Genomic DNA, 144,179 nt, shown 5'->3' with positions numbered 1-144,179 from the left:
ACCAGCACGCCAAGCTTGTGCTTGGGGCGGCAAGCCACTGGGGGCGCTCTACCGGTCACCGCGAGGGTGGCAGGCAGGCTGCCTTTGGCAGCATGCCTGCGGATGGTCCGCTGGTCCCCAAAGCTGCAGAACCAGTGGACCCTCTGCAGGCAAGCTGCCGAAGGCAGCCTGCCTGCCGTGCTTGGGGCGGCAAAATGCCTAGCGCCGCCCCTGACAATGGGGACCTGAATTTCAGAGGTGCTGGGCATCCAAGGGGTATCGTGGAAGTCAATATGGTACTGCAGATGCTCAGCACCTCTCTAACCAGGTCAAGGGTCTCCCAGGCATTAGCCTGAATTGGGATAATTATCTTAAAAAACTACAACAAAAAAACCAAAAAACCCACTTGTAAGTCTATATCATTTTCCACACAAAGACCTCAAAATGCAACACAGGTACTTGTGAATTAAGCCTTGCAACATCTGTGTATGGCAGATACAGATTAGCAATTACTGATCAAAACACATGCTATGATATGATCACGCGTGAGTACTGCAATATAAGAAATGACAGAAAAAGAAAGGGCACGTTCAATTACGTGCATACTTTACAGAGAGGATCTGAACCTGAGTACCTTATTAAACTATTATTTATAATCTGGCCTGTAGTAGCACCTAGAGGACCTAACCGAGACTAGGGCTCCATTGTGCAAGGTGCTGCACAAACCCATACTGAAAGATAGTTCCTGCCCCAAAGAGTCTACAATCTAAATAGACAAGATGGATGGTGGGAGGGGAAAACAGAGGTATACAGAAATAAAATGAACCTGCCCAAAATCACACATCAGATCAATGGCTGATCCAGGAATAAAAAACAAGTCCTCCAGACTCCCAATCCAGTGTCCTATCCACTGGGAAAACTCCCACAGAAGTCAATGGGAATTTTGCCCGAGAAAGGTTTGCAAGGGCAGTACTTAGTAGTAAAAGACCTAAGTAGTAAAAGGCCACAATTTCCAATGCAATAATTTTCCATCAGAAAATGGGGATTCAATTAAATGAAAACATTTCACAGGAACGTATTGATTTCGCAGAAATATTTAGATGAAAAAGTATCGAAATGTTCCATTTCAAATGTATCACTTTGACTATTATATTAAATTATATTATAGACAAGTCTAAATAATAAAGTCAAAATAAACCATTTCAGCATTAACAAAATGAAACCTTTTGTTAAAGTTGTTTCAATAGTTCTGAAAAGGGATTTTCATTTGGTGGGAAATTCCAAATTTTAACTTTTTCTTCTAATTTGGAAATTCCAAGTTTTGACCAGCTCTACTAATGAGACTTAAAGAAAATGTAAACAAAAAGCAAGATATAAAAAATCTGCATGTTCCAGGAAAAGTTTTAGAAAAAAGAAATGAGCAAACATTCCCTTAACAAGATTCCCTTAGCCTATGCATCAAATCCTGCTTCCCTTTCTCACAGCAAATGAAATTCAACCTTGTGCAGATGGACAGCATCAGAGCTGTGCCATACGTGAAAGCTCTGAACTGTAATTCGGGCTAGCAATCGCCAAAAAATTGTATTTCTCATGAGATTTTGGCTGCCAGTTTGGGCCAGAATGACCGGGACAGAAAAAGCCTCCTTCCTGAGATTTGGACATTTCCACTTTTGACCCTCGTGGAACCGAGAAATACAGAGGCAGAGCAAAAATGAAAACAATGTCAAAAGAATATTGGGAGTGGGTGAGGCTGATTTGGGCTCATTGACAATTTTTCAAAAAAGGGATTCTAATTTTTTTTCTTTAACAAGTTGTCCATCTTTACTTAATCTCCATATTGTTTGAATATGAGTGCACGAGACAAAGTTTATACCCTGCCTTAGTTACCTGCATACAATTCACATCAAAGTTCTATTGTTATGGGTCCTTTATTGCCTATTGCTGTGTATTGAAAATAGTGTATAAATATGCTAACCTAAAACATTAAACTACTGCTATTATATTCCCTTTTTTGCTGGATATTACTAAGTTATGCATGAATACTCCTGTAATGCTTTAAGAACTGGAGAAAAAATAGGCAACTGGTTCAAGTCAAATTTGGTGTAAAACAAGGAAGCATGGAATCCCATCACTTATCATTAGGTTCTTAAATTGGACGTTAAGAACGGTAGATGAGTTGGAGGGCGTGACGTTGGATGATCTAGAGCAGGGGTTTCCCAAACTTCATTGCACCGCAACCCACTTCTGACAACAAAAATTACTACATGACCCCAAGAGAAGGGACCAACACCTGAGCCCACTTGAGTCCCGCTGCTTCAGGCAAGGGGACCAAAGCCAAAGCCCGAGGGCTTCAGCTCCAGTTGGGAGGGCCTGTAACATGAGCCCTAGCACCCAGTGCTGAAGCCGAAGCATGAACCCCACCACCCAGGGCTGAAGCCCTTGGGCTTTGGCCTCAGGCAGTGGGGTTAGACTTTGGCTTCGGCCCTGGGTGGCAGGGCTTGGGCTTGGGCTCCAGCTCCCGCCCTCAGCAAGTCTAACACCAACCCTGGTAACCCCATTAAAATGAGGTTGTGATCCACTTTGGGGTCCCAACCCACAGTTTGAGAGCCACTGAACTAGTGGTAAGCTCTTTATCTTATGCACACGACATCATACAACCGGCAGACATGTCTTAATTAATGATGATGCTCTTCATTACCTTGGAAAATAGGTATACTCAACGTGACTGATAAATGCCAAGATGACAAAGCGGTTGTATCTTGGAGAAGGAACCATAGATAAATTGTTGAAATGCAGCAGCTGTGGCATCATCGAACAAGTGAAACCTTGTGTGCATCTACGAAGTTTGATTATTATCGATGGTTCCATCACCAATGAGGTTAAAGGAAGATGTGCCTTAACAACAAGTGCTGCGCAGAAGTTGATGACATTATGGACTGATAAAAATATTAGACTTTGTATCAATGTGAAAATTTATCAAACCAGCGTGCTAACAGTATTACTCTATGGTCTGGAAGCAGCTTCATTAAATGCAACAGACGTCAGAAGGCTGGAGGCAGTAGATATGAGAGTTCTTTGGAAGACGGCAGATATAAAGTGGAATGATTTTAAGATGTCAGAAGGAGAGTAGAATGTAAAATCAGGGTACTGAACGGGCTGTAATAAAAAAAGATTATGATGGTGGAGACACTGTAGAAGACAAATAGATGATAGGATGCCAAAAAAATGATGCAAACACAATAAAGGACATTCAGACCCAGAAGCAGATCACTGAGTAGATGGCAGGACATTGTATACCAGGAAATGCCCAGGCTGGGCTTAATGGCAGAACAAGCCATGGACAGGAATCAGTGGCACCTCTGCACTGCTCCCAGTCTCTGTAGAGATGCTTTGGAATGAGAAGAAGATTATTCCTGGATAAGAGACTCACCAATTGTAATTTCCTCAGTTACTCTGTATACAAATGTACACATGACGTTACCTTATATAGCCTCTTGTGAATTTTAAACATGTTGCTTGAGCTGCAAAAGAATTGAGAATTGCAATAAATTACAAAGTCAAAAAAATATATTGATTGCTTTATAAAGGGGTCAGTCATGGCTGTAAACTTTTACTTTAAACTTCTCTCCTGCAGAGAAGTGCATTTCCCTACCATGCCGATCAGCCTGTTTGTTTGGAATTCAGTTACTTTATCCTTCAAATTTCTCTCATGAAATATCACATTTCCAGCAATAGGATGTATTTTGGGATTTTTTTTCATTACATTCATTAAATAAATTCTACATTTTTGGGAAGGTGGGAGGGCGAGGTGAGTAATACGTTGAATTCTATTCCATTGTGGTTATAATGAAAAGAAATTTTGATAGCCATAGACGAGATATTAACGATGGGCCAAATTCTGCCCTTAGTACACCAGTGTAAATCCTGAGTAACCTCCAGGAATACATCCAACCAAAACTGCCAACGCTAGCAGTGGGGTTATTCTGCATTTACAGTGAAGTAACACAGCCGAGTTTGATTCCCAAAATCATTTTAAATCAAAGATTCCCCTTTCAGTTTTATGCAACAGCTTCTAGCAATATTCTGGTCAGTATGGACTCAGTGGGTGAAATCCTGGCTCCAATGACGTCAAAGGCAAAACTCCCAATTAACTTCAAGAGGATCAGGATGTCATCCAATATTTGTCTCCCTTCTGCATGACAAAATACCCGTCAATATCATCTGGACATGTAAAGTCCATTTCTGAAACTCTTCCTTATGAGAGCCATCCCCAAGAGTTGTTCAATGAGCTCAATAGGAATATCTGCATAAATAAGGTGTGATCCCTCTCCCATGGACTTCAGTGAACAGGATAGAGGCCACACTCATCATAACAGGGGTTGCGGAACTGAGCCTTTAAGGAGACCAGGGTATTGTCTTTGAGATGCAGCTTCTGGGATAAAAACGTTACCCTAAACTTGGGAATTTCCTGCTTCTTCCTGTCCCCTAGACAGCTAAAATGAGCTTTAAGAATACTATAGCATTCAACATTCTTCTTCTTTGTGTTAATCCTACCAAATGGGTCTGCTCTACAAGTCCTCCCCTCTGCAAAGAGCTCTGTTCAATGCCATAAACTACAGCAATGACCTCAAATAACTTTCGATAATATGGTGTTTTGGACTTCTATGGTAGGATACAGGTAATAAGGGCTTTGGCTGGCTGTTTTTAAAGTTGTGTTTACTAGCTGAGGGCAGAAGGCAGACTCAAAAGGGGATCTTGTCCTGTTGCAAAAGATGTTTGCATTGCTCTGTTCTCTGCTAATCTCAAGAGTGACAAAACACCAGCAAATTGTTCCAGGAGGAACCTACTGCATCCTTTATTTAAAGCCCCAGGCTAACACTGATTCCCATCTAACTATATCTCATTAGCACTGGGTGGGGGACTATCTCAAGCAGGGCTCCTGAAACTCATGTTAAAGCTCCAGTTGATAGAATCAGGAAAGGGACACACTGAGGGGAGAGACAAGGTGGGTGAGATAATATATTTGATTGGATCAATTTCTGTTGGTGAAAGAGACACACACTACGCTTCCAAGCTCCACACAGCTCTTCAGGTCTGCAGAGGAGACATTTTCGAAGCCGTCTAGGGCATATGGACTCCCAGTTGCCATTCACTTCTACACAGAAGAGGGTAAAGCGATCCCCTTAGGGAGCGTTAAAAATCCACATTACTCACCCTTCCTTTAAAAAAAAAAATGTACCAATAAGCAAATAATGTAAAAAATCTTTGGGGGCAGATCCTCGGCCTGTTTAAATAGTCACAGCTCCATTGACTTCAGTGAAGTTACGACACTTTACTCCAGCTGAGGATTTCGCCCCTTTTTAGCGTGTACTGGGGATAAAGCACATGACTGGCCTGGGTTCTATTCCCAACTTGCCTACCAAGTCACTGAAGTCACAACCACTTTATACCTCACGTTCTCCTTTCATTTAAGAAGGATAATATTATTCACCTACCTGAAAGTGTTAAATGTAGGGTGACCAGACAGCAAGTGGGAAAAATCAGGACACTTTTTTTCTGGAGAAGGAAGGGGTATTGTTGTGTATATAAGACAAATCCCCTAATATCGGGATGGTCCCAATAATACTGGGACATTCGGTCACCTAGTTAGTGGATGACCTGCCTGTTTGCACAGAGATTTGAGATCCTCAGATGGAATTTGCTACAAAAGTGCTACATATTAATCAATGCTGATCACCCCTCTTTCGTCTAATAAAGAATTTCCAGATTGGCATGAAGATATAGTAACATGTATATCACTTCGAGAAAGGCTAAATGCAGCAGACTAAACAAGTAGACTGCATTCCGGGGTGCACTAACTGGATGTCTGGTATTCCAGAACAGAATTGAGATGAAGTCCCAAATTGTCTCATTGGAAGATTTTTAAAATCTACAGGATGTCTGGCTTCCGGTCAAATGCTGAGGAAAGAAATCTGGTAAATGACTATTCTGCCTGCAAAATCTGTTTATCTGATCATTAGGCTAACATGGGCTACTACTACAAGTTTCTGGGGTGGGGGCGGGGGGCAGGGAAGCTATCCAACTGTCCATGAACATAAATGAAAGACGACAATGTGTTCTTCGTCCTTGAACTAGTAGATGATTTGTTTTTTGACTTTCACAAGGAGGACTGTCACATGGCAGCTGCTTTGCTTACTCCACAGTCATACTTACTCTGTACAGACGACTTTGTGAGCAACCTCCTTGCTTTCCTCCAAAGATTGGAGGAAAAGACTTTCCTCTTCAGGCCTGGTTTCCAAAGGCACTGAGCACCTGCAGCGCCTCCTGGAGTCAGTGGGAGCTATGGGGGTGCTATACCTCTGAAAATGAGGCCCTGGATGTGCAACGTAGGCAGCTTCCAACTACGGAGAAAAAGGCTGTCTCAGAGAGGGGAAAAATACATTTACGCCAAACCAAAGAGCAACTCCTTATTAGCCAGCACTGGACAGCCAAAGAACTGCAAGATGGAAAAGACAGGGGGCTTTTTTATTACACAAGGGTCCCCTGTCTTTGTAAATATATTAGTAGATACGTTTAATCCAAATGGGCATGTAGCCATAACATAAAACATACCACTACGGTTGCTGTTAATTAGCACCCCTCCACCCCGCCTTTTGGCAGTCTCAGCAGAGAGGTCAAGGACTGAATAGGCTATGTAGACTGAACTCTTTTCTTAGGCCTCGTAATGTTTTCTCTACAATAAAGATAAAGCACAGTGGTGCGGGGGAGTGGGAGAAAATTATGCGGCCTGTACCTGTTCTGCGGATACATGGAAGACATCAGTCTCCAGAGCTGTCAATCCAGCAACTTTCTCCAGCCATAATTCATTTTAAAAAGAAAACAGAAAGAATGGTATGTTACTGACAGTCATTCTGGAGGGGAGACCAGGAGCCTAGGGCGGCAGAGAAGTTGGGATGCCTTTGCTCCTAGATTCTGGTGGCTGGCTCAGGACAGCATGGCATTGACAGCTGCTCTGGAAGGGAGCTGTGTGTCCGGGAGATGGGGAAGCAAGGAGTAGTGCTCTATGTACCGCTCGCTCAGCTCTCCTGAAGGCTGAGTCAGTATGGTATGGCATTACAGTAGAAGAGCTGAGTGAACTGCTCTGAAAGCCAGAAGCAAGGTGCTCTGCTGGTTAATGCGTGTGCATGAGGTGACGAGAGTAGGGGTCAGAGGGGGATAGAAATGTACTCTGGAGTACCTGGCTCCAGAATAACCTGGAAAATTCAAACAGCCACCTGGGGAGGTCTTTAGATCAGGTCAGGCCAGGACACATTATGCCATCTATCAGGCCCCATGACTTTCACAAATGAATCAAACACACCCAAGTGTTTTTTCCCCAGAACCAATTTTCTATTCTGAATGGTGATGCTGACAGGATCAAAGGGGAAAACCTGTCTTGTCTTGCTGCTGAGGAAGATAATCAAGTAAATGATAAACAAACTGATCAGGAGAAAGACACTGTGTGCCTTTCAATAGAATGAAAGCTAAGAGAAAAAACTTGGGAGAAAGGCCTCTCTCTGCTCCTCAGAAATTCCCTTACTTCTTTCTCTCAAATGCCATTTGAGTAACACAACTGCAATGTCCCACCCACACGAGATATGGGCCCAAACTGAACCCCCTGATCCAGACTACCCCAACTTTCACAGTCAGATCTGAACTTAACCATCACCCCTACTTGTACAGTGCAAGGGGCTAAACCAAAGCCCTGGATCTAAACACCCTGAATGTTAGTAAAGTTCAGATCCTGATTCAAATTTTGTGGCTTGCGCCCATCTACAACAAATCAATGGGTAGATTAAAGTTAAATTCTCCCCCCATGCTCCTAATGCGTTCCCCACACAGATTTGTCCTCCAAACCCAGCCCCATTCCCCCTAGCACAGACACCTTCATAGCTTCCCTGATGAACTCCTGTCTTCTTCCCACCAATGAGTCCTTAACCTTCCCCCTAAGAGATGCAGGTAGTGCTGCCCACCACAGAAGCAGCAGTCAACTATCAACTCTGCACTGCCACCTGGTTCTCTGATTCTGGGGCTTCAGCTGACCCCAAGGACCCTGCCAGGAATGATAATTAATGGCCCTTCCACAACAACTGAAGAAATGGATGAAAATGAAAGGTAGGTCACTCTGCATAAGTAAACCAATCCCTACTGAATGGGGAAGCAACATAATGGAGCTGACAAAAGCCATACACCTTCCAGAATCTCTATCTTGTCTGCATGAGTGATTCGTGGGAAAGTCAGTGCAAAATTGCTAGGATGTAAATGTAAAGTGCAATAGCTATTCCACACCAACTTCCTGCGTGGACATTCTGATTCGGCACTAGCACATGGGATACTAGTTCAGAATGGCTAGTCCAGTCTTCCCCCATGGAGATAAGCCCTTGGGGACTCATATGGCCCCCATCACCAGTGGCCCATTAGCCACTGGGCCAACAGGACCTGTGCCCATGGGCCTTGGCACCCTGACCCGCTCCACCTGCCCGTCACTCCTGCCAGAGAGCAGGGCACAGGGGCTTGCCCCACTCTGCTGGCTTGTCCTGCTCCACTCACCTGCCCTGCAAGCCCCTCACACCCCGACCCTATTTCCCTGGCAGGAGTGCGGGGTGGGTGGAGGGGCCCCCCACTTGCTCTGACCCCACAAAACTGTAATCTGCCTCTGCCCATCACCACTGTATGTGAGTCCTCATAATTTGTAGTGTATTCATCCTCCAAGCCCTCTGTGAAATAGGTCAATGCTATTATCCCCATTGTACTGATGGGGAACTGAGGCACAGAGAGGCTAAATGACTTGCCTAAGGCCTGTGAAGGAGTAGGGAATTGAATCCAGGTCTCTTCAGTCCTAGGCAGGGGCTGCAATCACGAGTCATCTTGCCTCGTGCAGCCCCAAAGCACTACTGATATGGCAAAGAGGGCAAATTACAAATGGCCATTGGACCCCTTCAACCGTGTTCCTGGTTGGTTCCTTGGGTTCAAAAGCAGGGTTGGAAAAAGGGGAGTGGAAGGACCATATCCAATTCGGAGCATTGCATAAATCCTGGTCCTATCTAGTCACACAGTTCTGGAAATGCTGGGATGGTGAAGGAAGACACTCATCTGCAGTGATCTGTCTGTATGGCACAAGGTCCTGTCTGCCAGATGTAAGGTGGAGGGTAGGTCCACCCATCACTGTTCCCTTTCAGTAACGTGCTTCGCTTCAGCTCCTGCAAAGTTTCTTGAGAGTGTTTTCCATCCCCATTACATCAGAACATAGAACCATGCTAGAGCCTCTCCTCCTTGCCTTCTCTCCCACCCTCATTAGGCTTTGCTCCTTTTTCTTCCTGAGTATTACACTGTCACAACGTGCAGAAATTAATTGATCTGTGAAAGGAAAGTGCAGGCAGAACCGTATTAAATCAAAACATTTCAGTCATTCCTCCCAAGCTTTTGAGTGCAATAGAGATTCCTCAAATACAGTAAGAAAACAAAACAAAACAAAACAAAACAAACAAAAGGAAGGGGGAAGATAGGCAGACAAAGGAAAAGAAGAAAACAAAACCCACAAGAAAAATCAAACAAACCTGAGACCAGCCCTAGCTAAAAATTGGAGGGGTGGGAGGGTTCTGTTAGAAACTTGGCATTGATGGCTTTCTGTGATATGTCACTGCGTGAAATGAATACAATATAGTACGTTTATAGGAAACGACTGCCATATGTGAGGCTGATGGCAAACCGCCCTTTTCCCATCACTAAAGCTGAGAGTAAATAAATGCAATCCATCTCCATCAATCTTAATGTGTAAATACATCATGGACCAAGGTGTACCATTGCTCACAAACCAGTGGCAGGTCTAGGTCAACATTTTAAGGGGGGCATTGCCTGTACCCCTCATTCACTGTCCATGAAATTAAGGGCACTTTTGAAAAAAATACCCCTTTATCCTCTGCTGTGCTAATCTGGTTCTTCAGGGAAGTGGAGGGGCCCCTCACTGATGTCCTGGTGTGATACAGGATACGTCTGGAGCGCTGGCCAGGCCCTTGGTTAGAATATGGGGGATGTTACATGGACACCTGAGTGTAACACCGACTTGGGTTCTCTCAATGGGCTGCAGAAAACTTGCCGCCTGTACCCCTGAAGTGTGGCAGGCAACTGCAGTTCCGTTAGAAGTACCTATTAAATCTCCCTCCTTCAGAAGCTGATCCAAAGCCCCTCGAACTCAATCGAAATCTTTCCTTCAACTTCATGGGCTTTGTATTATCCCCTAAGTCTTTATGTAGTTTGAAGTATGCTAGAAGTGCCTCCTCTAATGTATGATTTCATCCTCCAGGGGGAACGGCCAGGATTATTAGGCTTATCCAATGACTTCTGATTACCTTATATGCAGTGATTTGCGTGTGGGAGTCCCAATCCTCACGTTTGAACATTCGTGTCACAAAGCCACCACATCTGCTACCCACTGGCATCCTTGTTGAGACTGACACAGAGGCTGAGGACTGAATGGAGATTCAGAGGCAGCCTATCCAATTCTCTCACGCCCTGGAGGTGGGGACTGCAGGTGAGGGTGGGTGCACCTGGATAGTGTGGAAGGCTTGCATTGATACTGCTCATGCTCTACTTTGTTACACAGAGTTCCACCACCTTTCTCCATTCACCACCTCTCACCAGCACTAAACTTACTAAAAGTTTTTGGTGGTTTTTTTAAGTAGAATTAAATGAAGAAAGATTATTAGGCTTCAATGTTAATTTACTTTTAATTGTGTCCTATATTTTGGGTCTCTGCTTCCTGATTCCACTGACGTATTTCTTATTAAAACTGATCTTTACAAGGGCACCAAGTTAAAAAAGAAAAAAAAAAAAGAAAAAAACCACACATTCTCCTGGTTTGTTTATATTGGGTCACACAGTAAAGCCAGGTTTTGGTTTTCTTTTAATTTTGTGCTTTAAGAAGAAACACATTGTTGGAATCTCGAGGCTAGGACCTACGGTATGGTACAACTTTCAAGGGACCCTAGGCCAATTCCCCTCCTCCTCAGTACCAGTCTCCCTTTAATTTTTCTTGTGATGAGTTTTCCTGTTCTCAGCTAACAAGTAACAAACCACGTCAGCAACACATTCCACACCCCCATTATTAGGAGGCGTTTTTCTTCTCTCTCTCTAAGAACAAAAATGAGAGGTCAGTTTTCAGTAAATTCAGAAACACAGGCTGAGAGTTTTCAAATCTGCCATCTGAGGGATTTTGATGCTCAATTCACATTCAAAGTAATGGGAACTGGGTGTCCACATCTCAGCTAGGATTCTTACAAAAATCCCGCTGAGTTTTAATGTTGATCTGTGGATGCATGTAATGGGGCAGATCAAAACCCCTCCTTCTGCTCCCCCTATCCCCCAACCCAATGAAACCCCAAGACAGGAGTTTGAGGCAGCTGATGGATACCATAGGCCTGGTGTTTATAGCCTTGCAAGAGTTACTGCTACAGGAAGTTATTAAGAGGTATTTGGTGATTAAGAGTTCTGGTTAGATGAGAACTCACAGATACTCTCCTCTTAGTCATTTTTAGCAGGAAAAGTTGTAAGAAATGGCAAAAACACCTTGGTCAAATAGTTTTCAGCGACAGAAGTTCCAGCCTCTCCCAGAAGGTGTCACTGTAGGGGATAGTCTAGGAGAGGACTGGCTGTGGGGAACGGTTAGCGCTCGCTTCCAGAGCACTCCGGATTACAGTAGCCACAGCCTCTGGAAGCAGGATTCACAGCAGGAAATGGTGCAGGATGCTGCCTTTGGTGGACCTTCCAACTACTCAAAGCCCCAGTCTACGCAGCAGGAATGGCTTCAGGGAATGGGGTGGGAATCTTAACTATGGAGAAACTCATGCTTTCCCGCCTACCCGTCTTTCCCAAAAGGACCATGGAAGCCAGCCGGCGTTTTGTTCTCGGTAATCGCTCTACCAAGAGTTCAAAGGCATTACGTAACTGAACCAGTGTAAAGCGATTCCGCCCAACACCGTCAATAAATCATTAACGTTTCTTAACACGATCAGCACACCTACTTGTGTCACAGCTGTCTTGTTCACTTTCAAATCAAAGCTTTCAAATTAAATATTCATTTCAGAGTAAAATATTAATGCAGCCCCACGGTTTCTGTAACAAATATTAATTTCTGATGGCACTTCCAGGCAAGGCATAAGTTATAAAGTGCGACCCTCGCAAGAATCCCCTCAGCTCCCCCTTTCCCTCTATTTTTTGCATTATCTTGTTTTTAGCCCGGAGAGAGGATCTTTTCGAGGAAGGGGCTTGCAGCAGGAGCAGAAAGGTAGATTATTTATTTAAAAGCATACCCCCGACCCCACCCCACCCAACCAGGAGAATATCGAAGGCTACCGTTCTATCTCCTGGCTGCAGAATGAGTCATATTCATCCATTCAGCAATTCCTGTTGGAAAAGAACCGTGAATGTCTCTGCCACCAGAGTCCATTACAGATATTAAACTTAGCAAATCATCAAGGAGGGGCAAGATTGAAAGTCTTCAAGGCGCATGCCTGGTCGCAGCAGAAGTGGAATTGATTTGCTAACAAGCTTATGCAGCCTTCATGCCTGGGATATGTGGTACGCAGTTATCTTGGATAAGAAGCAGATGACAGGGATAGAGTATTTCTCTTTTGGATGCTTTTTTTCCCCCCTTTGGTTTTTAGTGGTTCATCTCAGGGAAAGAGACACTGAATTCTAGTGAAGGCTGCAGGGGTGTTTCCTCTACTGCACAGTATGCTGGCACATTACAGTCACAGACAGTGTTCAGCTATCCCCCATCCTTGTTGCATGAGGCGTGTCCATGGGGCGTAAGGAATTTACAAGAACTGACAGCGTATTCCGAAGGGGCAGCGTGTAATGGGCCATAACAGAGCTGGGCCGTAACTGGGAACCTGCACTGCCCTAAATAAGGCATCAGGATGTCAAGAACTTCACTGTCTAGAAAATTCAGGATGGGAGGATGGGTGCAGTGGAAGGCCAGGGGTTAATTTTTGATAAATGGGAATATATAAATCTCCTCAAAAAGTCTACTTTTCTGGGCAATTTACTGTAATTGTTTCTATTGCTTGCAATCTGCTGATCCCCTCCTCCTCAGGCCATTAACTCCAAGTTACTCCTTGTTATGTTGTGGACTAAATAATCTCCAGTGTTCAGACCCACTGGTCTCCTTCTCCCAATGCCTCTTTTACAGACATAGAATCATAGAATATCAGGGTTTTATATTTTTATAATTGGAGATATACCAATCTCCTAGAACTGGAAGGGACCTTGAAAGGTCATTGAGTCCAGCCCCCTGCCTTCACTAGGCAGAAGAATTTTTTGCCCCAGATCCCTAAGTGGTCTTCTCAAGGATTGAACTCACAACCCTGGGTTTAGCAGGCCAATGCTCAAACCACTGAGCTATTCCTCTCCTCCCTCAGGAGGTCATCTAGTCCAACCCCCTGCTCAAAGCAGGACCAACCCCAACTAAATCATCCCAGCCAGGGCTTTGTCAAGTCTGACCATAAAAACCTCTAAGGATGGAGATTCCACCACCTCCCTAGGTAACCCATTCCAGTGGTTCACCACCCTCCTGGTGAAAACGTTTTTCCTAATATCCAACCTAAACCTCCCCCAACACCCCACCTATCCTGGTGTGCCAAGACACAAGCCATTCTGCTCCCATGCCTCTCCTAAAGATCACTCCTCCAGCACAGCCCATGAGAAGGGAAATGATCCTTCCTCTCAGCTTCCCGATGAGCCCAGTTGTTTCTACCTCTGCCTATTAGACTGTAAGCTCTTCGCAGCAGGGATGCCCTTCATTTTGTCTGTGATACTACACCAGGCATGTTATCAGTGCTTAACAAATGTAACAAAATGGTGAAAGTGGTATGCAGCAAGACAGTACTGTAGTGATCCTGGGAATTGCAGACAATTCTGGAGGGATGCTGGGGTTGGCTTTAAATAGGTATTGGGTAATTTCTTCCCTGACTACCTGTTCTTTTCCATTTTCATGCACCTAGATTCAGGTGAGCAGACTGGCAAAATACCATGAGCATGGCTGTTTTCCCAAGACCAGTACATCCTTGGCCCTTGGATGGATGCAGAGGGAGTAGGATGCAAGCTTTCTCCTCCCCACTCAAGGACTTTGAGGAGCAAAGCATTTTCTTTCTCTGGGTGCCCTTATAGGTGCAGTCAACCCCAAAGGGGGCTTGGAAGAGACAGGGCCCATGCTCCCCTGCTTCTGCCACACACACACACACACACGCACACACACGCACACACACGCACACACACGCACACACACGCACACACACACACACACACAGTGGTCCATGCAGCCGGTTAGCTGTGCAGAAGGTAGCAGGGTATACCATCCCAGGAGATGCTGCAATGTATGCCTCTCTGGAGATACAATGCCTCCCACAGCTCCCATTAGGGTGGTGCAACCTCATTCCACCCCGCTGCAGGTCGGTGCCTTTATGGCTCAGCTTAGCCCTTGGTATTTATGGCCTGAATGGAAGCAGGAGTTACTAGAGAGCCCCCATCTAGCCTAATTCTGCAGAGGAGAAGTCAGGATAAGCTTGGATAAATATCTGTGCTTGTTTGATTGGAATCTCAGAACCTAATGAAGTTTCTCCATCCCTAGGCAAAGCTCCAACTCCTTATAATCACCCAAAGACTATCTGGCTGCAGTGACCTCAGGCACTCTTATCACTCACTCCTGGCAGGTAAGGAACTTGGTTGGTTTGGAGCAGTGGGGGACTGAGGGAGAAATGTCACAGACATTAGTCAGCAGGGTGGACACCAGGCTTCGGGGGAGGGAATAAAAACAACGTAGGCTCTTTTGGGCACATTCTTTTCAGTAAAAATTCCATGCAGAGATTTAGCCCACGGATGGAGTGAACCTGTGCAGCAGCTGAATAATCCACAGCTTTAAGAGCCCCTGACTACTCATTGACACAATGAGGGCAACGAGGGGTCAGAATCAGATTTCCTAAAATCCATATTCCCGGGATACAGCTTAACATTTCCAGAGGAGTAATTAAAAACCTACTGATTCAATCATGCAAGCATCTTACTCACCTGCCCTTCCTCTATCAACACTTCCACTCCCCCACCGCTGCCACCAATTGCCTTCCCCCACTTCCCCATTAGGAGCCCCTTCCACTCCCCTACTACTGCCACACTGGCTTCCCCCCAAGACTACCTCCTACCAGTTTTTCTTCACTGTCACCTCTCCCATTCCCGGGGGACATCATCTCAGAAAAATTCTGGAGAGCGGGGGGCAAAGTTGTGTCAGCATACAGACCATTATATATGATCATCTTATATCCTGCAGAGTTGGCAGGGGACAAAAAGTGGAAGACATGAGGGAGAATATAGTCCTATGAAAAGTCTGGCGGGGGGGGTGTCAAATCAAGATCTGGACAGGCAACTGCCCCCCGTCCCCATAGCAAATGATGCTCCTACACTTTCCAGTATTGCCTTCTTCCCTTCGCCTCTCACAGCCCACTCCTCTGAATTCACTTTCCCTTCTCCTATTACTGCTGCCTTCCATTCTCTCCCCTCGTCCTTCCCCTTGTCAACTCTCACCATACCTCTTTTTCATCTCTGCACACTCTTCCCCCCTTTCTCCTCTGATAACTGGCACTGCACCCAGCCCTGCTGAAGCATTTACTGCCTGTTTTGCCCTCTCACTATAAAACATTAGCCAAGACTTCTTTTTTTTCAAAGGATGCTACATAAAAATAAACTACCTTCATTTTTATAAGTCCCTCTGCTCATTAAACCACCACCCTGGACTGTAAGGTTTTATGGCCAATTGTAAAGCCTCCCACGGTCCCATTACAGTCAATTGAAGGAATAAAACATGGTTCTGAAAATAATCTGGACACATTTCCATTAGCAATTTCCCCCTTTCCTCCCTAAATTGATCATAGGAAGCAACACACTAAGAACATACTCTGCACCTAAAGTTTTCATAGCATTGCACGCAGGTGGGAGGAGAAGGGCATCTGGCGTGCAATTCCCATTCATTTTAATAGGCAAGGAAGGAGTTGTCAGGTTGGTGATACCATGTCAAACCTCTTCTGCTCATTAAAGGTAATTAAAGCACTACAATATACAGCGGCCATGAAAATTGCTAGACAAGGCTAAAACAACTCCCCTTCATTCATCTTCTTGTGCCTAGGCTGTAGACCCTGTAACAGGAAGAATGATGAATCACAGATGTTATTTTTGGAAGAGAACTCTTCTCCCCAGCAATGGTCAATGCAGGATTGCCCCTCTAATGACATGCTCCAGTGCTTTGTAAGCTGTTCTAAACTCTCCCGACCTCTTTGCTCCTCAGTGTTTTATAGATGCGAAATTCTTTTGTATGGGAGGCTCGCAAGAGTCTCTTCCAGTCCTCTGTAGATCTCTGGACATGAGCAGGAATTAGTCGAAGACCTCGGCAGCCAGCAGCTCCACTCTCTCTGTGTTGATGTGCTTTGGGAGGAGATTTCCAGACATACCACTATTGAAATACATACTCATTGCTATAGAGGTGTTAAATTGTTGGTTCAAGGTGCCTCATTCTGGCTGTCCAACGTACATGTTTGCCTGAATATTCTTTTATTCACAGTCTTAGCCCAGGTGGGACATTTTTCGGACGTGTACTTTTGTTTGCCTCTGAAAGGCACAAATGATAACAGAGCACTGATTTAGTAGAAAGGGTGCCTTGAAAACACGTGTTAAAATTTACCCTGCAAAGGAGAACTGTGGCGAATGCCTGCCTCCAAAGGAGTTCAGTACCAATCTAGATATTGTTAAAACATCTTTGCTGGATGCAACTTATTCCTTAACTTAAAACAAATGTTTCTGAAGAGCTGGTTCTTTGCCCTTGGAGTGTACAAGATTGCCCCAAATGGCAGGTATCATCTAAGGGCCCGTTTCTTCCCTTCCGATTCCAATGGGACCACTTGCAAAGTAAGGTATTACCAAGCATAATGAAAGGTGGCAAGAGCCAGTCCTAAGAGGTCTTTATCCTCCGCCCCATTTAGACTGCACACGTTGAATTCCGTGTTATGCTATCAATATACGCAGTGCATTTTTCAGGAACAACCTATAATTTTTTCCAGCAAGTGCACTTATTATAAATTTGTTTGCCAGGCAGTGTGGCGTCACCTTCCTCCTTGGTTATGGTTAAGCGAACGTGGTTTTGTTTTCAGTGGGAAAACAAATGGCATCGATTCTCCAGCCTTCTGCCCCAACCCTCTTTAATGGCATGCACCCCTTCTAGAAGGTTAATCGAAGGCTAAGGGGGGGGCACACTTTTTTTTTGTGGGAGCCCCTTGTTAAAGTACTGGCAGCAGATTGTTGCACAAGATAATCCACGATTATCTCAGGCAATATTTTACCAAAATGTCGAAGTGGCATGTGAATCAGAGGAAGGAAAGCTTTGGGCCAAACCCCCAGCAAGTGTAAATCAATTTATACCAACTGGGGATATTTCCCTTTGCCAAGAGCTGGCTGAACGATTCATTATAAATCATTTCTGGGATGAGTTTGGGCATTTTTGTTGTTGAACAAATTGTTTATACATATTTTTATCATTATCTGAAGAGCTATGCAGACGTGGGCATTCTATTGGGCAAATAAATTATTTCTCATTTCCCCCATCACGAGGTCTGCTACTCACCACGCATCGGCGCCTCCTCATGGCTCAATCTGGGGAATTAGCTCGCCACTGGCCATGCCCCATCTGGCAGTCACTCAGCCCATTGTCTCAGTCGCGCGCTCTGCGGCCCCTTTCTCGCTGTCGGGAGCTGCAGCGCCTCTCCTTTGGGGCTCAGCCCTCCACAGTCGCCCTTCCCTTCCGGGGTTTCACCAGAGTCTCACTCCACACAGTCTCAGGCAGTCTCCATATCCTCGGCGTTGACTGCACTACTCCTGCAGCGGCTTATAGGGGAACCCGGGCTCGCCCGCTACATCGGGTTCCAATCCAGAGGCACTTGAACTAGCAGTTCACGTCTATGGTCTTCGGCCTTACTGCTCCTTCCTACCCTTTCTCAGGCTCCTCCTCTTCCTCTTGGATCAGGGAGCGTGACTGCAGGCTCACCTCCCTGCAGCCCCATTCCATCCTCAACTCCTAGGCTTTATAGAAGCCCCCGCCTGCTCCTGCCCAGGTGAGCTTTGTTCTCAATCAGGCGCATTGCCCCATAGTTCCCGAGCAGATGCAGCCTACGGTGAATTAGAATCATAGAGTTGGAAGGGACCTCAGGAGGTCATCTAGTCCAACCCCCTGCTCAAAGCAGGACCAATCCCCAGATTTTTACCCCAGTTCCCCAAATGGCCCCCTCAAGGATTGAACTCACAACCCTGGGTTTAGCAGGCCAATGCTCAAACCAATTGGCTTCTCTTGCCACATTAACCCCATCTGTGTTGGTGTGGGGTGAATGGCCCATCACACCCCCTTATCCCCGCCAATCATCTAAAACAATTATCCATTCATAAATGTGTTCCTCCGCGTTAGCTTTGCCAGACACACCCTCCTTGACTTTCAGCTCCGCTATGCCACAGCCAGATACGTCAGAGCCGTAAAGCCTGTAGGAACGCGAAATACCTGTCATTTCACTGCCATGCTGTATGTGCAGCTTGTCACAACATCTCACAACCCCCGCTGGTATTTTGCAGAAGAGTTGCCATTCTGTAAAGAGGGTTAAAAGAAAGTGGTCTTTGCTCGTCTAAGATTATAAATCCACATTGAAAATCAAGAGGGTTGACCTTGAAGAAATGGTATGTTTCCTTTAAATAGCATGCCACATATTACATCAGGGTTATATCTGTCCCAAGCTGAACTATGGAATATATGGAGAATGGAAAAATCCTGCAAAATGCCCTAGTTACATATTGCAGCCTCCCACTGTAAGCTTCTCATCTGAGATCTGCCTGGTGGATCTGACTATAGGATTTTACCTATCAGCCGATATGTCTCCCTGGTGCTGACCCACAGGCTGCACAGCACTGGCATCTCCTTATACCAAGGGAAGGAGAGAATCAAAGGATCCATGTAGAAGCTGATGCCATGGATTGACCCCATCCCTGACCTAGTTTTGGACAGCCTCTCCTCCCCCCAGCCCATTTCAACCTTGTGCACAGAACTGGGATGTGCAATGCACAGGGAATGTGCATCCTCCCTTGTACTGCTTCCCTCCTGTGCTGGGGGACCTACACTGGTGGTAGTCTGGAGTTAGGGCGACCAGATGTCCCGATTTTATAGGGACAGTCCCGATTTTGGGGGCTTTTTCTTATATAGGCTCCTATTATCCCCCACCCTCTGTCCCCATTTTTATACTTGCTATCTGGTCACCCTATCTGGAGTCTCCCCTTATTGGCTTCCGTGGTGATGCGAATAACGTAGCAGAACCCTGACACCGACTGATTTCTCCACCAGAGGGAGTAAAATTAGTTTAGGTGAGCATGCAAAGGTGTCTAGCTGGCAAGCAGAGTGCTTTAGATACAGCCCAGTCAGTTAAATTCTGTGGCCCAAGAAAATTGGATTAAAAAAAAAAAGCAGCCTTGGTAGATCAATAGTTCCTAAGTAAAACCGAGAGAATCACAGGGAAAGGGAAGAGCTGGAGGGAGCTCTGAATCTAGCAGCTATGTGACGTCTGGGGGTTCCAAATGAACAAGGAAATTTATATATTAAGCAGCAAAAAGTTTCCATTAGAGTAAAATCTGTCTCTAATTTAATTGCTAGATTGGCATGTTTTTAAAATACAATTTAAGCAAGATGATATCGCCTTCAGTCACTCGAGAGAGAGAGAGTTCCATAATGTCGCTGTCAGCAAATGCCTGTTATGTCAAATAGTGGAGGAATAGTTGGATATCTGTCTGCTGAGATAATAACATTAAACTTTCTTGAAACATTTGAGAACTCTGACTAATCTCTCTGCCTCGCTATTTGATTTTTTTAAAGTGAATTTACTGCTGATGAAAGGTTCCCAATTGATAGCTCTGGAGACAGAAGATTATCCACAGAATAGGTACAACCTCTTCTTCTCATAGCCAATGCGGCTGTTTTCCCACTTCCCTGCACCTTGCATTGTCATTTATGCCTGTGAACAGCAGGCGTAAAGCTCTGCAGCCAGTGTGAGCAAGCGGAGAACTGATGTGGTAATGGTTTATACCTATACTTTGCCTAGGTGCAAACAGCAACGGAGAATTAGGCCCAATGTCCCTAAACCCAACCCTGAAGTCCACACCTCTAGAGTGCGTTCAGCTGAGGAAACAGAATCAGCTGGGGGAATTAGCAAAGGCTTGGGACCCAGGGCCTCCTCAATAAAGTCCCCACAGGCCATTTGCTCTTTGGCCTCTTGGCTGATAACACTACAAAGACTGCCAATTAGTGCCAATCAAATGATCCGGGATTGGGATTTTTTTTTTCTGACATGCACATATGCTCACTGGGAACTGAACTGCAACCACACGGGCCACTAAATAACCAGCAGGTGGTAGCAATGTTTAGCCAGCGTCAACCTAACGTCTACCTGAATGGACAACCTAGCTATAAAAAGTTCCATGCAATCCCTCCATTACTGTCTCTTTCTCTATTCTGCACTTTCCGTCTCTCCAGGGCTCAGGTAATTCAGAATGGCCTCTGTTCATCTCAGAGCACCTCAGGATTTCCTAATAATAAAGAACAATGTCATCACTTTGCATTTGCAATGTACTATGCAAACATATTTAAGCAGCACAGCCACCCTATGAGGTAGATAAGTATCACTATCCCCAATACACAGATAGCCATACTTATAGAACACCCATCATATGAGTGCTTTACAAACATTAACGCATTACCTCTCACAATTCTTCCATAAAGGGGAAGTGTTATCTCCACTTCACAGACAGCGAACTGAGACACAGGGAGATTATGCCTAAGGTTATACAAGAAGTCTGTGTTGGAGCCCAGAACTGAATCCCAAGCCCTAGGCCGGTGCTTTATCCACAAGACCACCATGCCCTGGACATCCAAAGAAGTTAAGCAATTTACGAGTCACTGAGAAACCTGGGATTGGACCTCAGGATGGAGACCCTGACTGCCAACAATTTGCTAATTCAACCAGTCCACACTACTTTCTCAGCTTGCCTACAGAGTTCCACAGTTCATCCTGCTGCTGCAGCTCTGTAGATCCCATCCATGAGAAAGAACAGCAGAGTGGAAGAGGACTAGGAGGCAACACAGTCCCATTGCTTTCACTGAAGTGCAAGTGGCAGGAAAACTTTAATCAAGAAAAGGCAAAACAAAACCCACTACTTGGGAGAGGAGTAAGGGACAAATGAGAGAAGATCTATGAGCAAAGGTTGTTATTTCCTCAATACTACGTTAACAGAAATGCTTAGGGAATGTGGGAGAAATACTTGACGCGTCGTCCTTTGACATATGGGGAAACACCTGGGGTAAATGCCTCATATACTGGGGAAATACATAAAGGAATGACAACAATTACAGGGGAATTCTGAATGGGGACATACTTTGTCTCTAGTGAAGTGCTTCTGGGGGCATTCCCATCTACAGGAAAATGCTATGGAGAAGAAGATACAAATGGAAGTGTTCACCACACATGAGGGTAAGTGGAAAAAATCTTGCAGAGGATGTTATGCCTCCACCCATAGGGAGTGCTTTCTCGTGTATGGCAGGATGCTTCATCAGACAAGCCCAGATAAGAATGTTTAGAGAAAAAGATACCTTATTGTGGGGAACACAGCGATGTAGGGGAAAATAATTTGTGTGAGTAGAGGGATGGAGGGGAATAAAAACTCACCCATGTACCGAAAATCCTTCAGGAAAGAACAATCCATTGGTGTTATTTGCCTGTTGAGCTGTGTAGAGCTTTGTCCTTCATCCCCATTGGAAGGCCTGCTTTGGCAGTATTTCATGAGATCCATAGACCACACCGAGGTTATGAGTGAAGGGGCAGCAAATCTGATCAACACAGGTGTAATCCAGCTATCAGCCTATCAGAAACACAGAGGAAGAAATGTTCCATTGCTCCTCATTCTTATTTTTATTTGGTTAAGAGTCAACTCTCTGTTTTAAGCATCACCATGAAGGAGGCAAAGATCAATCTAGGCCACTATTCCTTCTCAGTAGATGATGCATTCTGTAAACTCTCTTTCTTCCTGCAACTAGGTTTCTTCCCAGCTTGCATATTCATTCCCTCCTTTAGCACCAGGGCTCATGAAACACAATTAAATTCATTCCAAGGAACTAGTCTTAAAGGAAGCTATTTCCCCACTGACTCTTTGGTACCACTCCCCACACAAAGGACTCCTGAGAAATTTTGTACTTGTTGGAGGAGAAGGGTTAGACCACAAGCATCAATAAGGAGAAGAGTTTGACACAGTAGATCATCGGTGTCTAAACTTTACCCAACCATATGCCACGCTGGCAACTTCCACGGCATTCTTTAAATTTCCCCACGTTGCCTGCGGAAAGAGGATACCTCGGCCCTGTTCAAACTTAAGAACATGCTTAACTTTATACACTCCCGTTATTTTTACTACTCTGAGTAAGTCAAGTTATGTACGCATGTAAGTCTTTGCAGGAATGGTGCCATGTCCTCCTGATGTACCCATTCAATTGGGAGGGATAGTGGTTATCGGTATCATCTCCCACCATGGGATCTGTTCTTTCATATTAAATTCAAATACTGAGTATCCCAGGGCCGGGGGTGAAATTATGGAGATCCTGGTGACGTCTCCCAGCAATGCTGGAATCCTACCTGCAATAAACTAAGCCCATTCCAGTTTTAAAACTGATGCGGCTTCCGCATCTCTCAAAATTAGGTGATGTATTTCCAGTCTGCTGTTAAAAAAAAAATCAAACCTGTAACTTTAAGGTTTAATATTTAAGCAAAGCCTTTAGTGTTTGCACAGCAAAGTGCTTGTTCTAAAATTAAACGCCTGCTGAAGTAAGATAGAAAATAGCAATGGGTGAACCTCAAACATTTGGGAGGCTGGGTTCAGTTCGGAAGCATATCCAAACCTCTTCTGTCTGAAGAAATTGGCTGGGAAACTTGCAAGAACATGAGTCATCTGTGTGTAACATTGCCTTATTGTGGCCCATCAACCCGTGAGAGATGACTCCCAAGTTCTCTTCCTCACCACCGACTTTACGATTGATTTCAGATTCTGAAGATGCTGAGTCACAGTGATGATAAACTCACCAGAAAACAAGTTTAATCTGCTGGGAGAACTAGAGCCAAATCCTCAACCACACCCAATTTGCCCACATTTCAGGTTACCCACATCAAACCCCAGCCCACCCTGGAATGTCTCTTGAGCCCAGGGCTCTTGCAGAGGTGCTTCAGGACTGAAGGAGCTGGCTCTGTGTTTGGTATAGGGACCCCCTGCACCAGGGACATTCTCCAGGGGCCCTGACCCATCAGCCCTTTTGCAGCAGCCTATCTGGTGATAAAGCGCCAGAGGCCTCAGTGCACGACCTAAGGAAGAAGTAGCAGTTTTCTTCACGTCAAGGCCTGTGGCAGTTTAACTATGGAAGCTAAGGCAGCATATATTTGGTCTTATGCCTGCTGAACAGACATCTGCATCACCCGAAGCCCTGACAGCCTCTCTTGTGCTTTGAATTACACACCTCTAGAGAGACAGAGGCTCCAGACCATACACGGCTTGCGTAGACGTAACCGTGCTAGGGGTACTCTAGCTCAGTGGCTCCGAAGCAGGAGTACACAGAGGTCTTCCAGGGGGGTACGTCGACTCATCTAGATATTTGCCTAGTTTTACAACAGGCTACGTAAACGGCACTAGCGAGGTCAGTACAAACTAAAATTTCATACAGACAAGGTCTTGTTTATACTGCTCTATATACTATACAAGGAAAGGTAAGTACCGTATTTATATTCCAATTGATTTATTTTATAAGTATATGGCAAAAATGAGACAGTCAGCAATTTTTCAGTAACAGGGCGCTGTGCTACTTCTGTATTTTGATGTCTGATTTTGTAAGCAAGTCATTTTTAAGAGAGATGAAACTTGGGGTACACAAGACAAATCAGATGCCTGAAAAGGGTACAGCAGTCTGGAAAGGTGAAGAAACACTACTCCAGCTTGTGAAAAATAGCAGTGAGGATGCTACAGGCCGGGCTTCAGTGTAACGCTTGGGTACGTCTAAATGACAGCCGGGGATGTGAATGGCAGCTCACGTAGATGTCCCCATGTTAGCGATACTCTAGGTAGCTCGCTACAGATAAGAGTGAGGATGCAGGGGCGTTTGCTTCAGTACTGGCTACACAAGTGAGTATGTACCCAGGGGGGCAGGCAGGCTTCTGCAACCTATATGGAAGCCTGTGCCGTAGCATCCCCCCGGTAATTGCCTTCTTTCCCTCCAAGGAAAGCTCTCTCTGTCTTATGAGGCCTGATCCAAAGCCCACAGAAGTTAAAAGGATTCCTTCCATTGACTCCACTGGGCTTTGGATCAGGGGCCTAGCATGTGGAGAGAATTACCTAATTCAGGACAGCTGGGACAGCCGTACTTCCAGGCCACTTTTGCATTTTAAGTGTGCGCTTGTGGTCTCTTCTATACTTAGAGACAGTTGATCCCTCCCTCCCCTGCCAGCCCTTTGATGAACCCTTAGGCTGATCTGGTATGGCAAATCCAAATTCAACCATGGCTTAAGTGGATGCAACTCCATGGAGATCACTGGAGCTGTGCTTGTTTATGCGAGGGATGAATTTTTCCTTCGATACTTATATCCACGGTCCCATCATTTCCAACACACACACTGAAAAATCCAACAGAGAGAAACTGAATTTAACAAACAATCCCTCTACTTCAACAACAGCAAATACCCTTTAGCTAACGCTAGGATTATCCATCATCTGTGGCAGCTCTCCAGGAGTTTCTGGACACCTTCCTGCCGCCGCTTCAGAAGAGAAACCCACGTCATGGATGTAGATTGCTTCGTCTGACGTTACAAGGGTCAAATTCAATTCAGATAGCCGGGATAATCCATTTTTATTCCTGAGATTGCTGGTAAATTTTATTTCTGAGTTTCATTTCTGTGCCTTGAAGGAATTGTTCTTCCCTTTTAATGCCATTTTCAGTACTTGTCCTTCACCTCCCCGGTTGTCTCTGTGGAGTCAGCCCAAATGTCACGGAGACTATTAATGGTGTATACTTAACACACATACTCACAGTATGTTCATTCTCAAGGAGACTAAACATTATTGAAAGGTTACAGCATTTATTTTGATGTGCGTCCATTTAACCAGGTCTAGTAAATGTTACACAAACATAAAATGGCCCTTCTCTCCCCATGGGCCATATTGAACCATTGATTTATAAGAAAACTTCCCCACTGAAATGAATCCAGAATTAAAAATGGACAACACAATATGCCAGCTTGACACACATTTGATTTATGCAAAAGATATCACAGAGAACAGAAGTATCCTATCCTCATTCCCCTGCTGGAAACAGTTTTCTCCTTGAAGCCCTGGAATAATTCATTTTTTAACTCCTCTAAATGGGTCGTCTCTACAGTGGTAATGAGACACCATGAAAGCTTCAGCATTTCAATTGGGAATAGGCACAACGGCAGTCTGGATTCTTATTCAAAACAATCTGAATCTCTTTGTGGATTTGCAAACCAGGCATTTTGTGGGAACCCGAAAACGTCCGGGTTTCATTGGGGCTGATAATAAAGCTAAAACAGCAGCCGTGCTCATGGTTTTGTCCAGAACTAGGGGCAGAAAAGTTAAAAATGCTTTTAAAACTCCAGCTGGAGTTTTGGGATCAGGATTGTCTCAAGTACTGTTTTAAGGATATCTATTCATCCACCCATTCTAATCATCAATCTTTGGCAACAGCGAGGTTTTTGAAGGATCACCATGGATTCTGGGAAGATTATATGAGCAACCTTACCTACTCAGTTGTGTTTGATATATAGATGGAGAAGATTCTGCCATCCCTCCAAAAATAAAGGAAAGATACTTTGCATAGGATTTTGTCCTTCCCAGTTCTGTAGTCTGAGTCCAACCAACAGCCAAACAAATAACAAAACCTAAAGTACAAAGGGATGCCCAAGGTTGTACCTCAGTGGCACAGTCTCCCTCACTTATCGTTGAATGAGATGAGGGTTTTTCCCATGCTCTGGGACTGCACTTTAAATGCTCTCCTGTTTGCCCAGTTTGACTTTGATCCTTCTCCATGTGAGTGAATTTCTGTAGCCATAGAGTACTCTACTGAAGTCAGTGGGGCTCTACACAGAGGCAAGGTCCTCCCGTGTGGAGCTATTTGCAAGATTGACTTTATAATGGACACAAACAGCCCTATTCATAATGCCCTAGTTGGGTCTTGATTGCTGTCTCTCCAAGAGATGTTCTGGCATTTGTTTAGTCTGCTGAAGAGAAGAATGAGGGGGGATTTGATAGCTGCTTTCAACTACCCGAAAGGAGGTTCCAAAGAGGATGGTTCTAGACTGTTCTCAGTGGTACCTGATGACAGAACAAAAAGTAATGGTCTCAAGTTGCAGTGAGGGAGGTTTAGGTTGGATATTAGGAAAAACATTTTCACTAGGAGGGTGGTGAAGCACTGGAATGGGTTACCTAGGGAGGTGGCGGAATCTCCTTCCTTAGAGGTTTTTAAGGTCAGGCTTGACAAAGCCCTGGCTGGGATGATTTAGTTGGGGATTGGTCCTGCTTTGAGCAGGGGGTTGGACTAGATGACCTCCTGAGGTCCCTTCCAACCCTGATAGTCTATGAGTCTATGAAAGGTTACATCCTTATATTGGGCACCACAAAAGAAAAAGAGAAATACAGCAGTAACACCAGTATACAAGGTCAGAATCATACAACAGAGCAACAGAAAACATGCACTATTTACAACTAAGGCGCCTTAAACCTAATCCCAGCCTAAAAAACACAAACTTTCATTCCCAGATTCCAGTTAAATGCAGTCTCTTACGGGGAAGTTAGTTTGACTCAGTCAAGTTGTCAAACACTAAAGCAAAAACAAAGAAACAGGACAGCACTCTCCCTCCCCCGGCCCCCCATTGCTCTGAGACCTTCCCACGTACAATGACCTCATGCTCAGAAACACCCCTCCAGCCAACCACCTCCACCAAATTCCCCACCAACTCAGAAACCCACCCTATCTGTTGCTGGGTCTGGAGGAGCAGGAAAGGCCTGCAGCTGCAGGCAGCTTGTGCTAGAGGCCTCGTCTCTTGCCTCTGGGGTGGGCTGATTGGAAACGGCCACACAGCAGTCCATATTCTAACACCGGTGCCTTCTCCCTGTGACACAGGGCGCCCAGATGGGATTTCAACACCAGGTGTCAGTGGCAGCCAGATGGACCGCACCCACCCACAAAGCTCCAACCCCACCGTGTGGCAGCAGGTGGTACTGCAGCCTGCACTACACATAATGGGGTTTAGCAACACCAGACCTGCCATAGCCAGCTGCCTCTGCGGTCTCTTTCCTCTCTCCTTCTCCTCCTCACTGCCCCCCTGCCTCTTCCACCTGCTCCTGCAGACTTGACACCTTCTCTGCCCTCCCATCCTAATATCTCCCTTCACCTCAGGGTGGGGGAGCCAGTGGGTTTTGGAAGGAGCCAGGGCCACCCACATAGGGGAGGGCAAGCCGGACGCAGCCAGGGTTAGGGATGGCTGGGGGCAGGGGGATGGAACCTGCAGCCTGGAGGGGGTTGATGTGTGTGTGGGGGGGTCCTCACCCATTCTGCCCCTGCTTCCCTTTTCTCCCCTTGAGCCCTCACGCCACATCGTGTTTCACGCTGTGCCCCTGTCGGGCTATTCTGATCCCCCTGCTCAACTCCTTGTCTCTCAAGTCTGCACCCCTGCCAACCAGCTAGGCCCTAAGGCACCAGCATGGGCAGCACAGAGATCAGCTGAGGCGAGACCATCTCCCTGCTTTCTGGCGTCAGGGCAGCCTCTCAGTAGCCTGAAGGAGGCAGTCACCCCAGGGGGCGCCCTGCTCCATGCCTGCAGCCCTTTAGAGTGCATGACAAGGACTGTCATTGCATCTACGGAGGCCACGGGCACATCCCCAGAATACCCAACGTTCCTGTACTTCTGGGAATGGCCACACTGAGGCAAAGCGGCGGGCTCTTCAAAATGGCATCCCCAATCCGTGATACCTGACAAAACCACATCTGGTTTTGTCCCAGTACAAAGGACAAGGGAACAAAACCACAGAACTGGCCTGCATAAAACCAAAGGAATGGCCACCGGAGAGTCACAGGCAGCTATTGGCATTTTCATATTAATAAAATTGTCATTCTAACATTAAGATGAGGCTTAAGGCCCCAGGCAGACCCTGTGTAGGCCCCACAGTCTGGGGAAGCCTAGTGGAGAGGTAGCACCAAGCCATGGTTAGATTTCCTTGCTGCTTAGTGCTGACAGCCTGCTCCAGCCAGCCCAGGGAGGCTCTGTGTGGAGTGACTGGGAGGCAGCTCCTGCTCCTGCCTCTCCACAGAGATGCCTGAGACTAGCCTTGTACTGTCAAAACATTAGGGGTTTACAACCTTGACCATACTGTGCCCTCCTTGTCCATACTGGGCCTCCCCCTCCCATCTAGTCAGCACCTCCTTCCCACTTAGGTGAGGTGGTCATGATCTCTGACACCTTTCATGACCCAGGGGTGTCACAGCACAGAGGTAGAAAACCCCTGCTACACCATATCCCCTAAACCTCGATGACCCAGGGCTCCAGGCCAGAGTTGAGCTAACCAGTTTGGATTAAATAAGAACCATGCAAAGCTTTATCCAAAATCCAATCTGAAGCCAAACCTTTTATGAAGTTAAAAAATGGGGTATGGGGCCAGTTTTCTTCATTGTTTTTCAATTTCATGCCACCTCTGCACTAACTGGTTCTGCCCAGGGCTTTGAATGCCAAAATGTGACAAAGAGGAGGCATGTAAAATCCTATTGCTGTTTCCCTGAATTAACCTCCAATCGTTTCGAGGTTCCCTCACTCCTGCTCCATTCTCCCTGTAATGCAGCAAAAATGATCTTGCCAAAATCTGCACTATAGTGCATAGCACACCCTCACGGGCATACAAGGTTGTGTGCACAGCTATTTAAAGGAGAGTTGTTAAACAGCTGCATGGTTTCTGACCATGTCAGCACAACAACTGTATATCAATATGCAGAGAGGAATTCAGAGACCTCTACGGTGCCTCTCGACACTCATCTGTTTTCTAGAGTCAATTTTCCTAAAACTCTTCTGCAAACTATTAGCATGTTGGATGTCCAGTTGAGGAGTGTGTGTAAGTAATTCCAAAGTAAATGGTTTCGCCTCAAGAAACATGCAACACAATAAACTAATCTGAGTTGAGTTTATTTTAATCTTTTTGGGCTTCTCGTTGTTTTGATCTGGTCCCAGACGTGGAAGTCTGGTTTAGGTTCGGTGTTTTTGTTTTGGTATTTTTGTTCTTTCTGGGATTTGTTCAGTACGAGCCAGATTCGTGGATTTGACAAGTTCTGTTTTATGCTACTTGCGTAGCCACCTGTATAGCCAGAGTGTGATTTAAAAGGCTGACTTCCAGGTTCATAAAAGCAACATGCAAGGAGAGGGGCTGCATTCAGTTTTGATTGATAGGAGATTTGTTTTCTTTGCTAGTTTCAATTTACTGCAGCAGCCTGACTTACTACCCCAGGTCCTATCCCCATACTGCTGGCCAATGGGCTTCCTCTTTACAACCCATGTATTTAATACCCACCTCTACCACGGGCACGCCTGTCTCATTTGTTTTGTTTAATTAAATCCTCTCCTGCACCTACCCACTCAGTGAATGATGTAGTGGTGATATGTAACATCCTTCCCTTTATCCGACGACTGAGTGATGAGGCTGCTACCCAGAGACACAACAGCTCCAGTTTCTGCTGCGTGGCATTGAAAGGGTAACTTTCAAGTGAGAGAGTTTAGCAAAGCTCTTACCAGCTCAGCAAGCAGGAGGGAGGGTCTCCCGCTGGCAGCTTATGAACCACAGGGGTCGTGTTTTGAGTGGTGGCTAGGTAATGTTCTTGAATTACAAACAAAGTGAATTCAGACCCTGCATGGATGGACTCCACTAACTGGCTAAGTGACTTGCTCCATGTCTCACACAAAGTCTGTGGCAGGGCCAAAAACAGAACCCAGGAGTCCTGACTCAGTCTCCTGTCCCAGTCATTGGCCCACAACTGAAAGAGAAAGGGAGGAGAAAGAAAGACAATTGGATAAAAACACAGGAGAATGAGATTTACTTTATGCTGAGCCCAGCGGCATCGGTGCTTGAAGGTTGGCAGATAACTCAGAGAGAGACTTTAGTTAGCAAGCGTAAGTTTGGGGAACCAAGAGATTGGAAGCTTTGCACGGTTCTTAATAAGACCTGCCAGCACTGTAATAGCACACTGGTCTGTGGACATTAGGGGCACAGAAGAAGAAAAAATACCAATTATCCCTAGTGGAAAAATAAGCCAATAATACACTGTGACTATACAAATGTTTGGAAGAGTGAGGTCTGACATTAGACCTCAAATACTCCTGTACAGTCTAACACCCAGAAACCAGAAAGTCACGCAGACTAGAGTGTTTTTCTGGACTTTTTAATCCTTGACAATTTTATCATGGTTTAGTGAGCAAATAAAAGGAAGATGGTTACATGTTATTAAAGGTGAGTGGGATCTTCTTCTCTGTTTTCCCCCATGTCGACTGATAAGCAAAATCAAAGGGAGTAAGTGACCTGAGATACAATACACAGAAAAAGAGGACTCAGACCTCTTAGTAAAATATCTGTACTGTAGCTAGACAAACCTTTTTAGCATTCAAAATAGGCATTTGATGACTCAGAGCTATGAAGACCTTCCCCAAACACTGGTTACAACAAAAACACCACTTAAGAATATTTTCAGATGGGTTAATTATGTTTAAATAAAGTTGTTTGTTTTCTTTGCCATAAAACAACTATACAACTCAGTTTTCCTTTGGCAAGCGAGACACTGACTAAGAATCACCCAGGATTCCCTGTCTTATGTGGAAATCCATCTGTTTCAGAATCTCTGACGCTCACGCACTGTAGGTATACAGAAAGTCCTTTGTTTCAAGGGATTGTAAATAAGATTGCTTTTAAAACAGAGTTTGATTTCCTCAATCTATAGCAGCTCCTTTCAATTTCCAATGTGCTGAAGATGCTTGGTTTATAAGTAATGAGGAACTTTTTAAATGGTACTCATCAGGCATGATGGCCGCCGAGTTGGATAACACACCGAGGGTGGAACCAGAGATCCTCCAGAGCTAGATACAGGAGCTGCTACAACTTCATCTAAAGAACCAAAGCTCCCTACCTAAGGCTGTAACAGACTCACATCCTTTGTGGATCAAGCACAGAATGGAATCGTGCACTCATCAATGGGTTACACAAGAAGCAACAAATAGTATGGTAAATTCACTGCTGTGTAACTCTTTTGACTTCACTCTCCCAGATATTTGTAGTTAGACCTGTCTCTGCAAATACATCTTCATGGCACAGTTGAAAGACTAACCACGCTCATCAGTATGAGTAGGGATTGCACAGCTGGGTCCTAAAATGCCTATAAAGGGGGTAGTTGAACTGAATATTTAGCCACGGGAGATAACGCTCAGTCAGATTGCTTTTGGAATCCCAAGAATTTGAAGTAGTTTCCTTTAGGACTATTTTTGATTAGGTACCTAGAGGAAGAATTAGGCTCTCTTATTTATATTCTAAAATAAAAATAAATATAATAATAAAACAAAAAGGAGTCTGGTGGCACCTTAAAGACTAACAGATCTAATTATCTGTTAGTCTTTAAGGTGCCACCGGACTCCTTGTTGTTTTTGTGGATACAGACTAACACGGCTACCCCCTGATAATAAAAAAAAAGAGTTGCCCAGGTAAGGGGAGAGTGAAAACTGAGCAAGGAACACAGGATTTGACTCAGTAATAATAATTTTCTCAGAAAAAAAACCCAAATAAACACAAACAAAAACACAAGAGCCTTTTTTGCTGGTGAACATTCCCTTCTGTCTTCGAGGAGAATAGAAACAACCATGCAAAGTAAGACTATGAAATATTCAATTTGTAGCACATGAATAGCATGTGGAATTTTTGTGCAGATTTTACAAAACATGGGGTTAGGTTGCATGTGGTTGACACCCTATTATGACGGCTACTCACTGTCCCTCTGTTCACTCTAGTCTAAATTGTCTGACTTACTCATGGGGGAGGAATTGCTAATATAAGTCATCCCCTTGGTGTCAATGGAACTACTCATGGGAGGTACTGCTTACAAAAGTGAGTAAAGGGGTTCATAATCTGGCCCCCTACTTTTAATGAGTCAGGCAATGGGGCTTTACCCCACTCTTTTGGGGGGCTGTTTTCATACAACCAAAGCTGGAGATATAGAAGGCCTACCAGATCATCCAATCCATCTTCCTGCTAATTCAAGATTATCTCCTACAGGAGTTTTTCTAGTATTTCATGCAGCCTGATTTTAAAAACCTAAGTGGTAGTCTTCCACCATTATCTGTAGGAGTCTATTCCACAGCCAAATACCTCTTGCTGACAGGCATTTGCTAATTATCAGGAATTTTCCCCCGTCTTAGTTTAACCCCTGTATTCCTACTCTACTTTTACCCCAGATAGCCCTCTCCCATGGAAAAAGCCTCTGAGATAAAAACCTCAGTGAGGTTCACCTTATAGGGTCTTCGCCTCTTTGGTCTGGGGTGTGGTGAGGTAGGAAGGGTTTACCCCATAGAACAAGCAGCACAGGGTTTTGCCTCAAGAACCCAGAAAATTTCCTAGCACCACACAGATCTTAGGGAACATGCTGGAAGGTTGGGTCATTGGTATAGAGGGTCTGGAGAAAAACCCTACCATCTTTCCTCTGATTTTCATTCCTTTGTACGCTTACCCTGCAATATGAGCTCCTCCCTGTGCTTTGCCTTCGAGCAGATGGGATTAAACTAGCTTTGTCATTATGTCTCTTAAGGCCACTGGAATTGAAGACTCAAAAATCATTTAAATTCTGCCTTATTGTCTTCCTATCTAAGCATATTAAAACCACATTTTTACAAAGTGTAAGGAAGGAAATGCCCTGATCTTGAATGGCAAGGGTCAGAAGCAACATGAATTATTAGGTGCCTTGTTTTGTATTCTGATACCCCTTTACTTAACGCTGGGCTCCCTGGAAATTTTCTAAGAATTCTGCAGCATGCGATGTAAGGCATGAGGCTAGTGATTCACAGGAACTTTACCTGATGGATGGCATTAAGCTTTCCATGCCCTCAAGAGCTCTGAAATCATTTCTTTCTTCTCCCTGAAATCAGATACAAGGTATTTTTTAATGGACACATTTCACATTTCACTTTCAGAGCCATATGAAAAACATGCCTCTCATTGGCGAAAGGGCACAGAAGGGTTGATTTATGAGAAGATTAAGAGAACTAAACATGTATATCTGGTTTAAAAATGACATCATGGGAATTGATACCCATCTTCACAGACATAAATACTAGAAAACAAAAGCGGATGTCTAGGGCAAGCCAACGGAGGTACCCCTAGGGGTAGTGGGAGGATAACAAGTAAAATTTAGGCTGAGTAGCAGGAAAAAAAATTCCTAGCAGTGGGACTTCCCCAAAGGTCTCATGATATAACAATGATCTAATGTTCATAATGATATAATATTGTTCCAAAGTTATAAATCTCTCAAAGAATGCCAGGCATTTCCCATTGATTATAGCCCATGAAGGAACAAATGACCCAAGAAAAGCACAATTTGATACAATCATGCAAGGATCTGGAAAGAGATTTTAGGATAGGAGCAACTCAGGTAAACCTTTCCTTTCCAAGTGCAAGCAAAGAAAGAAGACAACTAATAGGAATGAGCAAATGAAAGATGAATGTGTAACTGCTCCTCTTTGCACTGACAGTTGGGTTTGAACCATGAACCTATGGTATCAAAAATAGGAGTCTCTACTACATCTGCTAAATAAGTAACTCCATTAGCTAGAGTAGGCTCTTATTTTCTTATGGAGATCAGTCACTAGAAGGAGACAAGGACTCACTTTTTGCTAGTGGGCGTTACGTACAGGTGGAGGATTTGGGATTTACAGAGAACTGTGACAAAAGCCAGTAGCTATGACCTGGTCCCCTGGTCATAGGTACTCATGCCTAGTGGTCAGAGCAGGAGTCAGGCTTAGTGCTCAGAGCCCAAATGTCAGAACCAAGGGTTGGGACAGGGTCAGAACCAGGGCCACAGGTCAGAACCAAAGTCAGAGTCCAAATGCCAGTTGCATAAATCAAGCCAGAACCAGAGTCAAGGGTTGAAGCCAAATTACCAGAAGTTAGGGAAGGCAGGAGCTGGGCTGATTCTGAGGTGGGAGCAAGACTGGGCACAGGGCAGGATCTGGGCTGGAGCCATGGAGGAGCAAAGCAGGAGACCGGCTCACAGAGGCAGAGTGTCCACAGGCAGGTGCATTAAGCAGCCGGCTTAATTTAAGAACCAGCCTGCTAGCTTCCTCAGCCAATCAGGCAGGGTGGTCCATCAGTGAGCCTGGCTGACTCCTTAGGGTGTCAGGAGCACTGAGCAGGCACAGCTGCAGGTCCTCACTCCTGACAGCCTGCTCAAATTAGCGTAGTGCCCTTATGAAGAAGATCTGATTTCCTAGGTTTAAAACTGGCATGTCTTGACAGGCAAGCTGTAAACACTAGGTAAGAACCGGGGAGAAGGGGAGTGTGACAGGGCACACTCACCTCTTGTGAGCGCCTTATGTTGCCTGGGTGCAAACCTGCCCTCTCTCTCTCTCTCTCCGTTCCTGGGGCCCTCTGCCAGCTGTTGCCCTCATCAGAGGAGTTTTCAGTGGCTCAGCCCTCTGGCTAAGTCACATCGTCTAAAACAGATGAACCCCTTCCATGGTAACAAAGGTCCAATAAGGATTATCACTGTGCCCTGGTTGGGATCTGCAGCCCTGCCTGGGCTCAGTTCTCAGCCCCTTGTAGGCTAGTTTTAAGTCTATCCCTGGAGATGCTTTGCCTTTAGCAGTTCTGAGGTATCCCAACTCTCCAGCCAGGTCACTCAACTTCAGTCCCCTTCCAGGGTAAGGAAGTCCATCTAACAGCTGGCCCTCTCCCAGGGTCTTCAGCCCATCTTTAAATTCCAGCCCTTTGCTTGGGCTCCAAAACAGAACTTGTCCCTTTCTCAGGGCTTTGGCCACTTTGCCAGTCAGGGCACCCAGGCCCACCCACTACTCTGGGTCCCAACCCAGGGACCCTACAAATAACAGCCACATGCTGCTTCTTTTAATAGCTGCTATTGCACCATTCCCTGGGATGCTTCCCATTCTGTTCCATCACCATTACTCATTAGCTTAGGATTACGGTCCTTGGGTTCCCTGCATCCGTTCCCCATTTGCAAAGGGTCTGCCTAGGCCTTCCTGCCTGGACAACCCCTCTGTCTTACCTCTTCTGGTCCCAGCCAGAAACTCACCTGCTCAGGACCTGCAGATCCTTTTAACTGAGCCAGCTGTGATCTGATTGGCTGCTTCCCTGCAGCCTTTCTAGGCAGGCCTGGAAGACCCACCTTCACTGCTCCTTTCCTGGGGCAGAGTGTGGTAAGATGACCAGGTGGTACACCCCGTGGCAGGGAGCTTTCACTCCAATGATCCGGTGTGTATTTCCTGCAGATAAAGTAAGGTTAGAGACAGAAAGATTCTGAAACCAAAGATGAAGGATAAGGTTAGTAATGTGCATATGCAACTGAAGGATCAAGGGGAACAATCAAGAATAACTTGGAGTTCATCTTAAATTAAGGAGGTTATGATTTAGTGGACCCAGTGGAAATTTGGTGAGATGGTTCTTACAACTGGAATGTCAATGCAGATGGATAAAATCTGTAAATAAGAGAGAGGCAGGGAAGAAGAAGAGGTACTATCTGTTTGTCAGAAGTATTTCCAAATCTAGGGAGCAAGGTGGTGGTGGAGAAATTACTGGGTGGAGTGCTCTGTGAACGCTCAGTGTTTATTTTAGTTGCTAGCTTATCGGTCCCTAGTAATAATAACCACGCTTCCATTATTTACAAGTTATAAGGTTATTCGTCGGGAGAGGTACAGAGCTGCACCAAGCCAGCATGCAGTGGGAACACACCCACTAATACATCCCTTCAATGGGGTACAGAGTTTTCCCCCAGATACACGGGGCTTGCTCCAGAGGACTGGGCAGAGGGGTGGTGGGCTCATGGCTCTTCCTGCCACCTTTGGGACTACGTGCACCCCCTGGAAGCAGGCAGTAAGACCAGTTCCTGGCTCTCCAATCCCAGGGTCTGCAACTGTGAAAAGCCAAGATGGGCTTTATGCACCCTCTCCCCCCCATAGCAAGTACCTGCGCAAGGACCAGTCACAATGGGTATGTCTATACAGTAGCCGGGAGTTATAAATTCCTAGCTCCAGTAGGCATATGCATGCTAGCTCTGCTCGAGCTAGCATGCTACAAATAGCTGTGTCTCTGGGATGGCGTGGGCGGCAGCTCGCGCTATCTGCCTGAGGACAACCCCATCTGACCCCTCAGTATGTACTGCCTCACCAAGGCAAGACTAGTGTAAACAGAACCAATCTTCCCCCAAGAGCAAATTCTTTTGGATTTTGTGCAGGGTTGGGGGAGTGTACGTACACACACACACACACACACACCCATGAACAGGGCTGCACTGATCAAGAGATCTGACTATCAGATCTGCTCAGATCCATCTCCTGGTGGTCCTGGAACTAGTCAGAATGAAAGAACCTTTATAGCTTCACATGTGTGGATCACAAGTCTAAAGACACAGCGCTACCCCTCGGATAAGTGCAAAAAGTTAATCTACCATATATTTCACTAAGGACAAAAAAAATACTACTGTTTCTTAGACTTCAGTATATAATTGGCCAAATATTTCACTGGAAGCCTTACAAGAGAAGATTTTTTTAAAAAATTCTATTTCTTTCACTATCCATTTGTTTACAGGATTCAGTCATTCTCATCAAGCCAAACCTGGCATGACTGACTCTGATCCCACGTTCAACAAAATTGCTGTTATGTTTATATATCCAGGGGGACTTTTCAGAAGGGGGGAAAAAACACCTCCAGTACATGAATTCCAAAGGACTCAACAATTAATGAACTAATCTTATTCCACGTGCCAGAGGCCCAATCCTGGTTGATGAAACCTGAGCTAATGAATTAAAAGCCCAGAAACTACTTTGGCTGTATAAGCCTGCTTTTCATTTCAGCTAAACCTTTCAATAATAATCCGGCAGGATTTTTTTTTCCATGATGCTTACACTTTCTGAGATATGTGACTCCTCTTGGACACAAGCTCCTTTGTTATTTTATTTCTTGGAAATATTTAGCTATGTCCCAATAACTTACTTGTTAAAAGTATATTTGCTTTTCCTGTCCTGAAGGTTGTAGTTGAGTTTTCCCCTCTGTGAAAAGGCCCTGGCTTTTTACTGCATTTTTACTGCCGGGAGAAAACAAGGCTAAGGGGAATGTTTGCCATATGTTGACATAACGCTTATGTCATGGAGGGGGGTGGAGGGGTTGCCCCTCTGACATCATGACAGGAGTGTCTGTATTTTACAGCTAGAGATGGGTAAATTGATCACAAGAAAATAAGAATTATTCTGAACTCTCATCAGAAACTCCGAAGGAACCAAAACACCAGGTTTATTACAGAAGTTCAAAAAAGGTCAATTAACGTTCTAAAAAAAAACATATTTAGAGGCCGGGGGCGGGGGGAGTGGACATACACAAGAATAGCCCCCTATAGCATGGAAAGGAGAAGATCCTACTGCAGGGCTTCTCCATAAAAATGGAATTAACCTGGGAAGAGCTTAGATATTATGGTGACGGGTGCTATAGAAAACTTGCGGGGAGGAGGTTCCTCTTTCTCTAATTTATTCACAAACCTGGACCTTGAGTTGGATTCACTACTTTTAGTGGTCTCTTTCACTGTTCGTATATGTATTTTGGACAGCTGTGATGTTAGCTGTGAAAATATTTGCAAACCCCAAACATGTCGTGAATTTTAACCTAAATGATTAAACTTCTGAAAATCTGTACTGGAATTCTGTGATTTCTTATTTGCTATTCTCCTGTCCGAAAAGTTCCAGTAACTTAGTTCAGGAGCAAGACACAATATCAATGAGATTTAGGTGACTGACCACACAAAACAAAAAGTGAATGACTAGTCAAAGTGAACAGCTCATAAACCGCTCATTGTCTCAAAATTATTCACTCTTGGGATTGGAAAAGGGTGCGTTTGACTTCACTACAATAAAAGGTGTGGTTTTACATCAGCAACATAAATCATACTGATCAGTATTGTCTCACAGTTTCCTTGGACCCCCCAGTTGGTCTGTCTGTATCCATCCATCGTCTCTTCTCTTATACTTAGATTGTAAACTCTTTGGGGTAGGGACTGTCTTTTTGTTTTGTGTTTTACAGTGCCTAGCACGTAGCCCAGGACTGGGGCTCTTACATGCGACAATAATGTAAATAATCAATAATATTAATAATAATTAATAAAGTCCTAGTGGAGACAAGGCACTGTAGTTTTTTACATCCATGTAGCTGGCTGACTATAGAGTTAATCTGAACAAGCTACATCAAGGTAAAACCCAATCTCTGCCTTCTCTCCACTAGGATTTTACTTTGAGATGACTTTTTTTTTTTAAACATTGAGATAGCTTTTTCTTTTTTGCAGTGAAGACAAAGCCAACTAGGAATTCAGAATACATTCACAGCTAATTTAACTGGTTTGCAAGTGATGCCAAACCCTCTGCCCAAAATCTAAGCCTTCATTACATTTTTTTTTGGTCTGATGAATACTTTTGGACCACTTTTAATGGACTTTTCATTTCCAGGCACCTCTAACTTTCTTTGACTCAGCTTTTCAAGCTCCTCTTCAGTTCTGTTTCCCTATGTTTCAACGGCGGAGAGGAGGGCTGGGGCCAACAATGGCCAAGGGAGAATCAAAACAAACCAAAGGCTAAAACTTGAATCCAAGAAGGTCTTGGAAGCAGCTGATGGGGAAAGGGAGGGCAAAGTGGGGAGAAACGGAGATGTGCATGATTAAAAAAAAGGGGGCAGTTCATTTGCAAAATCCAGATCCAGAGGCAGTATGTTTGAGTTGTAGGGCACCGGATTGAGAATCAGGAGATGAGGGCTCTATTCCTGCTCTCCTGACCTGCTGGGTGACTTTGGGCAAGTCACTTCAGCTCTCTGTGCCTCTATTTGTCCTTTTACCCTTTCTCTTCCTTATCTATTTAGATTTTAATATCGTCAGGACAGGTACTATCCCTTGCTTCAGTGGTTCTCAAACTTTTGTACTGGTGACCCCTTTCACATAGCAAGCCTCTGAGTGCAACCACCCCTTATACATTAGTCACTTTTTTATATATATTTAACACAATTATAAATGCTGGAGGCAAAGCGGGGTTTGCGGTGGAGGCTGACAGCTCATGACCCCCCATGTAATAACCTCGCGACCCCGACGCCCAGTTTGAGAACCCCTGCCTTACTTTGTGTTTGTACAGCACCTAGCACAATGGGACCCTGATCTCCATCTGGCCCTCTAGGTGCTACTAGAATAGCTATAATAATAATGAATAAATATCTTTCTTTGGATTTCAAATGCCAACCACCCTGACAAGTTTGAGATCAGGGAGAAGGGTTTACGCAGGGTCTCTCTCTCTAAAATGAAAGTCTTAAGCGAAGTATTAGAACCATGTTAAAAGTTCTAATACTTCACGTAAGACTTTTTGTTTTAGAGAGAGAGGGAATGGAAGGGGACCAGGAATGTATATTCTAAGGAATTCCTCTGACACATAACAAGAAAGCAAAAGATAAAACCGCAGGCGAGGGAGCACAAGCTGACACGCTGCCCGTGCTGGCGGAGGTGGCAGGCAGGAAGATGTTAAAAGGGCTGTGTGACCACTGTAGACTAAGAGGCTTTGGAAACACTGAAGAAACACCTTGCTTCATGATATTTTTCCCCCAACCTCTTTTTCCAGGCCTGCAGTAAGAAAACATTGCATCTAATAATATTTCTCAGCCGGCAAAGTTTACAAATAATCCTTTCAGGCCATATAGGTGGACAAGCGCTCCTGTGATGAACTGTTCCTATAGGCTTTCCATGGAGAAACGGTAGTTATTGTTGGCAAACCTTAGGTTTAAGCCCCTTGTGTCAGGGAGTCTATGGAGGGAGGGCTATGGAGCAGTGTAAAAGAAACTATAAGCCTTGGCAGGCTCGAAATAGGCAATCGTTCACTTGAGACACACATACAGAGAGAGAGGTTTATTTCACACACTGCTGTTGGCTATTTCGACTATTTTTTCCCCGACTGCCCCACTGTCAGCTCCATAAAATAATCCATAACTATGTTGTACTTCAGAAATTGGACAGCGTGGTCCAGAGCAAAAAACCAGTTTTAAATTCCTTGGAAAAATGGGTTATAGATTCTATATTTAAATAAAGGTTAGAACAATAAAGCGGCCGGATTTTTCCACAGTGACTCTCACCTTCTCAGACAGCAAATGCTGAGTAACTCCTCATCTCTCCTCGCCCTCTGTCCCCCACCCCGCTTCCCACACCTCAGCGAAAGGCCTCCGTGTTCCCTCTTGTTTACTGAACGTCTGGAGTGATGTCAAAGAAGCCACAAGGCCGCTCTTTTAGAGAGACCATTTCACTTGTCGTGGAGGAAAAAAACGGGGACAGACATGGCAACAGTCACCCAAAATGGTCAGCGTGGGCTGGATTACGGGGTCTGGCAGAAGTTCCACTGAATTTAGGCCAGCCGGGGGCTATGGAGTTGCTGGCAGCCAGAAGCAACACAGTGTGTGGTGCGTGGTGGTGGGTGGTGGGGGGGGATGCTGAAATTTTTAGGCAGCTGGAGTCACCGCAAGGGTTCCCAAATCTCTAGTTTCATTAGGGGCGTATGTGCTTTTTGAATAAAACAGGTCATTTGAAAATGTGGTCACGCCACTAGGTCTTTGCTTCTTTTTCCCTCCCAGTGTGATAGGTGTGATATAAATAACAAACCTGTTACATTGCTGTGCAAACCTGTCAAATAACCCAACTATGCGCCATCCAAAAGATTGGAGCCCTGTCAATATACTGAGTGAAACGAAGGAAACAGTGGCTGTATAACCTACTGAGAGGGTAAAACCGAGAGATACCAGTAATGACTGACAGGTGGCATGCCAGCATGCTCTCCTGACAGTGGCTGATTGGCAAAGTGATGGATCTTTGCCCATTTAGTGTTGTTTTTTTCTGAGGTACACTGAGATTGGACCAACTGGACACTGACCAATTAAAACTGTTCATGATCCAAACCTGTCTTTTTTTCCCACATGCATACAAATTCCATACACTTTGGAATAAGCAACATATATTACAATCAATTTCATGCTCCAAGTATGGTGACATCCTTGTTGGGATCTTCCAGCTTTAAGCCTTGCATGGAACTTAACAACTGTCCAGTGATTTGGCTTGTCAGATCACTGGCATCCAGTCACTTGCACGCATCAACCTCCTGACCTCCAAATGACAATCCACACCCCTCCCAAGGAACGACATTTTTGTTTTTTGTTTTGGTTTTTTGGCCTGACAAGGCAAAACTGTCTACTTACTGTTCTACATACAGCTGCAGCAGCTGGAAGCATCTGGCATTGGACATATGGAATTTAATTTCCCAATATTTACATAGATTGAAACAATTCTGATTCCAGACTTCAGAAGGCCTATTCCACCAGACCTCAAGGCAAAAGCTTTTAGTTCAGTTCATTTTCCTCCTCTTCTCTTCTTTCGGCAAATGAGCTGGGAATTACAGTTTAAAGTCTGCACGGGCTTTACGATGTTGAAAGACTCTCCGGTCCTTGATCTAAAAGGCTTACTGCGTAAATGCTGCATTTCACTTCTGGGAAATCCAAAAGGACTTTTAAGAGCCCTAACCATTTAAAAAATCTCTCTTTTCAGTGACCTTGACTAGATTTGAAACAGGCCATCTGAGAGTTCTGCACATGTTGGCTGTGGATAAAAAGTCTCTTTGTAAAAATAGAATAGTTAAAAAAAATCGCCCATACAGAGGAGAATGAAGACAGGCATGTCTAATGCTGACTGTGGGCCATCATTGCTAGACTACTTGGTAATGTAGATTTAAACCAGGCCACTCTTTGTCCTGAACCTAAATAAAGTGGGATATCATAAGACAACACCAAGTCAATGGAGCTGAAGTTATGCGCTCTGCAGCATGATCGCCCTAAATTTCCCCATCAGTGGCTATCCATGGAAAAGACACCTCTCATTATTAAGAAACACAGGGCTCAAGAGATGGTGTAGACCTTGAACTCCATTATTTACAAAGAATTCCCAATGATGACTGGAGTTCATTCTAATACTGCAAAATCCCTTTTGTAGCAACAATTTCACAAAGAGGGAAAAGTCTGCACGAATATGGGTTGAAAATCAATGATGTTCAGGAGAGTTTAATATTATAAAGTTTTCTGCAAAAGACTCATTGACTGAAGATGGGGGCATGTGCTTGTCTTTGTTATGTCTACGGAGGCCGCTCCTCGCAGTTCTTTTATAAAACCATTCCATTAGATCCTCAGCTGGTGTAAATTAGCATGGCACTACTGCCCCTAAAGAGATTACACTAATTTATGCCAGCTGAGGATCTCGCCTATCAATCTGCAATTCACCAGCAATGTTTGTACTAGCGGGGTGGTTGCCTGTTAACATGCTAAAAGAAATAAAAACTTAAAGCCCTGATAGTAAAGTAAAAATCTCTCCTGTAACTACAGTTATTACTGTTCATGATTTGTAGCATGGTAATCTAAGATCAGGGCCCCTTTGTGCCAGGTGCTGTACACACACGTAGTAACGTACAGACCCTGTCCTGAAGAATGTGCAATTCAAATAAACAAGACAAAGGACAAGATGATAAACGGAGGCACAGAGAAGTGAAGTTAATTGCTCAAAGTTGAAGAGCAGGTCAGTGGCTCAGCTGGAAATAAACCCCAGGTATCCTACATGCCAACCCAGTGCTCTGTCCACTAGACAATACTGCCTCTCACATTTTCTTCATGAGAAGAAGGGTAATATTTTTAAAAAAACACTTAAGTGTCTTAGGAGTCTAAGTCCAATTTTCAATTGGAACGTACTCCTAAGTACATAAGTCACTTTTGAAAAATAGACTTAGGGCTTGTGTACATGGCAAGTTACTGAGCAGGAAGCCAGGGTCTGAATCTATAGTACATCACCTTTCCACACAGTAATGTCCCTTGTGGATGCTGCTTAAGCTGCACTCAGGGACTTTCAAGGCACCGTAGCAGAATCTATGTGTGATGTTACTGTGCGGCAAGCTGGTGCACTGTAAAGTCACACCTGGGCTTGCCATACAGTAATTCATCATGTCAACAAGCATTTAGACTCTGAGTCATTCAGGTGCTTTTGAAAATTTTACCCCAAGTGTAGTAGGGGTTTGATACCATTTTCTGTTGTGAAGTGACGAGAGACTATATCCTGACTTTGCAAAGGGAAATGAATCCAATAGTCTATGGTGTCTTTTCCATTTCTAGCAATTATGCTCTTCTGATATCACTGTGACACAGAGGCCTGTTGATGGTTTAATACTCTGTGTCAGCAACTCCTATCAGGCCTGACAAACTCACTGCTCTTAAGACATTACTGTCATAGTATTTATCTATAACGAGTGTCTTGTAAGGTATCAAATGAAAGCATGTAACACACTGGTCGTTAATATCATTGTGAAACATATGTACTGTGACAGACCCAGGCCAGTGGGGTGCAGGAGTCTGGTCCTATTAGTATCCAGGAAGTGGGCGGGCGAAGCCCGCCCACTGCTAAAGGACCTCCCCCCAGCCTAGGGAGAGGATCCACAGGTCCGGGACACTAACTAAGTACGTGGGACAACTAATGAAAAAAACAGGAGCGGGAGTGAGGTCATAGGGCTAAACGAAGGGAACCAGATGGGGACACCGAGCAGAGAACCCCGGACAATGCCCACTGCTCCTCGAAGGCGTCAAGGGAGCCAGTGGATGCCGCCCAGAGGAACTCCGCCCGGATGCGTGAACGGACGGAGGAACGGAAATAGGCCCCACAGTCGCAGGAAATCCCATCGGCCAACCTCCTCTCCCTGGTTTTATAGATGGCCAGTTTGGCCAGGACTAAGAGGAGGTTGACAAGGAGATCCCGCGACTTCGTGGGGCCACGGATAGGGAGTGCATAGACAAACAGGTGAGGGGAAAAGTGCAACCAAAAACGCAATAGGAGATCCAAGAGGAGCCGGAACAGGGGCTGCAACCTGGCGCACTCTAAATAAACATGCGCCAGGGTCTCCTTCACGCCGCAAAAGGGGCAGGTGTTGGGGACAGGGGTAAACCGCGCCAAGTACACGCCCGTGCTCACGGCCCCGTGAAGGAGCCGCCAACTGACATCCCCGGCGGGCCTCGGGACTAGGGCAGAATACAGGCTGGCCCACCGGGGCTCCTCACCCTCGAGAGGTGGCAGGAGGTCCCGCCATGTTGTATCAGGGCGGGACGCGAGGGTGAGGTAGTGAAGCGTGTGGAGCACGAGCGTGTACAGATGTTTTCTTGGCGCGGTCTGGAACAAAACCGGCTGCAGATCGGGCAGCCGGCTTGCAGTGAAAGGGCGAGGGGGGTGATTGGGGCCACGGGGCAGGGGCCCGATAAAAAGATCCACAGGGCCCGGGGTGGAAGGTGGGCGGGGCGTGCCCTCTCGCAGGACCCGGTCGAGGTAAACCCGAGCAGCGGGCAGTAAAGCGGCCTTCACCTCCTGAAGTACGCGCCGGGGGGTACGAGGGCTGGAGAGCCCCATGCGCTGAGCAAGCATCAGGGGATCCAGCCAGTCTCCCCGGTCGTAGTCCAGGAGGTCTCCGACCCTGGTGACTCCTGCCAAGACCAGCCTCTGGCGCACCGCGGGGGACTCCGCCACCTGCACACGGAGCTGGGGGTTGTGTAGCAGGGGCTCCGCGAGGAGATCGACCCCCACGGTGGCCGCCACGGACCTGGTCGTTGAAAAGAGCTTCCAGGTCCGGAGGAGGTCTTGGTAGAAGACCGGCAGCCCAGAGAGGTCTCGCGGAAGACCTCTCGGATGGAGAGAAAAGAGCTGCCGGTCGTATCGGAGCCCTCGGAAGCGGCGGAGGAAGGTGTGTGCCAATACGCTCCACGCCGGACTACCCACACCGTACAGGAGCCTCTGCAGGGCCTGGAGGCGGAAGACGTGGACCTGAGTGCGCAGGCACTTCAGGCCCTGCCCCCCCTCCTCCAGGGGCAGGTGGAGGACCCCTGCAGAGACCCAGTGCGTTCCTGGCCAGAAGAACTCCAGAACCGCCGTCCGGAGGTTGGCCAGGAAATCCGGGGCCGGGACCAGGGTGTTGAGCCGGTACCAGAGCATGGACAGGACTAATTGATTCAGCACCAGCGCCCTCCCCCGGAGAGAGAGGCACCGGAGTAGTCCTGTCCATTTCCGGAGCCGCGCCCTCACCCCGCCCTCTAAACCATGCCAGTTCTCCGGCGGAGACGGATGCGTGGCAGAAAGGTAAACGCCGAGATAGAGCAGCGGACCCGCGCTCCACCGGATGGCCTGAAGCGCGGGTGGGAGGGAGCTCGCCTGCCACCCGTCCCCTACCACCAGGCCAGAGCTCTTGACCCAGTTGACCCGGGCGGAGGAGGCCGCCGAATAAATGGCCTGGCAAGCCTCCACCCGCGCCAAGTCGCCCGGGTCCTGGACCACGAGGAGCACATCGTCGGCGTACGCCGACAGGACCAGCCGCAGCTCCGGCTCCCGGAGCACCAACCCCGTCAACCTCCGACGGAGGAGACAGAGGAAGGGCTCGATCGCCAGAGCGTACAGCTGACCCGAGAGGGGACACCCCTGCCGTACTCCTCGCCCGAAGCTGACCGGCTCGGTCAGGGTCCAGTTGAGCCTGACCAGACACTCCGCGGAAGTGTACAGCACCTGGAGAAAACCCACAAACTGGGGTCCGAAGCCTAACGCTTGCAGAGTGCCCAGGAGATACCCGTGATCCACCCTGTCGAACGCCTTCTCCTGATCCAGGGACAGGAGGGCGAACGACAGACCATCCCTACACCCTAATTCCAGAAGGTCCCGGACCAGATACAAGTTATCAAAGATCGTGCGGCCCGGGACGGTGTAGGTCTGGTCCGGGTGGACCACGTCCGCCAGCACGGACCCTAGCCGAATCGAAATGGCCTTCGCAACGATTTTGTAGTCCGTGCTGAGGAGCGAGATGGGACGCCAATTCCGTAAATCGCGGAGGTCCCCCCTCTTCGGCAATAAGGCGAGCACGGCTCGCCTGCACGAAAGAGGGAGGACCCCGCTCCGCAAAGACTCGGCCCAGACGGTGACTAGGTCTGGGCCGAGGACGTCCCAGAACACGCGGTAGAACTCCACGGTCAGCCCGTCCATGCCCGAGATTTATTGGTGGGCATGCGACGGAGGGCTTCCGAGAACTCGGCCAGAGTGAGAGGCAGCTCTAGCCGGTCCCGGTCGCCCGCGCTGACCGTCGGGAGTCCGTCCCAGAGCACTTTGCAAGCGTTAGGATCGGTCGGATCCGGGGAGAAAAGAGCCGCGTAGAAGGCCCTGGCCCTCCCGCAGATCTCCGCCGGATCCGTGAGGGGGGTGCCGTCCTCCGCCAGGAGGCAGGTGACGTGCTTTTTGGCCCCCCTCCTTTTCTCCAGGGCGTAGAAGAAGCGGGAGCCGCGATCCATCTCCCGAAGGAGGCGGATGCGGGATCGAACAAAGGCACCCCGGGCTCGATGATCCTCGAGGGCCCGGAGCTCCTCCCGCTTCTCCCGGCACGCTCCGCAGAGGGATGGATCCTCGGGGCTGGCGGCCAGACGCCTCTCCAGCTTCAAAACCTCCCGTTCCAACTGCTCTATCGCCGCATCCCTCCGTCGGCTGGCGCCCCGGGTGTAGTCGCGGCAGAAGAGCCGGGCGCGCACCTTCCCCAGGTCCCACCATCGCCGCGCCGAGGGAAAGGCGCGTCTCTGCCCTCGCCAGGCCAGCCAGAACTCCCGGAAGGACGCCACGAAGCCCGCATCCTCCAGCAAACTATTATTAAAATGCCAGTAGGCCGGCCCCGGCCTCTCCGCGCAGAGAGAGGCCGTCACGGTGGCAAGGTGGTGATCAGAAAAGGGGGCCGGCCGAACGCTGGAGGAGTGGGCTCGTGAAAGGTGGAAACGTGACAGATAAATGCGGTCCAGCCGGGAGTGGCGCGACCGATGGGCCTCCACCCGGACGAAGGTGAAAGTCGAGACGTCGTCCGGGTGGTGGTCGCGCCAGACGTCCACCAGGGAGTGGCGTTCGACGATCTCCCGGAGGACGTCCGCTGCGGCCGGGCACTGCTCGGTCCCCGAGCGGTCCCGTTCCTCGAGGGTGGTGTTAAAGTCCCCGCCCAGGACCAGGCACTCACGAGGATCCAGGGAGCCGAGGAAGGCGGACGCCTGCCGATAAAAACGCAACCTCTCCGGGCCCGATGTCGGGGCATAGACGTTGACGAGATTAACCACAAGCCCCTCCATGCGGACCCGGAGGTGCAGCAGGCGGCCCGGCACAGCCTCGGCGACCCCCAGCACCTCGGGCCGTAGGTCGGGGGAGAACAGGGTCGCCACTCCCGCCGAGCGAACCGAGAGGTGGCTAAAGTAGACCCTGTCCCCCCACTCCAGCCGCCAGCTAGCTTCAGCGGCCGGATCCGTATGGGTCTCCTGCAGGAAAACCACAGAGTACCCTCCGTCCCGAAGGAAGGAGAGCACCTGGCTCCTGCGGAGACCCATCCTACAGCCCCGGGCGTTCAAAGTGGCAAAGATGATCGTCGCCATGAGGAGTGTTGGGGGGGATCCTCGCCGGCAGACACGCCCACGGCCTCCGTCGGGCCGCGCAGCAATCCGTGACCAAACCCGTGGGTGAGTAGAGAGTCACGGAAGAAGCAGACCCGCCGGTAGGCCGCGGCGGCCTGCTTCCCGGTCCCCTTACCCTCCCCTATGAGGGCCTTTGCGGCCCGGAGGATTAGATGGAAATCCCCCCACCGCTGGAGCGCGAGTTGGACTTTGTTACGGGAGCCACGGACGTCCTCAAGGAACGCCCGCAGCTCCTCCCTCAGCGCATGGGGGGGCGGGGTAACGGATCGATGACCGTCCCCCAGCGGGGCCCCCATCACAGCCCCGTGGCCCACCAAGGCGGGCAGGCAGGGGGCAGACCCTCGACGTGGCGTCCGATGGGCCGACGCCACGCGGCCCGCCCCGCTCCCCAGTTCAACAGGGGGCGGCGGAAGGAGAGCAGCAGCCCCTGATGGGTCAGAGCAGGGAAAAACAACTAAGGCCGCACCCTGGGGAGTATCCCGAGGGGCGGCAATGGCATCACGGGAGGTGGAGGGGACAAGAGTAGGGCAAGGGGTCGGTTGGCCCACACCCAAGAGGGACACCCCCTGGGAATCGGGTCCGGGCAGCGGGGCATCGGCCGTCGCCTCGATGGGCTCGGCGGCCGTCAGCGGGGTGCCACCCGCAGCCGGGATGATGGAGGATCCCAGGGGACCCTCAGAGGCAGGAGCAGAAGCGGCAGTCAGGGGAGGGGAAACCGGGGACAGGGGGACCGAGGTGAGGTCACTCAGATCGAGGCCCGCTAGTAAAGGGTCGTCCTCCCCCTGCGTAACCGGGGTCAGACCCAGGGCCTCGATCTCCTCGTAGATGGAGGGGAGATCGCCGTCCGCCACCCCGGGGCCCTCCCCGCCAACACCCGAAGCGACGCCCACCTCAGTCCTCGCGGAGGCTGCGGATGGCAAGCGGGCAAGGGGGGCTCCCTCGGGGGCTTCCTCAGGAAGGGACCCTGGAGGAGGGGCAGCGTCACCGTCCGGTGCTGCCACGTCGCGCCCAGCCGGCACCACAAAACGGGCGTCGTCGGGGGGCAAGGCGGAAGGCTCGTCATCAGAGACCCCCTTCCTGCTCTTCCGGGGGGCCTCCGAATCCGAAAGATGTAATGGGACCGGAGCCTTCCGCTTGCCCCGCTTCCCCTGCACTAAGGACCAGCCCTCCATGGCATCATCCGGGGGCTGGCTAACAGGGGTCAGGTCTGGGGGCAAGGGCAGCGGCTTAGGGACTCGGGGAGGCAACGGAGGGGCAACAGGAACGAGGGAGGAAGTCTCCCTGGGGCGGGCCCTCTCCCACGCCCGGCGTTATCTCCGCCGCACCCTCTTCCACAGCGGTGGACTGAGAAGGAGGAGGGGCAGCGTCAGGTGCTGGGCAGCTAGGGGCACTGGCGGTGACGGGGCCGGCGCCATACCGGGGCTCGGGGGTCCCGGACGCTCCTCCGTGCCGGGCCAAGGGGCAGTCCCTCCGGACGTGCCCCATCGCCCGGCAGAGGTAGCACCGGGCCTCCCCCGTTGAATAATGCACCCGGTAGCGGGCTCCCTGGTAGGGGACCACAAAGGACCCCTCGAGCGCCTCTCCGTCACGTGCCGCCGGCGGCAGTTGAAGCTGCACCTGCCGGCGGAACGAGAGGACGTGACGGAGGGCGGGGTCCTTGCAGCCCAACGGGAGAGGGCTGATGACAGAAATAGGGCGCCCCAGGGCAGAAAGGGCGGGCAGCAGGGCGGCATTGGGCAGGAAGGGAGGGACGGAGGTCAGGACCAAGCGGACCCCCAGGTCTTCCAAGGGCTCCAGGGGCACAAACACGCCCCCCACCGCCAGACCCGTCTCTACCGCTTCCTGGGCGGCGGCCTCCGACGCCAGGAAGAAGACCACCTTCCCGTACATTTTGGAGGCCGCCACAATGGCCGTGGGCCCCACTACCCTCGCCAACGCCCTCACATAGGTTTCGACGTGGGGCGAGGCGGGCACCAGGAGGCAACGGACGCCGTGCTTCCTAGTCAAGGTGGGAAGGGGCCCCGGCCGCTAAAGATGGTAGTGGAAGCGGCAGGCGGAGGAGTAGCGGCAGGCGGGGGGGCCGCCGCCACCTGGGCATATGCCCTGGGGGCCGGGGGAGGGACACCTGCGGAGCTGGTAGAGGGAACAGCGGGGAGGGATGCCGCGGCCGGTAGCGGGACCACGGCAGCGGGGGTAGTCCCCGCCATGGAGGGCCTGGTCTTTATAGCTGGGCCCTTACCCTTCTTCCCACCCCGACCTTTCCGACCGGCTGGGGGGGCTCCCTCCGAATCGGAAGGGGCGAAGGACGTGGCAGCAGCGGACGTCTCCCCGATACTCGCCGTTGCCGGTGCCCCAGCGGGGGCAGTGGCAGGTAAACCGGCAGCGGCGGTCGAGGTAGAGGCTTGGGGATTGGACACGGGGGTTTCGGGAGGAGGGGCGGTGGGAGCATCGCGAGGGGTCTCCCCCGCCGCGTCCCCCGCCATAACGAGAGCGGGAAGGGGGACAAACAGCGAGGGGAGGGGAGGGAAAGGAGGCGACCACCCCTCCCCGCTAGGCTGCAGGCAGGGGAGGAGGGTGCCAGAAAGGGAAGGCTAAAGGGGCGTGGGGAGCAAGCAAGGACCCAGGGGCGGGAGGGTGGCAGGCCACCGACCCAGAGGGGAATTCCGGCTCCTCTAGTTGCACTAGGGGATCAGGGGGGCTAACAACATAGGGGGGGTGCAGTGAACAAGGGCAAACTCAAATGGGGGAAGGGCACAAGCGCATGGGAGGGGGCATGGGCGCACGAGGGGAGGGGCCAATCAGGGCTGGGGGATCACAGGGCCGGGGGGACAATCAAACTAGGAACAGGGCAGAGGGACCACGGGGCTAGCTGCAGGGCTGGGGCAGGACAGTCAGGGCCACAGAGGAAATGGGTGGGGCAGACAAATGTGGCAAAGGAGAGGGGGCCAGGCCAAGGGGCGGGGGTGGGGGGTGCGCCCACGGGCACTTGTGCAAAAAGTCAATGCAGCTGGCTGCTGCTGCAGGCCCAAATGGTGGAGGTGGGCGTGGCAAGCCAGGTGAGCAGCTCAGTCCCAGAGGCAGGAGAATGAGGCAGATGGAAAAACGCCAGCGGGGGTGGTGGAGGGGGCAACGACGGTGGTGGGGGCGAAGGGGGACACAGATGGACCGGGGGCAGGCTCCACGCCACACCCCCAGTGTCCCAACAGACACAGTCCAAGCCCCCACCACAAGAGCACAGTCCGAAAAATACTCAGTCCTTAGGTGCCCCCTCCACGGTGGCCTTCAGAGTCTCTACGAGGTCCTCCAGCAGCAGCAGGCAGCACTCTCCTTCTCCTCGGGGCTCCAGCAGCTCCCCAGCAGCTAACACAGCAGCTCCAGCAGCTCCAGGTGGTGGTCTGGTGGCTAGGCAGGAGGGACCCCGCTCAGAAGATGGTGGTGGCGGCTTCCTCAGCAACAAGGACTGGAGCTGGGGTCCCTCACTCCCCTCCTCGGGGAGCGGGCCAGCAGCCCCCCCCCCCCAAGGGGCTGTGGGTGGAGCAACAGCAGCAACTGGGTGGTCCTATTAGTATCCAGGAAGTGGGCGGGCGAAGCCCGCCCACTGCTAAAGGACCTCCCCCCAGCCTAAGGGGAGGATCCACAGGGCCGGGACACTAACTAAATACGTGGGACAACTAATGAAAAAAAACAGGAGCGGGAGTGAGGTCATAGGGCTAAACGAAGGGAACCAGATGGGGACACCGAGCAGAGAACCCCGGACAACGCCCACTGCTCCTCGAAGGCGTCAAGGGAGCCAGTGGACGCCGCCCAGAGGAACTCCGCCCGGATGCGTGAACGGACGGAGGAGCGGAAATAGGCCCCACAGTCGCAGGAAATCCCATCGGCCAACCTCCTCTCCCTGGTTTTATAGATGGCCAGTTTGGCCAGGACTAAGAGGAGGTTGACAAGGAGATCCCGCGACTTCGTGGGGCCACGGATAGGGAGTGCATAGACAAACAGGTGAGGGGAAAAGTGCAACCAAAAACGCAATAGGAGATCCAAGAGGAGCCGGAACAGGGGCTGCAACCTGGCGCACTCTAAATAAACATGCGCCAGGGTCTCCTTCACGCCGCAAAAGGGGCAGGTGTTGGGGACAGGGGTAAACCGCGCCAAGTACACGCCCGTGCTCACGGCCCCGTGAAGGAGCCGCCAACTGACATCCCCGGCGGGCCTCGGGACTAGGGCAGAATACAGGCTGGCCCACCGGGGCTCCTCACCCTCGAGAGGTGGCAGGAGGTCCCGCCATTTCGTATCGGGGCGGGACGCGAGGGTGAGGTAGTGAAGCGTGTGGAGCACGAGCGTGTACAGATGTTTTCTTGGCGCGGTCTGGAACAAAACCGGCTGCAGATCGGGCAGCCGGCTTGCAGTGAAAGGGCGAGGGGGGTGATTGGGGCCACGGGGCAGGGGCCCGATAAAAAGATCCACAGGGCCCGGGGTGGAAGGTGGGCGGGGCGTGCCCTCTCGCAGGACCCGGTCGAGGTAAACCCGAGCAGCGGGCAGTAAAGCGGCCTTCACCTCCTGAAGTACGCGCCGGGGGGTACGAGGGCTGGAGAGCCCCATGCGCTGAGCGAGCGTCAGGGGATCCAGCCAGTCTCCCCGGTCGTAGTCCAGGAGGTCTCCGACCCTGGTGACTCCTGCCAAGACCAGCCTCTGGCGCACCGCGGGGGACTCCGCCACCTGCACACGGAGCTGGGGGTTGTGTAGCAGGGGCTCCGCGAGGAGATCGACCCCCACGGTGGCCGCCACGGACCTGGTCGTTGAAAAGAGCTTCCAGGTCCGGAGGAGGTCTTGGTAGAAGACCGGCAGCCCAGAGAGGTCTCGCGGAAGACCTCTCGGATGGAGAGAAAAGAGCTGCCGGTCGTATCGGAGCCCTCGGAAGCGGCGGAGGAAGGTGTGTGCCAATACGCTCCACGCCGGACTACCCACACCGTACAGGAGCCTCTGCAGGGCCTGGAGGCGGAAGACGTGGACCTGAGTGCGCAGGCACTTCAGGCCCTGCCCCCCCTCCTCCAGGGGCAGGTGGAGGACCCCTGCAGAGACCCAGTGCGTTCCTGGCCAGAAGAACTCCAGAACCGCCGTCCGGAGGTTGGCCAGGAAATCCGGGGCCGGGACCAGGGTGTTGAGCCGGTACCAGAGCATGGACAGGACTAATTGATTCAGCACCAGCGCCCTCCCTCGAAGAGAGAGGCACCGGAGTAGTCCTGTCCATTTCCGGAGCCGCGCCCTCACCCCGCCCTCTAAACCATGCCAGTTCTCCGGCGGAGACGGATGCGTGGCAGAAAGGTAAACGCCGAGATAGAGCAGCGGACCCGCGCTCCACCGGATGGCCTGAAGCGCGGGTGGGAGGGAGCTCGCCTGCCACCCGTCCCCTACCACCAGGCCAGAGCTCTTGACCCAGTTGACCCGGGCGGAGGAGGCCGCCGAATAAATGGCCTGGCAAGCCTCCACCCGCGCCAAGTCGCCCGGGTCCTGGACCACGAGGAGCACATCGTCGGCGTACGCCGACAGGACCAGCCGCAGCTCCGGCTCCCGGAGCACCAACCCCGTCAACCTCCGACGGAGGAGACAGAGGAAGGGCTCGATCGCCAGAGCGTACAGCTGACCCGAGAGGGGACACCCCTGCCGTACTCCTCGCCCGAAGCTGACCGGCTCGGTCAGGGTCCAGTTGAGCCTGACCAGACACTCCGCGGAAGCGTACAGCACCTGGAGAAAACCCACAAACTGGGGTCCGAAGCCTAACGCTTGCAGAGTGCCCAGGAGATACCCGTGATCCACCCTGTCGAACGCCTTCTCCTGATCCAGGGACAGGAGGGCGAACGACAGACCATCCCTACACCCTAATTCCAGAAGGTCCCGGACCAGATACAAGTTATCAAAGATCGTGCGGCCCGGGACGGTGTAGGTCTGGTCCGGGTGGACCACGTCCGCCAGCACGGACCCTAGCCGAATCGAAATGGCCTTCGCAACGATTTTATAGTCCGTGCTGAGGAGCGAGATGGGACGCCAATTCCGTAAATCGCGGAGGTCCCCCCTCTTCGGCAATAAGGCGAGCACGGCTCGCCTGCACGAAAGAGGGAGGACCCCGCTCCGCAAAGACTCGGCCCAGACGGTGACTAGGTCTGGGCCGAGGACGTCCCAGAACACGCGGTAGAACTCCACGGTCAGCCCGTCCATGCCCGGAGATTTATTGGTGGGCATGCGACGGAGGGCTTCCGAGAACTCGGCCAGAGTGAGAGGCAGCTCTAGCCGGTCCCGGTCGCCCGCGCTGACCGTCGGGAGTCCGTCCCAGAGCACTTTGCAAGCGTTAGGATCGGTCGGATCCGGGGAGAAAAGAGCCGCGTAGAAGGCCCTGGCCCTCCCGCAGATCTCCGCCGGATCCGTGAGGGGGGTGCCGTCCTCCGCCAGGAGGCAGGTGACGTGCTTTTTGGCCCCCCTCCTTTTCTCCAGGGCGTAGAAGAAGCGGGAGCCGCGATCCATCTCCCGAAGGAGGCGGATGCGGGATCGAACAAAGGCACCCCGGGCTCGATGATCCTCGAGGGCCCGGAGCTCCTCCCGCTTCTCCCGGCACGCTCCGCAGAGGGATGGATCCTCGGGGCTGGCGGCCAGACGCCTCTCCAGCTTCAAAACCTCCCGTTCCAACTGCTCTATCGCCGCATCCCTCCGTCGGCTGGCGCCCCGGGTGTAGTCGCGGCAGAAGAGCCGGGCGCGCACCTTCCCCAGGTCCCACCATCGCCGCGCCGAGGGAAAGGCGCGTCTCTGCCCTCGCCAGGCCAGCCAGAACTCCCGGAAGGACGCCACGAAGCCCACGTCCTCCAGCAAACTATTATTAAAATGCCAGTAGGCCGGCCCCGGCCTCTCCGCGCAGAGAGAGGCCGTCACGGTGGCAAGGTGGTGATCAGAAAAGGGGGCCGGCCGAACGCTGGAGGAGTGGGCTCGTGAAAGGTGGAAACGTGACAGATAAATGCGGTCCAGCCGGGAGTGGCGCGACCGATGGGCCTCCACCCGGACGAAGGTGAAAGTCGAGACGTCGTCCGGGTGGTGGTCGCGCCAGACGTCCACCAGGGAGTGGCGTTCGACGATCTCCCGGAGGACGTCCGCTGCGGCCGGGCACTGCTCGGTCCCCGAGCGGTCCCGTTCCTCGAGGGTGGTGTTAAAGTCCCCGCCCAGGACCAGGCACTCACGAGGATCCAGGGAGCCGAGGAAGGCGGACGCCTGCCGATAAAAACGCAACCTCTCCGGGCCCGATGTCGGGGCGTAGACGTTGACGAGATTAACCACAAGCCCCTCCATGCGGACCCGGAGGTGCAGCAGGCGGCCCGGCACAGCCTCGGCGACCCCCAGCACCTCGGGCCGTAGGTCGGGGGAGAACAGGGTCGCCACTCCCGCCGAGCGAACCGAGAGGTGGCTAAAGTAGACCCTGTCCCCCCACTCCAGCCGCCAGCTAGCTTCAGCGGCCGGATCCGTATGGGTCTCCTGCAGGAAAACCACAGAGTACCCTCCGTCCCGAAGGAAGGAGAGCACCTGGCTCCTGCGGAGACCCATCCTACAGCCCCGGGCGTTCAAAGTGGCAAAGATGATCGTCGCCATGAGGAGTGCTGGGGGGGATCCTCGCCGGCAGACACGCCCACGGCCTCCGTCGGGCCGCGCAGCAATCCGTGACCAAACCCGTGGGTGAGTAGAGAGTCACGGAAGAAGCAGACCCGCCGGTAGGCCGCGGCGGCCTGCTTCCCGGTCCCCTTACCCTCCCCTATGAGGGCCTTTGCGGCCCGGAGGATTAGATGGAAATCCCCCCACCGCTGGAGCGCGAGTTGGACTTTGTTACGGGAGCCACGGACGTCCTCAAGGAACGCCCGCAGCTCCTCCCTCAGCGCATGGGGGGGCGGGGTAACGGATCGATGACCGTCCCCCAGCGGGGCCCCCATCACAGCCCCGTGGCCCACCAAGGCGGGCAGGCAGGGGGCAGACCCTCGACGTGGCGTCCGATGGGCCGACGCCACGCGGGCCCGCCCCGCTCCCCAGTTCAACAGGGGGCGGCGGAAGGAGAGCAGCAGCCCCTGATGGGTCAGAGCAGGGAAAAACAACTAAGGCCGCACCCTGGGGAGTATCCCGAGGGGCGGCAATGGCATCACGGGAGGTGGAGGGGACAAGAGTAGGGCAAGGGGTCGGTTGGCCCACACCCAAGAGGGACACCCCCTGGGAATCGGGTCCGGGCAGCGGGGCATCGGCCGTCGCCTCGATGGGCTCGGCGGCCGTCAGCGGGGTGCCACCCGCAGCCGGGATGATGGAGGATCCCAGGGGACCCTCAGAGGCAGGAGCAGAAGCGGCAGTCAGGGGAGGGGAAACCGGGGACAGGGGGACCGAGGTGAGGTCACTCAGATCGAGGCCCGCTAGTAAAGGGTCGTCCTCCCCCTGCGTAACCGGGGTCAGACCCAGGGCCTCGATCTCCTCGTAGATGGAGGGGAGATCGCCGTCCGCCACCCCGGGGCCCTCCCCGCCAACACCCGAAGCGACGCCCACCTCAGTCCTCGCGGAGGCTGCGGATGGCAAGCGGGCAAGGGGGGCTCCCTCGGGGGCTTCCTCAGGAAGGGACCCTGGAGGAGGGGCAGCGTCACCGTCCGGTGCTGCCACGTCGCGCCCAGCCGGCACCACAAAACGGGCGTCGTCGGGGGGCAAGGCGGAAGGCTCGTCATCAGAGACCCCCTTCCTGCTCTTCCGGGGGGCCTCCGAATCCGAAAGATGTAATGGGACCGGAGCCTTCCGCTTGCCCCGCTTCCCCTGCACTAAGGACCAGCCCTCCATGGCATCATCCGGGGGCTGGCTAACAGGGGTCAGGTCTGGGGGCAAGGGCAGCGGCTTAGGGACTCGGGGAGGCAACGGAGGGGCAACAGGAACGAGGGAGGAGTCTCCCTGGGGCGGGCCCTCTCCCACGCCCGGCGTTATCTCCGCCGCACCCTCCTCCACAGCGGTGGACTGAGAAGGAGGAGGGGCAGCTTCAGGTGCTGGGCAGCTAGGGGCACTGGCGGTGACGGGGCCGGCGCCATACCGGGGCTCGGGGGTCCCGGACGCTCCTCCGTGCCGGGCCAAGGGGCAGTCCCTCCGGACGTGCCCCATCGCCCGGCAGAGGTAGCACCGGGCCTCCCCCGTTGAATAATGCACCCGGTAGCGGGCTCCCTGGTAGGGGACCACAAAGGACCCCTCGAGCGCCTCTCCGTCACGTGCCGCCGGCGGCAGTTGAAGCTGCACTTGCCGGCGGAACGAGAGGACGTGACGGAGGGCGGGGTCCTTGCAGCCCAACGGGAGAGGGCTGATGACAGAAATAGGGCGCCCCAGGGCAGAAAGGGCGGGCAGCAGGGCGGCATTGGGCAGGAAGGGAGGGACGGAGGTCAGGACCAAGCGGACCCCCAGGTCTTCCAAGGGCTCCAGGGGCACAAACACGCCCCCCACCGCCAGACCCGCCTCTACCGCTTCCTGGGCGGCGGCCTCCGACGCCAGGAAGAAGACCACCTTCCCGTACATTTTGGAGGCCGCCACAATGGCCGTGGGCCCCACTACCCTCGCCAACGCCCTCACATAGGTTTCGACGTGGGGCGAGGCGGGCACCAGGAGGCAACGGACGCCGTGCTTCCTAGTCAAGGTGGGAAAGGGGCCCCGGCCGCTAGAGATGGTAGTGGAAGCGGCAGGCGGAGGAGTAGCGGCAGGCGGGGGGGCCGCCGCCACCTGGGCATATGCCCTGGGGGCCGGGGGAGGGACACCTGCGGAGCTGGTAGAGGGAACAGCGGGGAGGGATGCCGCGGCCGGTAGCGGGACCACGGCAGCGGGGGTAGTCCCCGCCATGGAGGGCCTGGTCTTTATAGCTGGGCCCTTACCCTTCTTCCCACCCCGACCTTTCCGACCGGCTGGGGGGGCTCCCTCCGAATCGGAAGGGGCGAAGGACGTGGCAGCAGCGGACGTCTCCCCGATACTCGCCGTTGCCGGTGCCCCAGCGGGGGCAGTGGCAGGTAAACCGGCAGCGGCGGTCGAGGTAGAGGCTTGGGGATTGGACACGGGGGTTTCGGGAGGAGGGGCGGTGGGAGCATCGCGAGGGGTCTCCCCCGCCGCGTCCCCCGCCATAACGAGAGCGGGAAGGGGGACAAACAGCGAGGGGAGGGGAGGGAAAGGAGGCGACCACCCCTCCCCGCTAGGCTGCAGGCAGGGGAGGAGGGTGCCAGAAAGGGAAGGCTAAAGGGGCGTGGGGAGCAAGCAAGGACCCAGGGGCGGGAGGGTGGCAGGCCACCGACCCAGAGGGGAATTCCGGCTCCTCTAGTTGCACTAGGGGATCAGGGGGGCTAACAACATGGGGGGGGTGCAGTGAACAAGGGCAAACTCAAATGGGGGAAGGGCACAAGCGCATGGGAGGGGGCATGGGCGCACGAGGGGAGGGGCCAATCAGGGCTGGGGGATCACAGGGCCGGGGGGGGAAATCAAACTAGGAACAGGGCAGTGGGACCACGGGGCTAGCTGCAGGGCTGGGGCAGGACAGTCAGGGCCACAGAGGAAATGGGTGGGGCAGACAAATGTGGCAAAGGAAAGGGGGCCAGGCCAAGGGGGTGGGGGTGGGGGGTGCGCCCACGGGCACTTGTGCAAAAAGTCAATGCAGCTGGCTGCTGCTGCAGGCCCAAATGGTGGAGGTGGGCGTGGCAAGCCAGGTGAGCAGCTCAGTCCCAGAGGCAGGAGAATGAGGCAGATGGAAAAGCGCCAGCGGGGGTGGTGGAGGGGGCAACGACGGTGGTGGGGGCAAAGGGGGACACAGATGGACCGGGGGCAGGCTCCACGCCACACCCCCAGTGTCCCAACAGACACAGTCCAAGCCCCCACCACAAGAGCACAGTCCGAAAAATACTCAGTCCTTAGGTGCCCCCTCCACGGTGGCCTTCAGAGTCTCTACGAGGTCCTCCAGCAGCAGCAGGCAGCACTCTCCTTCTCCTCGGGGCTCCAGCAGCTCCCCAGCAGCCAACACAGCAGCTCCAGCAGCTCCAGGTGGTGGTCTGGTGGCCAGGCAGGAGGGACCCCGCTCAGAAGATGGTGGTGGTGGCTTCCTCAGCAACAAGGCCTGGAGCTGGGGTCCCTCACTCCCCTCCTCCGGGGAGCGGGCCAGCAGCCCCCCCCCAAGGGGCTGTGGGTGGAGCAACAGCAGCAACTGGGTGGTGGGGGGGAAATCTACTAGCCAGCCAGCAAGCAGACAGCAGAGAAAGGGGGTGGGTGGTGGTGTCTAGCCCAGCCAGGGGAGCAGCCGGAGCAGTAGCAGCAGCAGCAATGAGGGCCCAGCAGGAACAGCAGCAACAGCAGCAGCAGCCCTCTCCCTCCTACCCTCTACAGCAGAGTAGCAGAAGGGAGGTCTTCTGGCCACTGGAGACAGAGTTTTCTGTTCCCTGAGTGACCAGAGCAGGGGCTGCACTAGAGTAATCAGGAACCTGCTAGAACCAATTCAGGCAGCCAGGCTGATTAGATCACCTGCAGCCAATCAAGGCAGGCTAATCAGGGCACCTGGGTTTAAAAAGCAGCTCACTCCAGTCAGATGAGGGAGGAGCCAGAGGAGAGGAAGTGCGTGTGAGGAGCTGGGAGCAAGAGGCACAAGGAGCTGAGAGGGAGAGGGTGTAGCTGCTGGAGGACTGAGGAGTACAAGCGTTATCAGACACCAGGAGGAAGGTCCTGTGGTGAGGATAAAGAAGGTGTTTGGAGGAGGCCATGGGGAAGTAGCCCAGGGAGTTGTAGCTGTCATGCATCTGTTACAGGAGGCCCTATAGACAGCTGCAATCCACAGGGCCCTGGGCTGAAACCTGGAGTAGAGGGTGGGCCCGGGTTCCTCCCAACTCCTGATCAAACACAGGAGGAATTGACCTGGACTGTGGGGAAGGTCACTGAGGTGAGCAAATCTGCCAATAAGCGCAGGACCCACCAAGGTAGAAGAGGAACTTTGTCACAGTACTAACACTATGTGAGAATTATGGATACTTACCGATATTATGCTTTAAAATCTGTAACCAAACAAGGGGAGAAACAGGTTTGCTCCCAGACAAGAGGGAAGGTAATTATTTCCCTGCCACTCATGTAAATTAAGGATTGTGAAATCAACACAAAGGAAGCCCCACTGGCATGTAAAACAACATGAAAAGCCAGGTTGACAGAGGGATGAGAAATCAGCATGAGAGGCCAATGTTACCAGGAATTATTTTGTCTCTGCAGTCAAATCAATGAGTTTTGGGGAAATATAAGGTGAAACAAAAAGACATTTCACCGAGGAACATTCCTGGTAGAGGGGAATGATTCATGAAAAATCTGGATCGTGGTTTAACTGAAAACTCCAGAAGGACTCTGAGGGTGAGAAACGGTTTTAGTCAAAGGATTGTAGCTTGTTAAGTTAAGCTTTAGTCACTAGCACGCATGTTATCCTTTTGTTTTATTTGTAACTGTAGCAGGGTGCTGGTGAAAGGCACCTAATTAGCCCCTGTTCAGCCAGCCCCAATCAAGGGAAATAGATTGGGGCTGAGGAGAAGGCTGGTGCCTGGCCTTTAGAATGGGCTGCACCTGTGGGCCTGAGGCTTCAAGGGCTATAATGACTGGCTGGCAGCCAGAAGAAGGGAGAATGGCCAGGGGAAGGTCAGTCTCCAGGCTGAGGGCAGACTTGGGGTGAGAGAGGAGATTGTCAGGCCTGCAAGCTCTGTAAATAGTATCACTGGTGGTGGGAGAACTTGTGTAAATAAAGCCAGGGGTGCTGCAGAAAGAGAAGCCTCTCTGTGCTTTATTGGGGCAGCACAGGGCTCCAGGAAGAGGGGCAGGCGGAGGACCCTGTTACAGTCACCATTTCCTGTTTGTATTATCTTTCCTTAGTATCACTTAAATCTCTTTTCTTTGTTAATAAACTTATTCTTGATTTTAATGTGAATTCTTCTCAGTGCTGTAATATTAAAGTGTGACTCCTTAGCTGAGCTAGCGGGCTGGTGTGTATGCCGCCTCGTTGGAGAAAGCAAACTTGGTAATTTCTGTAAGTGTCCAGTACCAGAGGCTGGACACTGCAGTGGAAATCCCTATCAGGGGGCTGGGATCTACAGCGCATCAAATGTTAACTGCAAAGCAAAGGGAAGACTGGCAGAGTTTTGGAGAAGATTGTTTGGATGGCTAACAGACCCAGGCTGACAAGGAGCTGTCACCTAGTTAAGCTGCAGCAAGTCTCTTTTTTGCTAAGACAGAGGGGTAACAGAGTCACCCACAATCCTGTGTGACCCGAGAAAGCATCACAGTCACTACTTCGTAGACAGCTAGAGCAATACTGGATCTGAATTTCCAAAGTGTCTAAGGCACTTAAAAGCCTAAGTCCCATTTTCAAAGGTGCACGAGTCAATTAAGCCATAATTGCACTAGGAAAAAGGAGCGTTTTTAGCCTCAGGACCCCAAGTTCTATTGATTTCTATGGGACTTAGGCTCCTAATAAGTCAGGTGCTTTTGAAAATTTTACCTGCTATCAAGGATAAGGTCCTAGCTGAGGATCTGGTCTTAAGTTTTACTCTACAGGATGAATATCTCTGTGGTAATGTCAGAGTTCAGAAGCAGGCAATGTCAAAACTGGGATTTAGGGAGAATTTATAGTACAGAAAGTAGATCTGGACTTGTGCTACATTAGAGCAAGTGAGATTGTTATAGTTATTTAAAGTCTCTGTTATTAACTCCTTATTTAATTCAGCTGTTAAACTTGATGCTATACTAGTGTGCTAAAGGATCTCCTTTTTACGACTTTTCCCTTAAACATAGATAGTGTTTTAATATTGGATTCATTTTGTTTTTTGTTCTTGTATTTAAAGAAGCTTATTACAATTTTATTGCTATTAAATGACCTTATTCTCCTTCTGATTATTTTACAAGGCACTAGACAGTTGGTTGTAGATGCTATGTTATTATTGGTGCCAGGTGGTAGAACTGGGCTGGACAGAAATGGTGCTGTCCTGTCAATTATCCTCTGAAATATCTGTGAGTTAGTCTGTATGGCAGGGCTGACCTAGTGCCTCTGCTACCCTGGGAGAGATTGCATTATACCACTATGTAAGGGGACAGAGATTAAAAAGCTTTCAGTAGTGGATTTTCACTAGCTAGATGAAAGGCTCAGGATTAAAATAATACATTCTGTGTAGCACTGATATTCTTTCAATTTTTAACCACAGAGGTGGCTGCATTTTGCTGATGGGCAAAATAATCCTTATATAATTAGTAATATTTGTATTACATCTTAAGGATCCTTCAGGATGCTATATAATGTACCTAACAATCTTTAATGTACACACCTTCACAATACCCAGGCAGGTAGGGACATGTTATCATAGAATATCAGGGTTGGAAGGGACCTCAGGAGGTCATCTAGTCCAATCCCCTGCTCAAAGCAGGACCAATTCCCAACTAAATCATCCCAGCCAGGGCTTTGTCAAGCCTGACCTTAAAAACCTCTAAGGAAGGAGATTCCACCACCTCCCTAGGTAACCCATTCCAGTGCTTCACCACTCTCTGAATGAAAAAGTTTTTCCTTATATCCAACCTAAACCTCCCCCACTGCAACTTGAAACCATTACTCCTTGTTCTGTCATCGGGTACCACTGAGAACAGACTAGATCCATCCTCTTTGGAACCCCTTTTCAGGTAGTTGAAAGCTGCTATCAAATCCCCTCTCATTCTTCTCTTCTGCAGACTAAACAATCCCAGTTCCCTCAGCCTCTCCTCATAAGTCATGTGCTCCAGCCCCCTGACCATTTTTGTTGCTCTCCGCTGGACTCTTTCCAATTTTTCCACATCCTTCTTGTAGTGTGGGGCCCAAAACTGGACACAGTACTCCAGATGAGGCCTCACCAATGTCGAATAGAGGGGAATGATCACATCCCTTGATCTGCTGGCAATGTTCCTACTTATACAGCCCAAAATGTCATTAACCTTCTTGGCAACAAGGGCACACTGTTGACTCATATCCAGCTTCTCGTCCACTGTAACCCCTAGGTCCTTTTCTGCAGAACTGCTTCCTAGCCATTCGGTCCCTAGTCGGTAACAGTGAATGGGATTCTTCCGTCCTAAGTGCAGGACTCTGCACTTGTCTTTGTTGAACCTCATCAGGTTTCTTTTGGCCCAGTCCTCTAATTTGTCTAGGTCCCTCTGTATCCTATCCCTACCCTCCAGCGTATCTACCACTCCTCCAAGTTTAGTGTTGTCTGCAAACTTGCTGAGAGTGCAGTCCACGCCATCCTCCAGATCATTAATAAAGATATTGAACAAAACCCACCCCAGGACCGACTCTTGGGGCACTCCACTTGAAACCGGCTGCCAACTAGACATGGAGCCATTGATCACTACCTGTTGAGCCCGATGATCTAGCCAGCTTTCTATCCACCTTATAGTCCAATCATACAGCCCATACTTCTTTAACTTGCTGGCAAGAATACTGTGGGAGACCGTAGCAAAAGCTTTGCTAAAGTCAAGGAATAACACATCCACTGCTTTCCCCTCATCCACAAACCCAGTTATCTCCTCATAGAAGGCAATTAGGTTAGTCAGGCATGACTTGCCCTTGGTGAATCCATGCTGACTGTTCCTGATCACTTTCCTCTCCTCTAAGTGCTTCAGAATTGCTTGAGGACCTGCTCCATGATTTTTCCAGGGACTGAGGTGAGGCTGACTGCCCTGTAGTTCCCCGGATCCTCCTCCTTCCCTTTTTTAAAGATGGGCACTACAGTAGCCTTTTTCCAGTCATCCGGGACCTCCCCCGTTCGGCATGAGTTTTCAAAGATAAAAGGCCAATGGCTCTGCAATCACATTCGCCAACTCCTTTATTTAGCACCCTCGGATGCAGCGCATCCGGCCCCATGGACTTGTGCTCATCCAGTTTTTCTAAATAGTCTCGAACCACTTCTTTCTCCACAGAGCACTGGTCACCTTCACCCCATACTGTGCTGCCCAGTGCAGCAGTCTGGGAGCTGACCTTGTTTGTGAAGACAGAGGCAAAAAAAGCATTGAGTACATTAGCTTTTTCCACATCCTCTGTCACTAAGTTGCCTCCCTCATTGAGCAAGGGGCCCACAGTTTCCTTGACTTTCTTCTTGTTGCTAACATACCCGAAGAAACCCTTCTTGTTACTCTTAACATCTCTTGCTAGCTGCAACTCCAAGTGTGATTTGGCCTTCCTGATTTCACTCCTGCATGCCTGAGCAATATTTTTATACTCCTCCCTGGTCATTTGTCCAGTCTTCCACTTCTTGTAAGCTTCTTTTTTGCATTTAAGATCAGCGAGGATTTCACTGTTAAGCCAAGCTGGTCGCCTGCCATATTCTCCCTCCCCCATCACATCCTTTTTTTTTTAAACAGACAGGGAACTGAGGCCCATAAACTAAGGTCAGGATTTTCAAAAGTGACTAGTGAGTTTGGCTGCCTTGGTTTTCGGTGCCTACAACAAAATACGTCATGTGGGCCCAATTTTCAGAGAGTGCTGGACACCCACCCTTTGAAAATCAGGCCCCTTTAAAGTATCTCAAGTTGAGCCGCATCCCAAAATAAGGCCCCCCATATCACTAGTCACTTTCTGAAAATCTTGGCCTAAATAACTTGCCCAAAGTCACCCAGGTAATCTGTGACGGAGCCAGGCACTGAACCCCCTTCTCCTAAATGGTAGACCCCTACAACTGGACCATCCTCCTTGTCATGACTTCCAAGAAGATTCTACAGCAGCTCTGAGGTTTACAGTCAGTGGAATTGCACCAGTATAAACAGTTAAGAGCAGAATCAGATAAGAACTTAAGAACGGCCATCTAGCCCAGTATCCTGTCTTCCGACAGTGGCCAATGTCAGGTGCACCAGAGGTAATGAACAGAACAGGTTATCATCAAGTGATCCATCCCCGGTCACCCATTCCCAGCTTCTGGCAAACAGAGGCTAGGGACACCATCCCTGCCCATCCTGGCTAATAGCCATTGATGGACCTATCCTCCAAGAACTTATCCAGTTCTTTTTTGAATCCATAGTATCCCCTGAAAGTTTCCTGTTTGCTCAAGTACAGGAACAGATGTGACACCAGATTTCTGAAAGAGCTCACCTTCTATTTGGGCATCTAAATATGGACGGGATTTTCAGAAGTGTTCAGGACCTAATGTGTTGAGCTCTTTTGAAAATCTTTCCTTTTACAAAAACATTCACCCCAGTCCCTTCTTTGGCACCTAAATAAGTGGCATTGACTCCATTGGGAGCTAAGGGGCTCAGCACCTCTGGAAGCAAGCAGCTTATGATTCCAGCCTGCATATTGATTTGAAGCAAATTGAACTTTTTATTTGAACACATGTTCATGGAAAAGGTTTGCCTAATTCTAGTGTGGACGAGTTAAAAGTAAAATCTGAGTATTGGTCTTTTGGCAGGGGAAATCCATATAAACAAAATCCCAATTGCATTAGTTCACTTCAGAAGTGTCTTAGCTAACTCATTCCTGTGTCAATGGGAAATTTGGAAGTTCCCTTGGATTTCTACCACCCTTTTGATAAACGTATTAAAATACTAATATCATAGCTCTTTATAGCATAATAAAAATATATGGAGGATTAAATCCTGCTGAACACTTGCTGATTTGGAACCTGGTTTTCTCACATAAAGATTGGCTTACACTCACGCTCAATCCGCCACTTGGCCAGAAATTTTTATTACAAGGAATTGAACTTGGTCCAGAATGTGTCAGGAGGAAAGACCTTTGACATCCATTGTCACAAACGTTTTTCACCAATCCTGAAATATCTATAGGGTCTCTCCCCACTTTCAGTCAGAATTGATTTGGAAATTGGCTTTTGGACCAACAAGAGTTAGGACATGAGATTAGTTAATGCTGAAAGTCTTGGACGCATAATTTTGGCCAATAGGTTTGTTGCAATTATACTCCTCAGCCATGAATTGCTGTGCCTCTTCTTATCAGCATAATGGGGTATTTTTCCCCTACCCCCCCACCCCAAAATATTTTTTTTAAAAACCCTTTTCTTTCCCAAAAGTGTCTGTCTGTGTTTGGAACTGTATTGTCTAGGGCGGCTGAATTGTTTTTAAGACTTTGAATACTGACTGTTGTAAAAGGCTTTGAAATCGCAGCTGTGAAAGTTACTGTATGGATACGGTGATTGACTGACAGTGTCATTTCTTTAGTTGGTTTATAATTCTACTTTATCCATCCACCAATCTAATCCACATTTCCAAAGTGCTTTTCCATTCAAGCACCCGAGGCACTCTTCAAAACTAATATAACATCCAGTGCAAGAACCAATAATGTTCTTGAAAGGTAAATCCCATGATTATTATTACATTCATCGTTCCATCAAGGCATACGTTCTAAACAACAAAGAGCTAAAATAATCCCCATTGCTTTGCTGGGATCCAGTGAAACTCAGCAGGGACTGTATTTTCATACATTTTTGCACAATGAGGACATGGTCCCACCCAGAGGCTCCTAATACTAAATAATAATAACGGGAGTGAGAACTGGGAGATGGGGTTAATACAATGCAAGATTCAGACCTGATTAAATCTCGTAGTTGACCTGCTGAATTCTGTATCAACTGCAGACATTGAAGAGGACAAGCTGCAAAATCTGCAAGTAACTGTAGTAGTCAGGTTAGGAACTGAGATTAAAATGAAGGATAGACTGAGATCTCTGAAACCAGCCTAGAAAGGGGAGATCCATGTCTGGCTAGATTCCTGAGGTGGTTGGAAGACACCTTAATTACATGATAATCTGGGTTCAAAAAAAGTTTAGAAGCCACAATGATTCTGAGGTCACAAACATTATTTGGAGGATAAAAAGAAATCCCAGTGCTGGAAAACCTGAGACCTCTGCAACAGGGGAGCCAATCAATAGCAGCTCAGTTTTTATCTCTGTTAAGTTTAAGAACATTTGAAGATATATGAAATTGAAGAATGTAAAGACAATTATGCAAAACACTCAGCTTCTTCCTAGAACCTTCAGAGACTGCATGCTAAAGCAGAGTATCACATGCAATGAATATATATAGCCCAGGCAAAAGAGGAGACTGAATAGTGTTACTCACTGCAAAACGATGAGACTCCTGTATTGCAGAAATGGCCTTATAATTCTCTCTTCCTTCCCAGGCTTCTTGTACCTGGGAATGTCATCCTTAAAAAGAAACTCTTCTGCCCCAGATACAGATAACAACTCTGGAGCAAATATTCCAAGAGAGAGACTATGCTCAGAAACTATAGTGATGAGCACAGGATAAACTGATGAAAAGAAACATTCCATAATCACTGCATATACAGGTTAGGGGATCATACATCAAAGACAGTAAACACTTGAAGTATATATGGGAAAAGTCCAGATTGCCCTATTAAACAATGTCAATGTTATTTAAGTAGTTTGGAGGGGTGGAATCAAAGAAGTGGCACCTCTGCAAAGTAAGAGCAAGCATAAGCCTTGCTTTGAGAGAGAATAATAATTCCTAGCTCTTTTCATCAGTAGATCTCAAAGCACTTTCCAAAGAAGGTCAGCATCATTATCCCGGTTTTTAACAGATGACGTCATTGCGGCACAGGAAGGTGAATTGACTTGCCCAAGATTTTCAGCCAAGCTAAGAATAGAACCCAGGTCTCCTAACTCCCACTTGACTGGTTTACCCACTGGGTCACCCAACTAGTCCGGTGTAGCAGATAATGCTCGGCGCTAGGGATCGGCAGAGCTGGATTCTAGTCCCAGCTTTTCACTGACCTGCTGTGTGACCTGGGGCAAATCACTTCACTTCTCTGAGCCTGTATTTCTCTCCCCATCCTTTTGCTGTCTTGCCCTCTTGAATAGCAAATTCTTTATAGCAAGGATGGTCTCATGCTGTGTGTCTGTACAGTGACTAGCACAATAACCCCCGCCCCCGCAATACTGGTTAATGCCACGAGGCACCAGTGTAATACAGGACATGGCAAAGGATAATTTTTTGTAACAACTTTACAATGACATCCCGACACAAACTGCAACATAACACACAAAAAGAGTGTGAGTGGGATTCTCAAAAGAGCATAACTTGCACTGTAATTCAAGTGGATTTGGGTGCCTAACTCCCTTAGTCTCCCTTGATAATCCCCTGTTGTACCATAAAGAACTGAGTAGCCTAGAATGGTTTCAGAGGATTTTCTCTCCACAATTCATTTTTTTAACCCAGAGCTACCCAAAGGAAACTTTAGGGATGAGATATAAACCACAGAGTCATAAAATGTTTCCATTCCAAGATGCCCCTCTCCCCTGTAACTACAGGGTGAAGACACTGCAGATTTTTATTTGCTGATGAAATCCAACAACAAGCAATTTTCTTCCTGCTTATAAGAAAGGTGGAGATGCACACCGTGAGTATGAATGCGTGTCTCAGGCATTTAAAATTATGCATATGCAAACTACGGACAACCTTTGGGCTTCTGTCAAGTTTCCAGTGCATCCCACAGTGGCACAAAGTTTTGACACAATCACTGTTTTAACTTCAGGCCCTACATGCAGTGCATAGATCCTGCAAGGTGCTGACTGCAGTGTTGATTGCAACCTGAGCTCCCTTTGACTTCAATAGGCAATGAGGGCTCTCGGCGGCTCACAGAAGGCATTCAGCACCTTGCTGGACCAGGCTAGCTGTATATCCAAGTTCACCGGGCACGTAGGAGCTTCTGAGGCAAATCGCAGGGTATGTGTGTAGAGAGAGCAAGAAAGCAGTGCCCTCCCTCACGGGGCCTGCAATCATTTAGCGGATTATTTAACGTTGTGGAATGCAGCGAGGCTAGAGAGCATGGCTTACACCTTTCTGTGCAATTAAAGCACAGGACAGAAAACTCTGACAGGCCTCAAAGCCATTCACACCGGTGAGCAGAGTGAATTTCAGGGTTCGCTTCAGAAGCCTGAAGAACAGACCTGTCGAGGGAATGAATGTGATGTGCTGAGGTGGAGCTCATCCGAATGCGCCACATAGCGAGCTGTGCTGAACTTAAAGGCGAAAGCCCCCCACCTCCCCCACCAACCGCTGAAATAGGATTAGCTGGCCTCCTAAAGGAATAAATCTGTTGCTTTCATTTCTCTCCAGCCGTGCTCACAATGAAAGTCTTGATAAATGAATGTGTTATAAACTTCCTACAAGAACCGCTGACTATACATCAAAGTTATGCACTTCAACCACCCCAGTCTCCGTGGGGGAAATGTCTTTGGGATGGAACATGATCCTTTGCTGCCTGGAGCCAGCAGGGGCTGGGAGCGCTTCCGAAGCAGAGTTCTCAGCCCTGGGGGGTGACGGTGGTGGGGCACCTCGCTTGGGCTGACTCTAGAGCAGCACTGATGCAAGAAGCTGGGCTCAGCCCTCCGTGCTCTCATGCCTTCCGCTAGAGGTAGGGATAGACCCGATGTAGAGATCCTATAGGTTGGTTCTGAGGGTGAGGCAACTGGCAAATCCAATCACAGCGAAGGCTGCGAGTTTAGAAGATCGAGTGCCATACTCAGAAATGAGATTCTGCCGGGGATCGCACACAGCAACGTGCCCATGACGTCACCGGTAACAGGCCCATGGGTGAGACTAGCAGGATGGGGCCCTCTAATTATTCCCAGAGATCTGTTTGACTGGGTAGGGGAAGAACATGCCGGTTTGTTTACTATGGAACAGGAGCTTTTGCCCACGGCTCTCTCCTTGAGAGAGGTTGAAATTCAACCCATTTTACGCCCAGCAAAAGTCTCTAAAAAACCCTCAATGCACAGAAACAAAGGGGGAGGACTGTTGGTGAGAGCACTCACTAAGTGTCTCCTCCTTGGCAACCCCTCAATGAGGTCTTCTGAACAGCTGGCTCCGACGGACCATCCCCAGAATGAAGACTCTGCTAAGGGGACGCAGGGAGGGAAAATCAAGAATCAAAACAAGGGTTAAAAAATAGGCTTTAAAAATGAACTGAGCAAACATTTGGCAGGATATTTTGCCTTTCTTTGGTGACTCTGGGACTGCAAGTGTGGGTGGAGGGGGAGTTCAAGGCTTGAGAGATCTTTTCCCAGCCAAGTGTCTGAGAGGCAGAGTCAGCGAGTGCAGTTTTCTTTGGTGCTCGGGACAGTGAGGGATTTACAATGCTGGCTAGGACCAGCAAGTATTGTGCAAGCATCTTCCGGTCAGCTCTGCCAATACACCTCAAGCTGGACAAGTGATGGACTGGCTCCCAAATACTCTGGGGTTGGTGGCACATCCAAATATTTTTTTTTAAACAGGATTTGAATCCTTGAGGCCCCTGATTCCACATCATCCTCTTTCCCACAAACACCCTTGGCTGCCCAGTTTTTGTGTTTCCCTCATGGATGGAAAGACAGCCTGGCTTTCGGCCATCCCTCCCTTCTTATTTCTGAATTCTCTTTGGAAGCCTCCTCTTCCCCTTCTGGCACCAGGAGTCTGAACCAAGAGGCTATCTCCTCCTGTCAGCTCACTGATCATATCCCAGTGGGACGCCGGACATCCCCACTCTCTTGAGTTGGTGCAATAGGGTCGGGTAGCCCCTTTTCTGAATCTTACTGATGATTCTCTTTCTAAAACTCTCTGCGGCCAGGGCTGTGAAATTCCCAACACTCCTCTAATCCCCTCTTCTCCTTTCCTTTGGGAGCATCATCATTTCTATTGTAGTGCCATCCAGAGGCCTCCTTCAAGATCAGGGCCTTGTTGTGCTAGACACTGTCCAAAAGCACAAATACACTGGCCCAGCCCCACTGTCTAAAACCCCCGTGAGGGAGTTGTGCTCTTTTTAGTCAAACTGAACCTCAAAATATGTAATCTGTGCATTTGTTGTCATTTTAAGTGCCCAGGGATCCAGTTCGACTGCCTTCACCTGGTTCATCCCCCCCCCCACCGTCCAATTTCCTACGGTGATCTCTGTAGCTAGGGTAGAATTTTCCTATTTAACTAAAAGACAGGACAGGCTGCATCTCAGGCCTCCTCCCATTGGTGAAGTGGGAGATAATCAAGAGGGAAGATTTTTCTAAGGCACACAGAGTGGTTAGGCACCCAGCTCCCATGGAAAGTTTCCCAGTGGCCCCATGCTGGCCTTTTATGTGGCTGTTTCATTACATTTTTCTTTCTCAGGAAGTTCTTTTTGGGTTCTTTCACTGCTCTCTCTCCTTTTTTCTTCAATGTATGTTCACACCCCTGATACCACTCAGCTCAACTTGTTACTTGTCCTCCTATTAATATGCATTCCTTATTTCTCACACACCCCCTCATGCTTCTCCATTGTCCTTCAGTTCAAGGAACGGTTCTAGTTTAGAGTCAAATTCACCTACCTTCCACACAAGTGGGGTGTCAGATCAATTTTCTGCAGTAAAATTATGTCCCTCAGAAACAGAAGAGTCATGGGTCCCAGGACAGAGAGACATTTACACTAAAAGAAGGTCTGCCACTCAATGGGAAATCTTCTGCATAGATAACCTGTCATGTAGTCCTCGTTTTGGCCTGAGAAAATTTAGGAGGGTGCTGCCTGCAGAAAAGCTCCAAGATGATAAATTAACCAAAATGGTTGTAATCTAGGCAATGTATAATGCACGGGATCAAATGTCTTGCACTGGACTGGCAGAGTGCAGATACTTTAAACTGGGGGTAGAGAAAGAAGGAAGGGAAAAAGGTGGGCAAATGAATAAAGAAGCCCAAACCTTCCCAAAGGGGTAACATAAAGGGTATGTCTACACTGCAGTAAACAGCAGTGAAGATGAAGGAGCACGGGTTTCAGCAGAGGTTGTACAAGTCCACCTGGAACCCCGAGCACATGACTTGCATTGCTAGCCTGTGTCAGGCTCCATGTCATCATCAGGGGCGGCTCTAGGAATTTGGCCGCCCCAAGCAGGGCGGCATGCCACAGGGGGCGCACTGCCGGTCCCGCGGCTCCGGGGGACCTCTTGCAGACGTGCCTGCAGAGGGTGCGCTGGGAGGGCGGCAGGCGGCTCCGGCGGACCTTCCGCAGTCATGCCTGCGGGAGGTCCGCTGGTCCCGCGGCTCCGGTGGACCTCCCGCAGGCATCTCTGCGGAAGGTCCGCCGGAGCCGCCTTCTGCCCTGCCGGCAAAATGCCGCCCCAAGCGCGCTCTTGGCGCGCTGGGGTCTGAAGCTGGCCCTGGTCATCATGGCTTTGCTGCTTCAGCTGGGCTAGCTAGGTTAAAGCTAGCACAAGTTTGCCTACCCGAGCAGCAGTCACACCTCCGGCTGCAGTGCAGACATACCCCAAAGCTGTAGTGACTCACTGGGTTAGTCAAGATGATGTCACATCCAGCTTAATTTGCAGAAAGAGCTTTAAGGGTACATCATGTGCCAGCCAAGATTTTCCTTATAGCAAGATGTTGTCACTGGAGCTGGAGACATTGGGAACGCGCTGAAGCATGCCAGAAATTGAACCCTGAATCAGTGATGCATCTGAACACACTCCAAAAGTTAGCCTCTTAGATCACGGACAACCAATGTATGTCATAGGCTGAGATTCAGAAGGAGCTAGCTTTGACTGCTGCTATACTTTGTTGAGTCTAAGCTTCAAAAATGCAATTGCACCATTCAAGGCATGAATAGAATTATTCATTGTCAGAAAAATATGGCACGCTCACCGTGTGCTCAGAAGCCCCATGTCCATCCAACTTCTTATTTAGCCCTTCTCCTGTTGAAAACTGACTCAAGAGCCAGACCAACTTTCCAAGTGCTCAACAAACTACAGTGAGAGCCAGATTTTCAAAAGAACTCAGCACTAAAGTGGTTCAGAAAATAGAATTTCTGTCCCGTGGGAAATCCTGATATTTCAACATTGGTTTTTGCCCCAGAATGGGATGAAACACACACACTGAAAATTTCAAAAAAGTTCCCAAAAATGTTGCTTGGGAAATGCCTAAATCAAATGTTTTGTTTATAATTGTCCTATTTAAAAAAATCAGAGCATTTCATCAAAAATTGACATTTTTTCTCCTTCCAAAAATTTTGATTTCAATTGAATCCCATATTTTGGCTGGAAACATTTTGTGTTCCATCACCTCTGCTCATCTCCACCTAAATAAGGGCCACCTTTTCAAAAGTGTTCGGGTCCTAGCAGTTCCTAGGGCAACGCTTATGGACTGCATTTTCAAAAGGGCTCTAGAAAATCTGATTCAAGATACCAATTTGGTGACAATCTGTTCCTCTGTGTTTTCCAGCTCTTTCACAACTTGCTTTCAAGAATATAAAATAATTCATCCAGGAGGTTGAGCAACTGCAGGTACTGGTTCCTCCATATGCACGTACAACACAGTAATCTTCTATTCAGCCCAAGCCTTGAAATAAGAAAGCAGAGTTCTGGACAAGCATATTGATCAGGATTCCTGTAACTATCCCTTTGAAACACAAATCAACTTTTTTTTTTTAAGATCTCAGTATGTGCTGTGGTTCTGTTGCAATGTGTACTATCTAAATCCAATCCAACATCTTGGCAGTGGAACAGCTAAGCAGACATCCTCCTGAGCCAGCTATAACGTAAAAGATCGCCAAGTATGTTTCCCCCTTGAATTTACAGTAATAATAGTTTTTCAGCTTTCCCCGCTGTTGGGAGAGTTGTTCTGGATCCGTGGGCGGAGAGATTCCTACCCACAGGTACTGTGACAACTCCACTTTGGGCACGAGTGTTTTGTAAAGGGTGTTGTCCAGGACGTTCGCGAATATGTCCGTTTCCACACTGAATGATGCTGTGACACTCTCGCTGGCATACAGCTAAGGTTAAGGCCTGTCTTCATCCCTGCTGCTGCTCTGGTTGGACTCCCAGCCTTTAGACCCCGAACCTGATTCTGCTCTGGTCTGTCCATGCTCGGATCAAGATCAGGAGGGGTGGAAGCACCCGTGGGTCCTGAGGCCTGTCACTGGATAGCTCCCTGGCATAGATTATTAGTGCTCTGATCTTTCCCAGCTTCTAAGAGCACCCAGGTTTTTTCTAGCAACCAGGAATCAATACTGGGGCAGAGGGAGCATATCCTGGCCATGCCTCCACCACTGGGTAACAGGGGAAGGAAGCTACTGTAGCTCTCCACCATCTAAGGGGTCCCCCTTCCAAGAAGAGGATACAGTGGGAGCTGGATTCACCAACATTAGGGCCACTCTGCACTGGAGGTACTTGTGCAAAGTGACCCTAACTGACCTGGGAATCAGGGTTGAGGGGTAACTCCAAGGAAGTCAATGTACGATTGGTAGAGAGCAGAATCGGGCCAATGACTGTTATTGGATCTTTGTGATCTTTGGTCAAGGGAAATTTTTCCTGTGAACAAGTACTTGTGAATTTAACTACACTAATAATAGCCACTGGAGAGTGAATCTCCATTGCCTTGCACCTGGGGCTGGAACCACAGCTCCACCAAGACTGCTGAGAACTGCACCGTGGGTATTAAGAAGTTTAAAGGGACAGAAGAGAATTTATTGGGCATAGCAGAATCTGCTGATGGCACAGGGTTAGAGTAGTAGGGGCTCCTGGGCCATTCTGTCATCCCCCAGGTGCAGGGTTTCTGGTTGGGGGGAAAAGGGAACGGCCAGGTCATCTACGTCCTAGTGATGCTTGGCTGCCAGGTGGCAGTTTAGGGAGATGTCACAACATCGATTAGCTCTGGACCTACTTGGCTGTGTGGCAAAAAGCCACCTTTGCACACATCCCTCATGAGCTGAGAAGGGTGGAAGAAAGGCTGGACTCCAGGATCCAGCCTCTTGTGCCATTTACACCTGTGTGAATGGCGTGCAAAGCACTATCACCAGCATCAAGTGAAAAACGCAGCTGTAGCATTTTTACACTTGCTTTGAACAGACAATTCGAGGCAGTGGAGAACCAGGGCCCTGTAGGTTTTCTTTTTCCTTCTTTCTACATGTGCAATATAGTAACTCTCATCCCTGCTACAAGGCGAGTCCCAGGCGGTGCCTCGGAGGGGACACAGGGGAAGAATACAATGCACAAACAACACAGACTGGGCCCATTCCATGTTCCTTTTGTTTCCTCGAAAGCCTCGGTTCCTTCTTCTGTCCACACACATTTCACTTCCGCTCGTAACAATGCAGACACTGAATAAAGTCAGAAAGATTCTGCCATAATAGTGTCATGTTGCCAAAAATGATCTCAGCTCATATCTTCTCAGTTAAAATGGGACTATCCTCTCCTACACCCATCTGATTGTGGAAGAAATGCTTCCTTATTAAGCCTAAATCCATAGTTTTGGCATTATTTTTCCTCCAAGAGTTTCAGAGTTTCTTAAATGTTCCTCTCCATCTCTCTCACTATGTCTTCCAAATAACAAATACCACTATTTAACTCTGTTGAACTTGGAATATTATACCATGACTATTGTTTATATTACAATCAGACCTATTGGCCCCAACTGAGATTCGGACCTCATTGTGGTTGATGCTCCAAAAAGCTTAGGCCCAGATCCTTGAAGATACCGAGGCACCTAAATATGTTTGAGGATCTGGGCCTTACACCACACAACAGGTGGAAGAAATGAAATATTATCTTCTGGGCCCTGTGGAATTTGCCACGGAGTTCCCCCTTTGCTGCAGAATTGTGCTTCCAGACTCTCAGCTTTCATTGAAAAAAAATAAATAAAAAGTTTCTAGCGCCTGTGGTTGTAAAGACAACCTTGAAAATGTAGTAAATTGATGCAGTCGCATCTGCCTGAGCCTGCAGACAGCTTAAAACAATAGTTGTGAGCTGTCCCATTCATCTCACCCGGGGCATCAGGTCATGTGGGATGCTGCAGCAGCTGAGCTCTCCATGTTGCAGCAGCCAGGTGGATCCATATTTGGTTTTTGTCTCCCTGCCCTGCTGAGACCTACCTGCAGCTGCCTCTTTCTCTCCCGATTTCCGCCCCGCCCCCGCCGAGGAATTAACTGTGCACCATGCACTGTTCCATGAGCCCGGCAGCAGGAGGAGCCAGAAGTACGAGGAGTTTAGGAGATGAACAGCTGAATCTGTCTACAAACTCCCTCCTTCCCTGGTGCACATGGTGAAAACACACCCTGACGAATGCCAATCGGACAACATTGTGGGAACCAAGGCCTGGGCAGCTGAGTCAGCTGGAGAGCCCGGAGGAAAACTCCTCCATCAATAATTACATTGCTGAAGTGTATGTCAACGCGCACCTTCATCTATGAGCCAAAGCTACGCGTGTTTGTGGGGAAGATGGGAATGAAGGGCACTTCCTGGAGAGAGACTGAAGTAATCTTGCCGTAGAGTTTAGGGTTTGTGCCACAGTATACATGGAACGCGGATGAGTATCTCCATGCTACAAAAGGGAAACTGAGGCACAGAGAGATTTATGTGGCTTGCCCAAGGTCACAAAGGAAGTCAGTGACCGAGCCAAATATAGAATCTCCCTTTTTCCAGTCCCAGACCTAGTGCCTTGACCATAAGACCATCCTTCCTCTCCAACATGTACTGTGTTGTGGTTTAACCTTTCACTCCCCCAATTGGTCTTTTATGTATGTTCAGAGCCGAGATAGGTTCATGCCGCATAATTCAGACTTGTGTTCAGTTCTGGATTTGAAACACCCTTAGAGGTCAAGGTTGTTTGGGGCTGGGCTTCCAGCTCAGGCTCAAACCTAGTTCTTAGTGATGAAGGCCCAGATCCTCAAAAGGTACGTAGGCACCTAACTACCTTTGAAGTCAGTGGGAGTTAGTTACCAAAATACTTCGAGGCCGTGAGCCACAGTATTTCAAACTCTGATGCTAGTGCCACCTGCTGGCATGCTTGAGACACATCTACTTCTGGGAACTTCACCTCTTCTGTGGCTTGTGGCTTTGGAATGGGATAGTGATCCATATTCAGCTGGGAATTTATGGTGACTTTACGGTTCCCACAAATGCTTCACTGCCATCATATTTTGGAAGGCATACAATTACTGCAGCTCATTTGCTGAGTTAAAAGCTGAAGCCCTGCCGCACAGGACTGCACCCCGGGGCCCTGAGCTCCAGCACCCAGGGCTGAAGCCAAAGCCTGAGCAACTTAGCTTTGTGGTGTCCCTTGTGGCATGGAGCCCTGGGCAATGGCCCTGCTTCCCACCCCTTAACACTGGCCCTAGCTTTTATATGGAGAAAAACAGTTGTTGTGGCATAGGTGGGCCATGGAGTTTTCATAGCATGTTAGGACGTGGAGGAGCTCAGAAAGAAAAAGGTTGAGAACCCCTGGTCTCAGGTACTTTATATGTTCCCCATCAGTGTAGAATCTGAGTGCCTTGGAGATCTGAATGTATTTATTCTAACAGCACCCCTGTGAGATAGGTTATTCCTTTGATCCCCATTGTGTAAAAACCCAGCCACATGTCATACCAGAGCTTCCATTTCAGAGGACATTGAAAGGGTTATCTCCCTCCCCTCACCCTCCTTCTCTGGATAAAGCAAAAGATGAAAACCAGAGTCAATCTGGTAGCCACAAGGCAAAGCATATATTAAGCACCAATGACAATTGGTCCCCTTTCTGCTAGTTGGCTGGTTGTTTCCAGCTTTGCCATCAATGTCCTGCTTGCCCCTGGGTAAAACTTATAATTGCTCTGTGTCTCTATGCCCTGTCTGCAAGATGGGAGTAATGATAGTCTTGTCTCTTCAGTTCTTAAACTCTCTGGGAGAAAGGATTTCTCTTATGTGCATATGCAATGCCTAGAAAAATGAAGCTCCAATCTCTGATAAGGTTTCAAGGTACTACACCACTAACAATAATAACGATGCATGTGATCCTAGACCCACTCTGGGGCCATTTTGAAACCAGGTGACACGCTGTGGTATCCATTCAGTTTTCCTTTGGATTTTTTGTGCTGATTCCAACCTGAAACCCAGAGCAAAACCCAAGACCTGGGAACCAAGTGAACTGTACCCTCTGGAAAAGGACAGACTACACAGACTACAACCAAAATGGGCAGTTGGGTTGAATCAGAACCAATCAGACAATGTTGCATGCACAAATCCTCATGAACCAAACCTGTGGAGTCTTGCCCAGCTCCGTCTGGCTTTGCCCTAGTCACCCTGTTACGTGTTTGTAGTAAGTGATAGCACGTTCACGGAGGACAACAACCAAATAGGAAGACTGAATCTAAAAAGAAAAGAGGCTGCTCATGACCCAGCCTGCATTAAAACAGCCACTGTGACTATGCTCACGATAATATGCAGTATGCTTTCGTCAGCCAAAATCAATTATTTTAAATATATTTCTTGTGCACTGTTATTTATGAGAGGGTAAAATAGCCCCTCGTCCTCAGGCTACGGAGAGTCCATATCTTCCTCTCTAGCCTCCACTGCTTATTATTGGCAGGCATGGTTTTGGAAAGCCGCACTTCCCTATGTATTCTGAGCCCTCCACCCCCATTTTCCACTCTGGACGGGTGTGTGGCATGGGGAGGCGCACAGCAGTCAAATGCTGGCAGTTCCCTGTGGCTTTTGCAGTACACTCCTACACTTGGGATAATCTAATTACACAGAGCAAAAAAACTCACCCAACCATACATTTTTCCTCAGGATTCTGCTGCCACCAGCTACTTTTACTCCTCATTGAAATAGAGTCCCCCTCTTTTTTTTTTCCACGTCGTTAAAAATTTATTATTTAGACTGATGATGACATTATCTGGAGAGGGACCAGGGCTGTGGTCATTGGGGCCTCTTTCTGCATTACAGAGAGACAGTTTCTTCTCTCTCCCTTTGCAGTTCATTAATTTTTAAACAGGGCTTTGCTTTAAATATATACATCTCAGTGCTTTCAGCTGATGAGTCAGAGGTGGTGTCTTTCTGCCAGGCCTCATGCCAGCATTCCAGGCTTCCTGACAAAATGGGCATGCACCGTCTGCTCTGCAGCCCTTACTGAAAACCTCCTTCAGCAATGGAGGGTGATTTGCTAGGATCATCTGGGTACATCTCACTAAATCAGCCCCTTGCCATTGCAGGGCCCTCAGTCACTGGTGCACCTTAGTTCCTTCTGTTCTCTGCCTGCGGCACACAATAATGCAGTTTCCTGAAGGCTGGAATACTTTGGTCTAATTCTGGTTATTGGGCCCAGCCTGGGGGTAGCTGGGTGGTGTTTAGTGGCCTTTGGTCAGACTAGAAGATGTGGTGGTTGCTTCTGGCCTTAAACTCTATGACTCTGTGTCTCTGTCAGGGCCGGCTCTAGACCCCAGCGCGCCAAGCGCACGCATGGGGCGGCATTTTGCCGGCAGGGCGGCAGGTGGCTCCGGCGGACCTTCCGCAGTCATGCCTGCGGGAGGTCCACCAGAGCCGCGGGACCAGCGGACCTCCTGCAGGCATGCCTGCGGATGCTCCACCGGAGCCGCGGGACCAGCGGACCTCCTGCAGGCATGCCTGCGGATGCTCCACCGGAGCCGCGGGACCAGCGTGCCCTCCGCAGGCACGTCTGCAAGAGGTCCCCCAGAGCCGCGGGACCGGCGACCAGCAGCGCGCCCCCTGCGGCGTGCCACCCTGCTTGGGGCGGCCAAATTCCTAGAGCCGCCCCTGGTCTCTGTGAACAGCATCAAGTGAAAAAAAACAAAACAAAACCAAAAAACTTCTGCAGCATATACAGCTTTGCACACTGAAGGGTCCCAAAGCACTTTGGAGACCAGTGGCCAAATCCTGCTTAGAGCTGAGAGCTTATTGATTTCAAGAGATGATTTGCCTAAGTAAAATCACCAGGATTTGGGCCACACCTGAGGAAGGTGAGTTGAATTAGGCCCTATAGCCGTATTATTAAGGTTCGGAGCCTAAGGGAGTTAGGCACCCCGTATATTAAATTCCACTGGGATTTGGGGGCCTCCCTCCCTTAGTCCCCTTTGCCAGTCCCAGCCTTAAACTTCAGTTGCTAATAATGAAGTAATAAAATGCAGATCACACGGCTTGGAAATTAATTGTACTCTCTCCCCCTGACGGCTGTCAGAGAAAAACAGACCATGCAGTAGAGGAAATCATAAGCCACATTGTGTGTTTAAGGTTATCACCCCTTGAAGTCTGCGGGTACCCTCGTGAGGGCTGCCATTTCCCCACTAAGTATCCACCGGCACCAGGCCTCTGCCTTCTCTGTACAGATCCTAGGGAGTAATAAAACGTATGTCGATTACGAGTTGTATTACAGAGTACCCAATGTGGACAAGGCTCCCCTTGTGCTGGGCAGTGGGAATAAAATGTATCTTCCCAGGAGGAGAAAAACAAATAACTTCCTCTGCTGTGTTTGTTTATTCATCCTTTAGCATCAGACAATACACAGCATCACAGGAACTGTTTCTTTTGAGACAATATCTGACTGTCTGCTATTGCGCGCCGATGCAATCAATATTTGCTGTTCTGCACCTCCACGTGTCCATGCATGCGCACTCACAAACTGGCACATATAGCACTGAAATGCAGCCACCTCTGGAGTGAAATGCAGCAGCTGTTTAACACTACACACCCGTTTAGGGCAAAAAGTGAAGAATGTCTTATCCAGTTGAAGCTGTAGCGAGCATTTAGGTTCACAAAATGTAACTTCTGAAATTAGGATTTGGCCAGAGCTTGCGAGCATCATCTGGGCTTATCTCGCTGCAGGGGCCTTGGGCATGGCTGCACCTTGGTCCTTCCTATTCTGTGCCTGTAGCACAGAACAATTTTGTCTCCTGAGGGCTGAGATACAGTCTAACCCAGGTTATTGGGCTCAATACAGGGGTAACTGGGTCGGGTTTTGTGGCCTCTGAGGTGCAGCTCAGTCTTGATGATCTGGTGGTCTCTCCTGGCCAACAGTTCCTTCTGGCTTTAAACTCTATAATCTAAAAGGCATTCTTCACCTACTCTTGTGAGAAGTGCCATGGATTCTTTAATGATCAGAAGTGGCCAAGGCCTCAGTTTTAGATCTCATCCCAGCACAACATCTGCCCTCACAACCTTGCTGGGCTGCTGGTTCAGTCCTGGTGGAGCACAAAGAGTGCTGCCTATTGAATTATCTCCATCTACTTCTTCCTGAAGTGCCTGGGTTGTCACTGAATCCTCTATGTCCAAGTACCAAGGAGACCCAAATCTTCCTAGCTTAGGAGACCTCACCTCATCACAGCTCCCAGGAGCATATAGCAGGGGTGGCCAAACCACGGCTCATGAGCCACATGTGGCTCTTTTACAAATTAAAGTGCGGCTTGTGGAGCACCCCATGTTCCGTCCTCCCATTCTCCGCCTACTAGACTGGGTGTGTAGAGCTCAGGGCTTCTGCCCAGCAGGGAGGGGGGTCTAGCAGCTTCAGCCCAGTGGGACATATCTGCTGGCGCTGGGGTCTTCAGCAGTAAGTTTGGCCACCTCAATATATAGAGTCAGACTTAGGAAGAGGAATGCCGTCGTCTCTTTTTTTTTCTTTGTCAGAACGCTAGTGGAAAACAAAGGCTGTTATACACATAAACCACAGTCTACTTTGTAGATAACACGAGAGAAGACTCTGAAGAGGTCAGATGTATAAACCGATTAAAACATTGGTTCATGCTCTCTTTCTGTTGTTGTTGTACTCAGTGATCCAGTAATATATTTCAACAAAATCCCATCTCAGGTGACGCAATGTCCTGCTCACTAACAAAACCACTATTTCCGTGTCCAGTTTCTTAACCTGTTGCTTACAGGTTGCAACCTCCCATCCCTAACCTCTAAGGCAGAGGTTCCCCAGGGGTGACCTATAGAGAGCTGGACGGTTCTGGTTCATCTTCCTTTGTAGATGAAAGAGGCAGAACAGATGGGAGAGGACATGAAACAAAGAGCAAAAGCAGACAGTGTGATTAACTATTTGATTGCTCTTAAGGAGAATTAAAACCCTGTTAAATGCTTTCCTAGCATGGTTTCTCCATGTAGTTGCCAATGGGATGTTATGCAATCCTAAGTGGGAAGGGAAATAGTCCACATGATCCCAAATGGTGGGGAAGGTATCCACAATCTTTCTATTAAGGTGGGTTCCATGTTATGAAAAGTATTGAGAACCCCTGCTCTATTGCAAACTACACATGCTCGCTGTGAGAGCCAATCAAACTCACTCTCCATTCACTTCCCAACCTAATTCTTCCACTCCTCTTTCCAAACTCCAATGACTCTCTTGTGGAGCTCCTATAAGACTGGTGCCATCCCTGCCCTTGCAAAGCCAGTCTTCCTCTGCCCCGAAATATGGGCTTCCTGTCTAAGGGCCTGATCCAAAGCCCATGGAAGTCAATGAGAAACTTTCCATTGTCTTCCATGGGCTTTGACTCAGGCCCTAAATGAATTGCAGGAGGAGAAGCTGGAGCATAGAGGAGGGTAAATCGCCTGAATTAAAATGAATTAGGACACAGACATATTAACTTAGGGCAGTCAGTCAACTCGTGCATTAGCTCGATTCTTCAGCTACTGTAGGAATTTTGATCAATCGTACAAGTATTGGGCTATGCTTAGTAGAAGGCATATAGTATTAGCAGCCATGCATGTTTTGGAGTATGAATGTACCTTGCAAGACCTTTATGTCCCTGCGTACCCAGGCCTGTGCTATACGGGCTAGATTTTCACAAGAGCGCAGGGCCAGACATTGGAGTGCTCAGCACACAGCAGTTCCTGTTGTGACACCTATAGCCAGATTTCCAGAAGAGCTCAGGATCCAACATGCAGCCAATGTGCAAAGCTCTTTGGAAAACCGTACCCACGTGTGGGGTGCTGACCCCTCTTGAAAATTCCAGTCTGTGTAGAGCCGGCACTTGCTATGGTCAAAACATGGACAATGATGAGGTCCCAAGCTCTGCATTGAGCAGTGATTGCCTCATCCTTACCCCTGCCCCAGGATCCAGGCAACCACGTGTGTGGCTAACCAAACATTTATATAAACTCCTGAACTTTTCATTTCTTTTGGACAGGGAATAAGATGGGCTGAGTCATATGGTGCTTTTGTCAGGGGTCTTTGAAGACGAGTCATTACACAGGTCAGCACAGATGATGCTTTACGTGGGTGGGTGGATTCTTTTTCTCTTAGTCCAGAATTCCACATTCAGTTTGAATATATATGAATGAGTGCAGCAGCCCTCGTGTGGCTATGAAATCACTTCTCCCAAAACACTGTTGATGAGATTCAGCAGCAGGAGACTGTGGCAGGTCTTGACCTAATATATTTTCCAGTCATAATTTTTCAGATATCTCCAGGAATGGATCTGAACTCAGTTTACTGTTTGTTTTGCTTTGTTTTGGCATTTGTTTTTTCCAGCATAGCTTTATAGAAGAACAGCTCCTTTATAGGCAGCAGCCTGAATTTATGCAGCTGTCTCTCAACCAGTCACTGACCATTAAATTCCATATTTACAGTGTCAACCAGATGGGTAAACAAGTAAATATTGCAATCTTAAACCAAATCTCCATTAACGTTAATGTGCCTTAAGAGAAGAGGAAAGAACACAGGTACCAATGCATGGCTATGCATCGGCCCAGCAGCTTTGTTAGCTTTTGCCTTGTGCACAGGGGAAGGACAGATGTACATGAATATTGATCATCCTCAGACAATCTCTGTCTTTAAATAAAGGGGTATATTTTTAATTTGGTTGCTCACTCTCTCTCTCTCTTTACATCTGTGGTAGCTGAATGTGACCATTTGTCCAGACAACTGTAAGTTTTCGAAAACAGCTTCGGAATATGATATGTTTTGTTACCAAAACACACAACGGCATTTTGGAGGGAAAAAAAACCAGAAGTACTTGCTCACAGTAATAGCTATTTTCCTTTCCTCTTAAAGCAACACAATGAAGCAATTACTGTACACTATACTTCCATGGAGTGTTTCGGCTCAGGAGATTGGTTGGGAGGTTGAGAGGGGGTTGGAGGTGTGGCAAAAGGAAAAGCAACAACTCCTACCAGATATGATTCACTAACAACCAAAACATCCCACCTGGGTACTTCTTACTTTTCATAGGCTTAGGACAGGTTTTCCACCAGCAGGGTTTTATGATTAGAGGAATCTTTCTATAATGGGATTGATGACATAGGTGTTAGCATGGAAATAGGAAGGACCTGAAAGGTTAGTGCTAAGCTGAGAATCTCACAGTATCTGAATCTTTAGAGATTCTGAGAAAACTCCTTGCAGTTTTGGGAGGATGTGCTATATGGGAAACCCTCTAATTTAGCTGAGAAAGGAGGACTTGTGCGTGGATAATTATCTCTGTGGAATTAAACTGAATGGAGAAATACATGAATAAACATGGAACACTCCTCGTCTGATGAGCCATTGGGTGTCTCCTACCTCTCTCTCTCCCCCTCACACACAATGCACAATCCATTACTGGAATTACTGAATGCAGAACAAATGTATTAGACTGAGGAACTGCATATAAATTAGAATTAGATTAAGGATCAGGATATAAATTAGAAGCTGGTTAAGGGACATAATGTAAAGGAGTGCCAAACCAGGCATCAAATGTTATGAATGAATCATTGGATCTTATATATATTTTTATAGACATTTTATTTCTGAAAGACTTTGGCAGGCAGTGTTGGTTTAAATTTGTCTGTAAATTTTGATCTGTTTTTAAGGTATTACATGGAGCCAGCAGCTACCCCTATATTTAGGTTACCTAAAAAACATAATATGAGATTATTGCAACTTTTTTTAAACAGCTTTAAGGCACCTGCTGACAGGCATCAGGAAATTAAACTGATTGTGTCTGTTATTTTCTTGTGTGAGCAATACTTAATAATTTCAATATAATTCAGTGTAAGACATGAGATACCGTAACAGGCTTATAAAAATGGAAGTCTGATGAGATGTAAATCTGAGGTCATGAGCATTTGTTGTTTTTAACAACTGCAGGGCACTTTTCATAATAAGTGAGTTGTTATGCCTCAGTCTAGGGCCTGATTCTATAACATCGCTGAATTCAGTGAGAACTTCAGCGTGGACTTCAACTGGAACAGGATCAAGTCTCTGGTGATTACCTTCCCCGTACAATTCTGACATGGTATCACAGCTCTCTGCAGGTTTGCCTTAGAGGTGCTGCCTGTAGCTCCTATTGCTTTCTGTATCAGTTGCAGATGCTTGGCACCCCTTCTTACTGTTAACTATTCTACAGCATCGCTGTATGCTGTCAAGCAGGGCCACCCAGAGGATTCAGGGGGTCTGGGGGAAAGCAATTTCAGGGGCCCTTCCATAAAAAAAAGTCGCAATACTATAGTCTCATTGGGGGCCTGGGGCAAATTGCCCCACTCTGGGCAGCCCTGCTGTTAAGCAGATGACATGTTCCACCCCAGCATTGCATTTCAGTGGCAGATAAAATAAGAATCATAGATTATCAGGGTTGGAAGGGACCTCAGTAGATCATCTAGTCCAACCCCCTGCTCAAAGCAGGACCAATCCCCAAATTGCTCCCTCAAGGATTGAACTCACAAACCTGGGTTTAGCAGGCCAATGCTCAGACCACTGAGCTCTCCCTCCCCCACTTTATAGCCAAAATGCATTCTGTGATCCAATGGAATGAAAAAAGACAAATGAACATAAAATGCTATGTTATTATTTATCATTGTTGGTTGCTTTTTTTTTTTGGTAAAGAAACCAACATAAGAAAAGTCTACAACAAAAGACGTATTATGTGCTCTTCCAAATGTAAATAACTTTATGCATTAATCCGTCATGAGATATGGTGAATACCAAACTCAGTACTAGGATGAGAATATTGTGGAGGAAAATAGTACATAAAACAGGGAACCTGAAGTAAAGAACAATGTACAGAAGGTGGGCAAGAGCCAGAAATGGGGTGGAAGGTTTTATATATGTATATACAATAATATAAGTGGGAATTAAGTGATTCATCAACCTTGACTGTCCTAAAAACTCTTTTTGTTACGTGTTGATGAGACAGACTGGGGCTCCTCAGTGCAATCACACTACAAATCAATAATAATTTCATCCTTAGATTTTTTTTCCCCTCTGTGCAATATTATGTAAACATTGTGCAATGGTATGTACTGACACAATAGCTGTACAAAAACATGTACCCTACAGGAGCATGCACTGACAATAGTTGTGGAATACCATGTACTGACACAATACCACATGTGCTGGAGGACACAATGAATCAGTTACAGCCTGCCATAAAGTTGCTGTGGGGTTCTTGTTTCCCTGGAATTTTTGACTCCTTGATCCAAATTCAGAAGTAATGTTGACGTCAGTGTAAATTACATGTCAGTATATCTGTGTAAATTAGTGTAAACGGGTGTATTTTAAAGGCCCAGGGGCCAAAAAGAGCTGATTTGTAGTGGGAAAAACCCACTGACAAGGGGATATAAAAGCTGTAGATAAAATAGGGAGAGTCGTATTTATTTTACCTCCTTGCATACTCTGGTGATTGCTTTGACTGCTACAACCCCACTCCTTTCTCAGCTTCTTTAGGGCCTTCGTTTTTGGACTTATGTTCAATACCTTCCTCTTTTGCCCTTTTCCTTTTTTATTTGTGCCTCATATGTTTTTGTGTGCATTGGATTTGTACAGGGACATTTTTATTATGTTTCTACTGCATATCACTTTGTTGTCATTAATAATAATACCCAGCTCTATATTATGTTTTTAGCCATATCCCTCAAAGCACATTACAAAGGAAGCCAGGATGATTATCCCCCTGGACAAATGGGAAAGCGACGGCACAAAGAAATATGTGACTTATGCAAGGTTCTCCAGCAGGAGAACAGGGCCTAGGGGTCACATCTCCAAAGCCCAAGTCCAGCATTTTAGCCACTAAGCCACATAGGAACCTGAATTTCTTCTTGTGGCATGAAAGATGGCTGATAAAGAAGAGTTTTTTAAAACTCCTCATTCTTTGGTAGTAGAGCTTGTAAAAATAAATAAATAAAAGGAAAGAAGTTCACAAAAATACGCCCCCTCCCTCCAAAATTCAAAATTTCATTGCAATCTCTAAATCAAATTATTGTATCAGCTCTATTATTGTTCGATAAGTGCGGGGGGATGAGGAGAGGGAGCGTGGAAACTTGAAAAAATAGCAACATGCTTCCCGGGGGTGGTTTTTCTTCATTTTAATTCCAGCATTTTGAAATGTCAGTCAAACTATGAACTTGAAAACATTTCTACTGGCTATAATTCATACTACCACTAGTCAACCTCAGCCATAAGCCCCATACCTACATTTTGTGGATCTTCCATTCCAGACCTAGAACATTTGAAAGATTCCCACTCAAATGTACCCCGTTGTTGCTACAGATAGTGCCACAGGATTGTTAGTGACCACAACAAGCAAGAACCTCAGCTTTATGTCTCATGAACCTTTAACAGCACACCATCTACTAACACCATCTGTAACAGTGCTCACTACTGACTCAAAAGATTTTCTGACTCACCCAATGCCTCTTCCTTCATTTCCATAGCAAATATTTGGGGTTTTCCCCTAGAAACACATGTAAATAAAGCTATCATTTAAGTGGGTCTATTTTGTTTTGTCTACTTCTTTTTTCCACCAATGAGAAAGGCATTTTAGGAAAAGTTGTTATAGGAGGGTCAAGGAGAATCACAATTATTCTGCTTAGAAAAAAGTCAATGAGAAATCGTATCATTGTTATGAATGATTTGTAAAGCACTGTAAATCTCCATGGCAGTAATTATGGTGCTCTGTATATACAATTTTGGCATTCTGCATATACAAGCACTTGGACTTGAACTCTTCCTAGATGATTAGGAAATTAAAGGTCATCACATCAATCACTTGAAAAGTAATTTCCACTAGATTTTCAGTAAGGCCTTATCGACCTAGGAACACCCAGGAAAGTTAATCCTGGTTAACTAAAGGTGTGAATTTGAAGTGGATTAGTTAAACTTGCTTTAAACAACTGGGTGAACACCATCATTCAGAATTAAAATGGCCTTAATTTGATTTAGTTTAATTCACTTCCAAACTGAATTAAACTAAACCAAATTAAAGCCACTTTAATTCTGAATAATAGTGTCCACACAGGGATTTAATGTGGTTTAACTAATCCACTTCAAATTCATTCCTGTAATTAATTCAGATTAATTTTCCTGGATGTCCTCTGTAGACAAACCCTAAATTCTCAGATTTGCCTTCATTGTTAGAGGGCATTAATAACTCCTCTGCAGACAAACAAGTTTATTTTAAGGCAGCGATTATCAACCTTTTGTGTATTACGGCCCCATTGTGCCCCCTTCCTGTCTAGCCACAAAGAATAGGAGAATGGCTAGAGCTTCTCAGGAGCTAACAAACCACAGGATGAGGACCCATGTTTTAAGTATGTTGATAGAATAATGTTATAATGAGCCGATGTTATTGATTTCCAAGGTCTTGTTCTCCATTGAGGGCTTGCATGGGACTTAAGGATGCTGAAGCCTCGTACTGCACAGGGGTGAATTTCACCCATGGAGATCTCTGCTTATTTCCCCCATCCCTAATTTGGAAACTCAATGTGTCAGTGTCCAGTATGTAATTATAGGTAAGACACACCCACAGAGCAAACCTTGCTAATAAAACAGGGACAGGCAGCTGCCTGTTTGCCCTTGTATGAAAACGACAGCCTAGTTACTGGCATTAGTTCAAATGTCTCTGGTGTTCTGCCTTCCCTGTCAATAGATTCATTTTCTGGTGATAAGCAAAAAAGACACCAAGCTACAAGTCACTTATATTCAAGATTAAGCTAATTTTCCCCTCTGTTTAGTCAAATGAGGGGTTCCTGTGTTATAAAGCTAGATAGAAAGCTGGCTAGATTGTCAGGGTCTACGGGTAGTGATCAATGGCTCGATGTCTAGTTGGCAGCCGGTATCAAGCGGAGTGCCCCATGGGTCGGTCCTGTGGCCGGTTTTGTTCAGTATCTTTATCAATGATCTGGATGATGGGATTAAGTGCACCCTCAGCAAGTTCGCAGATGACTCTAAACTGCGGGGAGAGGTAGATACGCTGGAGGGTAGGGATAGGGTCCAGAGTGACCTGGACAAATTGGAGGATTGGGCTAAAAGAAATCTGATGAGGGTCAACAAGGACAAGTGCAGAGTCCTGCACTTAGGAAGAAAGAATCCCATGCACTGTTACAGGCTGGGGACCGACTGGCTAAGCAGCAGTTCTGCAGAAAAGGACCTGGGGATTACAATGGATGAGAAGGTGGATATAAGTCAGCGGTGTGCCTTTTTTGCCAAGAAGGCCAACGGCATATTGGGTTGTATTAGTAGGAGCATTGCCAGCAGATCAAGGGAAGTGATTATTCCCCTCTATTCAGCACTGGTGAGGCCACATCTGGAGTATTGTGTCCAGTTTTGGTCCCCCCCCCCACTACAAAAGGGATGTGGACAAGTTGGAGACAGTCAGCGGAGGGCAACAAAAATTATTAGGGGGCTGGGCCACATGACTTATGAGGAAAGGCTGAGGGAACTGGGGTTATTTAGTCTGCAGAAGAGAAGAGTGAGGGGAGATTTGATAGCAGCCTTCAACTACCTGAAGGGGGGTTTCAGAGAGGGTGGAGCTTGGCTGTTCTCAGTGGTGACAGATAACAGAACAAGAAGCAATGGTCTCAGGTTGCAGTGGGGGAGGTCTAGGTTGGATATTAGGAAACACTATTTCACTAGGAGGGTGGTAAAGCACTGGAATGGGTTACCTGGGGAGGTGGTGGAATCTCCATCCTTAGAGGTTTTTAAGGTCCGGCTTGACAAAGCCCTGGCTGGGATGATTTAGTTGGGGATTGGTCCTGCTTTGAGCAGGGGGTTGGACTAGATGACCTCCTGAGGTCTCTTCCAACCCTGATATTCTATGATTCTACAATAAACTGCAGGTTCCTGATGGAAGGCACTAGCCATGGTACATACAACTGACTTCAATTGAAACAAGGCTAATCTACCTCTACTACTGCCTCTGACTTGCCTTTCGGCTGTGTGAATTGTTTCTTGCATGGGTACACAAACTGCTTCTGATTTGAACCGCGCTCATGGTTCTATGCAGGATGCAAATATGCAGCAAAATCCAGCTACCAAGTGGGAGCCTCTGCTCTTTGTTAAGTTGGCTATAGTGTCTGTGGTGCAAGATGCAACATCATTATGGGCATGCTGCTGGACTGGTCTATGCTGGTTAAGCAGGGAGGATGACGGGAAGCAGGGCTATGCCCTGAAATTACTCTGTTACCAAAAAAAAGGGGTTGATTTCTTTTATTTACTGTATAACAACCGACTCCAATAGTCCTTGAATTCCTAACACTAGAGTGATGGCTTTATGAGAACATCAAAGGCAGTGAGCCTGTCTGAACCCTCATAGACACTAGCACGCTCCTCCTAGGAGTGGTGAAGCGGCTGCAGCCAGTGTCCACTGGGAGCTTCCAAAAGGAGAACCCTTCCTGAATTATGAGCAGGCCCACACACACACACTCAACTTCACAGTCCATTGCTTTATAGGAGCAGAGTCTTTGTTGTCTGCACCAAGGCAATATATCTCTTTAAGGCCTGCCAGTGACTCCACCGAGAGATAAACAAAGCCTCTAAATCAAAAGGAGATGGAGCAGAGGGAAATATTTGGCACCCCCAGTACACAGAGCTATTTATTTTTTAACCCATTGTGACACAGGATGGCACAGAGCTCCTTTGAACATAAAACGTGTCATTCTGCTACCCAGGAAGAAACTGGCAACATGACAAAAGGAATAACAAGCAACGTGTCTGTAGAAGGGATTGCATTAATCTGAGGCAGTTTGGTGTAGTGGCTAGGACACTGGACTGGGTGTTAGGACACTTAGTTTCTAATTGTGGTTTTGCCAGTAACTTGGTGCATGACCGTGGGCAATTCATTTTGCCTCTGTTCCTTCTCCCACCCTTTGTCTGTCTATATATAGACTGTAAGGCCCAGATCCTCAAAGGTACTTTGGCTCCTAACACCCATTAATATCAGTAGAAGTTAAGATTCTAAGTACCTTTAAGGACCTGGGCCCAAGCTCTTAGGGGAAGGGATTATCTTTTACAATTTGTGTATGACACAAGACAATGAGACCCTGATATTTGCTGGAGTTTCAAGGAGTCACTGTGATACAGTGAATAATGAATAAAGAACAATATACTGTCTAGTGGCATCTTTCACACAGGTGAGGGCAAGTAATGACTCAGCTCCATGTATGACTAGACCGAATTGCTTTAAAAGGGAGTTGAGTCAGGAAGGTGGATCCCTCAATGGAATAACATCATCCTGACTGGAGGAATGCCAGGGGACTTCAGAGGCATCTTTCTTAAAGTGACCAAATCCCTTCATCTATAAAGAGGCCACATCTCTCCCCATTGCAGAGTTGAACCACATTTTATATATTTGGTGCTGGGCAAAAGGCCAGATCCATCATATGACACCTATTTCTTCCAGTCATTTTGAGAATTCTTGTACCTTTTCAACACCCACTGATAAGTGTATCTCACAGCCCAGTTCCTTTCTATCTCTTCTCCCTCCTTGAAATCTGCTCCCAGTTACAAGGAGAGCACATCTGGCCAGGTCATTCCGGAAGTACCAGGCCAAAGTACTACTAGAGAAAGAATTGAAAAAGGAATCTAGTTTGCTCTGATAAGTTTCATAGGACAGTCATCACATTTCTAGCTAGAAAGAGTTTAAGAGGAGTTTGAATTTTGTTGGGTCATCATCACAAACAAAGCTACTCCAATTTGTTTTTATGCAGGGAAATCGTTTCAGACACAGACATTTAAGTTTTGCCTACAAAAGTATTCCGCACATGCACTAATAGCTAACTGTGTGTGCAAAACCACACATTAGCACATGCAAAACGGGAAATGGTGCAAACGTGCAAATCGGTATTTTGTGTGTGCAGTTTCCTGTTTGTGCCTGAGAGTTCAAATTTTGCTCTGTTTTGAAAAGTTGGCTCTTAAAATTCAATGCAATAACCAAAAAAAAAAAAAAAGACTGTCATAAAAGAGTAAATAAATTCCACTGAAAATCTGCCACTGTTCTGGCATTTTTTTTTTTAAAACATCATAGATGGTCTCCAACAAATAGTTTAAACCCAGCTCTCCTCAAACAATCCAATGTTTAGGCTAATTTGGATACAGCATTTGAGTTTGGGCCATTGGTCAGACAGATTTGCAAAATTCAGGGTAAGGTTTCAAATCCCTCCCAAACTTCCTGGGTGTTCAGAGCTAGGATTCAGAGTCATCTATATTTTATACCATGGGCCCGATCTTTCCCTGACATCACTTTTACAGCAGCTGAACTTTTCACTGACTTCCACGGAATGACTCCTGATTTACTGTGGCATAAGTGAGAGGAAAGTTTGACCCCTGAATTCCAAACGGTGTACAGTAACATAAACCCTCCCTCCTGGCTGTAATTTTGATTCTACCCTGAATAGTTCCAGAATCCCATCACAAAAAGCTGCTTCTCACTCTTTCTGTTCACCTTCAGAATGCTATTCACCCATGAGTTAGAGTGCACGAGAGAAAGACAAGGAACTGCATACTCTGCCTATTTTTTAAATTATTATTTTTAGCTCTTTTTTTTTCTCCCTGTGATCACAGCTGAACTTTCTACTGGCCTCCAGGGAACAGAGAGCAATAACTTAAAATGGCCTAGTAGATACATCAGTGGCCTCTAGCCAGCAGCAATTTCCAACCTTGCTATGCTATAAGAAAGGGGTGGGGGGAACAATGGAAGGGGGAGAATGGAAACCAGAAAAAGCAGAAATATCCCTTAATATTAGTGAGAATTGGAAAGTCCTGTTCGTGGTTTCAGTGACAGGTTTAAGTTTCTATTTTTTTTTAAAGGAATTTGGAATATCTGTTTCAAATGAGAGTAAATATTTTCCCTCAGACACTGAATATTCTTGTGATATTCAGGCTTCTGCCATATTGCAGGCAGGGGGCAATTGCACAGACCAAATAAATCAGTGCGCTCTCTCCACTGGAGTACAACAAACATTTGTAAAGACATTCTTTAAAATGGCATAAATTGACCTAATTTGGGACCCCGTAAACACACATGCAAACGTGTTTTTCCTCATGTTTCCCTGGCAAGCAGGGGCCCAAAGTCCATCTCTGAACTTGCTAGGACATTTTAAATAACATCAGTCAAATGAGAGCACTTTGAAAAGGAATGTTTTTACGGCACCTATCTTCCCAAAGCTCTTTAAAGTCCCCAAAGCACCGCACTCACCACACAGGGGGGTAGAAATTCAGCTGCCTCTGAGGCACAGTGCGGTATGTGATGTAAAGTGCACAGCAATGCTACTCGGTACAACCGTCCAAGTCAGGAAGTGGCGGAAGAATGCCCAGATGGAAATGAAACTTCAGGAGGAAGGAATTCAGGGAGGAAGAATGTAATTACCCATACTGAGATGTGGCGAGGAAACGGGGGATACTCTTGTAAAGAGGGTTATGTGATCTTTAAAGATCACAAACGGTCAGGGCCTAAGCCAGAGGTGGCCAACCTGAGCAGGAGAAAGAGCCAGAATTTACCAATGTCCATTGCCAAAGAGCCACAGTAATACGTCAGCAGCCCCCCATCACCTCCCCTTCTCGCTCCCAGCGCCTCCCACCCACCAGCTGCCCCGCCTATCAGCGCCTCCCCATCCCTCCCCGCACCTCCTGTTTCGTGGCATGCAGGAGGCACGGGGAGGGGGAGGGAGAGAGGAGCCAGGGCACGGCAGACTCAGAGGAGGGGGTGGGAAGGGGTGGAATGGGGCCAGGGCCAGTGGTAGAGCCAGGGGGTGAGCAGTGAGCACCCCCCGGCACATTAGAAAGTTGGCGCCTGTAGCTCCAGCCCCGGAGTCGGTGCCTGTACAAGGAGCCGCATATTAACTTCTGAAGCGCCGCATGTGGCTCCGGAGCCACAGGTTGGCCACCCCCGTCCTAAGCCATGTTCCTGCCCATTTGTGATTAGCTTTAAAATGACTAGTCTCATTGACGTCAACATGATTCTGGGGCAGTGGTGTAGTGGGGACATGGCACTGCAAAAACACACCTAACCTCCCTGAGAATGGCAGGCGGTCAGGATTTGGCCCAAGGGATTTACTGTGCAAAAGGGGCTACCCTGCCAAAATATCTGGGGAAATGCAAAGCACAAAGAATGAGGACACATAATATGATGTCATCTAACGAGCATGGAAAGGGGATTTCAGGTCCAAGCACTTTGCATGTGGCTTCCTTCTGCCATGGCACTCTGGCTTTTCAAACTCATACAAAAGATACGTTCCTAAGAATTAGGATTGTTCATCTTCAGGTTACATGACTTCCTTCTATTGCAAAAGGCTTCAGGCTGCATGGAGGCTCTCCTTTCTAATGGAATCAACAATGTATCCTCAATGAGACTTGGATTTTAATTCCTTAGGATGCTAAGAGCCGAATGGAGTTTCCTTAATCTGGGACACAGGATCAAAATGTAGTTTTAAATCAAACAACATAAATGAACCAAAATTTCAAAGCTAGGAGCATGACGATATGACCACGGAAGTCAATGGGATGGATGCCATTGACCTCAATGAGGACTCTTTCCGTTGACTTCAGTGAGCATTGGATGAGTTCCCTAAGGCCCCAATCCTGCAGAGCACTTAAGTATGAAGCATATGAATAGTTCCCTTTAAGTCAACTTCTGGGACTAATGGGATAGCTGATAGGACTACTCATGCTTAAAAGCTAAACACATGTTTAAGTGCCTCCTGGGTTAGGGCTGAAGTGCCTAACGTGCTCCCATAAAATTTAGCACAAGCCTGTTTGCACACATGGTTACCCAATTTCCACCAGCGAAATGACTATTTTCATGGAAAACAGCAGTATTTATATTTTGTGGAGGCAGTTTAAAGACCACAGCTTGAAAATCTGACCCTAGCATCCGCAGAGGTGCATACACACCCACACACTCCAAAAGGCAGGTGCACCTGTCTCGGAGGCCAGAGAACTGCCCCCCAGACTAAACTTAGCTTCCATTTGCACCATTGTAGATCAGGAATAGCTCCAATTAACTTCCTATGGACCTGGATGTAACTGAAAGCAGGATCTGGCCTCCTGTGTCTAAATAACCAAACCCTTTGTTTTAAACTAAGTTATTTCCCAGCATTATTATACCCTATAAAATGAAGGCAATTTGGTTAACAAACAGATTTTAAGTGAGGAGGCAGAGGACTGAGGCTCTTTGGAAGGAGGTAATGAACTAATTGTACTAGGCATTGGTAAAAAAAAGGATCCATCTAATGCGCTGTTTGAAACAGAATGGGGGCAGGGCCAGCCTCATCTTGCCATTGTGTTTGTACAATGCCTACCACAAGGGGGTCTGGGTTCTTGATGGGGGACCCTAGGCACTAGCCGAATACAATACAAATAATGAATAACGAAGGATGGCCTTGTGGTTAAAGCTCATGCCTGGGTATCTAGCCATCAGGGTCTAATCCCAGTTCTGCCATGGGCCATTAAGCAAATCACTTAACTTCTTTGTGACTCAGTCTCCTGAATTGTGAAATGGGAGCGAATATTACTGCTCTACCTCCCAGGAGGGCTTGCAAGGCTAACGTGCCTTGAGATCTTTGAATGAAAAGATCCTGCAAGGGAAGTATCAGTACTAACCAACTGCTTCGCTAACGACAAACATGTTTGTCCCCCAGTGTCTTCAGCAGAAAGCTATTTCATAAAAATGGCAACTTAGGGTGAGGTTCATCTAGAAAGAAGCAGAACAGCGTGAGGATCTCCTGGATTTTTTTTTTTTTAAAAACCTCAAAAATGGATGAGAAATGCTGCCCTTTCATAAGTGCAAAGAAAGGAGCGACTGACAAGAATAATACTTGCGAGGTGAATGTACCTATTTGTAAGTCTGGTTCAGTGGAGCACTTCCTACTCAATGGTTGCTCCTGTTAGGGGAGCAGCCTGCCTGATTTTCCTAAAAGACCCCACGTGGGCCTGTGTTTTGCCATGCTAATTGGAATTTTGGGGGCAAAACAGTCATTGTTTCTTTTACTTTGTCTCTCTTTCCCCACCATCCCCTTCCTAACAAGCTGAGCTGCAGCCACATTCTATTTCTCCCCCACTACAATTGTTTCATTAGATTCTTTGTGCGTGTGTGTGTCTCTATGTGTGTCTATGTGTGTTTTGGGTTTTTTTTTTTCCGCTGAAGCCTGAAATATGCTCCGAATTAAGAGAAAAGCTCCATGTCACTTGGGATTGGACTGCTGCTGAACTGTTCCTTTTTTGTGCTTGTGTAACTTTCTGGCCAAAAATGCCTCCAGGGACTCTCCCTAATTGTGGGGGTCCCAAAAAGGGTCTGCTCTGCCGGACTGGCTGCCCTCTGCAGAGATTTGGGGAGTGGAGGGGAGTGCTTCCCTCCACCCTCACTAACACCACCCTCCCTCTAAAGCACATCTGTCCAAGCTTGCTCACTGCTGGCCCTTTCCTTCTCCATATGCTACAGGCATTTTTGGCCTGACTGAATCCTTAGTGCATTAAGCAGGAGGCCCCTGGTTCTAAAGTTCTTCCCCATTTATAATATGTAGCCCAGAAGAAAGGGGGGGGAGTCCCACAGATCAGCAAAAAAGTAAAGGCCAGCTTGTTTACTCTTATCTCAAGAAGAGGAACATTAACAGAGGGAAAATAACACACAGCTTTGGCTTTTAACTTCTGCTGTTCCGTGGATAATCCATGAAGATGGGATTTTTCAAAGACTCACTGATTGTAAACAGAGATTCAGCAACGCGGAGACCTCTCCTATCTATACGGTTCCTGTCCCTACTTCGGGTAGTTTGTTTTGGGCTGAAGGCAGCTGTGTTAATAAAACAACAACAACAACGACGAAACCGTCTGCACATTGATTTGTTTGGTCCCAGGTTTAAGGCTGGAATTTGGGAAACGGTCAGTGCAGCTGGAAATCGTCTGGTCAAGATCATGCTGGTGTAGCCCTAGTGAGGGCTGATGTGCTGAGGCAACCAGCCCCAATCTAGAGTGTATAAAATCTCCCTGGGACCGAAGTTAGGCTACCTGATTCCACATTTGGCTACTCCTGTACGCCTGGGACATGCCAAATGGGAATCGGAGTGTTGAAATGGGGCGATCAGCATCCTTTTGTAAGTGACCCCCCTTTGAAAACTGGGCCTTTGGTATTTATTCCTTTGCTTATCATTGAGCTGAGTACAAAACCACAGAGCAGGTTGCAGAAAGGTAGCGTGTAAAGTGGTTAGATCAGGAGACCCAGGAGTATTGGGCTCTATTCTTATCTGCCCATTAGCTCATTGTGTGGCCTCTGGCATGTTAATTAGGGTGCGTCCACACTTCAAGATGGAAATATACTTTGCGGCTCAAGGAGACATACCGCATTAGCTTTTATCAAGTTAGCACGCTAAAAACAGACTAGAACCACAGGAGCACAAGTGGTGGCAGGGACTAGCCTTCCCACGTCTGTACCGACCATTCTGGACCCCTCAGAGTCGGATCTTTCAAGTGTCCACTGCTTTCTGGTGTCTCAAGTTGGACGCCCAAAAACGGAGGTACCAGAACTGAGTGGACATTTTTGAATATTTAGACCTCAACCTTGCTGTTGCCTCGCCTGTAAAACAGAGACAGTCCTACTTACCTTTGCAAAGTGTTTTGAGATGCTCAGATGAAAGGTATTATTTCAGGGCCATATCCACGTATAACAACACGGGGCCAGATTGTGAACCTCCGATTCACACTTAATGGGACTTTACTCCATGAATAGTCCCACTGAAGTCTGTGGGGTCCCTGGTCTAAGTAAGGGCTCAGTCTGGCCCAGCAGTTTAGGTTCAGCTGAGGTAGGGATCCCAGAATGTCAATCATCCTCCCAAGCTATACAAACCGTTTGGAAAAAGATGTGGGAGGGCGTTGTTTCAGAACAGCAAACTCCTGAGATTTGAAGAACTTCTCCTTTAGCCACTTTGGGTATGTCTATGCTGCAATTAGATACCCACAGCAATGCATTAATGGTCTTCATCATGCCAAGTTCACAGCAGCCTGATTTAACTTGACCAAGATATAGCACAGCTGTGACTTTTCATGGAAACACCTGTTATCAGCAGGGAGGATGGACACCTTATTGGATAAGGTACTGGCCTGGGACTCAGAATCCGAGGCTTCACTTCCTAGGTTAGCAACAGGCTTCCCATGTAACCTTGTCCAAATCACCTTATCTACCCCGTGCCTCCGTTCCCCATCTGTAAAAAAGAGATCATACTTCCCTATCTTTCAGGAGCATAATGAGGATAAAATCCACTAGTGACTATGAAGGGCTCAGATACCTATATAGCCCTCATCCCTGCAGTATCTAGACAGATTGGTTGCCCACAGCCCACCTACCCACCAGTTCTTGATTGTTCTCTATTATATTTATATATAGTTTCTAATACTTTGTTCTGCCTAGTTTTAAATAGAATGACCTAGAATTAGGGCTATGTATCAGGTACTGCAGAAATACAAACATGCCCAAATATCTCAGCATTTGTTGTTTGCATTCATGTTTTTCAGGGTTTTGACTCAGGGACTGATTTATGAGCATAAAATAATGCAAGATTATTTTTCACAGGATCTCCGCCACCTAGAAACTCAAATACCATGGGAAAATGAGTTGCATAATTTTTGGCTCCAGAAACAGCTCAGAGGCCGTTAAAAAACAGAGAAAAACAATTGTCCACTTACAGATTAGCAGAAGCGTAAATACAAATGCAAGAACCCGTACACACACACACACGCACTTACAAATGATCAACAAGTCAATGCCATTAATGTGTGCACGCATGCAAAAAAACATTGAGACCAGCAGCTTCAGACCCTAACATGCTCAGTATTTATTTTTCACATGTAGCTATCTAAGCAGTCTTCAAGTATTTTATTCCCTAGAGGTACCAAAGAAGTGCACAGTACACTCTGAAAGCAAAATGGCTGCAATTATTCAGAGTTAAATAGGGGGTTTTTTGTTGTTGTTTTTTCAGCATAGCCCTTGGCAAGAAACCATTGGACACCCTGGGAGTTTTATGGGTTTTGATGAGCTCTAAATCTGAAATGACTTGAAACAATGATTTCAAAAAGCTGCATCTCAACTGACATTGGAGGCAAGTTTCTGCCTGATTTGCAACGTGAAACAGAGATGCCGTCCAATTTAGACAAACCTGATTTAGAACGGGAATGTCAAAGTGGACTGGGAAGAAAATAAAGAAAATAAAGCATTAACTAAGTTGACTTTCTCCCCGAACTCGGACCTAAATATATTTTGAGCATAGTTAGTGGTACATGGATAAGAGGCAGGTAGGAGGAGTAAGGGAGTATGAGAAGGATGTGACTGGGCTGAGAAGAGGCAAGGAAAAGAATAAAATTTGAGACAGGGAAGGAGGGAGGAGACCTCAAAAGCTTTGCATAAACATCAGGACTAAGTTCTCTGCTAGTTTAATGAATGTAACTCAACTGAAGGCAATGGAGACTCTGCTGATGTAAATGGTTATAAATGGATGAGCTCCTCTTTATCAGCTCATAGGCCCCAGAAATGCAAAGTAAACCACATGGGTGGACCTCCAGCACCCCAGTGAAATCCATGGAACTCCGAGTGGGTGCCTAGGATCTGCCAACACTGTTGCCTTTGCAGAATAGGGGCGGTTTTTTCTATTTCCAGATGAGAAACACTTTCATCCCTCTTAATTCCTCATTAAAGTTTTAGGTTTTTTGATTGCATGTGTTTAGCCCTGGGAAGTACTTTGGGATGCAGTGAATGTGGAAGAAAATATGCAGAGCTGAACTGACTACAATGTGGTGAATGAACCAGAGAACTAGGGTTGGGTGAAATTACATCTGAAAACCAAAACAATCGGAGTATCTTGCCTTTCATTCTGACTTAATTTCACTAAAAAGCAAATTTTCAGTTTATTGCTTGCAAGTATGATTTTTTTTTAAAGTGAAAAATTAGCCCAAGGGCAATATAGTTAGTTAAAGATGGTCCCCTTTCAGAGCAAAACCCTCACCATTTTTGGTCACAAACACATTTTTGAAAAGTTGAACTTCAAAATATTTTTTATTAAAGTCATTTTTTCCCCTCACTGAACAAGCAAAATGGAGAAATGTCCATATTTCAAGGATTAAAAATAATCATTGGGTGAAAATGTTACAAAAAGCAATAGTCTGGGTCCCGGAACAAAGTTATGAATATTTCTGTTTCAAATATCACGAACACATTTTTGCTAATTTCAGATTACTTAAAATCTTTTGAAGAGTCACCCCGCCCTAGCATCTTCAAGTTCCCTCTGTGTTTTATGAACTCCTTTATTGTTCCTATGAATCATTTATACCTCCCTGTTGAGTTCCGATAACAATATCTTCCCCCTCCATAGAAAGTGAGATGCTAAGGAAAAAGACTTCAGATCTGTAAACAAAAGCTTGTGTGCATCAAAAATATTCCAGGAGGAGGGTTTAGTATGTTCACACATGGACAACAGGCGCACCTTTCTGGAATGCTTTGCTTCTTTATGATACCATCACATGCCAAAACTGCAGGATGAGGTTCTGGAAGATCCCCTGATTGTGAACACCCTAATGTGAAGCAAGCTGGGAAGATCGCATGACAAAAGCAGAACCACTCCGAAACATCTTTATTTGCTCATCTCTGTGTCCCAAAGCTTTTGATTGTAACTTCTTACTTTAGAAATCTGAAGATAAGTATCAGCAGCTGGACACTGAGTAAAACTTAATCACAGAACTCTGTGTAAATACTGAGGTTTCAAAAGAATGAACTTATGTCAAACAGCTTTGTACACAGGATGGGAGCAGTGGGAGTGGTGCATTTGCTTGAGAAATTCAAACCTCTTGAAATGTTCGCGGACATGCCTGAACATGCCTGAACTTGCCTGAAGATAAAGCCAAACAGAAATTTCTGCTGCTTTTTACTCAAGGCAAGAAACGGCCCCTCTGTTTAAATTGAGTGATGATATCAGAGGAAATGAAGGATTAGGGAGTAAAAGAGAGACAAAGTCTTAAGAGGCTGAAACCTGCGAACTCCAGAGTGCTGTGGCTCAGCCGGCTTTCACAGATCAAATAACTTGCCTTTAACTTATGCATGAGCTGGATCCTTCTGCAAAGGTGAATGAGGAATTAAGTCCCTATGTTCAATTCATGGAATGAACAGTAGAACGATTTGATTAATGCATGTGGATGTGGATGGGAGTGGAGGGGAGGGGAAAGAGATGAGAAAGGGCACTCTGGAGGATCTGTATTAATTAAAGAAAGCTCTCTAATGAAATCACAATCTACAAAACCATATTCCAGTTACAAGGCTCCCCTAACAATTTTAGCATCTACTGCATACGCTCCTGGAGTTTTTCACATTAACTCAGCCAAGCTTTTCACTTATTCTGGCATTACTCATTCAGGCTCCTGGCTCTCCCATACCGCCTTTCAAAGATCACTTTGTACCAGGTTCATATAACATGGGAAGTCTTACATTCACTTAGGGGGAGGTTTTCAAGGACATAAATGGGGGTTAGTCTCTTATTGGAAGTCAGTGGGAGTTGGATGCCTACCATAACTGCCCTTTGTAAATCTCTCCCTTAGTTCTTAGGGAATTTTTCCAGAAAAGGCTCATGCATTACAGGTAATCGCAGATTTTCGGAACTATAATTTTATTAATCTCTCTTTATTCTGAAAAGCCTCAGGGCCTGATCCCGTAACTTGATGCATATGAGTAAACCTTACATCTGCACAGAGCCCACACTGAAATCACCATAGGGGTCTGCCCAAATGGATCCAATTGCAGAGTGGGAGCTTTAGTGTAGGAGATTATTACATTGCTCCAATTTTAAAAAATAACCTTTTTTCTAGAGTTCCTACAGTCCGCTGAGACATTGGTAGCATTGAGCTATACCTAGGTTCTGAAACTTATGCCAAATACGGTGTGCTGAGTATTCTAACAGGATAGAACTAAGACAGTTCTATTTTGCTTGTCGATCAGAAGAGGACAGATTTAAACCAGAGGAGGGACCAAAAGGAGAAAAAAAACCCACGGACATTTGTTTTATAAACAAACTGTAGAAAGGGTGTAAATTGCATTAATTTTACAAAACTCAGAGATCATGAACACTGATCTAGTTTAAAAGGTTGCCTGTTTTATAACGTGATTCCACCCAGGAGCTTTGTACCAATGGGTCCATCCAGCTGAAATGATTTCTTCCATTTTCCCATTCTATGGGTACTATTCAACGTTAAAGGACAACAACATAAAATGGATTTTGACAAATCCACCAAACTATTGTAACAGAAAAATTGTTACATGACTGACCTAACTTTGTTAAACGTAATTTGTTGATGTTTGTCCACCTGATGTCTGAAAACTAAAACACTGATTTTCAAAGGAACCAAAGGGGTTTAGGGTCCCAATTCAATGGGATTTGGGTGTTTAACTTCCTTAGAGACCTTTGAAAATAACACTCTAAAAGACAAAGCAACCTACTGAGCTGTGACCAACTTAGGATGCCTACAAAAAATTAGGAAAAAAGATAATATGTTATGGTGGCCTCTTCATGAGCCAAACAGATCTCATTGAAGTCAAGTGGAGTTGTGGGTGCTAAACACCCCTGAAATTTAAGCCCTTGGTTCTTAGAAGAACTTTTGTATGAGAGAGGATGAGCTGACATATGGTGGCAATTTGGTCTCATTGTAGACTCTCAAAACACTGAAGATGGGAGACAGGCTAACAGGAGATATTAAAGCAAATGATGATCAGATGAGAAGTTTTGAGATTATGTTCTTTTAGCATGGGGAGCGAAAAATAAGACTGCCAGTGGCAGACAGTGAAAAAATTATAGACACAGGAACTCTCAAAACAGAAGTAACTTTGAAGCATTCACAAAGGCAAAGAACAATCTACGGTGTGGCTAATTCTATTGTGGTACCACTACTTATGAGTAAACTAAGTAGAGATGGGCACATTTTTGGACACATTTTTAGGGGTGAAAAAAATGCAGATTCAGTGACACGAAAACATTTCTTAAATACATGTCAATTTTGCTAAATTTTTGTTTAAAAAAAACCTAAAAAAAATTAGAATGACTCGTTTTGACATTTTCAAAATGAAACACTTTGACAGTTGGTTTCAAATACAATTAAAAAAAGTTTTTTTTTTAGTTTCAATTTTTTTTTAAAAATCATGAACTTGAAAAAAGTTTCAATTTAAAAAACCCATCATTTTGTTCTATTCAAAACATTTTTTTTAATTTTTAAATTGCAAACAAATTGCAAATCCATTTTTTGTCTGAATCTAACCATAATCCATAAATAGTCTCAGTGAAACCAATTTGACTCCTTGTTCAGGAAGATACCATTCATTATGAATAAAATGGAGGGGCAGAATCAGCCCCATAAAAATTACTACCAAATATGTATCTCAGTCCCATCATGTTATGTGAGAAAAGGGTGGCATGAGATGGTCAGAAGTTTCCATAATACTAAGACTTTTTCTCTCAACCATTGGAGTGGAAAATATTCAATCAAATATACCTCCACAAGCAAATTCATTCCAACTTCTGCAAACTGTAATCCTCAAACCCAGCTCTGCAGTGACCAGAAGTTTTGCACTTGCTCATTAAACCGCATATCCTCTTATTAATCAACTATCCTAGTCTAGTTACACATGAGCTGCATTAGGTGATACATTTGTTGGGTTTTTTTGCAGAAGACCTCAGGAAAAGCATTATTAGCAGCAATGGACAAACCTCAAGAGGTTGGTTTCTCACAGACTGCCAAAAGTTCAAATAGTTATCCAAAATTTATCAACACCAGGAGCGTTAGCCAACGGCTGTTGGAGTCCACAGAATCTTTCCATAGACTTCAATGGGTTTTGGATCATCATCTCTATTATTAGTAGCAATACTATAATAGTGCCTTTTAAATATAAAAAAATTATATGTAAGATGAACGCTGTTCACCAGTTTTTGACAGGGACCAAAGAAAACTAACATCCAAGTTGCTCTATTTTTATTACTTTAAATCTGCTGAGACTGTGGTTCCATTGTTCTAGTCATTATACTAGCACAAAGTAAGAAACAGACCCTGCTGCAAAGAGCTTACAATCAAAACAGAAGAGACGGACAGGAGGAAAGAGGTATTAGTATCTTCATTTTACGGATGGGGAATTGAAGGAGAGAGAGATTAAGGCCCTGATTCAAGAAAACATCCTTGTTCAGGAAATAACAAACTATCCTGAATACAGATGGATTTAAGCACATGGTGAAGTGTTTACCTGAAATGGGGTCTACATGATAGGGGCTCAAGGTAACACAAAGTTCATGACAGAGCTTAGAATAGAACAGAGATCTTCTAAATCGCACCCTAATGCCCTCTTAATCACTAGGCCATCCAAACTTGGTGCAAGGACATCTGTAGTCATGTCATCATTTCTTTATGCCAACAGAATGTTTCTCTTCTTAAACCCTCCAAGTCCTTCCAGCAGAGGAAAATAAGAAGGTACCATTCTCTATGTTCCCTCAGCATATCTCCTCTGAATGCAGCCTCTCTTTTGTTTGTTTGAAGTCCTTTACTCAGAAGAGCACTGTCTTCAACCTCAAACATTCACAAAAGGTAAGGGCTATACCAGAAGTGTGTCCATACTCTCTTGGACAAATGGAGAGCTCTTGAGACCTGAGCCAATGCATCCGGTGCCACTTCTGTTCTACTCAGAACCTTCAAGAAGTCAAGATGAGAAATGAATTCTATTCTATCTTTTAGCTGGTTATATCAGACCCCGTCTGTGTCTAATTATGGAAAACAATATGTCTACACTGAGTTAATGGAAAGGCTCTAAACACATGTTGATTAAAGAGTCTCTCAACAAAATGACCTCTCAAAAGGTACTTTATTGAGTTTAGATTGAGATTGATGAGCAGGAGGCATTTGGCATTCAACTGCATCTTTGAAGTGAGTGACTGGATCAAATTTGTGTACGGGGAGCAGGGGGAAGGGATAGAGTGACATTTGGGGGAGTTCTCAAATGAATCATCCTGCAAACCCATATTCCCATGAGTAAGTAGTCATACTCAAGTGAGTAGACTCATTTAATTCAAAGGTATTCAGGTGAGTAAAGGTTTGTGTGACTTTGCCCCAGAACATAACGTTAGCAATAGCTCTCGGCTGGAGATGGGGAATGAAACAGCTTCAGTGGGAAATGTTTAAAAGAATGAGCCTTCCTTTGACTTAGATTCACAAAGTTTATGGCCAAAAGGGATGATTAGATCACCTCCTGTATACCATAGGCCCTTACATTTCACCCAGTTGCCCCTGTATCGAGCCCAATAACTTCTGTTTTAAAGGCTCAAAAACTTAATTTCTTCTTTATTATTTGCCCAATGATTGTATTTGACGCCTTACACCTTAATCATACATACATTGAATATACTCCATAAAAATAACCAAACATTCCCTTCCCCAAAGATACTATGCAATGTCAACTGGTTTGCTACTGTGATCAAAGAGCAGCTTTTTACTTATGTTAAAGTAATCAAAAACTGAAAACAGTGCATAGCTTTCACCCCAACATTTTTTCAGATGATGGGTCAGATCCTCAGCTGGTGGAAATTAGTACAGCTCTGCTGAATTTAATGCTGATTTCTACCAGCTGAGGATTTGGCCTCATATATTTGGAAGCTGTGCATGAAACAGAACAAAGGAAATGGCACAAGCTCCTTTTTTCTCAAATGATGTGTCTTTTTTGGCACTCTTGTAACAAACTTACTGGATTTATTATGTCTGAAGATATCCTGTGCCCCATACCTCCTTCTGGAATATCCACCATTTACTGGTAGCCAGACACCATTAGGTGGATATGGTCCTTTCCCTTCATCCCATTCCGACAAATAAAAATCCAATGTACCACGTCTGCAGGAAAGAATAGCTGCCGATAGGAACTCAACTGAGTGTTTGACTGTAAATGAAGCCTTCAGTAGCTTATTGCTTGGAAGTGAGGACAGAGGTTGGAAAGTAAATGCACTTTGTCCAGGGCAGAGCATTGCTAAAATGATTTCTGAAGGCCTGTGCCAAAGTGCTGCAGCAAACAGACTTGGCTTACCCTCCCCTGATAAACGCAACAGTTATAAAAAATAACCTTTTTCCAAAAGCAGTTGGGAGCTGGCCAACTTGAGCAACCCCAAGAAAGCCACACTCTGCTCCCCTCGCCCCCCAAAATAGTTACCAGGAAAAATGACCTTTCTAGTGACATTTCTAACAGCCAAGGATGGCCCCTCCTTGTCCTTCATCATGTCACTTCATTTCTGGCTAGCCTATTTCCTGTTTGTACCAGTTGTACAACTGTGGCTTGTTTCCATGGTACACTTCATCCAAACAACCAGCCACCCCCAAAAAGGACCTGGCATTAAAACCCCTATTTGGAACCTTCTGCTCTCTCCTTTGGGATTTTTCCATTCCTGAATGGGACAGGACAAGGACTATGATAAACCCATTGCATCAGAATGGGGAGTAATTAACAATCTCTAAGAATTTACTATTGCTGTTTTGCTATTCACTCTTCTTTCTCTGCTAGTGGAGTACACTGAGCCCTATAATCCACACAGGTTAAGACAGTTTAAATTTGTGTTAAAAGCTTATTGCACTCAGTATAGAGTGAATAGAGCTAGGATAGTAAACGGACTATTCCATGCTGCAAGAGTAAGGAAGTAATTTGAGAAAGTAAGCATAGGGTTGGTTGGCAGTCATGGAATCTGGGTTCTCCTCCTGTCTCTTCTACAGACTTCCTGTGTGACCTTGGGCAAGTCACTTATCCTCGCTGGGCTTCATTTTCCCTATCAGTAAAATGGGGATGATCATGCTTGTACTTCACAGGGGCTACTTGAGGCTTAGTTCAAAATGTTGGTCGGGTGTTTGCAGTCGTCAGCTAGAAGGCATTACAGAAATACAGGGTAAGAGCTCCAAACACAGGGCATTGCTCTGCTGGCTATGTGCATTACGCCTATTTCCAGCCCCACCTCCCCCACCCTTTTCTGAAGCAGTCGGTTCTGGCTCTCATGGTGACATGATACTGGAGTAATTATCTGATCTAGGAAGACAGACTCTATGTAACTATACCTTAGGTTCCAAGCACGATGAAGCCAATAGCCTGCACAACTTTCACGATTTTAAAAAAGTGAGCATCTGTTCTTCCCTGTATATTGATAGGAATAACAGAATTAACATTCCGCGTGAGCAAATAGTAGACCTCTGCGTCTGTATTGGCTTTAAAGTTGTGCTGTAGTGGTATTTATAAAGAGGAGTGACAGTGTGGATACCGTATCTACATTGAGAATGGCCCTTTCCTCTTGAACCAAATCTCATTTTGGAAGGAAGAGTCTGTTCCATTTAGCATTTTTATTTATTTGGTGTTGCTCACCTCACAGAAAGCATTGGGGCATTCCTAGAAACCTCTTAAAGAAGCTATGGAATAAAGATGCAAAGAAATAACGGAATTTTCCATCTCTTTCCATCCAATGGCTTCTTGGCTAGGCTCTATCCTGGAGTACAACTACACTGCATACACCTTTCAGCAGCACGTAGAGAACATACACTACATAGCCCCTAACGTGTATAAATGGCAGTGTAGATGGTGAGGCACTGCTTAGGCAAGTAGAGTACAGACACTCCTGAACCTTGTGGGTATGCACCCTACATGGCTCTCGCCATGCCCAAGCAATGTCTCCCCCATCAATACTGCTATTTTCAGCAGTGTAGTGTCACACTGCCTCCCTGCTGCTGGAGTCTTTCCCCATTGCAGGGAAAAGCTCCTGAAACAGGAGGGGAGCAGGGGAGCAGCGGGTAAAGGCTCCATGTTGGAGTCTTCTCCCAGCACAGGGAGTTGCCGGAGCCTTTTCCCACAGCAGAGAAAGACTCCCGCAGTGGGGAAAGACTCTGGCAGGAGGAAGGCAGTAAGGAAAGGAAGGAATAATAATAAATGAGGAAGGGAAGTATTGTCATTCTTGTGCTATAGCTGAGCAAACTGCAGCCCAAACTAAGGTGCAAACTGAGTGATTAGTCAAGGTCCACAGGGACCTGGGGGTCCTGACTCCCATTCTGCTGCCCTAACCACAAGACAAAATTCCTTCCCAATCACCTCTGGACTTTGGCAGACAAAACAACTTCGCCAAGAGAGCTCTTGCTACATCAGCATAACAGGGATAACTCTGGCCATGCTGAAAAATAATTGAAGCAAGAGGGATCGAATATACACTTCAAAGCAATGGTCCCAAAACAGCCCAGCAGGACCAAAAGATAAATCTGCACTGAGGAATGGAATATGTAACAAAGGAATTGGTGGTGTTCTGTAAGATATGATTTGAACCAAGATTTTCCATCTGCTCCAAGCACTCCAAAGGGACACTGTGGTCCACTGTGCTGAAAGCAGTAGTGGTGAAAAGATTAAGAAGCACTCAGAGAGAACATATCCTTAAATCAGCTTCCCACAAAAGATGAGTTGCACAAACTATCCAAAGGGCAGTCTCAGGGCTGCTATGTCCCCTGCCTGAAGCCAGCCTAGAATTTATGGATGAGATCATGTGTATGGAGGTGCTGCTGATGCTGTAATGCAGTGACCTTCTCCAGAACCTTGGGAATAAATGGAAAGCACAATAGGAGACCAGCTCAAACTTTGACACATTAGCTGGTGAAAGAACAGGCTGTTGCAGTGCTTGGGAAGGCACACAGTATGGCAGTGAGTAATAGGTGCCATCCATTAAGCACAGTCTCTTTTGGATGCAAACAGGGGATTAGCTTTCAGCATGACATTGAGTTCCTGAGACATTGCACTAGGTTTAGCTTCTCTACAGGAAATTTGCCCGGATTAATATTTCCAACCATGAACAAAGTACAGCGTAACACCGATGCTGGTCTTGATTCAGGAAAGCATTTAAGCATGTGCTTAAGTTCATCCCTGCTTGGGAAAGCGCATAAGTACCATTCCTGGATGCTTTCCTGGAAAAAAGCTAATGTAGTGCCCATCTTTAAAAAATGGAAGAAGGAAGATCCAGGGAACTACAGGCCAGTCACTCTCACCTCAGTCCCTGAAAAAATCATGGAACAGGTCCTCAAGGAATCAATTCTGAACCACTTAAAGGAGGGGAAAGTGATCAGGAACAGTCAGCATGGATTCACCAAGGGCAAGTCATGCCTGACTAACCTAATTGCCTTCTATGAGGAGATAATCGGCTCTGTGGATGAGGGGAAAGCAGTGGATGTGCTATTTCTGGACTTTAGCAAAGCTTTTGATACAGTCTCCCAAAGTATTCTTGCCAGCAAGTTAAAGAAGTATGGGCTGGATGAATGGACGGTAAGGGGGACAGAAAACTGGCTAGATGGTCGGGCTCAATGGGTAGTGATCAATGGTTCCATGTCTAGTTGGCAGCCGGTATCAAGTGGAGTGCCCCAAGGGTCAGTGCTGGGGCCGGTTTTGTTCAATATCTTCATTAACGATCTGGAGGATGGTGTGGACTGCACCCTTAGCAAGTTTGCAGATGACACTAAACTGGGAGGAGTGGTTGATACGCTGGAGGGTAGGGATAGGATACAGAGGGACCTAGACAAATTAGAGGATTGGGCCAAAAGAAATCTGATGAGGTTCAACAAGGACAAGTGCAGAGTCCTGCACTTAGGACGGAAGAATCCCATGCGCTGCTACAGACTAGGGACCGAATGGCTGGGCAGCAGTTCTGCAGAAAAGGACCTAGGGGTTACGGTGGACGAAAAGCTGAATATGAGTCAACAGTGTGCCCTTGTTGCCAAGAAGGCTAATGGCATTCTGGGTTGTATAGGTAGGGGCATTTCCAGCAGATGGAGGGACGTGATCATTCCCCTCTATTCAGCACTGGTGAGGCCTCATTTGGAGTACTGTGTCCAGTTTTGGGCCCCACACTACAAGAAGGATGTGGATAAATTGGAGAGAGTCCAGCGGAGGGCAACAAAAATGATTAGGGGGCTGGAGCACATGACTTATGAGGAGAGGCTGAGGGAACTGAGATTGTTTAGCCTGCAGAAGAGAAGAATGAGGGGGGATTTGATAGCTGCTTTCAACTACCTGAAAGGGGGTTCCAAAGAGGATGGATCTAGACTGTTCTCAGTGGTAGAAGATGACAGAACAAGGAGAAATGGTCTCAAGTTGCAGAAGGGGAGGTTTAGGTTGGACATTAGGAAAACCTTTTTCCCTAGTAGGTTGGTGAAGAACTGGAATGGGTTACCTAGGGAGGTGGTGGAATCTCCTTCCTTAGAGGTTTTTAAGGTCAGGCTTGACAGAGCCCTGGCTGGGATGATTTAGTTGGGTTTGGTCCTGCTTTGAGCAGGGGGTTGGACTAGATGACCTCCTGAGGTCCCTTCCAACCCTGAGATTCTACGATTTCTATGATCTCCTGTTTTGGGGGCTTGGAGAGAAAAAGTTAACTGTGATCTGGTTGACTTAACTTCCTGATTCAGGGCTTAAATCAACCCCTAACTGACAGTGTTAGGAGTAAACATTCCTGGTGGGCTGATTATTCCATAATTGCCATTTTCCCCTGAAGCATCTGCTACTGGCCAATGTCAGAGATAGGATACTGGGCTAGATGAACCATGGAGTGAATGGGAAAGGCAATTGCTGTCTGACATATTCAACAAGATTGCTGCCACTTTGTACCATGAACGTGGAATTCATGCTGCTACTTTTCAGCTGTGGCAATTTTACACAAGGTCCAGAAACTGGCAGATGGATCATAAGCTCTGAAGTCATCAAGAGAATGTTGCTCACACGGACAAGTACAGGAGAGCCTTGCTAATTGCACCAATGGCTGAGAGATCCACTTGGATTACTGAATTGTGCCCAGTTCAGACACTGCTCTCTGTCACCAAGGGCTGATCTTTCTCTGACCCACCTCAAAGCCATGTCTTCAGTCCTGTGAGACTAAAGCTGCTTTCAGCCCTGACCGAAGCACAAGGATGGTGTGGTGAGATTTGCCTATTCTCCATTTTTAAATGAATAGAGAAAGTTATAGCAGCACAGTTCAAGATGATGTACTGCATTGTTAAGAGGGAGACCTGCTGAGGATTTACCTGCCGACAAGAAATGTCATCTGACCAATTGTTTCAGAATCATAAACTTTGTATTTATGACAATAGTCCTAAACAGAGAGGCAATCCGCTCTACTTGTGTTGACCTTGGACTTTCCAACTGCACTGAGGCCTAGTCTCTATTTAAAATTTAGGTTGACCTAGCTATATTGCTCAGGGCTGTGAAAAATATTGCATCCTGAGGGCGGTAGTTAGATTGACCTTCTCATCCCCCACACCAGTGTAGGTTGACAGAAGAATTCTTCTGTCGATCTAGGCACTGCTGCTCAGAGCGGCGGATTAACTACATCAATGGAAAACCCCCTTTCGTTGAGGCAGGTAGCATCTATTCTATGGCACTGAAACCGGAAAGATGCAGTGCTGTAGCTGTGCCACTATACTGTAGACATGCCCTGAGTGAAAACGTTAGCAGCTACCAATGTCGCAAGGCCCAGTTCTGCCAAACCTTTTCTTGCACATATAGCCTCATACAGTTGAAGGCCAGAAGGGATCACTAGATCATCTCTTCCGACACCCTGTATATCACAGGCCACCAACACCAACCAGCACCCACACAATAAACCCAACAACCAAAATTAGACCAGAGTATTCCAACCCTCAGGAGACTAAACCATTAGTGGCTTGTGCCACAGGCCTCATTAGATTGTCTTATGGGCTTCAGTGGAGTATTCCTTCTTGAGGTCACTGGACACTAATAAACTCTGCTTCTTTCTTGCTCTCTAGGTCCCAGGCTACCTGAATAGTTTGTTCTGCCTAGCGTTAGTATCCAGGGTCTCACTGAATCCTAGCCTGGATTGGAGAGATGAAAGGGTAGATTTAGAAAAGATAGCTTTCTGAAACTCTTGAGAACGGGGTCATGGTGCCAAGCATGACCTGCCAATGCTTACATGTGGATGTTTTGTGGGAGAAAGGTGTTGCCACTTGATTTTCTGCCATGCTCTGGTCCAGGTGGTCAGGCCTGGTGGTTGGAGCAGTGGTTGAGAACAGGTACCAGTGGTTGAAGCCAGATGGAGAGTGGGACTGGGCCACGGGCAGCACTGAAACCAGGGTCCAGGGACAGGCTGTGGGTCAGAACCGGGGTCAGAATTCATAGACAAGCCGAATCAGGGTCGTAGTCAGAGTCTGGATGCAGGCTGAAGGCCGAAGCTGTGTTGGAGTCAGTCCAAGGGCGTGGGGGTCAGGAACAGGGCTGGAGCGAAGTCAGAAGAGGCTGAAATGGGCTTGGAGAAGGCTTGGGCAAGGCTAGGGCAGGGGCAGGATTTAGGGTAGATTAGAAGCTTGAGGGAGTCTAACACCATGAGGCAGCAGGAGGGTTGCTAGCCGAGCGGTGCTGTTGCACAGACTAACTTGCAGGCGGCTCTGGTGGCGAGATTGAAATACCTGTGCCTGGGGTTCATCTGCCCTGGGCCTTGCCGATGGTTGGGCTGCTGCAGCATGCCTAAGAGATGAGTCAGTGCAGGCTCTGCTGGAGGAGTGAGTCATTGCACCTATTGAATTGCCACATCTAAAGCCCTCCCCTCTGCCCACCAGCCTAAGGCAAGGAGCCACTGGACCCAGGCATCAAAAGAGTCTACGGGGAGGAATGAGACAAATGATAAAATGGGATGGGATAGGGTCAAAATCAGGGAACCAGAGGGGGATGCCAGGCAGAGAGGAGGTTGACGAGGTCTCATGACTTTGTGGGACCATGGACAGGGTGTGTAAATATCAGGAGTTACGGGGCAAAGTGCAGCCAAAACCTAAGGAGAAGGTTCTGGAGGAGCTGGAAAAGGGGCTGGAACCTGGTGCACTCAATGTAAATCTGCACCAGGGTCTCCCTCATGGTGCAAAAGGCGCAAGTGTTGGGGTGGTGGGGGAGACCCGCGCCAGGAACATGCCCATGCTCAGGGCTACGTGAAGGAGACGACAACTAATATCCCCAGCAGGCTGTGGGGTGAGTCGTGGCACCTGAGTGAGCAGCCCGGCCTGGCTGTGGGTTTGCCTCACAGTGGTGAAGTTTTCTGGAGGCTGAGAACTTCTCTCTCCAAGTCATGAAGTTTGGTTAAGCTGTTGGATGAACTCAGTTGCCATTTTTCTAACCTGCTCCCTTGACTATTAATTGCTATTGGACCAGTGCTGTAGACTCAAACAATATTCATTATCAATCTTACTGCTAGAATTCCTTTATTTGTACAAAGGATAGTATAATTATTTCTATTACAATAGCATGTAGAGATCCTCAACCAAGATCAGAGCTCCATTGTGCTAGGGGCTGTATAGATACATAGTGAAAGACAGTCTCCACCCAGAAGAGTTTACAGCAGTGGTTCCAAACTTTTTGCTGGCATGACTACATTTTAATCAATTATTTCCTCCCAGAACCCTAGCCAGCATGGATGACACCATTTTGAAGAGCAAACTGGAGGACTCCAGTTTGCTGTGCAGTGCAAAATGGCACCCTCCTCACAGTAGGGACACAGCTGCGACCCCATCTGCTGATGGCACAACCCCACAGGGGGTCATGATCGGCGATTTGGGAAATGCTAGCTTAGAGTCTAAATATCCTAGAAAAACAGAGTGGGAGGAGGAAAGGAGGTATTATCTTCATCCTCATTTTACAGATGAGGGGAGTGAATCACAGAAAGATTGAGGGTGGTGATTTTAAAAGGAGCCCAGATGCAGTCGAGCACATCCATTCTAATGTGTGAGGCACCTAACCCTCTTAGGCTCCTATGAAGATCCCAGCCAAAGTGACTTGCTCTCAGAGGGACAGGATGTCTGTGGCAGAGCTGAGAACTGAACGTTGGTCTGCTAAGTTCCAGGCCACCAGTATAACCACACAGCAACTCTCCCACAATATTTAATGTTTGAATGGAAACTTTCACTTTCATCCTTTCAAAACCCGAGGGAGCCCCTCCAGGCTATGTGCAGTAAGGAATAGCAGCACTTCATCTGAGATGGTCCAGGGTACTTGGCTTTACCCGATACGACGTGGATGGGTACACCCACGCTGGGACAATGCCCATAATGCCGTGCTTTATTTGCTAATTCTGACGCCCTGTTTTTACTTTATTTTCCAAAGCTCTAGAAAATAAAAAGATTTTTTTTTCTAATGTGATGTGTCAAAGTCACACATTGAGAAACTGACATCTGCAATTTTCACATATCAGGGTGACTGGAACTGGAACTGACAAAATAAATTGCTGTTCACACGCTCCCACTGACTTTGTTATGTCCCCAGAGCCTTGTGCCTCTTTTGTCAATTAAAAGCCCCCCACCAACCGCATTGTGCCGCTGCAGAGGCACAATGAATGGCTGAAAGGAGAGGAAACTTAACTTTCACAGCTGGCCGTGGCCAACTGAGAAAAGGCAATTGTATTCCTGATATACAAACATTAATTCTCAGATCAATGGTCTTCATGAACAGGGTGATGTCCTTCCAGGTACAGTTGAATACTAAAGGGCTAGCCCTCAGCTCATGCACATTAGCACTGAAGTCAATGGAGCTATGTCAATTTGCACTAGATAAGGTCTGGCCCTCTGGCTGTAGGGCATTTTAAAAAGGAGCTGGGCAATTTTATAGGGCCAAATCCAGTGGCTTTTGCTCCCCTAAATTCTTATTCAAACTAATAGGAGGTTTCCATAGCAAGGACCTACATCAGGGGTCTTGGCCTATGGCCTATGCTTTTAGTTGTTGGGCTACATTAATTCCTGGTGTAACTCCACTCGAATCTGGCCAATGAGTGCCACGACAGGAGTGGGTGGGTAAAGAAATCTCATGCATCAGGATGCAAGTTGACTAGCTGCAGGAATGAGGATGGAATGAGTCTTGAGATCTATGAAACACCATGGGTTGGGTTGTCAGGGCTCATGTGACCATTTTCTCTGGTTCCCAGTCGCGTAGGGTCACGTAGCACAGTGGCTCCATACTATCACTCCTCTTTCAGCTCTCAGAGTAGAGGCTGTGGCCAAGTGAAAGGGGGCATGGCCAGAATCTCTCTAAACTATGACTATACACAGCTGCTGAAATGGTTCCTTAAGGCTGTAGCAAACGGTGTGGAAGTTAGAGCAAGAACGAGAAACATTGGTCTAACATCTTTGGTTCTCTGCCAAGTGCACCTTGGCTGGACCCAGGAATTGGGCTCTAAATCTTATTCTTTGTTCTATAAAGTACCTGGCCCATCTGTTTTCCAGGGAGGCAAACCCTACCCTTCTGATAGAAGGATCTGGGAGGAACTCCACAAAGGGAGCCCCCAGGCCTTTTTCCTAGGGAAAAAGAGATCCTTCCCTGTGTTGGGATGGGGTGATTCGGTTAATTGACTTTAACATTTGTCAGGTGGCTAAACTCCAGTGCAGCGCTCTGAAAACTTCCTCCCTGAGGGTCTATAGCTAGATCAGGTCATTGACATGTGTTAGCAGGATCCAGTTTTGATATGAAAGTAAAACAAAGTCTAAAATCAAACTGCAGCCAGCTGGAAATCGACTCCTGTGTATTCAGGAACAAGTGAGGGGAGGAATATGCCTTTCCACAAGCGTGGAATTCAACAGAAATTTATTAAGCCTCCAGGTGCACCGGAATGCTTGTCAGTTTGCATCAGTTTGTGTAAGAGACCCAGCCACTAATAGTGGTGTAGGAGTCATATTTGCTCAACAGTGTCTTGGGCATCTGTACTTATCTCCGGGATAAAGAAGCTGCAGGTTTCACTTCAAAGCTTCCTTATTTAACAGTTATGTAAACACAATGGATGAAACCATACTCAGCATTTTACCCAGAGAACCCCTACACTGCATCCAAATCTCTCTCTAGCCTACTTCCTATTGGATACTAGCAGACACCATCACTACACTATATGTCATCAATTCTGGATCTATGTAGTTGCTTCCTACTAGAAGATGTTTTTCTCTCCAGTGATGTTTCAGACTTAGTCATCATCCATCCAAAACAGAACTGGCTGGTGAATATGTTTGTGTGAATTAAAGCATCATGTTCAGGTGGTGGTGAGCCGTGAGGGTCGTGTTCTTAACGAGTAGGGACACACTCATGGAAGTGTCTGTAAATTTCCAAAGTTTCACCTATTTTAGCGCAAAGGTTGATTTGGCCAAATGTTCACTCTGGAATATGCATTATGCAGGATAATTTATTTGTTACTTTTCTCTTAGAGAAGGCACAGTGCTCCCATTGAGAAGCAAAAACATACTACAGCAATCTAGGCATTATGATACCAGCTCAGTCCAGTGGTCCATCTATTTCATTATCCACTCTGACAGAAGTGCATAGCCAGCCCCAGCTGTTTCAGAGGAAGGTGCAATAAACCCAGCAGTAGCTAGTTATGGAATAATCTTTCTAGTGGGGAACTGTCTTCCTGACCCCCTAATAGTTAGTGATTGGCTTATTCCCAGAAGCATGAAGGTTGATATCCTTCCCTTTTAAATTATCCTAATGTAATTGGATTTTACATAGCCATATACATTTATGCCATCGCTAAGGTGACCAATCACATACCATGAATAGTGAAAGCCAACAGCTCATTTACAACCCACAGGCTAAATGTTATGTTATTTGACAAATACTTGATATCCCAGCCTCAAGGTCCCAACATGATAGCCCTTTAAATACACATAGTATGAGGCAGTCCCTGCCACTGAGGGCTTACAAGAGGAATGGGCAAGATAAGCATATAATCATCTCTATTTGTAAAATGGGGAACTGAGGCACAGAAAAATTCACTCACCAAAAACACGGCTAAGTGCACAAGGAGTATCTTCAACAAATCCATCCTGTGCTATTTCAGAGACGGAATCAAATGCCTTCAGCATAAACACACAGGAGCATTTTTCTTGGATTTCTGTTAAATGGACTGTACGAAAATAGCCTCAACAGAAACCATAAGAAGTTATTCACTACTACTTTGCACATGTGTAAGATTTTTCACTAATGTTTGTGCTTGTGCACCAGTCCTTCTCCCCTAGCAAATATATACAGGGGAAATTGCCAATTTCCCTGTATTTGACTCAGACAGAAGTTTGATAATTCCATAGAGAAAAACTTCAGCAACCTTTGGAACAGACACTATCTTTCTGCAGGTGAACATAAATAACTATTTCACTTACAAACATACAACCCCAAGACACCCTGATTCTCCAGCTTTACTCATACTTGGGCTTCCTCCTCACATACACACAGAGTTCTATCTAGCAGTTGTCTTTATCCGTAAGAGACTCATATTCACTCAGCTACTTTTGCGTGATGCACGTGCAAACAGAATATCAGCTTTGTGGTTGTGAGTCACCAACGAATGCCAGTGAAAAGGACAGAACTAGAAGCTGAGAAAGGACACACACACACACACACACACACACACACACACACACACCTCCCTGCCCCAAAGAGCTTATAATTCAGATAAATGGAAATAAAATTGTGAAATGAACCATGAGATTCAGCAATCTATATTTGCTGAATAGGGATTTGCTGTCAGTGTTTAGCCAGATATTCCAAAGTGCTCAGCACCCAATATGCACCCATCATGCCAGAATCTTCTGCCCACTTAATTTGGAATTCAAACAGGAGCCGAGGACCTTTGAATATTCTGAACAAAGCCTTCACACCCTATAACACAAAGGGCTGAACATGACAGTAGCCTAAAAATTGAAAGAACCAGAGGAAACTTTTGTGGTGAAACCCCAGGTGCAGCTTGCAAAGTTTAGATGTCTATTTTATTTATTTATTTTTAACTAACCCAAAGCCTGTGCCCCATTTGCTGAAATTCACCAGCTTTACAGTGAGCCTGAATTTTGATCAACGTTGGGCCAATTTATGGCTTTGGGTGGAAATCAGGGAAAGTGTAATGGCGTAGGCAGCGTTTTGCTTCAGGTGTGAACACACGTGACCTGAAAAGAGAGAGCCTGTGATCCGAAGCCACTGCCTTTCACACAGTTCTAAAAATATATAAACACACCAAAGCTGGAGGTGTAGCAGATCAGTAGATCTAAATGGCCAAACGTTTCCAGATCCTGAAGCAATCAGAATTCTTCACAGCGATGATATAACAAGCCTTTCCTGAACACTCTTTCAAACCAGGTTCCCATGAGTGAAAACCAGAGGTCTCTTTTATCTCAAGGGACTCAGAACAGTTTCAAGGTGGTTCTGTTCCTTATTTATTTAGTTCCCAGACCTCTGTTATTCTACACAATACCAGAGGAGATGTTTTCCCTTTAATCTGCAATGCCACCTTGTGGCAACCAACAATGAAAACATTCAAAGATCGGACAAGTGTTAGGTTTGCTTGAATGGGGACAAAAATGTCCAATAATGTATGCAAGATATGCTTTCCCCATTCTGGATAAACCATCTTAAGGTAGCTTTGATGCTTTGAGACCAATGTCTGATCTGGATGGGGAGTTCCAGGGTGAAGACACTGCTGCATCTTTGTGGGACACTCGTTACAAGCTCCTGGGCTAACTGAACTCTTGTCCTGTATGTTCCCTGTCTCCACAGTCATGCTCTACCCCTCCTCAGGAAGGAGATGGCCCTATCAATGGAGACCTAAGAGAAGAACAAGAATAAGCCTAGCCCAAAGCCAGACTGGGATGCATAAGGAATATTTCATTCCTATGGACTCATCTCATTCAGTCAGTGAAGTTCACAGTTTTCGTTTTAAGCCAGAAGGAGAGGCTGCAGTGATTCACTGGACTCGCTGGCCACACACGGTTGTATGCTTCCAACCGGTGTGTGTGCGCGCGTCTTACTCCTTTGAGTAGCAGCTGCCGGATTTGCTCCTCACTCCAGGTGTAACAAACCGCTGTGAGAAATCCTTCTGATTTTCGGAGAAAAGGGGAGACATGCCCATGGAGAAGCCGGTGGAACAAAGCACGGCTACTGAGCACCTTTTTTAGATTGTCTTTTAAAAAGCAATAATTGCAGATTTCTTCTCCACTCCCTCACTCCTACTCACCCATTCCCATGGGAACAGCACCACTAGCCTCTTTATTCTCCACCCCTCGCGCACACATTGAACTCTTCAGGCCAGTTAGAGGGACGTGCAACAGGATTCACCACTAGTTCCTTCAGTGGAAAGGGGAGTAAAGCTGCTGGCATATTTCCTCTGAACTGAGACCAGTCATGGGCCCCTGCCTCTGGAATGTCCACTACAAACCCTCTGGCTTGGGGTACTCTCATGAAGGATGGCTGCTATTCACCTGTTGCAAGGCTCAGGTTTTACCAGTTATTTTCATCCAAAGACCTCAAAGCACTTCAAAACTATTTATGAAGACTCCCAGCCCCTCTCCCCACGAAGTTGGCCAACATTATCCCCATTTTGCAGATAGGGAAACTGAAGCACAGTAAGCTTAAGAGCATGCGGAGTAGCCATTACTGTTCTATACAGAACACACATTGTTTTATTTGAACAAGTGCTCATGTTTTTAAGTGTAGAAATATGACTCTTTCAGGAAAGCTAGGAGCAACTGGTCCTTTATGCAACGGCAGAGAACATGCTGGGGCCACATCTGGTTGTCACAGCCTCATGGCATTTTCAGTGCCCCGCCCTTGCATGGCTTCTGGTTCTCCAACATCTTGCTCTCTGAGTAACCATTTCCACCTGTGAGAAGCAAGCTCCACACTCTTTCTCCGTCCCTCACTTGGGACCTGCCCTCTCCTCATCCATTCCCATGGGGTCTGCACACCCTTTCCACACAGACCTGGTAGTGGGATGCACCACAGGGATCTTTTCTGCTCCTGCCGACCCAGGAGGAAAGACGCTGGGATCGTGACTAAAATGGGATTACCTTTTTCAGACAGTTTGTTCCAAATAATTGCAGTTTGGGGTCTGCTGAAACTATTTGTGAATTTGACCCAATTTGCTGAATAGTGCCTTAGTCACCAGACTATGGAGTATTATGGGGTGGGTCTCTCTGAGTCTCTCCTGTTGAAGCTCTTCCATGTTGTATCAGATACTCGCATGGTCATGGGGCCAAAGAGATAAAATGACCCTATAGTAGGTTGCTTGCATAGGAGACCCAACCTCAGTTCCCTGCTCAATCTGCACTATTTTGGTTAGATGAGTTCTCCAATCAGGGAAGGGATATGATATCACATGCCAAATAACCAATACAGTACAAAATTGAACCTCAATATCCACAACAAACTTCAAACTCAAAGAAAAAAAGTAAATGAGAACCCATCAAACTAAGGCATAGATTTATGAATGTCACAGTCAACTCCCAGACAACTCACAAACAGATATAAAGGGGATTTTTGATAAGCTATTTGCTCAGCTCCAATATACGCAAAGGCATATATGTCACAGTGGTGAGAGAAACACACAGAGAACCAGTGGTTATACTGTGGTAATCGAGACACTGCCGTGTATCTTTATACTTGGAATAGGAAATAACTGCGGTATTTCTCAAGCACTGCAATTTGCTCAGTTGGCTGATGTTGACTTTTTCGTGGCAATTAAAAAATGACACAAAAATGAATGTTATGAGAGCAGCCTTAGCGTTTGGAATGTACTGACTACTGCATTCGCAATCTCGTGACTTTAAAATTGCATATTTTTATTTAATTGAATTTATTTATTTATGAGGGGTTTTTTTTCCTTTTAAAAAAGAAACAAAAAATAAGGACCTGATTCCCCATTTCTCTTCACCATCTACACCAGTGTAAAGTGAGTGTGAAGTCAGTGTAGGACACTGCCATTCTGATCTGGTGGTATTTTACTGGTGTCAATGTAAATGACTCCAACGAAGAACCGATCCTGAAATCATTAGGAAGCTTGCTGGTACCATAAGGTTGTGGGGAAGCATTTAGGAAAACTATAGCAAGCGATTTAGGGACCCATAGAAGGTACTCACCTCAAATGGAATTGGGTCTGTCTGCTGCCTCAGTTTCTCTGAGGATGGAACCTGAGTTAACCCTCTCAGCTTTCATCCACAGGCTTGTAGGCTGCTACGGTGCACGAGCTTCAGTGCATTGTGGCATGGAAGTGATTCAGCCATACAGTGAAACCACAGAGTTCAACCCTTCTGGAGTTAAACCAAAGTTTCCTGACAGGTATGGCCCTTCGCCTCAGGGCCTTGCCTCTACTACGACAGTCGTCAGCTCATCTCTTGGGCCCAGTTTTCAACCCTACCAGGCTCCACTCAGTCCTCCTCACCTTGTACAAAGCAGTGGCTGCATCCCCTCAAAGCATGACACCTCCTACCACCGTTTCCTAGCCCTGGGGACTTTAGACAACTATGCTGACTGCCAGGGGTGCCGGAACAGTTTTTATAGTGGGGGTGCTGAGAGCCATTGAACCAAACTGTAAACCCTATATATGATGGCAACCACGTCAAGCCAAGGGGTGCTGCTGTACCCCCAGCTCCCCTTGTTCCAGCATCCCTGTTGACTATCCCATACCCCTCCCACTAAGGGCTTCTCCCTATGCACTCAGCCTAGGCCCTTTCTTGGGGGATCTCCTGCTCTTAGATGGAGCTTTCCCACACCTGGTCCCCCTGCAACATGACCACTGGACTCATGTCTTTCACCTGGGGAGTTGGGCTACCAGCTATCTGGCACAGGTGAGGCTGAGCTCCAACCCACTTAAAGGCCCAGCTCACCCTGTGACAGGACCTAATACCCACAACTCAGGTTTCGTTCTAGTCTCTGTGCCTGCTTAAAGATGGAGATTTCTCCTCTTCCTGAAATATGGCTCAGAGGCTCAAGAGTTAAAAAACAAAAACAAACTCACACAGAAGCAGCAGGAACCAACTGCCTCTTTTCACTTATTCTGTGATTAACGGAAGGTGCCAAATCCTGGACAAATTAATCCTTTGGATACAAAATCCAGGGCCATGCTCCTTGGCAGAAAAGCGGTTGCTGTCAATGAAGCATCAGAAAAGTTCATCTGGGGATATACAACGGTCTCTGAATTGAGCTGTTGCTAAATGTCTTTTAGCCCCCCGGCAAGAGGTCAAGAGAGCTCGACAAATGAAATGTAATCCTAGCAGATGAGAGTTTGTGTTTTTCCCCAATTGTGCTTTAAAAAAGTGTTGGCTCAAGCTCAGAAACTCTCGAGTGCCAAATGCTCTTATTTATATAAAGTTTGATTGGCCTCAGCCTCCCAGAGACACCTGAAAGGATGCTGAGATAAGACAGCCCTGCCTGCCCTTATATCCCTTCCCGTGAAATGAGGAGCAGAATTAAACATTAATTTTGAGCCTCCAAGCGAATGCAGAGAAATAGATTCGCTTGCCAGTAACGTCCGTACCGTACTGATTAATATAAATGTACATGGTAGCTGATATCAGAGAGCACGGTGCGGATTTATTTACATAATTACTTGAGGATTCACTCTCCTCCTTGACTTTGCTGCTTGGTACATATTTATTTACACAACACCGTGCTGCCGAGCCAAGCTGAATGTTTTCCAGGAAGGCATCAGAAGAATTACAATTGTTTGAGCAGCGGTTGTTTCAGGAGGATAAAAAAGGCAAAGGGAACTGAAATCTATTTAACAGCTGATGATCTTTCCCAATATGACTGTCACAAGCAACACTGCCTCCGCCTTGGATTGTCAAGTGACCTTGTGTGGCTTTGGGAAGACAGCTGTAGGCTTTTGATGGGAGCGGTCACAAGGCTAAAAATGGAGCTGTGTTTGGAGAAATAGGGGTAGGTTAAAGTATGAGGCCCTAACTCCAGCAGGTGATAGACATGGACAAGAGTGATTGTGGGGGTGACATTTTCCCATTTCGTCTAAGAGGCAGAGACACCACAGCCCAGGTGGTTCCATCAAGCATACCTTTACTGCAGCCTGCTCAGAGTTCATTCTGCATGTTACCACCCTGGATCCAGCCCCTGGCACTTAAAGGCACAATTCACAGTAAGAGGCCTGGTTGTCAGGAGATGCAGAGCAGCCACAACTTGACTTGAGGTGAAAACTCCAAGTACTCATAAGAATTATAAAATAAATGAGGTGGAGATGAAAGTGATGCTTCTTTTACCTGATCTGGTTTATCCCAGACTCAACTCTTGAGCCAACAAAATGGGATTGGAAATCTGGAGGAAAAAAGTCCCTTATGTGGTTTCCAGTTTTTAGATAGCCAGTAATGCTACCAGAACAGGTCTCTCCTGGCATTTCTGCCCTTTTACAGCACTTCTCATTTCAGCCAGGCTACAAAAGCATAGTAGGGATAGCTCAGTGGTTTCAGCATTGGTCTGCTAAACCCAGGGTTGTGAGCTCAATCCTTGAGGGAGCATTTAGGAATCTCGGTCAAAAATCTGTCTGGGGATTGGGCCTGCTTTGAGCAGGGGGTTAGACTAGATACCTCCTGAAGTCCCTTCCAGCCCTGATATTCTGTTCCTGCAGAAATGAAAAATAATGAAGGAAAAAAAGTTGACCCAACTTTTAAGGAACCTCAAAATAGGCTTAGTTGGAGTTTTGGCAGGGAAGGTTCTGGTTTCATTTTAATCTGGACATTACATGTTTGCTCCCTGCATCCTAATTGCTTGCTGGAGTTACTGAACAAAGAATGCAGATTTCCCAATCTGTGTTACATAGCTGTACACCCAGTGGCCGCAACAGATAGACACCCAAGTTAAAAAAGCAGCAAAGAATCCTGTGGCACCTTATAGACTAACAGACGTTTTGCAGCATGAGTTTTCGTGGGTGAATACCCACTTCTTCGGATGCAGTGGGTATTCACCCATGAAAGCTCATGCTGCAAAACGTCTGTTAGTCTATAAGGTGCCACAGGATTCTTTGCTGCTTCTACAGAACCAGACTAACACGGCGACCCCTCTGAAGTTAAAAAAGGCAATTCTTTGCACTTTTAGAGAGCTACGCAAGGATCTCAAAGCACTTTGCAAAAGCATACCTCATAAGCCCCTGAGAGGTAGGGAAGCGTTATCATTACTGTGTTATGGATGGATAAACTGAGGCCCAGAGAGGTGACAGGGCTTGCCCGTGTTTTCACAATATGTGTGTGATAGAGCTCTATCCACCAGACTGGGCGGACTTAAGGCTTTGTATCCAGCAATGACCCTTGCAGAATTGGTTGCCTCAGCTGAGATGCAATATCAAGGCATCACTGGTTTTGAAATCATTGAAGACATTCCAAGATGTTGCCCTACAGGGACCACAAGGAAGGAGGACTTGAACTTGGTTGTTCTTGGTGCCATTTGAATAGTTCACGACACATTGAGATGAGGGAGCCTGTACCCATCTGCCCTGAAATTTAAAATCCTGGTCTGAAGGAGAGCTGAAAAACAGGATTAAAAACTATAATCAAATCCTTCTCCACTCCAACCGTGCAGAGCCACTGATCTGCTTATGCTGCACATCCAGCTCCTTAGTCTGTGGGAGGTAGCACAACCCCTTGGACAATGTGCTCCATGATGCAGTAGGATGGGTTCCAGGATGAAGTGAGATATTATCATCAGAAACAGGGAGGCTTTAACATAAGAGCTGCTATACTGGGTCAGACCGTGGTCCATCTTGCCTGGTATCTTGTCTCTGACAGTGGCCCAGAGCAGAGCTTCAGGGGAAGTTTACAGAACAGGGTGATTATGGAGAGATCCATCCCCATCTTCCACTTCCAGCTTCTGATAGTCAGAGGTTTAGGGGTGCCCTGACCATGGGGTTGTGTCCCTGACATTTTGGCTAATAGCCACTGATGGACCAATCCTCCATGAACTTATCCAGTTCTTTTTTGAACGCAGTTATACTTTTCGACATCACTACAACATCCCATGACCAAGAGTTCCATAGGTTAGTTGTGTGATGTGTGAAAAAGTATTCCCTCTTGTTTGCATTAAACCTGGTCTCTATTAGTTTAATCAAGTGACTGCTGGCTTTTGTATTGTGGGAAAGGGTAAATAACACTTCTCTGTTCACTTTTTCTACACTATTCATGATTTTATAGACAGCTATCATTGTCCCCATTAGTTGTGTCTTTTCTAAGATGAGCCACCCTAACCTTTCTCCTTTCTTCTCCATTGGAAGCTGTTCCATACCCTTGATCATCTTTGTTGCCTGTCTCTGAACCTTTTCTAGTTCCAAGATATCTTTTTTGAGGTGGAGCAACCAGAACTGGACACAGTATTCAAGGTGTGGAGACACCATAGATTTATTTAGTGGCATTATGCTATCTTCTGCCTTATTTTCTATCCCTTTTCTAACAGTTCCTAAAATACTTTTAGCCTTTTAAACACTGCGGCACATTTAGCAGAAGTTTTCAGAGATCTATCCCCAGTGACCCCAAGATTTTTTTTTTTTTGGGTGGTAACAGCTAATTATAACCCATCATTTTGTAGGTATAGTTGGGATTATTTTTTCCAATGTGCATTACTTTGCACTTATCAACATCGAATTTTATCTGCAATTTTGTTGCCCAGTCACCCAGTTTTGTAAGATCCCTCTGTAACACATCACATTCTGCTTTGGACTTAACTATCTTGAGTAATTTTATATCTGCAAATTTTGCCACTTCCCTGTTCACCCCCTTTTCCAGATCATTAATGAATATGTTGAACAAGTTGAATTTTATTATTATTTATATTATGGTAGCACCTAGAGATCTCCAAGGTGATGAGCGCTGGACACACATATAATATAAGACAGTCCCAGCCCCAAAGAGCTTGCCGTGGGCCAGCACAAGTCACGATTTAAGTCACTGACAGGCCTTTTTTATGAGAAGTGGACCAAAACCCACCAAGAACATGATGGCAGAAATAAATGGAATTTGAACCATGTCTTAAGGGCACCAGGGCTATGGTGGTGGTGAATATTTATACTACAGTAGTGCCTAAAGATCAACCAATATCAGGGCCCCATTGTGTTACGTGTGGTACAAACATCATCAATGAAAATCCTTGCCTCAAAGATGACTTCTTCTGGAAGGAAGGTCCATAAATAAAGAATATCCATTGAGAAAATCCTGCCCCCAAAGTCTTGACTGAGTTTAAGGACCAAGGATAGACTTGACTGAGCCAAGTACGACTGCCAAGCTGTGACATAGAACAACCCAATATGCAGGACCTTAGTTAATAAAGAGCTTTATATCCTAATAGTATAAAACTTTGAATCGTACATCTGGCATATTGGCAGCCTACGCAGTTCACAGAGGATGGGTGTGACAAACAGCCCTTACTCCGCGTGAAAGAGCAAGGAAACAGCCACACTCTGCACCTTATTATAGCTCTTCGGGTCTGTTTCAAGGAAGCTCAGTTAAAAATGTACTGAATTAGCCGAACCCAGGTGTCACATAAGCCTGGATGGGCATAGCGAGGTTTTTGTCTAAAACAAACAGGGGCTCATGACAGCGATGCTGGAGATAGCACAAGACTTGTGACCACTGTTACAGCACGAGTCTGCTTGCTGGTAAGTGCCAAAGGCTGACCCTCCATTCAACTTCCCTAGCTGTCTGGGTGGTGGCAGCCATATTCACGGAATAACGTAATGGGCAAACACCATCTGCCAACAAGCTCCTCATTATGCTTCCCCATGTCCATGAGCGTCATCCGTGCCTGGGCTGACTTTCAAAAAGTTTTCAAAAAACAAATGCTGGCTAGACAGTCATACAGGGGAGAGACCGTCCATAATGAGCCAGGTGAAATGGAGACAGAGTTGTGTATTCTCTGCATAGTGCATCATCTCCCAGTTGCCTCACGTATATGCTGAAGAGCAAGGGCAACACAATGAAACTCTGAGATGCGGGGCTGGTCTTATGGGCGGGCGATGTAGGCAACCACCCAGGGCACCTTGGTCAGGGCGGACACCGTCTGAGTGTCACAAGCTGGCAGGCCTGGGCTGCTGGAGCGGACGAGAGTGTGGGCAAGCCCAGGGCGAGAGGCCCTATCCAGCCAGGTGAGGGGCAGGCAATGCTGCCTGGAGCTGCCAGCCTGGTGGGGAGGTGCAAGCAGCAGGGTTCGCCCCTGAAGACTATGTGCATGTACAGCATGTAACACAATGGGACCCTAATCTTGCCTGAAGCATCAAGGTGCTCCAATGGTAATATATCATAAATGAATGATGTTCTACCACAGAAGCTCAGGGCTGTCGATGTTTCTTTCCCCCACCTTCTGAAGAACTAAGGCTTACAGGTAAGAGAAACATTGAAACTCCACCCTCAGAACATCATGCTGCCTCATTAATAAGAATGCATAGTGTCATTGGAGAAAATTTAATTTATTTTAAATGTGTGCACAGGGAAAAAATGCTCAAATCTGCAAAATCTACCGGGAAGGGAATTACGGCATGATACATTCCACTCCCCCACACACCATCTCCTCATGGGAATAAATTGCCTTGATACAAAGTCAAATTTAATTTCGAAACAATACATCACATTTCTTCGGGCAGTATTGAGCTGAAGAAAATAATTACAATAAGCAAGGAGGGGATGGAAAAAAAATGCTTCCATCAGATAAGAATTGTCTCCACTTCAGTCGAATGACCTCATCATTAGTCAAAAAAAGGTGAGTCATCCCTCCATTTAATGAGCTTCTGATTCTGACGCATTTCAATCTTCAGATGCAGCTATGGATGAGCTCATCAGGCTCTCTTCTTGGGGAGATCCCAGGTTTGAATTTGGGGCTGCACATACAGTGAATTTGCAGGTACAATCTGCTCAACCACCCGGCAAAGCAATCCCCATGAAAACTGTAAGTCTGCACAGGTTTTTCCCCTCTGGCAGCAACTTGACCCAACTAATTTAACATGTGACTAGTAATTTCCATCACTACAAATACATATTAACACAGCAGGTAAACCATTTGTTTGCTTTTAAGGGAGGGAATACAAATACTACAAGTTTGGAAATAACATGGCTATTCTGTCTCCTATTTCAAAACTTGAATCTGTTTTGTGATCCAGTAAAATGGGTACCTAAGGACAACAATCAACAGGCAACTTCAGTCTAAAGTGACCTCTTTGAAGTATCTTCCTTGTAGTTTCTGGTATCATTTTGTTCAACTTTAATTTAAGGACCATAGGTGATGAGTTTGGGATGGGTCCTTGGTGGTTCACTTATGGATTCATCCCTGTGCAGAGGGCTAACAGTAAGATGTATGCTCCACTTAAGTCCAACTTAAGACACTTGAGTGCGACTGAAGTGGTGCATATGTAGCCCACTAGTCAATGTGTGTTACACCTCCGCATTTGTGTCTGTTTCACAGAGGATGTGACTTTGCTACAGCTCTCTATTTCAGAGCCTCCTCTTTAGCTCAAGCTTGGAGACTCATGTCTTTAGCTCTGGAGGTTGTACGTTCAATTCCTAGTGTTAACTGAGATGGCAGCCATTACGCAGGGGGCTTGTCCAGAAGTAGAACTACTGGAGACCTTTGTAACCTGGGATGAGCTGCTGCTTCTGTCCAGGGGAAGTATGCAATTCACTGCTCAGTATGTTATGTGGACCCCATCTACAGAAGATGTGAGTTACAACCATGTAGCTACAGAGGTTGCCTCTTTAGCTCAAGCTGTAGCAGCTCACTCTTTCAGTTCTGGAGATTTTCAGTGTCCTCATATAAGTGACAGCTCTACTGTTTGGGCTAAAAAGATCCTGAGCAGAGGTGCTGGAACAATTTTTATAGAGGGTGCTGAGAGCTATTGAACCAAACTGTAAACCCTGTATGTAATGGAAACCACTTCAAGTCAGGGGGTGCTGCCTCAGCTCCAGCATCCCCAGTTCCAGCAACTATGATCCTGAGTCTCAAGCTGTGAGTTCTAATGGTCTCACATCACCTGTAGAATAGGCACAGAGGAGGATGTTTAAAACACACTCACCACTAGGTTCCAGAGAGATTCTGTCCTAGCCCTTCATGGACCAACAGTATTTTAAAAGAATACAAAATGACAGTGCTTAGATCCTGATAGCATAAACATGTGCTGCAACTAACTATGGAAAGTAGCAGACTCAACACCGCAGCTAGCCAACAATATCTGTCGAAAGGAAAATTTTCTGGAGGGAAAAATGCCCTTTTTTCCAAACAATTTCCCGCCCCCCCAAAATATTTTCAACACTGTAGAAATTGTTCATGAGAGGAAAACCCAAAGCAATTACCCGCAAAAAACAAGCAACCAACCAAACCAAGTTCCACACTGAACACTTTGAAATGAAAGAAGTTCAACATTTTGAAACATTTTCACTCAACTAATTTGGGATTTTTTAAACCAGGTCTCCTCAACTCTTAAAATAGTTCTGATTGCATTTGTCAAAGTGCAACATACACACAGAGTCCGAATCTGATCTCACTTTATTCAGTGTAAACCACACGTAATTCTGCTGAAGTCACTGGATCTATCAGGGGAAAACACTAGTATAAGATAAGAATCTGACCCATAGGAAGAGTAACATAGGAGTGGGGTATTTACATAATTCCGCTCCTTATTTGGAAGGGTGTGTGTAAGAGGAAATAAGGGATGTTTCCCCAGCTTGAACAGATATCTGTACACAGTGAAGTGATTTAATGGTCATAGGACATAGGGAAACGTGGCTGTTGTGCACACCTGGAGTTAGCGTGGACGAAATGGAGTCCCAGACATAACAAACGCATTTATTAATAAGTAGCAGACTACAAATTGGATGGCTCAGTCAATTTGTAATGGAATACAACCTTTTTATTTGGGACCTCTCCATCCCAGCTACTGAGGATCTAGCTTTGATTCTTTCCCTTTTAGCAATATGGAAAGGACAGGGTAGTCTCGACACCCTCACCCCCCCAACACACACAATTATAACCTTTAGCCTAACGATAAAGGCAGTCGCCAGAGATATGGGAGAACCAACGTTTGAAGCAAATCCCCACTCTGGGCCCGACCCAAAGCTGATAGCTTTGCAGTTTTGATTCACTGAAAACTGTGAAAAAAATTCATATTCAGTTTGATCTGAACAGATTATTTTCCTGTGTGTGTGTGTGTGTGTGTGTGTGTGTGTGTGTGTGTGTGTGTGTAACTCTCACAGAACCAAAAAAAGTCATTATTTGCCCAGCTCTCGTCATGACCCGAGCTAAGAACTCCCAAGAACTTAAAAAATGGCTATAGTGGATCAGACCAATGGTCCATCTACCCCAGTATCCTGTCTTCCGACAGTGACTAGTGCCAGATGCTTCAGAGGGAATGGATAGATCAGGGCAATTTTGAGCGATCCATCCCCTGTCGTCCAGTCACAGCTTCTAGCAATCAGAGGCTTAAGGATACTCAGGGCACAGAGTTGTGTCCCTGACCATCTTGCCTATTAGCTGGTGGTGGACCTATCTTCCATGAACTTATTAATCCTTTTTTGAACCCATATATACCTTTGGTCTTCACAGCATCCCCAGGCAACAAGTTCCACAGGTTGTGTGTAGTGTGAAGTATTTCCTTAAGTTTGTTTTAGACCTGCTGCCTATTAATTTCCTTGAGTGATTCCCTGACTTGTGTGATATGTGAAGGGGTAAATACCACTTATTCACTTTCTCCACACCAGGCATGATTTTATAGACTTCTATCATATCCCGCCCCCTTGGTCAACTATTCTAACCTGAACAGTCCCAGTCTTTTTAATCTCTCCTCGTATGGAAGTTGTTCCTTACCCCCTAATAATTTTTGTTGCCTTTCTCTATATCTTTTCCAATTATTTTATATACAGTATATATATATATATATATATATACACTGTATGTATATATATATACACATACACACACACACACAAAGTTCCTCCTCTACCTTGATGGGTCCTGCGCTTATTGGCAGATTTGCTCACCTCACAGATTCACCCTGTGGGTCGGGAATCAGCCCAGAGACCTTCCTCTCTGGTGGAAACCACAGTCCAGGTCAGTTCCTCCTGTGTTTGATCAGGAGTTGGGAGGTTTGGGAGGAACCCGGACCTGCCCTCTACTCTGGGTTCCAGCCCAGGGCCCTGTGGATTGCAGCTGGCTAGATTGCCTCCTGGAACACCTGTGTGACAGCTACAACTCCCTGGGCTACTTCCCTATGGCCTCCTCCTAACACCTTCTTTGTCCTCACCACCGGACCTTCCTCCTGATGTCTGATAACGCTTGTACTTTTCAGTCCTCCAGCAGTGCCTACTCACTCTCAGCTTCTTGCACGCCTCTTGCTCCCAGTTCCTCGCACGCACACACTTCCTCTCCCCTGGCTCCCTTTGGCCTGACTGGAGGGAATCCTTTTATAGTATCAGAGGGGCCTTAATTAGAGTCAGGTGCTTAACAGCCTCACCTGACTCTTAGCAGGTTAATTGGAGTCAGGTGTTCTCATTAGCCTGGAGCAGCCCCTGCTCTGGTCACTCAGGGAACAGAAAACTGCTTATCCAGTGGCCAGTATATCTCCCTTCTACTACTCTGCTCTTCCCAACTGGCCTGTCTCTCTCTCTCTCTCTCTCTCTCTCTCTCTCTCTATATATATACACACACACACACACACACACACACAATTTGAGACAGAATGACCAGAACTGCACACAGTATTCAAGGTGTGAACATAGCTCGGATTTACGTTGTGGCATTATGATATACAGCACAGGGGGCTGGTTTTGATCACCTTGCGAGTCCCTTCCAGACCCACATTTCTATTATTCTATGAAACAAAACACACCAGCCCCTAGGGTACTCGGTCTGGTACCTTCTGCCAGCACTACATTCACTTTCCAAAAACCATAATTCATCAAAATCAAACAGATCAGCACATTTTAAAAGCAAAGATAAAATGTACAACTAGCAAGGGAAATATAAACATTTCAACTGATAACACCATCCAGGGCCAACGCGGTAAAATGACCTGTGCTTAACCAAACAATTTGATGCTGTATTGCAACAAAACAATGCTCCGAGTCTGCCGCACATTTCCCTAGGATACACTTCACAGCGCCAACAGTTATTCATGTCAGAGCAAGATGCAGCAGTTCAGACGACAGAAAAAAACACCCAACAACATACACTTGACAACACATGAAATGTGTCTCTGCCTCTTTCCAGGAAAGAAGGAAACTGCTGCTTAAATCCTTACCCTCCCCCAAGCAATATATAGCTTTTGGCATTAACAGTAACATTCAATATGGAGGGATAGAGGATAGCAGTATTCAGATAGCAACTCATGCTTCACTCAACTCTTTCCTTTGGCTACAGTCTGGTGGAGAAGGTCCAGAAAAAACAAACCTTTATGAAGTTCAGAGTAGGGTGGCTTTTCTCACCCTTGCTTCTTTCTCTCCTTCCTTGCCTACTTGTAAAAAAGTGAGGATTATTTTCTTTAATAATAGCCTAGGGACACATTTTCAAAAGACCTCAGTATCCAACCGCTCCTATTGTTCTCAGTGGGGAGAGAGCTATAGCTTATTTAGGAATAATAATAAATAAATAATAATAGAGGAAGCCAAGCTCTTTTGAAAATGTGACACTCTAGGTAATGAGACCAAAGGAGTCAAACAAATTTTACACAGACTATTAAGAGCCAAATTATGTCTTGGGCTGAACATCGGTCTACACTCTACACCTAGTGAGGGTGAACTGCAGTGTACAAATGATCCACCTCTGGTTCTGATGGCCTCTAAACATTTTTAATTCAACTTTCTGCTGGCCCAACAGGACAAGACCAATGGCATGGGCTCTGTGGGATTATTTAAGCATTGAAGCTGTGCTCTTTCAATTTACATGTGCATGTGTTGTAGTAAACCCTACTGGATCCTCTCTGCTGAGAGGACGCCTGCTTCTAGCCGAAGTAATTTTCCTGGAGGGATGTTCAGGAAGCCAGAGCTGATGAAAACATGGAGCAAAAGTATGCTGTTTTCATGTATTGCCCTAGGGAGGACATTACATCGATGTGTGACCTGAAACTGAATCTGGCCCAGGGTCTGTACATAAACGCAACTAGCCACACAAAAGAAAAGGAAAGCAGTGTTTTATTTGTTGGCATTTCTATGGCATCCTGCCACATAGTACAGAAACGCCTCACAAACACACGGCCTGATTCCAAAAGTCCAAGGAGGGCATCTTTCCATGGACTTCAATGGACTTTGGACCAGTTCCCTAATGAATGAATCTCCACCTTATCATTGTTGTCATTTATCCTTGCCACTGCAGCTTCATTTCATTAAGCTCTGCTTGTTAGGGCCCTGATAAACTTCCACCACCATTGGTGGTGCTTTCTCTCACATATGCTTGCATACAAATGTGTGCTCAGATTGGGAAAAAAGATGTCTTTTGTCTATTGCCTGGAAGAAGTGTAAAATTAGAATAAAAGCAGAGTTGCGACTGGCTAAGTTTACAGTGGCCAGCCAATCAGAAAAGGTCACTCATACAATAGGCGCCAGCCAGGAACTTGCTTGATGATGTCTTCAAGCCTTTTATTGGTTGCTAACATATTTAGGGCCTGATGCGGAATCCGGCACTCAGGTTGCAGAAATGTAAGAAGTGACATTAGATGCTGCCTTCTAACCTTGCCTTGCCTGAATACAATGAAATCCAATGCTTATTGCCCATAAACCCTATATAATAGTGCATCCGTAATAAAAATCCTCAGAAGAGGGTTTTGTTTTTTCCATAGAAAATTTCAACAAAAACCAAAATATTTTTGTCATGATTTTTCTTCAAAGTTTTCTGGGTTTCCAATCAAATAAACAACTCCCCAAGTTTTTGGCAACTGGAAATTTTGGCAGCATACAGATTTTTCAATTTTCAGTGTCAAAAACATTTTTTTTCCTAAGGAAAACTGATGTTTCCCCATGAAAAATGCAGTTTTAGCAAAAGCAGTTTTGGACAGAAAACTTTCAATCAGCTAAATAGGTAGTAACTAAGTAGTTAAGTAGGTTTGGTGGAAGATTTCTATTAAAGCTTCTTCACATTCTGCAATGTGTCTCAAATTATGGACAACTGCCTGCTGCTTGTATAGCCAGATAGCACCAGAGAGCCAGATTAAAGCATCTGCTTAATATGCCATTAATCTTGAACAGAATGAGAGAAATTAATCCATTAGACAAATTGCTGGGGATGATTCTTTTAAACAAGTTGAAAACCCATTGTTTGTTTCTCTGAACCACAACCTACTTGGCTGCTAAAGCAAAATCAACAACATTTGTTTCCATCTTTGTTAATATAATAATTCTTTTTTCTTTAAGGGAAAAAAACCAGATGAAGGCTGTGAAAAATAAAACCCTAAAACTTGGAAAGGTGGGAGGTTGGGGGTGGGGGGGAATGGGAGGAAAGAACTCATTTAATTCTTTGCAGACAAAAAAAAGATGTCTCAAGTAACCTGACCACTGAAACATTTTCTGCTTAGATCCTCAGCTGATGTAAACCAGCACAGTTCCAAAGAAATCAAGGGAGCTCTGGCAATTGACACCAGCTGAGGATCCTACCTACTGACAAGACTCTCAAACAACCCGTATTCTGGGTCTTGTAAAAGTTCCCACTGACCAAGGAAAGTATGCACAGCTGTGACATAAGTAACCCTTACTCTGTTTTTAAGTGTATGCATATATAGAATGAAGAAGATGAAAACAACGTTAAACTAATGTTAAGGATTTGGCTTGGGACCAACAAGGCTTAAACTGATATCCTTAACCTTAACTCACCCCATTCTGCCTGGGTATTGCAGCTGCTGAAAAGGGTAATTCAGTGCATTTACGGTCTGGTGTGTGAATGGGTGTTGAGGGACTATTAAATCTGTGATTATTGGCTGCCGCATACTGAGTCCATGTGCTAGAACTTCTTGTGCAATTTTTGGAGGGGGAGGGGAGAGGGAAAAAATACCTCAGGCTGCATACACTCAGTGGTAGGGCTGCTGGAGAAGATAAAAATAGATGCTTTTGTTTTATTAATTCAATATCTAACATGTTCTTTCAGAGGCATAGGGGGAGAATCTGAAGTCTCAGGAATTAATTCTCACCTCAGGTGACCCAGTAAGAGGTAGAACCAGGAACAGAACACAGGTGTCAGTCTCGTGAATTCTAGTCTAGTGCTCTAATAACTAGGCAACACGGCCTCATTGCTCACTCATCCCTGGCAGGAACCATCACAGAAAATAGTCTCTAATCCAGACAGAAGTCCCATAAGATGTGGGACATGTCAAAAATGCAGGATGTATTGCTGTTTTTTCCCCCGGCAGTGGTCCTTTTCAATAAGAAAGGAATTAAATGCCATATCCCATCTTATAGCCCTTTTAAAATGCTTTAGAACAGCTCTTCTTTGACATTTTCATAGTGCAGACTGCATCTAAGCAGCAAGATTGTTTTATGGACACCAGCCTGGACAATCCTCTTTATTACAGACCTTATCGTATTTGTAACAGTCTTCAAATTCGGAAAAAACTTTATAAGGGTAGTTAAGCCCTGGAATAGGTTTCCATGGGATATTGTGGAATCTCCGTCACTGGAGGTTTTTAAGAACAAGTTGAACAAACACCTGTCACAGATGGTCTAGGTTTACTTGGTCCTGCCTCAGTGCAGGGGAGGTGGATTAGATGGCTTCTCAGGGTCCCTTCCAGCCCTACATTTCTATGATTTGCAACTCCACAGAGTAATTCCCCTCCTGTTCACAGTCATACAACTTCCTTGTTGCAATTGCATGGGAAAAAATGAGAGTAGGGGCAAAAATCAATACATTTTAGCTTCTTTTTCCATTAAATGTATCAGTTGGAAACAAAGACAAGGAGCCAGGACCAGCTAGATTCCCACAAACCACCAATATCCGTGGATGGTGGTGATTATTATTTCTATTACAGTACAAAAGTGCAAGGTACTGAACAAACACAAAGAGAGAAAGTTCCTGCTCCAAAGTTTACAACCTAAATAGGCCAGAGAGACAAAGGATGGGAGGGGAGACAAAGGCATAGAGAGGAAAAGTGACTTGCCTCATGTTGTATAGAAGTCAAGGTCATAGCTGAAAATAGACCCCAATTCACTTGGTGCCTAATCCAGTGCTCCATCCACTGTACTCCAGACCACATATACCAGCTATTTTCAACTCCCTTGCAGGGCAAAGACCTTGCCAACCGGGCTTCTCTTTCAGTCCCACATACCTGCCATTCTTAACCTGCTGTTGAGTTAAGACCTTTCCAGGATGGGTCTTTCCATACACAATGTTATATACTGCAATCACAACAAAGCAATCCATACTGCTACACATTTTTTTTAGGCTAGGAAATTCTAACCAGACAACAAGGACTGTATTTCAAACACTCACAACAAACAGTAATACTGTTTCCGACTGGTAATAAGGTGCAAATGTTTAACGGTATGAGTAATTAGCCATTGGAATAACTTATTAAAGGTTGTGGTGGATCCTCCATCACTGCCACTTGTAAATCAAGACGGGATGTTTTTCTAAAACATCTACTTTGAAGAGGAATTAAAATCAAGGAAATCCTGTGGCTTGTGTTAAACAGGAGGTGAGGCCAGATGATCACAGTGCTCCCTTCTGTGAACGATGAACACATTGTTATGAATCAAGTATCAGAGGGGTCACCGTGATAGTCTGGATTTGTAAAAGCAGCAAAGAGTCCTGTCGCACCTTATAGACTAACAGACGTATTGGAGCATGAGTTTTCATGCATGCATCCGATGAAGTGGATATTCACCCACGAAAGCTCATGCTCCAATATGTTCACATTGTTCACACTGGACACAACAGGTTCAACTTTTAGATACACACACATGCCCTGTGGACCCTACACTAATATAACATTTAAAGGCACTTGGGGTATTGATTGAGATCATGGGCTGAAAGTTGCTATATAAATGCAAAGTATTACTGCAATGGCCTACAGGATTTTGTCTGTCTTTGCTCAGGTTTACTCGTGTTTTGAAGTGACGGAGGAAGCTCTTGCCCTGAGCATCACGGTGTCTCTTTAGGCTGGACTAACATTTGGCCCCTGTTATAGCACCTTGTTCAAAGAAATGCAAGAGAGACTGATCCCTTGGGGCCATATTTTCAAACTCAGCCTCTGTTTCATTGGCTTCTGCAAAATTAATGTCCGAGCTAGATTCTCTATGTTCTGGCCCCTTTGCTCTACTCAGGGGTGAAATGAAAGCAGCCAGATTTGACCAGCTGAGAATCAGTTTGCACAGAGCTAGTGCACCACTCCCCATTTCAACTGAGCTCTGATCTAAGAGGCAAGAGAAGATGAGGTGAGGTGGAAAACAGCCATGGGGCTGAACGCTCTGCTCTACAACCACCTCTTGCTGGAATACAGTCCCTTGGGGGAAATGCTGCCTGCCAGGGCAAGTCAGAGGAGCCCATAGGAGAGGATGGCACAAATTTGCCACAGGAATCAATGAGCTATAATGGACTCCCTGGATATCTCCAACCACGCCTTCTGCACTGAGAGGATCTGAACCTTCATGCTAAAATACCCATACAAGTGACAGTGGGCACAAAGTTAGAGGCCAATTCTTATAAGAAGAAAGCTGCTGGGAATCAGAAACATGACAGTTCCCGTCAAGATGGGACATGTTCAGATTCCTTGATTTAGTGAGGGCTAATTAATTCACTGGAAATAGCTTAATTAGAAGAAATCTTTTGCAAGGGGACAACTTCCACTCCCACTTTCCTCACTTTATATACAGTGTTCCTCATTCTAGTGTCTTTCTCCAGCTGCTGCCTATAGTCTCATACTCAGATTTTAAGACCAGAAGGGACCATCATGATCCTCTAGTCCAGTGGTTCTCAATCTATTTATCACTGGGGCTGCATATGCAGCCCTGTATGTGTTATGTGGGCTGCATCCACACAATATATCTACACTGGTGGTACAGCTACAAAAAACCATAAGGTTTAATATTTGTTATATGACAGCAATAGGATTCAAATCGGTGTGGTACCTTCCATTTCAACACTGGCAAATGTCTACCGAGAGCATTTTAAATTAGTAAAATAAGTCAAAACATTACCTGTTCCAATTAATGAATTTACTGTGAGGGTGGCATGGTGTATTGCCACCCTCACTTCCACGCTGCCCCTGGTGGCATGGCTGGGCTGAGTGCCCGGAAAGCATGGCTGTGGAGCTTGCCTGCAAAGATGGGGAACCCTGCCCAGTACGGGGAGCCCCCCCAGCCAGGGACTGCCCCCCATGCACCTAGCTCCCCCACCCATGGACTACCCCCACAGCCCCTTCCCAGACTCCCCTGCCCAGCCAGGGAAGGGCCCCCATCACCCAGCCCCCCAGCATCCAGATGCCCCCCAACACTGGGCTGGCACACATGCCTTCCCTGCAGAGACAGGGTGTCCTGTCCAGAGCAGAACAACTTCCTCAGAGACTGTCCCCTCCAGCATCCAGTCCCTCACCCAGGGACTGCCTCCATGCAGCCAGCCCCCATCTCTGGGACTGCCCCCAGTCACCAGTCCCTCACCTAGTGTCTGTCCCCCATCCACTAGCTGCATCTCCCCCCACCCCCTGCACCCACTGGTCTCCTCCCTCAGCTGCTGGTAGCTCAGCCATGCAGCCCACCCTGCCTGCCTGCCGCTGCAGTCCTAGTGCCAGGGAACCCACTCAAGCCGGGGTCACTGGACCCACAATCCTGTGGGGTGGAGTGCCAAAAACCCTGGCCTCCTGCCGATATTGCTGGGCCAGTTCTTACTCTAGTTCAAGCCAGCAAGTGACCTGTACCCCACACTACAAAGGAAAGTAAAAAAAAACCCCTCAGTTCTCCTACAATCTACCTCAATGCAAGGCGTGGCAGCGGTGGCGTGGGGGAGCAGAAAGAGGGAATGCAAAATGGCTAAAATGGCAATAGCGATGTAATCACAAAAAAGAAGCTTGTCAGAAAGGACTGATGGGTGTTCATATTGTACTGTCTGGCTATTATGTCTGAGTAAAACACAGTGCAAAATATTAATTCATTGGGTGGTTACTTGGACATTTTTATGTCCTGCAGCAATTCATGTAACAACAAATTGATTTTTAGCTAAGTGGGACATTGCAAATTGAAAAAAGAGGAACAACTGGAAATATGGGCTGATTGCTGAACGCATTCTTAGTCTAGAGAGGTTATGATGTGTGCGTGGCATAAAGATTAATTCTTTCAGTCAGAGATGAGCAAAGTTAATTCTTTCAGTCAGAGTCTGGGACCTAATTACCCGCAGTCCCTTTGAACATCTAAACCTCAGAGTTCACATTCACAGCCTGCAGGGCCGGCGCAACCCATTAGGCGACCTAGGCTGTCGCCTAGGGCACTAACATTTGGGGGGTGGTGACCACGGCGGCTGGATGTTCGGCCGCCGCGGTCGTCGTCAGTATTTTGGGGGTGGGACCTTCCGGCCGCCTCCGTCGGGGGCGCCATTTTGGGGGCGGGACCTTCCGCCACCTAGGGCGCCAAAAAGGCTGCCAGTGCTCCTGACGGCCTGTCATTCTAAAACTTTGTTCTAGCAAATCCGAAGTAACAATTTGTTAAAATATCGTTTATATGGAAGTGACCCCGGCCCCACATGAAAAGGGCTGATGGTTGCATTTCAGATCCCAATAGGCAAGTGTCCTACTTAGACTGCAAGCTCTTTGGGGCAAGGGCTGTCTTTTTGTCCTGTTTTTCAACTGCACCTCGTACAACCTCCAGGCACCTTTCTACAGGCTCCAGGTCCGTGACTAGGGCTCTCAGGCACTACAATCATAAATAATGTGTCAACACCACAAGTCACTCCCAGCAACAACCAAATGGCAATAACTGGCAACCGTAACTAGCAAAGCTTCAATGAGGGTGTTTTTGGTTTTGTTTTAAGTCAATCTGCCTATCAAAAGGCCTGATCCAAAGCCTTTGGAAGTCAATGGGAATTTTTCTGTCGTCTTTAGTGGACCTTGGGTCAGGCCCTAGGTGAACTTTGAATCACACTGGGAAGGCAGAGAGGCTGGCCACCACTGAGAGTTGGTCTAATGGGATTACAGTGCGTTAGGACTTTGTGACATACATGCCCTGATTCAGCACAACATTAAACTGAAGTTAACTCCACGCATGTGAGCAGTCCCATTTAAGTCAGCCAGATGGCTCACCCATTTAAAGTTAATCACATGCTTAGGTACTTGGCTGGACTGGGGCCTTATATCACCATGGCATGGCTTTGCGGTAACACATCCAAACCAAACAATGCAAGGTGAGATCAGGATCCTGACACAAGGAAGAAAGGAAAGTAGGAGAATATGGACCCTGGACTTCGAAAAAGCAGACACTGACTCCCTTGGGGAATTGATGGGAAGAATAACACGATGGGGAAAGGACTCCAGGAGAGCTGGCTGTATTTTAAAGAATCCTTTTTAAGGTTGCAGGAACAAACCATCCCAATGTGTAGAAAGAATAGTCAATATGGCAGGCTACCAGCATGGCTTAACAGTGAAATCCTTGCTGATCTTAAACACAAAAAAGAAGCTTACAAAAAGTGGAAACTTGGACAAATGACCAGGGAGGAGTATAAAACTATTGCCCAGGCATGCAGGAGTGAAATCAGGAAGGCCAAATCACAATTGGAGTTGCAACTAGCAAGGGATGTTAACAGTAACGAGAAGGGTTTCTACAGGTATGTTACCAACAACAAGAAGGTCAGAGAAAGTGTGGGCCCCTTACTTAATGGGGGAGGCAACCTAGTGACAGAAGATGTGGAAAAAGCTAATGTACTCAATGCTTTTTTTGCCTCTGTCTTCACGAACAAGGTCATCTCCCAGACTACTGCACTGGGCAGTACAGCATGGGGAGGGGATGACCAGCCCTCTGTGGAGAAAGAGGTGGTTCAGGACTATTTAGAAAAGTTGAATGAGCACAAGTCCATGGGGCCACCCGAGTTTGCTAAAGGAGTTGGCGGATGTGATTGCAGAGCCATTGGCCATTATCTTTGAAAACTCATGGTGATGGAGGGAGGTCTCGGATAACTGGAAAAAGGCTAATGTAGTGCCCATCTTTAAAAAAGAGAAAGAGGAGGATCCGGGGAACTACAGGCCAGTCAGCCTCAGCTCTGTCCCTGGAAAAATAATGGAGCAGATCCTCAAGGAATCAATTTTGAAGCACTTTGAGGAGAGGAAAGTGATTAAGAACAGTGAGCATGGATTCACCAAGGGCAAGTCATGCCTGATTAACCTAATTGCCTTCCATGATGTGATAACTAGCTCTATGGATGAGGGGAAAGCAGTGGTCATGTTATTGGCTGGGATGATTTAGTTGGGTTTGGTCCTGCTTTGAGCAGGGGGTTGGATTAGATGACCTCCTGAGGTCCCTTCCAACCCTGAGATTCTATGATTCTATGATTCTATTCCTTGACTTTAGCAAAGCTTTTGATACGGTGTCCCACAGTATTCTTGCCAGCAAGTTAAAGAAGTAAGGGCTGGATGAATGGACTATAAGGTGGATAGAAAGCTGGCTAGATCATCAGGCTCAACGAGTAGTGATCAATGGCTCCATGTCTAGCTGGCAGCCGGTGTCAAGTGGAGTGCCCCAAGGGTCGGTTATGGGCCTGTTTTGTTCAATTTCTTCATTAATGATCTGGAGGATGGTGTGGATTTCACCCTCAGCAAGTTTGCAGATGTCACTAAACTAGGAGGAATGGAAGATATGCTGGAAGTTAGGGATAGGATACAAAGGGACCTACACAAATAAGAGGACTGGGCCAAAAGAAATCTGATTAGGTTCAACAAGGACAAGTGCAGAGTCTGCACTTAGGACAGATGAATCCCATGCACTGCTACAGACTAGGGACCGAATGGCTAGGAAGCAGTTCTGAGGAAGAGGACCTAGGGGCTACAGTGGACGAGAAGTTGGATATGACTCAACAGTGTGCCCTTGTTGCCAAGAAGGCTAATGGCATTTTGGGCTGTAAAAGTAGGAGCACTGCCAGCAGATCGAGGGACGTGATAATTCCCCTCTATTCAGCGTTGGTGCGGCCTCATGTGGAGTACTGTGTCCAGTTTTGGGCCCCACACTACAAAGAGGATGTGGAAAAATTGGAAAGAGTCCAGCGGAGGGCAACAAAAATGATTAGGGGGCTGGGCCACATGACTTATGAGGAGAGGCTGAAGGAACTGGGATTATTTAGTCTGCAGAAGAGAAGAATGAGGGGGGAATTGATAGCTGCTTTCAACTACCTGAAAGGGGGTTCCAAAGAGGATGGATATAGGTTGTTCTCAGTGGTACCAGATGACAGAACAAGGAGTAATGGTATCAAGTTGCAGTGGGGGAGGTTTAAATTGAATATTAGGGAAAACTTTTTTACTTGGAGGGTGGTGAAGCACTGGAATGGGTTACTTAGGGAGGTGGTGGAATCTTCCTTAGAGGTTTTTAAGGTCAGGCTTGACAAAGCCCTGGCTGGGATGATTTAGTTGGGGATTGGTCTTGCTTTGAGCAGGGGGTTGGACTAGATACCTCCTGAGGTCCCTTCCAACTCTGATATTCTATGATTCTACTTTCTCCAGATCTACTCATTGTTCTACAGAAGGGGATGCTGCCAGCATGACTAGCCAATATATTAATTCATTGCAGTCCCTGCCAATGGGGCCCCATAGCATAAAGCTCATCTCCTTTGGTGGAACGCCGAAAGGATAACAGCTCTGAAAACACTGCCTGCCTTCCAGTGGAAACACAGTGGTCCTCTCTCACTCGAACGTGGTATGTAGTTTGTGCTCCCTGTGTTAGCAGGGGTGACTTGGACTGCCAAGATTGTTGGGGACATATTCCTGTGTGCATTTTAACTGCTCTGCCCCCAGTCCACTGCATTATTAGGTAGCTCATGATATGAGAAGTGCTTGGGAGAGAGTTTGGGCATAAAGAGTGCAATATAAAATAAAGCTCTATTACTGCTGAACTGAAGAATTTTCATAGCAAATTCAGATCACTTCTATCATGTATCCGGATCTAAAAAAAAAAAAAAAAACCTCCACCAGCCCGCTTCACTTGGAAAATATCACATCACATTACATTCCACTATCCCCAGCTATAAATCATCTTTTGAGACTACCTGACTGAAATTTGGATAGCGTCCATCTGTCAAACTCCATGTCTCCGGCCAAACACCCTCAAGTGTCCTTATCCAATATTCACATTAACAGCTCAATTAATTATGAGTTAGCCAGATCAAACAGTTCAGTCTCAACCTTGGCAGCTGTCTGATTTTAGATATCCTACCCATGTAAACTTTACAAAGTCAAACAAATTCAAATCCCAGAGGGCTCAGATCAATACCACATTAAGATGCAGAGCCTATCTAGGCTCAAGAGAAGAAACACAGAGCATGCTATTTGTCAATCCGTTGACAGTAAAATAAAAATAAAATAAAATAAAATGGTTCCCCAGATATTATCTGCTTGAGCCAATACTAGACGACTGAAACCAGTGAGTTTGTCAGTACTATGAAATGGTGTGATTGCAAAATTCTTGGGAGATAAGAGAAGATAGCAGATGATGCATGATGGATGTGTGAATTTTGAATGGCTACTCTCTGGGCCCTTACAGATTTCATTACAACGGCCATGCTGGGTTAGACCAAAGATCCATCTAGCCCAGTGTCCTGTGTTCCAACAGTGGCCAACGCCTGGTGCTTCAGAGGGGATGAACAGAACAGGCAACCAAGTGATCCATCCCCTGTCGCCCCTTCCCATCTTCTGGAAGCTGAGGGCCTGAAGCACATTGCTGAGGTGCTCAGAATATAGGGCCTTTTATAATAGGCATGGGATCTGCAAAGGAGACTAGAGGAGTTAGGCACCTAACTCTGTTCAGCTCCTTTAAAATCCCAGCCTCGCTGTAGAGAGGTTTCATCAGGATGCAATGGGATCTACCAACCCCATACTGAGCAGAGGTAGAAGAGGAGCCTCTCCTGCCTGCAGGAAATCAGTCTGACCATACCCCCAGGCAGCTGCCACAACTGCTAGTCCTGGAGGCAGACACCAATAAGGGAAACAAGGCCTGCTACAAAGGGAGAGAGCTCAGAGAAAGAGAGGAGGCAGAAAAGGCTGAGACAGTGAAGGGAAAACACCATCGCATCTGGCTGCCTCCAGAAACAAGGCCCAAAAGGATCAAAGCAGACCCCTGGGCCAAATTAGAGGCCAAGGGCCAAGAATTGCCTTGATCAGGGACTAACCAAAGGAAACCAGACAGGGAGCAGTAGAGAACCCCTGCAAGACCACATCAGGGACTGCTGACCCAGGAGTTATGTGGTACAGTGATTTCAACAGCCTATACCCCCTAAGCAACATTTTCAGTGCCATTAATCTTTGACAGCTGGTACGCACAAAAGCTTCACTGAGCAAACAAACCAACCATCTA

The sequence above is a fragment of the Mauremys mutica genome, chromosome 18 (assembly GCF_020497125.1).
Source record: "Mauremys mutica isolate MM-2020 ecotype Southern chromosome 18, ASM2049712v1, whole genome shotgun sequence".
In the NCBI taxonomy this organism is placed as follows: domain Eukaryota; kingdom Metazoa; phylum Chordata; order Testudines; family Geoemydidae; genus Mauremys; species Mauremys mutica.
The sequence above is the reverse complement of the archived record's forward strand: the minus strand, read 5'-3'. Positions refer to the sequence as shown.